At 46.5% G+C, this 144,179-nt stretch overlaps 1 protein-coding gene across 8 annotated transcripts; it reads right to left on the bottom strand.

Moving 5' to 3' along the window:
- Window positions 1-58,514: 58,514 nt before the first annotated feature.
- On the bottom strand, window positions 58,515-142,035 carry LOC116742650. 8 transcript variants are annotated; one of them, XM_032610442.1, is made up of 9 exons: window positions 141,808-142,035; window positions 100,635-100,891; window positions 97,633-97,800; window positions 96,365-96,687; window positions 66,256-66,507; window positions 65,957-66,042; window positions 63,119-63,195; window positions 60,900-60,944; window positions 58,515-60,671 (listed from the first exon to the last, which is right to left on the bottom strand). In XM_032610442.1, the coding sequence occupies exons 4-9, from the start codon at window positions 96,531-96,533 to the stop codon at window positions 60,365-60,367; spliced, it is 936 nt and encodes a 311-aa protein (XP_032466333.1). In that variant the 5' UTR covers window positions 96,534-96,687; window positions 97,633-97,800; window positions 100,635-100,891; window positions 141,808-142,035; the 3' UTR covers window positions 58,515-60,364. The 8 variants fall into 8 exon arrangements, 6 of the variants coding, with proteins under 6 accessions (XP_032466333.1, XP_032466329.1, XP_032466330.1 ...); XR_004346529.1 differs by lacking the exons at window positions 66,256-66,507; window positions 141,808-142,035 and having other exon boundaries at window positions 58,515-60,944; window positions 96,365-96,468; window positions 96,558-96,687; window positions 100,635-100,884; XR_004346528.1 differs by lacking the exons at window positions 66,256-66,507; window positions 141,808-142,035 and having other exon boundaries at window positions 58,515-60,944; window positions 100,635-100,884.
- Between the last annotated feature and the right edge of the window lie 2,144 nt (window positions 142,036-144,179).

The raw sequence follows: 144,179 nt of genomic DNA, 5'->3' as shown, positions 1-144,179 counted from the left end.
ACTAATAAGTGGCAAGGCTAGGATTTGAATCCGGTTCTGTCTCTATCCGGAATTCATGCACTAGCATTATGGTGTAGTAGTGATCCACACAGGTGTACTCAAACATACAGAAAGGTTCTGTATTAGTCAGGGTTCTCCAGAGAATAAAACTAATACATATGATTTATTATAAGGATTTGGCCCACACAATTATGGAGGCTGAGAAGTCCCACAATGCTGTCTGTAAACTGGAGACTCAGCAGAGCCAATGGTATAGTTCTCATCTAAACCTGAAGACCTGAGAACCAGGAGAGCTGATGATGTAAGTTCCAGTCCTAGTGCAATAAAAGACTGATGGGCTTCCCTGGTGGCGCCGTGGTTGGGAGTCCGCCTGCCGATGCAGGGGACACGGGTTCGTGCCCCGGTCCGGGAAGATCCCACATGCCGCGGAGAGGCGGGGCCCGTGAGCCATGGCCGCTGAGCCTGCGCGTCCGGAGCCTGTGCTCCACAGCGGGAGAAACCACAACAGTGAGTGGCCCGCATAGCGCAAAAAAAAAAAAAAAAAAAAAAAAGACTGATGTCCCAGCTGAAAAAACAGTCAGGCAGAGATAATTCTCCTTTATCCCACCTTTTGTTCTATTCAGGCCCACATTGGTTGGATGAGGTCCACCCACACTGAGGAGGGCAATCTGCTTTAATCAGTCTACCATTTCAAATATTAATCTCATCCAGAAACATCTTCACAGATACACCCAGAATAATGTTTAACTGAATGTCTGGGCATTCCATGGCCCAGTCAAGTTTACACATGAAATTTAGCATCCCAGTTTCTCAGTGGAAATCATTTGCTCTCTTGCTATGTTTGTTGATATGAACTTCTTTTATGCCAGCAAACAAAAACGTGTCAGTCATAGTATTGAGAATACATGAGAAAGAAAATTGGGTCATTTCCTTTTTGCTTTTGATTGGGAGGTGCTAAATAAACTGGGCAAGGATACCCATTTCATTCATTTTCTCACTCATTCACTTAACCAGTGTGTAAAATTAAAAATGGATGCTTGGCCTTCATGAGATGTGGGTTCCAATTCCAATTAAATCTTGGCTGTAAGAGTTCTTTATAAAATAAGAAATAGAATACAAGTGATAGTGATTGTCAATGGTACCAGTAGAAATAGAAATAATAGCAGTTTGATAAGGACAACCATTAAGAACAAGGTAGAGTTCCCAGCCCTTTCTTCTCCTCCTGAAACTAAAGAGAACTTTTATGTTGCCCATTTTTCCTTCCCCTCCCTCCCTGTTCTATCTTTGTCTGCCTGCTTCTGGGATTTTTTAAAATACAGAATAGGAAGGACAGGAAGAGAGGAGCCAAAGAAGCCAAAAGAAGAAGCAAGAGAAAAGAGGCCAAAGCCAACTGACCAGGTGGAGAGAAAGAAGGGTTGGAGGAAGAGGATGTTGTGGGCCACCTGTGAGGAACGAGAGGATGAGAGGCTTGGAAAGGGAAGGGGGATGCGGCTCTGGGTTTTGAGTTGGCCTCTCATTAATGTTCTTCAAGGGCTATTGGTAAAGTTTGTAAGTGCTTGGTAAATACTTTTCCGTGTTGAAGTGTGTCTCTTTGAATGTGACCATGTACCACAGAGGAATGTTAGAGAGCCCTGGGATTCAGGTAAGAGTAATAGGAGTAGTCAGAGGGGTAGTAGTAACGGTGGCCGCCATAGGTGCAGAGAAAGTAGAAGTATCAACAATTGGGCAACTCACTTTGACTCTTAGGACCTCAGGCTCCTCATTTGCAGAATGAGAGCATTAGAAGTCACTTCTCTAATGACTAATATTTTGTGGTTTTATTCATGTCTACTAAGTGCCCAGTCCTGCGTTAAGTGCTATAAAGAGGAACACAGGACTTACAACACATGATTCTAGCCCTCCAGGATCTGACAGGGAGGATGGGCTTTCTTGCTGATCCTTCACATTCATGACTGAGCCCTGCCTCAGGGCCTTTGCACTTACACTTTCTTCTGCTTGTAATGCTCTTGCCCCCGGTAGTCACATGAGTCCTGCCCTCATTTCCTTCAGGTTTTTGCTCTAACGTCACCTTCTCAGTGAGTTCTTCCTTGACCACCTTACTTAAAATTGCAACTCCTTATGAATCCGACAGGAATACAAACATTCAGCCCATAGCAGTATTTAAGGTCTTAAAAAGGAAGAGGAAGAGAAAAGGATGCCTATCTCCTACTGTGTGATGTGAGAATCTCAGGTAATATGGGGGTGATTAGTTTCAAGTCATAAGGCTGGTTTGTGAGGCTTTTTTGGTGAAACATCTTTATGGCTTATAATTAAGAGTTAATAAAATTAACAACACCTGTCCCCCAAAATGTGCAATCCTCTTCTATCTATCTGCTTTTCTTGCTTGATTTTCTGCTACATTTGTCACCACTTAGCATTTTATAGAACATATGTATTTGTTTAACATGTTATTTCACATAAGAATTTATGTCTCGTTAAGACATGATTTTTTTCTATTTTATTCATTGCTGTATCCCCAGGAACTAGAACTGTGCCTGGCATGTGGTCGGGCTTAATAAATATGTGTTGAGTGAGTGAATAGGAGACATGACATGACTTGGTGAGGCAACAGAAGGAAGAAAGTCATGTGAGCTAGAGCTCTCAGGAGAAAGCTCAAAGGGATGGGGCAGCAGGCTGGTTGTGGAGAAGTGATGAGGCATTAGGTAGATTGGGGAGGCCTTTCTCTGACAGAGAAGGCAGGGAAGAAGGAACATGGAAAGAGGACAGAAAAGGCCTATGGGCACCCACATGTTATGTTCTGGGCTAACCCAGGATGAGGGTCTACCTAGAGTGGAGGCGAGGACCACATTAGGAAATGGAGGGAGGTCAGGACAGGAAAGCAGCCGAAAGGCCCAAGACCCCCAGACACACCATGTGCTACACCAGAATTTCCACGTATTCTAGAGGCTGAGCTGGTAGATGGCTCAGCATGCATGTATGGAACAGCATTGAAGCTGACACTAGGAAAAGAGAAAGGGATGAAACCAAAGCACTTAGGATTGTAGGTGGCCTAGTAGAACTATTCATTAAATAAGTTTAGGTTAGATTGGATCTGATTTGTCATAAGAATCTAGAGCAAAGATGACCTTTCTCTCAGACCTCCCTCAATGTTGAGTCATTTGCATGGACATGAAGTGGTTTTGTCTCAGAAACCCTCTTCCTCCACCACCCACCTCATGCAAATATCTCTTGCAAATCGTTGTCAAACAGACCTAGGTTGGAGCTCCACTTCAAACCCTTACTAACTGAATAACCTTGAGCTAGTTAATATCTCTAATCCTCTATTTCCTCTTGGGTAAAATAAGGATAATAATAATATATTTATCTCATAGAGTGGCTCTATAGATTAAATGAGATAAATGTATATAAAGCCCTTAGCACAGTTCCTGGCACAAATCAAATACTCAGTATCATTTTTATTGTCTGTGGACCACTGTCTGCCCCTCAGCCTACCTTACATCTCTGAATCCCAGCAGTGGGCACAAATTACACTCTAAGTGGGTCCTTCACAAATAAATATAAATAATAAAATAAAATTTCTCCAAAATATAAGTAATAAAATAAACAAAATATAAGTAATAAAATAAATTTTCTCCAACTTTGAATGATGCCAAAGGGACTGTAACTAGGAGAGAAAAGACGAATCTGTTTCTCCTCCTCAGTAATAATCATAGCATTCCTTGCATCAGGACACTTTCAGAAAGTCAAAGAGGAAAATCCTGTGATTTCTTCTGAGCTCAGGGTGTGAGGATTCATCTGGTGTGGAAACGCCCGGTAAGGAAACCAGTCCCAGATGGTGCGCAGGCTGGTACATCTCTCTGGGTAACACACATCTGCTCTTTCATTTTCTGGCTTTACCACTTAAGTGTTCTGACCAACACAAAAGATGGTTCTGCAAGATACAAAGGAGAACGAGTTGGAGTCCAGATTGTTCCTGGGCCAGAGTAAAAGCACTGCAGAGGAGCTAACACAACACCTGTCAGCGAGAAGTTAGGCTGGTCATTGTGATGCAAGTCCAGTTCTCTCTCTCCTGGTCTGGAGAGTTCATTACAACCTGTGAGCACGCCCTTCTGTCCCGAAGACTGATCAGGACTTCCCCAGGGACTCAGTTCTGTGAAACCTGGAAAAGCTCCTACCCTAGGCAACTCATCCAAATGAAAACCCCCAGTGGTGGAATTCTCCAATTTAAGAGGCCTACTTTGTGCCCAGGAAAGTAAATGAGGAATATATATAAGCGAATACGATTGCATTCCTTTGAGAACTGTGAAATGAGGAAGAAAATTCTAAGCGCTTTTATTTGGAAACTGGAGTCCCGTTCTGCAATGTATTTACTATCTATGGCTTAAAATGAACCTGAGAATCTGTTGAGGAAGACTACTGGACGCAAAGTTTATGCTGTAAATTCAGAGGCATACCACACACACACACACACTTACACACACACTCACACACACACTCACACACACATACACACACACTCACACACACTCACTAGCCACCAATTAAAACCTTTTGCTTTTTTCCCCCAGATATGACATCTATTTAGAGCCCTGTTAATTCTATACTCTTCCTGGTTTCACACAATCTCTAAGATTTGCAAAAGGCTATGCTATGAATGAAACAAACAAAATAATTCCCAATATTTGGGCACCAAAGTATTTTCATATACATGATGAGTGGTGTCATATAAACATTACAGCTTAAATAGCAAACCACCCCCGTTCCGGTACTCCTACACCTCTTCCTTGGTATATTTTCCAGATAGTACTTACCACCCTCTGACATACCATATTCTCTTTATATATGTGTTTAGGGTTTTTTCTGTTTTATCTGAACAGAATGTAAGCTCCATGAGAGAGTCGGGTGGAGTATTTTCCGTATTTTGTTTACTGCTCTCTCCATAGAGCCCAGAATAGTGCCTGATCCTTGCTTGGCACCTGTATAAATCAGGGTCTGATCAGGAGACAGAAACCACAACAGCTACTGAAACAGAGAGAATAAAAATTAAACATTGTTAACCAGCCAAAAAGTTATTAACTTGGTAACTGAAAGAATAAAAAGAAAATTCTAAAGTAATCACTTAGGGCTGAGTTAACCAAGGGGAGAGGTTGAAATGATTATTAAAACTTGGAAACTTGGAGAAGGGGCCCCACGGAGGTGAAACTCTGAGAAGGGGACACTGCTGGGCTGAGGCTGGTATCTCTGAGCTCAGAGGAAGACCCCGTGGGCCTGGGACTCAGATCAGAGGAGAGGCACTGCCTGTCTTCGAGACGGCACATGGTGAGGCTGAATCCAAGGGCACACGGAATTAAGCTGTTGCCACCTGAAGGCGCTGTCATCTCCAGGAGATGCTCACAGAACCAGAAGCCCTAGGAAGCCCCAGGGACCTCACAGCAAGAAACAACTCCCCTCTGCCCCATCCAGCCTTGCAGAGTTGTAGCCCCAGAATCTCAAGGCTAAGTGTAGAAGGGAGGTGTTTCTGCTTAGAGTAATAACTTAATACCATTATCCGTAAGGTTTCATTTCTAGAAGGAAGAAATGAAAGGAAAGAAAAGAAGAAGGAAGGAAGGACAGACAGACTGCTGGACATCGCTGATGAGAAGTAATCTCGTGGTATTTAAAGTCAGAGTAACCACAATACCTGCCAGTTATTTTTCTCTTACACTGTGCTCAGCTCTTTACACCTTTACTCTCTTGTCCCCTGACAAGTCTATGATACAGGACATTATTCTCATTTTACAGATGAGAAAGCTGAAAGCCAGAGAGGTTTAAGTACCTGCTCAATATCACTGAGCTAATAGATCCTGAAGTGGGGATTTGAACCTATGGGTAATTAGTATTAACCCCATCCTCCCCCTGCTCCTTCCTCATGCACATTGGCTAATGTGCGTTTGGAAAGTTGCCATTTCAAAAACTCAGGGATACCTAGAGAAAGGTGTGTGTGTGTGTGTGTGTGTGTGTAAATTCCAGGTTCAACTGTTAATGTGACCCTATTTGTATTCATGAGCCTGTCATCAAAGACTTGATGGAAAGAAAGAAATGAAGAAAGAAAGAAAGAAAAGAAGAGGCAAGGCTAAGAAAGAAAGGGAGGAGAGAGGGTAGAGGAGAGGAGAGAGGGGGTGAAGAGAAGGAGGGAAGGAGAACTGGAGGGGAGGGGAGAAAGGCCCCCCTGCTGGTTACACGTAGTCATGGGCACCAGCCCCTCCCCACACATAACGGCCTGAGAGAGTCAACTTTCTTCCCGTCTCTCAACCAGAGCAAAAGACACTGTAATGAGGTTATTTATTCCCCCCAAGAAGCTCCGAGGTAATAAGTCCCTTAGCTGACGGTTTTTAGGCTGAGCTTCCCTACAAATACATGAAATGCCCAAACCCAGCAATCAGCACAACTAATTGAAATGCCAACTTGAAGTCCACTAGATGAGTGCCGCAGGGGTCGCAGTCATTAGCAGCTATTAAATGTTATGCGAAAAGACCCACGAAGAGACACAGGTTTAGCAACAGACTTTAACCCTACACACACCGTGGGGAAAGCAAGGGAAGGACAACGCTGGATGGGAAACCTGGAGTGGAATCAGAGCAGAGATTGGCCTGGGGGGTTAGCAGAACACAGGCAGACCGCAGCAGGAAGGATTTGGGCTAGCTGTCAGGAAGCTGACGGTAAAAGCTTGGAGGGATCCACCTTTCTTTCCTAAAGTGTCTCTTCATCAGGGTAGTAGGGTAGACCCAGGAATCAGACCTAGGTGCCAATCAGAGCTTCACCTCTCTTTTGTAACCTGTAAAGCAAAGATAATACTATCTATATCAAGGAATTGCCATGGGGATTAAATTAATAGTTTAAACGTTGAGATGAATGCCTGGCACACAGCTGTTACTCCATAAACAGATATGTCTACGATCAGTCAACTAACAACCAATCAACAAATGTTTATTGCAAATGTATTCTTTCCAGAAACTCTTTTTTTTCCCGTTTCTTTTCCAGCTCTTTTCTTTTTTTTAATTTTTATTGAAATGTAGTTGATTTACAAAGTTGCGTTAACTTTGGGTGTACAGCAAAGTGATTCTGTTATATATATTTTTTATATATATATAATATATATATATATATTCTTTTTTAGATCCTTTTCCCTTATAGGTTATTATAAGATATTGAGCATAGCTCCCTGTGCTATACAATAGGCCCTTGTTGGTTATCTATTTTATATATAGTAGTGTGTATATTTTAATCCCAAACTCCTAATTTATCCCTGCCCCCCTCCAGGAACTCTTAAAGGAATGCAAAGACGAATCCAACCCAATTTCTAACCTTTAGACTCACTTGTAAAGGTGGAGCACATACCAGATCCCAAAGCCTGTGTTCGGTATTCTACATAAATTAAAACTTCAAGAAACCTGAAATCAACTGAGACTCAGCAATCACACAGCAAGGGAACGAAGAAGCCGTGTTTCAAAGCTTGTCTGCCTCCCAAGACCATGTCTGCCTCCCAAGACCATGGCATTTCTCTATACCGCTTGGCTTCCTATGATGGAAGCATAGAAAGTTCAAAAACAATGGGAGAGGGAACAGAGCCCATAACAAACCAGCATTATTGTACAACAGATTTCTAGAACTTTTTCACATTGTGTAACAAACTCCATAATCATGGAACCTCAACTCCCCATTTTCTCCTCCCTCCAGCCCCTGGCAACCACCATCAGGTATTCCAAGGCAGTGCATGTTCCCCCGACAGGTGAGAGTCCAGGCTTTTAGGAGGAAGAGATGACATTGATCGTGCCTGTATTAGTTTCCTAGCGCTACCATAACAAATTCCCACAAACTCAGGGCACTAAATGAGCAGAAATTTATTCTGTTACAGTTTCCCTCTGGGGCCTCTGGAATATATATATATATATATATATATATATATATATATATATTCCTTTTCAGATTCTTTTCAATTATAGGTTATTACAAGATATTGAATATAGTTCCTTATGCTACACAGTAGGTCCTTGTTGTTTATCTGTTTTATACATAGTAGCGTATATCTGTTAATCCCAAACTCCTAATTTATCTCCCCCCTCCTCCACTAACCCCTTTGGTAACCATAAGTTTGTTTTCTGTGTCTGTGAGTCTATTTCTGTTTTGTAAATAAGTTCATTTGTATTTTTTTTAGATTCTACATATATGTGATATCATATGATATTTGTCTTTCTCTGTCTGACTTACTTCACTTACTATGATAATCTCTAGGTCCATCCATATTGCTGCAAATGGCATTATTTCGTTATTTTTACGGCTGAATAATATTCCATCATGTATATATACCACATCTTCTTCATCCATTCTTCTATAGATGGTCAAAGCCCACCAATTTAAATGTTAATCTCATCTAAAAACAACCTTACAGAAACATCCAGAATTTTGACCGGACATCTGGACACTGTGGCCCAGCCAAGCTGACAGATGCAATCACCCCTCACACACCCAGACTCCATCACTTGCATAGCTGACTCCTCAACGTTCTGGCCTCACCATTTCAAAGGCCATCCCTCATCCTGCAGTCTAAAGCAGTCTCCCATTTTGTTTTCTTCGTAGCAGGTTTCACTGTCTAAAATGAGCGTATTCATTTCTTTGCTTGCCTATTTATCCTCTTGTCTCCACCACCCCTGCCACCAGCAACACGACATTAATGACTTTTGTCTTGGTCACCCTGACACCCCCGGCGCATAAAGCAGTGCATGACACCTATTAGGTGCTACCTTAGTGTGTTAGCTTGGATCCTCCAGGAAGCCAAAGCAATGAAGCAGCTAGAAATGCAAGAGATGTGCTGGGGATACCACCTTTGAAGGCTTGGCTTAAGGGGACTGGGGAGCAAGGAGAAGCTTAGGTCTGTAATTCAGGCCTGACATCTATGAAAGGAGAGCAGGGAGGAAGAAGGGCTGGGTAAAAAAAGTCTTAGACTGCAGTGAATCTCCAAGACTGTTTTTGCCAGACCAATGGGGAGCCCAGCAGAGGAGTCCCACATCCCAAAGGGATAGCCCGCCATCTGCAATCATTGGCTGGTAACAGCCCAGGAGAGACAAACCCTCAGCACCTGTGTATGGGTGATCCAGGGGGACAGAGGCCGGGTGGTCACTCACGTTCCCCTAAGGAGGAGATCTGAGTGGAGCATTTTCATGGCCACCCCAGGCACTCAGTAGCCACTGGGTGATTGAATGGATGAATGTCCTCAGTCTATATCCTGCTCCATCTCTCCTCTGCCACTGGCTGGCTGTCACCTTCCGCCCTCACCATTCTCGGCACTCTCCCTCGGCCCCTACCTGTTTGTATCCCCCCTGGTGTCCCTGCTACCCCGCCAGCCCTTCAATTTCCCTCTCTGCTCCCTCTCCCTCATCTCGCCGCTGAAATAAAGGCACCCCCAAAGCTTCTACCCTCTGCCAGGTCTCCTTCCTCTGCCACACTGGCCTGTAGGCCTGTGCCAGGCTTGGGATGAGAGATGTGCATGCAGGCATTGGTCTGAGTGATATCAGGAAACACTGTGGTTTCTGGAGCACTCACTGAGCGCCAGGCCTTTCCCTGCACCTTTTGCGGGCATCTTGCTTATCCTCAGTTTGCCCGTAAGGAAGTGACAGCATCCCATTTTATGGTTAAGGAAACTTGTTCAGAGGGGCTCCTTAGCCCAAGGCCTTATAAATTGCCAGGATTCAGACTCAGGTCTACATGACTCCAGAGCCTGTGCTCTCACTAGACTGCAGGTCCTTGAGGTCAGAAATCGTGTTTTACAACTTCTTATATCCCCATGGCACCCAGTGTAGCTAGATGAGCACACAGTAAGTGCTTGGCAACCACCAAGTGCCTGATGGATTCCGACCCTGGTACACACCTGCCTGCAGAGAAGAAGGGAGGGGGTTAATAGCTCTGGCAGAGGGAGCCTGGCTCTGGGCAACCTATTCTAAATAATGAGCCTCTGGTATGCTTGCTAATGACATTCTCCTCTCACTGCTTCAGGTTTTACTCACAGGAGTAATGAATTAATGAGTGAATGTGGGTGAGAAGCTCTTTGAAGCTGTAGAAAGCCCCGAGTACAAATGCTAAGAAAAGGGACCCAGTAGACTAAATCAGATACCCTGTGAGGGCTGAAGAGCTCGTGGTGGCTGGGCCACCTGCCCTCTGAGGACACTGCAGCCAGAACAAAGGAAAGGACGAAGGGGCAACCGCTGGCATCGTGAACACAGCCAAACACCCAGGGCAGCCTTCAGAGGCTCTGTCGCCTCCTGGGAGTCTGACAAACAATTCATCTGCTCTCCCCATGGATTAACAGTGGAAGAATCTGAGGCCACCTAGAGGCTCAGCAGGCAACAGTGCCCTGTTATCAGTGTCATGCGTATTGCATTGGTTTAACTACTGCTGCAAAATCGCTGGATAACCACCCACCCCACAGCATTTATTTTCATAATCTGCAGGTCAGTGAAGGGTCAGCCGATGGAGGGTGGGTTTGGCTGGTGTGGTCCAGCTCTGTTCCACCTTCTCTCGCTCCCCTTCCGGGATGGGCAGCCAGCTCAGATGCGGTCTCCTCATGGTGATGGCACAGATGCAAAAGGACAAGTCTACTCTCTCAAGCCTCCATGTGTGTCTCAGCTGCTAATACACCATTGGGCCCAAACAAGTCATAGCAACGAGGTGATCGCAGTGATGAGAAAGCATTCCCAGCCACAATGAGATGACACTGTAAAATTGTATGAAGCGGGGCTGGATACGTAGAGGGGTAATGAAATAGGGCCATTAGCACAGTGTACCATGGGGACAGAGGGTGGCATGGTGGTGGCAATCAATCTAAGTGCCTGACATGCCCATTGATCTAAACTCCCTACTCTGCTGTTTCTGCAAGACAACAGGCTAGAGCTTGAAGCAGGGCACCAGCTCTCTGGTTCATCAGTCCCAGCCAGGCCTGCTTCCCTCACTTCTGCTCCCTGTCTGGCTCCTGAAGGCGTCGGAGGTTGGAGCCACCATCATAAAATGTACTTTATCCTTAATATTATATGTAGGATACATAACAGTACCTGAACTGAGGAATCTGCTGCTGAGAAAAGAAGTGTTGCTGATCCAGTTGTCCTATGCGATAAACAGCTAAATGAGAATTGTGGCCAGTGTGTGAACAGGCTAAACCTGGTGACGTCTAATCAGGAAATCTTTTTCCCTCTAAGCCCTACCTTCTATGCCACCGTGTCCTCTCTCCTGTTCCATCCCTCAGTGACCGCCCGAAGCTTTTCAGTCTCTTCTAGCTGTTAAAAAATGCAGCTCAGTGCAGCTGAACACATGGCATCATGTCTAACTTGGCAGTCACCTCCCCGCCCACGTCAGTGCTCAATGTATTGGTCTGAAGGACTTGGCAGGGGAGGGGAGGTAGTATGCTCAATCCTATCTTCCCCCACCTCTTCTGTCTGCACTCCCAGCTCCTTCAGAGAAAAAGAGGAGTTTAGAGGGCAGAGGCGGACAGTCTTTTTAACTAGACAAGTGTTCTTTAGGTCACCTATGAGCTCTGAGTGACTGGTATCCAAATACTGCCTGTGTCATGGAGCACACATGGGAGAACCTACAGGGTCGCTCCACTGCACCATTTCCTTAACATGGGAGATGTGCTTTGGATAATCTCTTCCAGTCCCTCCATACCCACACTCAGATCTCACCCTGCAACCCACTCCACGGCCCTCTTGGGCTGGGTACCAGGCAAGGCAGTTGTGTCAGACATGTTTGATGCCCCATTTCTCGTCCTCTTGGCCACCATTTATCCCTGGCTCTTGTTGCAGCTACAGGATAGAGCATCTCTCTTCTGCTGCCTTGGGCATCTTTTACTTTCTGCCTGGGGCCTGTCACCTAATGAATTGCATGCTGGAGTCTGCTCAGCCACTCTGGTGTATGTGCAAACTGCAAATGCAAGGGAGTTAACACCCCCAGGATGCTTCATGACCACTGGAAGACCAACATCGTTTTCCATGTCTCCAGAGAACAGTCCAAGTCAAGATCCCAGTAGGATCAAGTCCCAGTTGACCACAGCAGTGACTCAGTTGTCCACGACAGTAACCATGCCAAGAATTCACCCATAGGATTGGCTTTCCCTCCTTCCCCAACGCTCTTCCCAGCCCCTCCACTCCTGACCTCTGGGATTACTTCCCAAAATAAATGACCCAAATATGAGCCCTTGTTGCAGTCTCTGCTTTGGGGGAACCCAAGATTGCACAGCTGTTCATGTTCAGCTAACTTCTGCAGCAGTCACTCGGTTTATGTGACGCTCCTATATCCTCGCCATCCCAAAGGGACAAGGCAGGCTGCCCACTGCTGTTCCTCTCCAGCACTCTTCTCTACAGAGTCAATAACTGTGCCTACAACAGTAGATTCTTCTTTGAGGAAAACTGTCATTTAGACATGAAAGACATGGATAAGAGCTATAGACTGAGCACCAATGCCCCACTACAATTATCCCCAGTTCTGTAAAATTGTATGAAGAGGGGCTGGATACGTAGAGGGGTACCTAGGGAGTAGATTCAGATATGTCATAGACTCCTAGAGCTGGAAGTTGCCTCATTTCTACACTCCATGCTTTACACAAGGAAGCTGAAAGGAAGAGATGGGAAGGGACTTACCCAACATGACTCCATAGGTTAGAGACAGACTCAGCAGGACCAGAGCCTTCCTGACTCCCAGGCCAGCTTCTGCCCGCCCCTCCCCCCCACCCCACCCCGCCAACACCACCCTCCCTCTGGGGAAGAGGGTCAGGCTACAGTGAAAGAAGCAGAGACTGGGAGGTTTTATATACAAATGTTTGAATCCTGGTTCTTCTCACTAGTGGTGTGACCTCGAACAAGTTAGGTCACCTCTCTTGAGCTCAGCTGCATCATCTGAAAAGTGGTGATGATAATGCCCTCCTCATAAGGCTGCTGTGCTAAACAAGTATGTGAGGGGTACGTGGCCTTGCAAAGAACAAGCTTAATAAGTAGAGGCTTTTACAATTATTACCTCACGTCTCAAGGCTCTGGATTTCTTATCTAAGAAATAGTGATAAATAACATTCAACAGGCATACTCCTGGACTTTGGCGATGTCACAGTAAGTAATACATAGGAAGTTGCTCTGAAAAAACAAAAATATTATACATATAAAAGGCATTGTTATTATTATTACTTCAAACCCAGAATAATTCTATCTGCCATCATTCAAATTATCACCCTGTGATTTCTGAGTAAGATCATTGCTGCTTAGGCTTTCCATAGAGTAGGTACAGTAGGTACCCATTTCCATGACGTTTCCACAGAGTAAAAAAAAGGAGAAAGAATTGCGGAATTACCTGACACCCTAAGACCTGAGACTATTCCCTTGTTATTGCTTCACCACGGCTAGAAGGTTGGCACCCAAACATGCTCTTAAGTGGTTGACGTAGGATTCCAGAATGAAAGGGGAATTACTACCAAGAATTGGGGAAGTGTCAGGTGTCTTTTAAAGAGATTTACCAAACCAAGGCAATCGAAACTAAACCCAAGGAAAATGTCACCAGAATCCAGTAAATCACTGACCACACAAGAGTCCTTTCAAGAGGGATATTAATTATCCTATATTGCCTAAAGTGCAATAAATATACCAATGTCAGGACATGAAATGATATACATACCACAAAACATCATGACCTAAAGCCAAAAGCCAAACAAACATCCAAACATTTGTATATACATAAATAAGTAAATGAAAATAAGTGAACATATATAATATTATATATTAAATAACATATTCATTGTATATAATATATAACAACTACATTACCATATAATATATTTTATATATTATATAATAATGTTATTTAATATATAAATTTACATATAATTAATATACGAAATATATCATATTTTTATTCACTTATTAGAGAAATTAAATAACTTGTAGGTACTACAGCACAGGGCAGTGGTCACAGAGTGGGAGCCTCATCCAGTCCCTGCATTTCCAGAACTTATACCCTTTCTTCTCTGCTGTGTTTACTGTTTTGAAGACATCAGCTGTCCAGTTCTACTTAGTGACCCACAGCAAAACCCTGAAACCCCAAAGCCCTGCAATTTGTCCTAGCAGGGAGCAAGTTAAGTGCAGGTTGGTGTGACCATACAGATTCCCCAGCTCAGCTTGAGACGAGACAGTGCCCACAGGGTCCAGGGTCTGGTGGGCAGGGGCAGCTCCTAAAGGAGTAGGAGGCTGATGGGTCCCAGGACCTGAGCCGAGAAAGACAAACTCACCTGGGAGCCGGTCCCTGCGTGAGGACACTCCTGATTTCATCACGGTCGTTCACAAGCCTTGGCCTCTGCAGGACAGCTCCAGCTCTATCCTTATCGACAGGATGTGACACTGGTCATTATTGATGGGTGACAGCTGGCCTACTCCATCTAGGCTCACTCCTCAAGTTGTTAGGACAGGACACAAAGACTGCCTCCTGGGCCTTGCTTCTGGGTAGACACAGTTGAGAGAGGTCAATGGTGTCCTCAGTGACACCCAAACCATCCACCCCACCAAAATCCAGGTGATCTGAGGACTCTTGGCCACAGCCTGAAGCTGAAGCTTCCAGTTGGACCTGGAGAGCCAGACCTGCGGGTTCCAATAATGAGGGACCAGCAGGCAGCAGGGGGAAGGGATTTGGGGACATGAGTCTGAGACGAGGGGTAAGGAATGGTCCAGTGAGTCCTGCTCAAACCAAACACTCTTTCTGCCAAGGCCCTCAGCCAGTCTGATCTCAGGTGTAACCTGCACCAGCCACTGCCTTGGGGGCCAACCCTCAGATCTCTGTCATCCCCATGCCCTGGAACAGTCCAGAGGCCCCCAGCCTCTTTTCTGTGGCCCTGAACTGAGGCCAGTGGTCTTGAGACAGTACAGCCAAGTGCTCTGAGACTTGAAAAGAGCTGACCCAGATGGCAGCCTGGGTCGGCAGGGCTGGGAAGGGGGCAAAGTGTAGCAAGAACCTAAAAGAGACCCCCTGCAACAAAACGTTTACATTCAAAGCATCTAAGGGAGGCTAACTTGGGTCTCCCAGAACTTGAAGCAAATAGAGCTCTTTATAATATTGGAGAACTCAATACCACCACCTTCTGGCAGAAAGAAGAACTATAAGCAGCGGAATTCGAAACCAACGTCAATGGCAGCCACCAAGCAGTTTAAATCAGGACCTTCCGAAGCCATATTCTAGGTTAAGTTCAATTTTACAAGGGGGGAAACTGAGGCCCTGAGAAACAAGGAGACTCACACAAGATCAGACTGCTGGTTGGCAGGGCTGAAGTTTGATCTTGAGGGTCCAAGCTTGTCACTGAAGAAGTTCCGTATAAAGGCCGTAGAAAGCAAACTTGTTTCTTCAGTTACAGAGAAAGAGGAGATGGGGCTTAATGCCCTCACGACTGCTGTGCCGAGTAGCATCTGTCCCGACTTTACAAGAGAGGCCCCGTCACTGGGCTTGTTCGGGTGTGTTGTCCCCTCGGCTGTGTTCTCTGACTGTGACATTGCGCTGCCTCCTGGTGGACTCAAAACTGAATCCTGTGTCATTTGCAGAAACGTGGATGGACCTAGAGACTGTCATACAGAGTGAAGTAAGTCAGAAAGAGAAAAACAAATACTGTATATTAACGCATACATGTGGAATCTGAAAAAATTGGTATAGACAATCTTATTTACAGAGCAGAAATAGAGACACAGACGTAGAGAACAAACGTGTGGACACCAAGGGGGAAAGGGGGAGGGCAGGATGAATTGGGAGATTGGGATTGACATATATACACTATTGATACTATGTATAAAATAGGTAACTAACGAGAACCCTACTGTATAGCACAGGGAACTCTACATATGGCTGATTCACTTTGCTGTACAGCAGAAACTAACACAACATTGTAAAACAACTATACTCCAATAAAAAATTTTTTTAAATAAATAAAATCTACTACTACTTAAAGAAAAAACCCTGACCCCTGGAAGATTCCTACTGCAGCCACCTCCCCTCCAGTCAGGTCATCAAACTCCTGTTCCACACCAAGAAGTGAAAGAGGCGAGGGTGCTCCATAAAGAAGGAACATCTGGCACTACCTGAAGCTGCTCTCACCTAGCAGTGACAGAGAAAACTCTGACATTTGCAAAGGCAAGTATAGAACACATTATGTTTCGTGGTTTTTCCAAGACTCCTAGAGATGCCACGGTTGAACTTTTGGATTGTTGAAGGTCACACAGTATCTTATTTTTCCCACAATATACCCAGTTCAGGATTCCACAAGGACCCTCCTTGTAGAGCCCTGCCCAGGGGTTCATCTAGAAATGAGATAGGTCCTCTCTCTTACACGTGGAAATGTTAGGTGGGGATCCCCAGAAATCAGAGAACCCAATTTGCAGGAGGACTGATTCCTAAATGGCCACTAGCCCGTGGCCTTAAACAAGGTCTGTGTCTAGCAATGAGCTGCCCCTCAGTAAACAAGCACTGAATGAATGAGTGGTTTAAATGCCCAGAGGGTGGGCACCATGGCATCTGTCAGGTTACCTGAGAGACACTGCACACTTGGCCTCCTCAGCTGCTTTGTCCCAGTCTTCTGACCCTTGAAAGGCCAGTCATTCCTGGGTTCTCCTCACTGGTCACTTCACACTTATCCCCACCCATGACTTTCACTTCCATCTAAACACTGATGATTCCGTGGCCGCAATTTTTGGCCCTGTCCTCTCTGGGGGTCCCGATTTAATGGTGTCAAGACCTTCTTGTATCGGTTAGGAAGGCATTCACTCAATTTATCAGAAAGCCTGATGTGAGCCCCTCAATTAAACAAACAAGGCTTCATTGCTCACATAGCAAGTAATCTGGAGGGAAGTGCTTGCTGGCGTTCATTCAACAGCTCGATAATATCAAGGCCAGCATCAAAGCTGTTCTCTTGACTCTCTGAGGCGGTCCAGTAATAAAACTCTCTTCCCTGCTCAGGTCTGAATTAACTGAGAAATAAGACAGAAGAGTCAACTTATAGAGAAGAAACACATCATCTTTTTCCTGATAACTGACACTGGAGATTGTGTATTACAAACCTGAGCAAACAGGATCCCTCTTCCTGAAGCCCAGAATTGGACAGAAATCCATTCAGCCTCACGGGACTGAGGCAGGTCCCAGGGGCAGAGCTGGGCTCATGCCTGGGGGCTTTCTACAAGGCAGCCTCCTCCGTGTAGAAGGGAATACCAGGCGTGGAAAGAAGCATTCCCCTCCACACCCCACACGTAACTTTTCCTGCCCACACCATCCTCAAGCTGTGCGTCCCCATCACAACGCACATTGCATGCATCTTGCTCCACAGTGTTTCCAGAGGGACCACCCTGACTTAACCCTGTCCTCCAACTCATCCTCTGCACTGCAGTCAGAGTGGTCTTCCTAAAAACCACGTCTAACCATGTCACTCCCCTGCTCCTAGCCACCTAGAGAAAAAAGTGCCTTTCAGCTTAGCAACCTTCCCTGGACATGCACCCCTTTTCTTACCTCTTCCTCTTTGCACTTGCTGCCCCCTCAACCTGAACTAAGTGTCCCCATTTCTCTGCCTTCCACATACAATCCTGTCCATCCTTTAAACTAAGCAAAGTTTCTCTCCTCCTGAAGCCTTTTCCTAACGCCTTCCCCAGGGCAGGGAGTACATGTTTGGATCTCCATTCATTACCTGGAATACAAGAGTTGCTCAGTAACAACTTGCAGAATGGAGGCATTATTGAATGAATATGTAACTGGATGCGTGAATAAACTGTTCTACCCAGCTAGATTGTAAATGTCTTTTGGGGGTGGGGGAGGTATGGTTGTTTTCCAATGTTGTGTTAGTTTATACTATACAGCGAAATGGAGTTCCCTGTGTTATACAGCAGGTTCTCACTAGTTATCTATTTTATACATATTAGTGTATATATGTCAATCCCAATCTCCCAATTCATCCCACCCCCCTCCCCGCTTTCCTCCCTTGGTGTCCATACATTTGTTCTCTTAGCTTGTAAATGTCTTACAGACAGGAGCCATGACTTATGCTTATCCATACCTTGCCACAAACAAAAATGATGGTGGTGGTGGTGGTGGTGGTGGTGGTGGTGGGACAATGAGAATGACCACCGCTAAATCAGCAGCCTTCCTGGCCCTCATCGTTCTCCCAGACGTACAGTACATTTGAGAAAGCTCTCCAATCTCACTGATCTGTTGAGAGAAATAAATGATAACATGTCAGAGCAACATTTCACAAGTATAAAATGCTCTCCAAACGGTATCACCCCTGGGAGTAGTCCCTGGCTTTGAAGCGAAGTGGCTGTCTAACCACTCTAGCAACGACTTGTGCTCTGGAATACACCTAGGGCAATACCTTGTCGTCTGCTAAAAGTTTTCAGAGCAAGAAAACATCCCAGCTGAAAGAAATGTGGGTAACTTCAAAATTGCTGATGGGGGTTAAGCTCTGGCAGACACTGTCTCCCTGGACACAGTGTCTGGCTGAATCTTATTCTCCCTTTTGTTCAGATCAGGATATAAGGACATGGTTTGTAAGACACTGAGGTCTTTTGTCTCTGTGACAGAGTGCTGGGCTCTCTGGGGCCCTGCGTACACCAGGAGGGCTGTGTACAGTGTCCTCTGTGGCAGAGATTGGGGTCTGGCCCCAGGGACACCAATCTGACACTGACCAGCTCTACTGCATGATCCTGCAAAAATCACTCACCTCTCTGAGCCTCAGTTTCCCTTTTTGTCTTCAAGTCTACAGAAGGCAACTAGTTCCCTTCGTCTTTCATATCAGTGCAGTGAAACTCACTTCTCTCCCTTGTTCGCTCAGCTCTGGTCACACTGGCCTTTGCGCCATTTCCAGGCCATTCCAGACACACACGCACCTCAAGACTTTTACACTTGCTTTCCTTCTCCCAGAAAATGCTTCTCCTGGATAGCAACGTGGCTCGCTCCTCACCGCCTCTCAGTCTTTGCTGATCATCTATTTATAATGACAACTCCACCACCACCCCTGGCACTCCCTGCCCCCTTTTGCCTGCTTTACTTTTCTTCATAGTACTTACCACCTTCTAGCATACTATATGCTCACTTAATGAGCTCACCTGTCTTCCACCTCCTACCCCATGACAAGAGAAACTCTAGGGGGCAGGGATTTTCGTCTGTTTTCTCTCACTGTTCAGAGCAGTGCCTGGCACATAGTAGGGGCCCCAAAATATCTGTCACCTGAGTAAATGACTTCAACACGTGTTTGCTGAGTACCCACTATGTATCAGATTCTGGGATGTAGAAAAGAATATGACAGCTTCTCAAGATGCTAAGTGTCTAGAAGGGTAGAAAAATAAGGGTGAAAAATAACTTTATTAATCAGTAAAACAGAGGCAGAAATGAAAAGATGATGGATTCAGGGGCAACTCCGAGGAAGAACTAGCTCATTCTCTTAGGAGGAGGGAAGTCAGAGGTTTCCTGAGGTACTGACACCTGCTCTGAGCCTAAAAGCATTTCCGAGGGTTGGAGAAGCTGAGAAGGCTGGTCCAAGGTCCAAGGTGCAAGATTTGTTTCAGGAAACACCAAAGGCAAGAATGTCATTTGCTAAAAATTTTCTATTATGAGCAGGAATGTAGATCTCCAAATTGCTTAATAGATGTTGAATGGATGAATAAATCAATGATTCAACAAAATGAGATCATCTAAGGCATCTTCTGGCTCTAATATTCTGTGTCCCTCGCTCTATGGTACGTTACTAAACCATCTTCCAGAGAAAAAAATTTCAAAATAAAAAGAATTTCCCAACACCCCAAAAGGAAATTTTACTGTTATAACCTTCTTTGAAGAAAGAATTCTTCCCAGAAGCTGCAATTAAAACGCACATTCTCAGAAGAAGCTGATGTCTTGAGCTGCCAGAACAGGTTGTTTTATTAAATACCTTAATTGACATCCAGATATAAGTAGGATGTGAGAATGAGAGACAGTACAGGTGAATTTTCATGGAGACAGCTATGGTATACAACAAAGTTGTCAAACTACCATTTCCCACCCCCTGTTTTGTATGGCCCGAGAGCTACAAATCCTTTTCTTGTTTTTAGATGGTTGAGAGAGGAATCAAAAGAATACTACTTCATGACACACGAAAATTACATAAAATTCGAATTTCCATTTCCACCAGTAGGGCTTTATTGGAACGGAGCAGGCTAATTTGTTTACGTGCAACCTACAGCTACTTTCATATACCATGGTGGAGTTGAGTAGTTGCATCAGGGATAGTATAACTACAAGGCCTGACACATTTATAATCTGACAACTTGGAAATGCATGACTGTTAGGTTCTTTGGGGGAAATCATAGTAGCTCAGAAAGTACTATAGGTTAAATTTCAGGGTGGATTAAATTACTCCCCTACAGGCTCACTACCAGGTCATATGAAAACAGGACTCAGACCAGACAGTGCTTACGATGGTTAATTTTATGTGCTGACTTGGCTAGGCCATGGTACTTAGGTGTTTGGTCAAATACCAGTCTAAATGTTGCTATGAAGGTATTTTTTAGATTAGATTAACGTTTAAATCAGTAGACTCTGAGAAAAGCACATTACTCTCCATAATGTAGGTGGGCCTCATCTAATCAGTTGAAGGTCTTAAGAGAAAACAGACTGGAGTGCCCCAAGGAAGAGGGAATTCTGCCTGTAGATGGCCTCCAGACTTGAACTACAACATCACATCTTCCTTGCGTATCCGGTCTGCCAGTATATATCTTCCTTACTAGATTCTTAGACGGTGCAAATGTTGGGATTTTCTCTAAAATAATTAAAGCAATCAACACATCGTCAGTAGCACTAATTTTGCCAGTAAAAGCCCCTTTCTAACATTCATCACATTCATTAAGCTAATTAATATCCCACATATGTCACCAGTGAAACCCATTTCTAAACTTATTGAGATAATTAGCAAAGCCACTGGTATTGATCAAAGGGAAAAGGTAACAAAAGAGATTGTCATGGCCAATCCTGGACTGTGAGCTTTCTGGTTAGATTTCATGCTGCCCACTCCTCGAAGGTGAACTTCTGATTTATGAAACTGACTGCACCCAAGGTGTGGTTTAAACTATTGTAATTGGCACATATACGAAAACACACTGAGATACTGAAGTATTTAAAAGTAAATTACAGACATTCTAATGATGGGGTATAAGAAATGTCACATTTCTAAATCAAATTTTAATCTGCTTTAAGCCACCATCCTACCAAGATGGCAGGAAATTCAATTCCAGTGGGATCCTCCACCTGTACCCCTCCTCTTAGGTCCCATGAGGGTCCCAGAAATTTTATGCAGTGTCTATCGTCCCAGGAGAACCCTCTCTTTTCTCCTCCATGTGGCTCTTCTGATGTGTTCCCCATCCAAGGAGCCACCTCAAGCCTGACCTCAGGGATTTTTGCCAAGGCTGGAAGCCCAGAGCCTCTGTCCGGTCTCTAGAGGCCCCACACAGCCTCCCACGCCCTGCAGGACTGTGACACAGGGCCCACCTGTGAAGTCTCCAAGCTACTTCCAGGCCCTTTCCTCTTTCCATTTGCAGGGAAACTCCCTATACTTTGAGCCTCCCTCCCTCTTTAGGATGAGAAGACCCCCAAAGAACTACTAGAGTGTGGCAGATATGGAGCAAGAGGAAAACAGGATGAATCCTTGAGTCTTGGAGCAGGAAAGAGAGAAGGGAAAAGAGAGAAGGTCTGCCTCTAAGCAAAGGGCCACGTGTGATTTCCCAGAAAGTGTGAATCATGGAAGGTTTCTCAGCAGAGGCAAGTCTGGAGGAGGCATGTGCAAAGATCTGGGAGGGGTGTGGTAATTCCAGGTTGATGAGTGGTGGGGGTGAGTGAAAGTGTCCAGGTCTTCACCAGCCACTTGGCCTTTGACATCACCTCCCTCCTCCCACTTATGCCCCACTGCATACCAAGTCTGGGTGGGATGGTCTCAAGCCTCATCATAAAAGTTTCTCTAATTAATGGTGAAAAGCCTACTGGCATCTGGAGCTCCAGGTTGGCCTCGTCCCTGCCCATCCATAATGTTATGACACTGCTCTCACAAAGAGAGGCAATGCTGGCCCGACAGTGAGTCAAACCAAGGGAAAGAGAAGTCAAAATCAGAGACCAGAGGACATGCAGCAGAAGCAAGAAGAACTACACTTCTGCAGCCTGTGGAAGGAAAACCACATTCAGGGAAAGATAAACAAAATGAAAAGGCAGAGGACTATGTACCAGATGAAGGAACAAGATAAAACCCCAGAAAAACAACTAAATAAAGTGGAGATAGGCAACCTTCCAGAAAAAGAATTCAGAATAATGATAGTGAAGATGATCCAGGACCTCGGAAAAAGAATGGAGGCAAAGATCGAGAAGATGCAAGAAATGTTTAACAAAGACCTAGAAGAATTAAAGAACAAACAAACAGAGATGAACAATACAATAACTAGAATGAAAAATACACTGGAAGGAATCAATAGCAGAATAACTGAGGCAGAAGAACGAATAAGTGACCTGGAAGACAGAATGGTGGAATTCACTGCCATGGAACAGAATAAAGAAAAAAGAATGAAAAGAAATGAAGACAGACTAAGAGACCTCTGGGACAACATTAAACCTAACAACATTCACATTATAGGGGTGTCAGAAGGAGAAGATAGAAAGTGCCCAAGAAAATATTTGAAGAGATTATAGTCGAAAACTTCCCTAACATGGGAAAGGAAAGAGCCACCCAAGTCCAGGGAGCACAGAGAGTCTGAGGCAGGATAAACCCAAGGAGAAACATGCCAAGACACATAGTAATCAAATTGACAAAAATTAAACACAAAGAAAAATTATTGAAAGCCTCAAGGGAAAAATGACAAATAACATAAAAGGGAACTCCCATAAGCTTAACAGCTGATTTCTCAGCAGGAAATCTACAAGACAGAAGGGAGTGGCATGATATACTTAAAGTGATGAAAGGGAAGAAACTACAACAAAAATTACTCCACCCGGCAAGGATCTCATTCAGATTCGAAGGAGAAATCAAAAGCTTTACAGACAGCAAAGGCTAAGGGAATTCAGCACCACCAAATCAGCTCTACAACAAATGTTAAGGAACTTCTCTAAGTGTGAAACACAAGAAAAGAGAAGGACCTACAAAAACAAACCCATAACAATTAAGAAAATGGTAATAGGAACATACATATTGATAATTACCTTAAATGTGAATGGATTAAATGCTCCATCCAAAAGACACAGGGTTGCTGAATGGATACAAAGACAAGACCCATATATACACTGTCTACAAGAGAACCACTTCAGACCTAGGGACACATACAGACTGAAAGTGAGGGGATAGAAAAAGATTCCATGCAAATGGAAATCAAAAGAAAGCTGGAGTAGCAATACTCATATCAGATAAAACAGACTTTAAATAAAGAATGTTACAAGAGACAAGGAAGGACACTACATAATGACCAAGGGATCAATCCAAGAAGAAGATATAACAATTATAAATATATATGCACCCAACTTAGGAGCACCTCGATAGATAAGGCAACTGCTAACATCTATAAAAGAGGAAATTGACAGTAACACAATAATAGTGGGGAACTTTAACAGCCCATTTACACCAATGGACAGATCATCCAGACAGAAAATTAATAAGGAAACACAAGCTTTAAATGACACAATAGACCAGAGAGATTAAATTGATATTTATAGGACATTCCATCCAAAAACAGCAGATTACACTTTCGTCTCAAGTGCACACAGAACATTGTTCAGGATAGATCACATCTTGGGTTACAAGTCAAGCCTCGGTAAATTTAAGAAAATTGAAATTATATCAAGCATCTTTTCCGACCACAATGCTATGAGATTAGAAACCAATTACAGGGGAAAAAACATTAAAAACACAAACACATGGAGGCTGAACGATACGTTACTAAATAACCAAGAGATCACTGAAGAAATCAAAGAGGAAATCAAAAAATACCTAGAGACAAATTACAACAAAGCCATGATGATCTAAAACCTATGGGATGCAGCAAAAGAAGTTCTAAGCGGGAAGTTTATAGCAATACAAGACTACCTCAAGAAACAAGAAAAATCTCAAATAAACCATCTAACCTAACACCTAAAGGAACTAGAGAAAGAAGAGCAAACAAAACCCAAAGTTAGTAGAAGGAAAGAAATCATAAAGATCAGAGCAGAAATAAATGAATTAGAAACAAAGAAGACAGTAGCAAAGATCAATAAAACTAAAAGCTGGTTATTTGAGAAGATAAACAAAATTGATAAACCTTTAACCAGACTCATCAAGAAAAAGAGGGACAGGACTCAATAAAATTAGAAATGAAAAAGAAGTTCCAACAGACACGGCAGAAATACAAAGCATCCTAAGAGACTACTACAAGCAACTCTATGCCAATAAAATGGACAACCTGGAAGAAATGGACAAATTCTTAGAAAGGTATAACCTTCCAAGACTGAACAAGGAAGAAATAGAAAATATGAACAGACCAATCACAAATAATGAAATAGAAACTGTGATCAAAAATCTTCCAACAAACAAAAGTCCAGGACCGGATGGCTTCACAGGTGAATTCTATCAAACATTTAGAGAAGAGCTAACACCCATCCTTTTCAAACTCTTCGAAGAAATTGCAGAGGAAGGAACACTCCCAAATTCATTCTATGAGGTCACCATCACCCTGATACCAAAACCAGACAAAGATACTACAAAAAAAGAAAATTACAGACCAATATCACTGATGAATATAGATGCAAAAATCCTCAACAAAATACTAGCAAACAGAATCCAACAACACATTAGAAGGATCATACACCATGATCAAGTGGGATTTATCCCAGGGATGCAAAGATTCTTCAATATACGCAAATCAATTAATGTGGTACACCAATTAACAAACTGAAGAACAAAAACCATATGATCATCTCAATAGCTGCAGAAAAAGCTTTCGACAAAATTCAACACCCTTTTATGATAAAAACTCTCCAGAGAGTGGGCATAGAGAAAACCTTCCTCAACATGATAAGGGCCATATACGACAAACCCACAGAGAACATCATTCTCAATGGTGAAAAACTGAAAGCATTTCCTCTAAGATCACGAACAAGACAAGGATGTCCACTCTCACCACTATTATTCAACATAGTTTTGGAAGTCCTAGCCACGTCAATCAGAGAAGAAAAAGAAATAAAAGGAATCCAAATTGGAAAAGAAGAAGTAAAACTGTCACTGTTTGCAGATGACATGATACTATACATAGAGAATCCTAAAGATGCTACCAGAAAACTACTAGCTCTAATCAATGAATTTGGTAAACTTGCAGGATACAAAATTAATGCACAGAAGTCTCTTGCATTCCTATACACTAACAATGAAAGGTCGGAAAGAGAAATTAAGGAAACAATCCCATTCACCATTGCAACAAAAAGAATAAAATACCTAGGAATAAACCTACCTAAGGAGGTAAAAGACCTGTACTCAGAAAACTATAAGAAACTGATGAAAGAAATCAAAGATCAAAGAAGAAATCAAGACGGAAATTAGAAAATATTTTGCAACTAAATGATAATAAAAACACTATCCATCAAACTTGCGGAATTTACCTAACATGGCACTTAAAGGAACACTGTAGCCTTAAATGTTATATTAGAAAAGAAGAAAGATGGGAAATTAAGGAGCTAAGCTTGCAAACATTTAGGCGAAAGACAACAGGATAAATCTGAAGAAAAGAGAAGAAAATGCATAATAAAGACAAGAGGAAAAGTTAATAAACTGGAAACAAAAACACACAGCAAAAGAAAAGCCAAAAGCTGATTATTAGAAAAGAACAATAAAACAGACACAGCGGGAAAACTAGTTAACACCCACACTTCAAACAGGCTGGATAGAAAGGAATCAAGAAGTTTCACATTAAAAATACTACAAGTGACAGATTAGAAAGACTATAAAGGGAGTTAGTGTTTTGTTAACTCATGACTGCAAACAATCAGGATTTTTTCTAGAAGTTCTCAATACTCTACCTAAGGATTTATAATTCTTTCTTGGGTTCAGAGTCCATTAGTTTCTACCTGATTCTCTCCCTTCAGTTCTCCTACTCTGCGGAGCCTGCCCCTCACTCTCAGCAGAGAGATACCTCACCTCCAAGGTCACTGAGGAAACAGAAACCATTAGGTGCAGCCGCCTTGCCCGCTTCCCTGGATTCACTAACCCACCTGGCCTGTACCCGTTGTGTTACAAGCGCAAACCCTTGCAACCATGTTTAAATATGCCTTTCTCAGGTGTCCTGCTTGGTAACTAGTATTTTAAGTTAATTCTTCTCGATGTTTCTCCCAGCAGGTCTTTTCTACTCCACAACAACTTCATTAACACACAGCTCAGTGGGTGCAGCGACCTCTCACCCTGGCTCCCTGATTCCTGTCGTTTTTCCCCAACTCACCATGGCAACCATGGACGATGTAATTTCCCTTTAAAAAAAGAAAAAAAAAAAAAACCTGACAGTGCTGTCAAGCTACAAAGCCATCCAGGACTCCCTCCTGCCCGTAAGATGCAGACCAAACATTGGTATTGGCCATTCAAGCCTTCAGCCTCCCACCCACTTTCTGCCCCTGTACTCCTCCCTTCGAGATCTTTCTATGGACTCACTCATGGCAGAGACCCCTCCTTTGTTCCTTAAGAACTTCCCTCCCAGGGATCCTCTTACACATCCAACTTCACCCCCAAACTCCTATGCACTTCCCTCTATATAATGGATTTAGGGGCTTCACTTATAAAATACTTTGTGTGATTTCTCATGCAGCAAGTAATTCTTGTTTCACCAAATATTTACTGAGCATTTTCACCTAGAGACCTATATCGGAATATTTATACCAGCCCTATTCATAATTACCAAAGACTAGAAACAACCTAACGTCTTTCTACAGTAGAATGGACAAGTAAATTGTGCTATATTTGTAGACTGGAAGACTATACAGCAGTGAGAATGGATGAACCTTCATAATATAGGACGTATATATGATTTTATCCACATCAAGTACAGAAAAAGGCAAAACTGAGTGACAGTGTTAGAATCAGGATCGTGGTGACCATTGACAGGGACGAGTGGAGGGGTTGGTGACCGGAACAGAGCACCGTGGAGGCTTCTGGGGTAATAGTAGTTCTGTTTCTTGATCCTGGTCACAGGGTGTGTTCCCTGTGTGACGATTCATCAAGCTATGTAGTGATGATTTGTGCACTTTTTGTCTATATGTTAAACTTCAACAAAAAGTCAATTGAAGAAAAGCAGTGAGCACCTACTATGTGCCAGGCACAGCGTTAGCGGCACTAAAGACACAGTCCCTCCCTCAAGGATTGGAAGCTGAGCGCAGAGGCAGGTGAAGAAGCACGGCAGGCATTATGACAGAGTGAGGGTGTGATGATGGAGGTAAACACAGGATGTAGTCCATTCGATTCTGTGAGCCTCAGTCTCCTCATCTGTAAAATGGGGAACATATTTCCTACTTCACTGAGTTACATAAGGACCCAAAAGTTAATAAAAATGGGTGTGCCCCACAGAGTATCTGGGGCATGGTAGGTGCCCGACAAATGGTTCTTGACTCTGAATCTGATTCTCACACAAATATTCCAAGAAAGCCCCACAGATAGCATCTTCTCCCTCTCTGCCTCCACGCCCCCTTCACACCCTTGCACACACACTCAGACACACATAACACCACATGCACACAGGCCACCAGTCACGGATTCTTGGATTAAGACAGCAGTGGAAAATATACCTTAAACTTCAAAGGTGTTCGTGGTCACGTTCTCTCATTTCTAAAAATGTCTGGCTTCCCATACACGCCCCTCTGCCAAGCCCTGAGCTGCCCCCACTCAGGTTTCCTCTGCTGCCCAGCGCCTGGCAGCAACCCAAAAGGCCACCAAAAAGTCCTGTTAGAGGTATATGCCCCGTGCCCTGGGGAACCTGGATAAGAAGCGAGTGGTGTCATCTCCAGGCTCTTTCTTTCTCTCACCAGGATTCAGGAACTTTCCGACCTGAATGAAAACAGCTCTTTGAAGTGTGCTCATGTTTAGAAATGAATGGGGAACGTGGATGGCCTCTGTCGGGTTTGAAGGCTGTGGCTCTGCTTGAGAGCAGTCTCATGAGGTCTGACAGATGAAACAGACAGTGACCTCAGTCAACAGATTGCAGAATTGCTGCGTAAGCCTGAACAGGTCCCCACAGAGGTGAGCTCAGGGCACTCACTCTTTCTTGACGCCACCTGCCATGACTCACCCAGAGGTACAAATGTGGGCAAGTAAGCCATCGACGGGAAGGAGATTCACTACAGCAGGTTAGAGCCCACAGATCTGTGCAGAGCCAAGAGGCACCTTCACCTCTTCGGTTCCCCTTGAAAACCTCTCTCAAACCCCACCCCTGCTTCCCATCTCCCTTGCCAAAGCATCAGGCCCCATCAGCTCTCAGCCATACTTCTAAAATCCCCTCCTCACACCCATCTCTCTGATTCCCTTCTTGCCCTGCCGGCTACACCGCTTCCCCTCACCCCTTCAAGTCCACGGAGCTCCCTCCGAATTTGGCAGGTTGCCCTGCCTGGAACATTCTACACCTCCTCTTCAGCGGGCTAAGTCAGATCTCTGTTCCCAAGTCACCTTCCACAACTTCTCACTGACCCCCATGCCAGTCTAAAGTAGATCCCTACCCCGTCATCTTCTCCCGTAATAACCATCACAATGTGTAAGAATCTATCCATCTGTGTATTTGTTTGCATATCTGTCTCACCTGCTGCTAGATTATAGACTTTCATTCATCACTCTGTCTTCAGGGGCTAGCACGCCGCTTCAGAGTAGGTGCTCAATATTATGGGATTGATTGGATTATTGATTGATTGATGACTCTCTGGAAAGGGAACATTGCCAAACAACTTTAAGCTGAATAAAAGTTTTTAAAAAAGCCCTTTTCCTTCATTAGTGAAAGAGGTTTGGGGAAGCAATGGAAGAGTCATGCTGCTTTTTATAGTGAAAAGTTATGGGCAGTCATATGGAATGAGCACAGAACCAGACAACATGTTCCTGCCACACAACAGCTGTGGGATTTCAGAAAGTCACTTAGCCTCTCTGAGCCTTAGTTTCTTTCTGACAATGGGAAAAAATAATACATTTTGGGGTTATTGATAGGATCAGATGAAATGAGGAATGTGAAAGTATTTTATAGAATCTTAAAGCACTGGAGAATTCATGGGGTCTGAGTTAAGCAGAAACGGGAGGCAGAACGTAATGGAAGTGTGCAAAACCTGTTTGAGATGCAGTTCACACACATACACATACATGGGCCCTGTGCTGTGTTGAAGAGGGTTCCTCAAAATTTCACGACCACCTGGAACCTGTGTATGTGACCTTATTCAGAAATAGAGTCTTTGCACACCATTGTAAAGCAATTATACCCCAATAAAGATGTTAAAAATAAAAAGAACACTTTGAACAAAATTAAAAGATAAAAAAAAAAGAAAAGAAATAGAGTCTTTGCCTATGTAATCAGGTTAAGATGAGGTCATCCTGGATTAGGGTGGGCCTAATCCAGTGACTGGTGCATTTATAAAAGGAGAAATTTGAACACAGAGACACAGAGGAGAACGTGTGAAGCCCGAGGCAGAGAGTGGAATGGTGCCTCTATGAACCAAGGAATGCCAAGGATTGCCGAATACCCGACAGAGCTTGGAAGAGGCAAGGAAGGCTCCTCCCCTAGAGCCTTCAGAGGGAGCGTGGCCCTGCCCATACCTTGATTTTGAACTGCCAGCCTCCAGAACTGTGCAGGAATGGATTTCTGCTGTTTTTAACCGCCTGGCTTGTGGTGCTTTGTTACAACAGCCCTAAGATACTAATACACAGGCAACCAGCAATTGGCCATTTTGAATACCTACAGGTGGCCCACGTGCCCCACCTTTGCCCTAGTGAGCGAGCCTTTGTAACCAAGGAAACAGCCCTCATGCTTAGCCTAAAAATGCTTTCAGGAAGATTTCACTTCAAAAGATAAGGCACAGAGATCAATTATTCCTCTTGAGCTGCCTGCTCTTGGATGACACTTGTCGCTCTTAATGCCCCGGTTCCCTGCCTGCATTTAATGCCTACCAAGACTGCATCAGTGGCCAACCCAGCTTCCTCTGTTGCCCGAGGTCCAGCCAACATCTGGTTTCCCCTCCTCCTTACAGCAAACCACTGGGGGAACGATTCCATCACAGGCTCAAAATGATCGAGGAATAAGTGGCCAGGAAGGATTTTTACTTGCAGCCCTAGGCAAGCAGACTCTATACAAATGACCCAAAAGGAGAAACTGGCCAGGATCAGGGTGTCCACATGTCATCTTCCCAGGAGGACACCAGACTGTGATTTCCCTTTCTCGATTGCATGTTAAAGATCAGAGCCTAGAACCGCAGTCAGCACATAGCAGTGACAGAAGGGAAGCCCCAGCTCACCCACTACGCCCATGTGCCGGGTCTGTATCTTCCTCTGAGGTGTTAGATGGGAATGCCCTTCCCCACACTTGCTGGCCGTGAGCAGCAAGTCTTCCCCAAACGCTTCTAGCCCTTTGCTCCTTACATCTCCCCACAGAGGTGGCATGTTTCCTGGTTTGTGAACAACAGCCGTTGGTCCGTATTTCTCAAGAGGGCGGAGTTAATCCATCAACGGTGTGGAGTGAGGCTCCTTCCCTCTCCACCCACACCTCTGGGTTTCAGGGACCTGAGAAAGTGTATCTGCTCTGCAGATACAAAATTTGCCTTGGGGAGACTAGGCTGTGGATAGAGAAGCCCACTTTGGCTCTCATTATAGCCTCTACTAATCTTCATCAATAATAAAGGTGGCTTTTTAGTTTCCACATCTTAGACATTTTATGATTTATCAATTGGTTCAGCACATGGGTGGTGAAGAGAGGGGCTGTTTGGCAGGGACTCCCAATGACCCTGAGGTACTACTGATTCTTATTTTTAGTGATAGTTATGTTCTGCAAATACTGAATTAGCAAATACTGAACCATTGCTCCTCGGGGAAGTACACACACACACACACACACACACACATCTCACATAGATTATAACCTTAAATCTTAACAACAGCCCATCCTGGTAGATTTAATTTGACTTTTTTATTTTATAAGAGTGAAAGGAAGCTTCAGAAGTGTTAAGTGCCTTGCCTGAGGACACCCCACTAATAGGGGCCAGAGCTGGGATTCGCACCCAGTCCAACTGGCCAGTGTCAGAGCCTCTTGCACTGCCCTGTCCCATCCTGTCTCCTCCCTCTGCTCCTCTCTGCACAAAAGCTGAAACATGGAAGCAGAGTGTTGCCTCGTTCCACCTCAGCTAGGAAGGTATGCATCGAGCAACTCAATTTTTTTTGCTGCTCTGCACATGTCTACAAATAACTTCTAAAGTGCCCAGAATACTGACTTGGGGGTTACAAATAAATATTAGCTAGTAGGTGAATTTGCAATTATGGAATCTGTGAATAATGAGGATGAACTGGATATTGTCTCATTGCTTCTAATTATTCACTGTCCCCATGGTAAAGGGTTTATAATCTTTGCCCCTCTCATGTGACTTGCAGTGCCTCCCTGGGCTGGGGGAGGAGGGGGGGTGAGTATATGCACCTGTCCATTGCCATCATGCCTGGCCATGTGACTTGCAGTGATTATATGCCAACCCCGGGAGAACCTCTAAGAGCTACCTCATGGTTTTACCCACTTTCTCGCAATTTTTCCTCTTCCAGGAGAACATTATGTCCCAAAAGAGGCTGCTCCTTCCACCCGGATCCTGGAATGAAGACACATGAATCACAGCCAACATGTGATGTAAGTGTTTGGGCTTGTAACCCATTGAGACTTTGAGGTTTGAAATTGCAGCTTAACCAAGCAAAAGCTGACTAATATAGACCCCTGACGTGATGAGTAGACAGCCATGCTGTTACCTTATCCTGTTGATTAAAGGCAATAATCCCCTTCTGTTTAGATAGTGGTTGGTTGGAACTTTACTTTTTTGATTTCTGCAAACCTATAAAGAGGAAAAGTCAACCCCATGGTCTGGAGGACAAGAGAATGGGTAAAAACAGAGACCAGGACTTAATCCCACAGTAGGCAAGCATGCCAGCTCAGGTCCGGCAGGAAGCACTTGCATGATGGGATCAGATGTACAAGAGATTCATACCAGTGAAGGATAGAGGGGGAAGGAATGGAGAAGACCCGGAGGATCCTTCAGACGGCGATGAAGGTCTGACACCTGGGAAGGGAGAGAGCGAAGGAAGGACTGGGGAAGAAGAGCCTCAGACTGTAGCTCAGTTCTGGAAATGTGTCGACCAGGATGATGGGGAGCCCCAAAGCCAGAGCTGTTCACTAGGGGAGCCCCACAGTAAGCAGATCCCCCAGCCAGGCTCAGTTACCGTCTGGGAGCAGCCTGGAGGCAGCAGGGCTTCAGTGTTTGTGGGATGACAGCTATGTTCCCCGAGGCAGATTCTCTTGAAAGAGGTCCGAGTGGTGGGTCTCCAGGGCTACCACACCTGTTTAGAGAAGGCCTGCGCTCTGTGGAGCCCACATACTGATGGTCTCTGACTTAAGATGGTTTGACTTAGGATTTTTCAACTTTACGATGGTGTGAAAGTATTGAGTAGAAACCGTACTTCGAATTTTGTATTTTGACCTTTTCCCAGGCTAGAGGTAGGCAGTATGATGCTTTCTTGTGATGCTGAGCCGCCACTCCCAGTCGGCCCGGGGATCAGAATGGTAATCAACCGATACACTTACAACCATCCCGTACCCGTCAGACAAACGTTCCATTTTTAACTTTCAGTACAGCTTCAATAAATTATATGAGATAGTGAACACTTTATTGTAAAACAGGCTTTGTATTAGATGATTTTGCCCTACCATAGGCTAATTGTTCTGAGCATGTTTAAGGTAGGCTGGGCTAAGCTATGATGTTAAGTATTAAATGCATTTTCAACTTAGAATATTTTCAAACTACGATGGTTTTATCTGGACGTAACCCCATCGTAAGTTGACGAAGACCTGTAGATATGGAAAACAGGCCAGATGAGGGATATAGTAGAGATAAAATCCAAATGGCATGTCCCCCCATAGCTCTCTACTGGCCACCCTAACACGTGTCATAGACTCAGCACCTAGAATATATGTCTATTTCTACAAAGCCTTTGAGGACTGTCATTCCATTACCCTTACAAGCAAATATTCAGAGGCTCCTGACACTCCGTCAAAGAGGAGGAGCCATAAGGCAAGCCACTCACTCGCAGTTATGCAACAAGTCCAGGCAGAACCAGAATTCAGACAACGCTCATGTAATCCCTGCCCTGAGCTACCTCCTTCCCAGGAGACATTTGCAGATTTTCTCCAACCGAATGAGCACAAACTTGACTGCTGCTGCCAATGCTTACCCATTTCCTCCTGACATGGAAGATGTACCTCCTCATTTCACACAGAAGGCAGATGACACCCAGGCAAGGGGGTGGGGCGGTCAGCCACACGTTGGTCTTATCCGATGGAGACAAGACCCCAGAATTTCCAAGCCTATCCAGGATTACCGTGAGGAAACAGAGGCCTGGATTTCGAGACTCTGCTTGTGCTGTGGCGCTCTTTTATTGAGCATCTACTATATGCTGATCCTTGCCGCAGGCCGTGGGAATATGGATGAGAACGGGGGCTGGAGACCCTCCCTCGTGGAACTTACCGCTTCAAAGCCTTCCCAGGTGTGGCTCAGAAGCGCAGCTGCAGGGTTCCCTGGTTTGGTTCTAAATCCACAGAAGTAAGAGCTTAGCCTTTCCCTGCTGTGTGTGAGCTCATGATTTTTTTTTTTTCATATGTCGGTGAGGTCAATTTCTCTCCTGCAGTTCTGCAGTAAAGCTTTCCAAGACTCTCAAGTCACTGCTCTTATTAATTACTGGATCAGCTGTTTTACATTCCCTAATTATCTCCCTATGGCACAGACAATGGCCTTTTTAATTTCTTTTTTCTTACTCTTTCTGGTAAAAATAGAAAATATGAATATGTATGTATTTTAAGCTTTTACGGAATTTAAACACAACGCGAGCGCCGTCTGCTGGTTACATTGAGAAACAGCTGCCTTGATTCCTACAGTTTCAGCTTTGAAAATCCTACTAATAAAACTAATGGTAATAAATATAAAGTAATGATATATTTCAAAATAATAGATTAAAATACCATTTAGACACCTAATGCATTCCTTTGCTAAGTGACCTAATCCTCATGGCATAATTAATTATTCTAAAATATTTGTCACGTGTATCATAGCTAACCCTTGGTAAGAACTTGTTATGTACATGATCTCAAAAACCTTCTCAACGACTGTATTTGTTGGGTTCCGTTACTATTCGAATTTGAAAAATTAGGAAATGACAGTACAGAGATGGAAAGTGACTTGCCAAGGAAGTAGATGACACCGCCAAGATTTGAACTCCCATGGACCTGTCTTCTCCTCTGCACCAGCGTTCTATAATAAGCTCGGCAAAGGAGACAGAGACGACGTATTTAAAGACAAAGAATGAGTCACAGTTTGCAAAGCACGTGCAGGGGCATCACCTTGGTCAGTCCCCTCAACCAGCTCATCAGAGAAGCTGTGTCATCATCCCCGTGATACACATGAGGAAGAAGAGAGAGGTTAATAGTCCCGCCCAGATGTCACACTCGGAGGGGAAATGGGACCTGAACCTGGGTCTGCTGACTCTGGATTCCAGGTTGCACCCACCACATGGTACGGCTGTCCAATCCTCAAAAGTGATAGAGAAGGACAGCATCTTAATCAGATTTCATCTTCCCCGGGGTCCAGCAAGAGCAGGCACCATCTCAGAGAACAAATAGGAAAATGCTTCGATTTCTGAAGGTTCCCCGTGGCAGAAGATGCATCAACAGGGCCTGACCTCCTCCAGAAATAGGCCCCCCTCCCCCAGCCTCCCCACATCCCCTTCTGTGCCTTCCACACCCATGCCTGCTGGAGTAGGAACTGCTCAGACCCTCCACCTACAGGCAGGCCACCCTCTTCACACACACACACACACACACACACACACACACACACACACACATACACACTCCCTAACGCTGGCTGGTTCAGCAGTTAGCTTTTCCTGAGTCTCTAAGAACAGCAGGTATCACATTGCTAATCCTTGGTGTCTCCCAAACAGCACTTTACACACATTGTTGGTGATTCATTGATCTCTAAGGAGTGATTAAGATGGAGAAATCCCAATAACTTTATGTGGTGACAGATGGTGACCAGACCGACAGATCTTTTGTAATGTATAGAAATAGCACATCACTGTGTCGTGCACCCAGAACTAACATAGTGTTGTAGGTCAGTTATATTTCGATTTTTAAAAGGTCTTCAACAGTAAACCTATGAATAGGTATAAAAAAAAAAAGGAGGACTCCCAAGACCACAGCCATGTGGAGTCAAGCAGTTAGGGTCAGGGTACAGCTTGCCCTTTACAGAAAGTTTTAAGCCACTCCGGATGCGCAGGCTCAGCGGCCGTAGCTCACAGGTCCAGCCGCTCCGTGGCATGTGGGATCTTCCCGGAGCGGGGCACGAACCCGCGTCCCCTGCATCGGCAGGCGGACTCTCAACCACTGCGCCACCAGGGAAGCCCTAAGCCTCTTTAAACTTCAGTTTCCTCATCTCTAAAATCAGGATAACAAGCTCTGGAAAATTCAGTGAGGGTTAAAGGGATATCACACTTGAAGGTGCTTCATCAAGTATTAAACCCTTTGTATATGCCAAAGAAAGCCCTTCCTGAGCTTTGTGAACTGTAGATTCCTCCAAAAACTATGAAGCTAGTTGGAAACCACAGAGATGTAAAGACAAAAACTGTAATGTGCTGTAAGAATATAGGTCGTTAATCGTTATTAGACCGGAAGGGTTGAGGCTCCACAACGAGTCATCAATTCCACAACTTACTGAGTGCTTCTGAGTTCCAGGCACCGTCCTGAGGGAGGGGAGGGTATTCAAAATGCCCCTTGGCGCTGGACTTAAGGCACTCACTACCCCACAGGAAGACTGTTCTCCTTCCTCTTCTCCCAAGCTGACGCAAGGAGGACCAGTGGGTATTTGCAAAGACACCAGCGCCAGCCCAGCCCAGCAAGTGTGCAGCATCTAAACACCTCTCAGCTCCTCTGACTCTGCCACTTACCTGCTGTCTATCCTTGAACCAGCTATTTATCCTACCATATGCGTACCAGCCCAGATAATGGATTTTAAAATGATATCTAAACAGTAAAGTGCTGGGCCAAAATTTGGCAAAAACCACACATATTCCTCAATATCGTTTTCCCCTTCTTCCCTAGCTGGAAACATGACTGTTCAGCATAAAATCACATCTCCCAGATGTCCTTGCAGTTAAGTGTGGTCATGTGACTAACTTCTTGCCAATGGGATGTCAACAAAATGTCATGCGGTAGCTTCTGGCAGATTCTGGGACTTTTTTATAGGTAGTTGGTCCACCCCCTCTGCCTCTTCTTCCCACCTTCCTCCATGCTGTGTTTGGAATGTGGGTGTGACAACTGAAACTCTAAATTGGGCCATGAGGACAGTGGTTAAACCCTAGGGAGAGTGGATGGAAGGTAAGAATAGCTGTGTTCCCAAGGACTTTGTGGAGACAGCCGTCATGGCTGTCCTGGACTGGATCACCTACTGATGTTCACATGAGAGAGAAATCAATACCTATTCAAGCCACTCTCATTTTGAGTTTTCTATAATTTTCAGCTGAACCTCATTCTAACTGATATAGTTTGCTATCGTGACTTGACATGCCACATTGACCTTTCTAACAAGGGCTTTGTACAATAGAATGGGATGCACAAATGAGAAAGTCAACTCCCACCACAAACAATACTGAAGGAAATACTGTACAAACTTTTGATAAGGTTATTAGAGAACAGAATCTTCCATCAGCTGGATTCCAAGAACCAGCAACCCAGGGGGTATGAGACCCATGTGCGTAGTAGGAGTCATGACAGAAACCAACCATATTGTGAAAAAATTCATGTAAAATATATTCCCAGAACACCTACCATGCCAGGCCAGATGCTCGGGCTACAAGGGAGCTAAGATATGGTCCCTGCCCACAGGTGGCTCACAGTCTGGTGGGAGACAAACGATGGCCACACCTTGGGGTCTGTACTATAACAGAGTGGTTTGAGATGCCACAGGAACTTGCGAGGGCAGAGACATGGGCATCCTCGTGAGAAAGCAGAGGGACAACTAGGAAGAGTTTCTTTTTTTCTTTTTTTTTAAATTGTTATTTATTTATTTTATTTATGGAAGAATTGTTGATTTTAAATATTGTGTTAATTTCAAGGGTACAATAATGGGCTTCAGTTATATATATTCTTTTTCAGATCCTTTTCCATTATAGATTACAAGATATTCAATACAGAACCCTTTGCTATACAGTAGGACTTTGTTGTTTACTTTCTACATAGTAGTTTGTATCTACTAATCCCAAACTGCTAACTTATCACTCCCCTCCCCTTTTCCCCTTTGGTAACCAGAAGTTCGTGTTCTTTGTCTGTGAGTCTCAGCCATAAAAAAGAAGGAAATAATGCCATTTTCGGCAACATGGATGGACCTAGAGATTCTCATACTAGGTGAAGTCATTCAGAGAAAGGCAAATATCATATGATGTCACTTATGTGTGGAATCGTTAAAAGTGATACAAATGAACTTAGTTACGAAACAGAAACAGACTCCCAGACATGGGGGAGTTTTCTTAAAGGAGATATTGGAGCTCAGTCTTAATGGATAAATGGAAGTCACCCAGAAAGAGAAGAGCAAAAGCAAGAAGGTGTTGGTGGAAACCCAGAGCAGCATCGAGCGGGGACCACCTGCCACAGGCCGCAGAGAGACACCAGGAAAGAGCAGCTGCTACCCCAGGTGAACCCAGCCAGCCCTTGGAACACAGCTGCACCCCCAGGTTTCACTTTCCAGGGTGACTCAGAGGATGACGCGCAGCGGCTGTGGGCTCCCTGGTGGTTTTTCGCAGGGACAGCTTCTGCTTGTGGGGTCATCACTGGCGAGTAAAGAGACAGACAGGCTTTATAGATGCAAAGTGAGAAAATATCAAAGTGCTCAAAGCAGGAAGCGAGAGGAGCACGTAGAGCAAAAGAGAAGCGAGCGTTATTGATTCCCTTTTTGGAGCCGGTCCGGCTGCCTTCTTGCCTGCCCCCCCTCAACGAAAGGAGAATCTCAATCCCACAGCTACATTCACCACGGAGGTCAAGTGGAATGTTCTTACAGGCTCCCCAGATCTTCTTGTCCTTTCTTCTACGCCAGAGCTGAAGCATCGCCTTCCACAGGGTATTGGGACACAGCTTTGCAGTCTCTGAGAGCCCTGCCCTGCCCTGTCCTGCTGCCCCAAGATCTGCCTTCCAGATATCCAGGACACAGCTCACATCTTCTCAAACCTGCTCACACACTCAGCCCCTGGCCTGGTTGCAACTCCACTGAGCCCCCAGGTAAAAATGGTCTAGGTAAAAAGAAGGATAATGCTTGGAAGATGAAAACATCCCTGCCTCACGTACACTCTTATGTGAGGATTCTCCCAGCAACCCTTGTGGAAGGCGTGTTGATCCACCCTGCTCAGACAAGAAGCTGAGGTTTGAACTCATGCCAGGCACTGTACCACCGCAGCTCTGAGGAGGAGATGTCAGTGTCTGACCCAGAAAGTCCCGTTTTAGCATGGCATGTATGGCTAGCGGACACCCCCCTGTGCTAGGGACCATGGGAGACCCAAAGAAAGAGGAGGCATTGCCCTTACCCTCGGTGGCGAGGACATCTAAAGGCATGCCCACTGTGTGCCAGGCACTGCGCCAGTCACCTAACATGAACCATCTTAAACAGATGATCCCTTCCAGCAGCTAGTTTGAGGTCGGGATTATCACACCTATTCTACAGACAAGGAAACAGAGACTCAGGGAAGCTGAAGGTGATTCATCGAAGATCCAGGAACAGAAGATGATTCATCGAAGATCCAGGAACAAGTAACAAGAAGATTCGGTCCCCAAAGCTATGCTCTTTTGGCTCCAGGAGAGTCCACCACCGTGAACGATGCAAACTCCGGGGCCCCACCCCAGCTTGGCTGAATCAGAATCTCTGAGGGTGGGACCCCAGTGATGTGCTTTTAAAACCATTTCTCTTCGTGATTTTCTGATTGGCAAAGTGTGAGAACACTGTCCTCTATCAGGGGCCCTGAGTTGGGGACTCAAGGCCTTTATGTCTCAAAGGTCCAGTAATATGAGACAATGAGCCAGGATTTGTCACCAGGAGGCTGTGACATGGAAGGCTGATGGCACAGCTGTTAGAGCGTAGTCTCTGGAGCCAGGTCTCTTGAGTTCGAATCCTGGCTCTGCTGAATCCTAGCTGTGTCACCTTGGGCAAGCCACATTCTTCCTTGTGCCTCAGTTTCCTCACCTGAAAAATTGTAGTCAAGGTAGGACACATCTAGAAGGTTGTTTGGGGGACTGAATGAGTTAAATGTGTAGAAAGTTTAAAACAGTGCCTGCCACAGAGTAGCCAACCAAAATGCTGTTGTCATCGTTCCATCACCAATTGCCCCAAGTGACACAAGAAAGAAGAGGGTGTTTGACACTGTGGTTCTTGAAAGAGCAAGTCAAAGGGCGGAGTTCCAAAGGATCTGGACGGATAGCGAGAGAAGCGATGAAATAGCAGCTCTTTCTTTAGTTCCTGGTCTGGTCTCATGTCACTGTTTGTTATTCCTCGGGAAATGTCACCAAGAGTAAGTCACTGCAGTGGAGACAGGTGCAGGGCTGAATCACAGCCAAAGCACAACTTCTCCAGAGTCTTCAGGCAAAGGAGACGACGGTTAGTTCTCTTTTAAGCTGTGGAAGACTTTCCCCAAGAAGTGAGCTGTGTATGCTCTTGATGGCCACCGGGGGGAGACAAAGAGGACTTAATCGACTACAAAATGTGAAAGGTATCCTTAAACTCCCTGAAGGTTTGGGCTATTTCCCACTGGTTTGTTTTCACTCGTGCTATTTCCCCTACTTAGAATGCGTCCCTCTTTAGCCCTTCAACCTGTTGTCAACCTCCCAGCCAACTTCTTCATATGCAACCTTGGCACTGTGCTAGGGGCCAAGGGAGGTACAAAAAGACATAAGGCATTATCCTCACCCTTGAGGGTAAGGGCATTTAAGGAATGTTTGCTGTGTACAAGGCACTCAGCTGGAATCCCTACAACTACAATGAGGCAGGTTTTATATATTCATTTTCAAGACTCAGTTCAACAGGGATAAGATTCAGGGCACTAAGGGCTAAGCACTTTCTGTGAATCAGCTGATTTAACTCCCAGAACTACCCAAGAAGTAAGAACTACCGTTATACCCATTTTGTAGCAGAAAAGACTGAAGCTTGAAGAAATTAAACAACATCCTTGACCAGGGACACAGAGCTAACAAGGGGGATGGAATTCAGATATGAGCCCATGGAGTCTGATTATAGAACCAAAGCCGCATCCTGGCCACCTCTCTGGTCCTTCCACAAACCCTTGACTCAGGCCTGTACTGTGCTCTCTCTTCTCTGAATTCTGATCTTATTTACCAGCAATCCAAAAAAGGGATTTGCACTTATTTCTTCTCACACACACACAGGTAAATTCCACTCTCCTATCCCCACCCCACCCCTGCCAGGTAAAAAGTAAGTTTTTTGATGCCAATGACCCTAACTCAACCTTCTTTCTATGAAGCTGCCAACGTTTGAGCACCTCTGTGTCTGGCTTTATCAAGGCCACATTATTCTTTAGATTTGTTGATTACTAGTCTTCAGGGTAACCCTGGGAGGCCAGTAGCATTATCCACATTTTATAGATGGAAGATTAAGTCTCAGAAATTACGTGACCCTAGACCACTGTCACCTAGATAACAAGCAGAATATGCAGGACCCCGAAGCCTGTGATCTCACCATGACCCTAAGCTACTGTCTCCCCCTCTGCCTTGCAAAGAGTAGCACCCAGGGTGAAGGAAAGCCTCAGAACATGAACTTGAAGGCTTCAGTGAAAGTCCCTGGTCAATGATTGACTAATTGTACAGGTCACTTCACCTCCCTGGGATGCAAGTCAAAAGCATCATCTGTTAATTCCTATCCTGGTACAGTTCCCAGACACAGGCGCCCTCCTGTCCTCAGTGTTGCTCCTTCTTTGGGGGTATTCCATGTTTGGGTCCCAAACATTAGTCTAAGAACCATGTCATATGCACCATCAGGTCCCTGGAGCCCAGCCCAGAGCCTCACACACAGAGTGAACTCAGTATATACTCAGTGAATAAACGGACAAATAAACAAAACCACAAATTAATACATCTGGTCCCTTGGGCACTCTGTACCCAGATCCTCTCTGTGAACTGGCTTGACTACGTCCTGCCAATCTCCTGCCCTCAGTTCCATCATGCAATTTGGACAACAAAAAAGCACTTTGTGAACTTTAGCAGGCTATGGAATACAGTAGATCCCTCTCTCTCACTCTCTTACTCTCTTTATTTCCCCAAAATCCATCCTGTCTTTTGAAGAGAATTCCGCAGTCTTAGGTCATCCCACAGTCACTCCCACTTTGGAAGCCTAGAGAGAGCGAGATAATACCTGATCTATCCCTTGAATCTAGGATGCTGGTAAGGACCTAAGAAAGAGTCTGTCTGTCTGAAACTCTGATATTAGATCAAAGATGCTGGAAGGGTGTAGACATTTTCAAAGTAGTGGTCATGCCAAGAATCCAGCCATAGCGTGGAGTTCAGAGGGCCTGTCACTGTGCTGGTGGCAGTGTTATAGCCACAGTGCCCAGGACTGACCTTGGCTACGGTTGCAACAGCCCAGCCTCCCTGGGTTCCCAGCCTGGTTCTCCAGCCCTCTCCCATCCATTCTGTGAACTACTCAGTGTACTCCAGTGAATTCTAAACTGAGGCAGAGTCCACTTCTGTCGCTTGAAAACCATGGCAGAAGCTGGCCAGATGATCACCAATGCCATTTCCTCTTTTCCTGAGCACACAAGACCACTTCTCTCAGCCTCCCTTGCAGTTACGTTAGTGGGGTTCTGGCCAAGGGAGCGGTCATCGAACCCTTTGAGCTATCACCATATTCTCTCTTTCCCTTCTGCGGGGACTTCAGAAGCTACGTGGCTAAGAAGAGAGCATCACAGGATGGGAGGAGCTATGTCCCCAAATCATTGTGTGGAGAAGAGACACCCCAGACAGCATCAAACCATGAAATAAATCTTTCGCTGTTCCACCACCAAAGCCCGAGGGTGGTTTAGGACGGGACATAGAGTTTATCACTCTAACTAATACCATCAATAACCCAGACTAGTTCAATCCATATTATCATTAAGGTTGCAAATATTAACATGGCTCTTCTTAATACCGTGTATATTCGATAGGTACTTTATTGCTAGGAAATTGTGCCATTTTTAGGCACAATTTTAGGCAACCAATAACTTGTTCTTGGTTTTCAATGATGTGCCTCAACTTATACTAGGTGTGGGGATGCTCGGTGACTAAGATGTGACAACTCAAAAGGGAATATGGGTGCTATTTGTCTAATACCCAGCACATAGTACGTGCTAAATAAAGAGTAATATTCTCTGGAGGCAGGAGAATGTCGTGGTGAAGAGGATGATCCCTAAAGTGAGACACACCTGGATTCAAATCCCGGCTCCTCTACCCAACTGTGGGAACCAAGACAAGCCACTCTGCTTCCCTGAGCTGCCCTTTCCTCCTCTGTTAAGTGGAGAAATTCATTATTTCTTCACTAAATACTACACATTTTACTAAAACCTATTATTTTGGGGGATTAAGAGAGACAAAATATGTACATCCTAGATACAGCTCCCAGCACAGAGTAATTATTAGAAAATAAAATATTCACTATTATAAGGTATCCTAATACTGAAATGTTACTCAGAAGCAAAAGTCTAAAGGAGATTTACTTCTCCGGACATTTTTATTTCTTACACAGATACCACAGCTGCTTAAGTGCTAGTGAAGTGTTAACAGTGTAGAATTTCTGGCTTGTTTACTTGCTTCACCGAGGTTTGCTATCTTTATTAGGTGCTGCATGCGTCAGTGTGGGTGTGGGCAAGCCCAGCAGGTGCCCCTGTGTTTTCTCTTTAACGCCCACAACCAGCAGTTGGGAGGGCAATTTTACCTCCCAAAATAAGGAAAATATTAACAATCCCAGCAAGCAAACATTACTCTGAGAAAAAAACGTGTCTTCGCCAGGTGAAGACATTCTATCGATTTGTAGATTCTGGGGGTCTTCAGCCAGGTGACAAGTCTTTATGGAACCAGCAGCACATTTCACCTTTGTGAAACACCAGCAACTATTTATTGAGTATTGGGCACTCAACACGCACCATCCCATTTAATGCCAAAAATAACCATCAGAGATTGAATCCATTATGATCCCAGTTGGAATGAGGTTTAGAGATTTAAAGCAACTCGTTCAAAATCAACATCTAATGAGTGGCAGTGACTCCCCTCCATCCCGTATCATTAGCATCTCACCCAACACCGGGTACACTTAGAAGCAGACACATCTCTCTGACTTGAACGCTCCCTCTTTTTACCTTAAATTTTAACGTTAAGGGCTGTATACACCAGTCAGTGCAGTTATCCAAATTCAAGCTCATCTCCCTGACTTAAGCATCTTCCAGCTGGTCTGTGGGATGCACTGCCCCTACAGGTCTGGCCTTGATGGGCTGGTGCAGTGGACAGGGTACAGTTTAAAAACCTCACGTGCCCAGGTCTCACTCTTGACCCCACCACTTATTAAGTCACATCACCTCTGCAGCTTCAGTTTCCTCATCTATAAAATGGGTATATTCCTACCTCACAGTAAGCTCTGAGGATTAGGTGCAAACCCAGCACAGGCCTAATAAACATAACACGTGCTCCCTAAACAATGGCTCTGTGTCCCTTCATTTTTGCCTTTGCCAAACTTTAGGCCAAAAGATTCGCAGCCCAGGGGAGCTCCCAGCCAATCAACAATTGTTGTTGTTGTTTTCTATACCTGGGTAGGGATTGGGGTGTGGGCAAAAGGTGTGTTATGGCTTTAGGACACATGGAAACTCCCTGAGGAATCTGTTACAAATAAAGAATCTTGGACTCCACCCTAGAGATTCTGACTCAATAAACCTGGATTTTTCACCAGTTTGTAGGGCATGCTGACACAGGTAGTCACCAGACCACCCTCTGAGGAACTCTGCCCTTCAGTCATTCGGTTCCAGCATCACAGCACCCACCTTATCTTCACACCATCTCAGTATCTTTAACTTATTTTTTATTCATCATGTTTATTCCCATCAACATGCCTTTGTAACTTTCAATGAATCTATTGTTAAAGCATATTTTGTATCAGTTCCTGAAACACAAATATATTGCAAGGAAAGACAACAGGCTGTTAAGGGGCCCCAAAGCCAGAACTGCCTGACTGAAATCCCATCTCTGCCGCTCCCCGGCCACGTCAGCTCGGACAGGCTACCTAAGGTCTCTGTCTCAATAGGCCACGTGTCCAAGGGGTAATAAGAGCAGATACGTTGCAAGGCTGTAGTGATGATTAAATGTTTTACTATAAAGCACTGACAACCATGCCCAGCACATGGTAAGCACTCACAAAATGTAGTTATTCTTATGATAAGAAAAGAAATATCGCTTGCTACAAATAGAAAATAACCACCAAAACTATATGCATAACCGTGAAACGTCATTAAAAGCTCATCCATAAACCATCTAACGTCACTTGCGTATCGGCAGTGGTATACATTCCAGGTTTAGACAAGCGTTGCTCATCCATAAACCATCTAACGTCATTTGTGTATCAGCGGTGGTATACATTCCAGGTTTAGACAAGCGTTACTCCAGAAAGTGTCAGATAGCATGTCAGGGAGGCCATCACGGCACAGACCGACTTGGGGGTTATTTTGGTTCTGTTTCAGACCTAATTTTGCATTTCCAGTTTACCTGAGAGCTGCATATGTCTACTAAAAATTTCCCTTGGCCTCCACTGTTTTGGTTCATCTGGAAGCACCTGGAAGACACTGTCTCCCAGGGATTAGGAGCTGATGTCTGTTCAGTGGGAAACAAAGCCGCCTCTCAGAGCAGGTTGCTCCATACCAGGATCGTGAGGACGCTGTGCTTCATGAGGCTCGTTTATCTACAGATCTCGACGCACCTCAAAACACTCAGCGCTCACACCATGACCCTTTTGGCCCAGAAGCGTGGTCCCCATTCTGCAGGTGGGAAAATGGATAGAAAGGGCTATTAAGTGACAACACTCGTAAGTAACTGAGAGATTAGGTGGCTATTTAGCAAACATGGAGATGTGACAAGAGGGCAAGTGGTGACTCTTAAAGGTCCAGGCCTGCTGGGCCTTCCCACACATCTGGGACAGAAACACACGCTCAGCAGAAAGCTACACGGTTCCTTCTGTGGTTGCCATAACAGGGCGGGGCGAGTGGTTGCCGGGGAGACGGGACAGGGTCTCTGGAGAGCGTTGCAAGAGTCGGCCATGCAGTGGGCATTTCATAAGGTTTTATTGGATTAAAGGGTAGAGGGGATGCTCTAAAAGGAGCCCAATGTCTCCGTCTCATCCAATTCCCCATCAGAGGAGTGATGATAAACACAGCAGGGCGCAGAGGGTAGGGCGGATTGGGCTGAGAGATTTATGACCCAGAATGATGAAGAGGTGTGGAGACAGTAACCGGAAAGGCGGCCAAGGGCATGGCCGGCATCAGATCCAGGGAGAATGATGAAGGCTGGGATACAGGAGCTACAGATGAGGTTCAAACTTTACGCTGGGAAGTTGTATATATGAAGAATCATCAAGGACTTCCCTGGTGATGCAGTGGTTAAGGATCCGCCTGCCAACCCAGGGGACACAGGTTCGAGCCCTGGTCCGGGAAGATCCCACATGCCGTGGAGCAACTAAGCCCGTGCACCGCAACTACTGAGCCTGTGCTCTAGAGCCCATGAGCCACAACTACTGAAGCCTGTGCGCCTAGAGCCCAAGCTCCACAACAAGAGAAGCCACCGCGATGAGAAGCCCGTGCACCGCAACAAAGAGTTGCCCCCACTCGCCGCAACTAGAGAAACCCCGTGCACAGCAAAGAAGACCCAACGCAGCCAAAAATAAAATAAACTTTTTTAAATGGTTTTTTTTTTAAAAAAAAAAAAGAATCTTCAGAATGCTCATTTCGGGAATTTGTCCAAAGCAAGTAATAGGACAATTATTTAAAGATTTCTAGGGGACTTCCCTGGTGGTCCAGTGGTTAAAATTCCACATTTCAATGCAGGGGACGCGGGTTTGAGCCCTGGTCGGGGAACTAAGATCCCACATGCTGCGGAGCAACTAAGCCCGCGCGCTCTAGGGCCCACACGCCACAGATAGAGAGAAGACCATGTGCTGCAATGAAGAGCTGACACACCACAGTGAAAGATCCCGCATGCCACAACTAAAGACCCCATGCAGCCAAATAAATAAAATATTTTTTTAAAAAAAGATTTCTATAAAATTATATAAAGATATCTCTAAGGGACATTGTTTGCAACAGTGTCATTTATATTAACAAAAATTTTAACTAATCTAAATATTCAAAATTGGGAATCGCCTTAAAGAGGTTCTGGTACACCCACCCTATGCAACCATTAAAAAATATATTTAAGGATGTTTAATTATATAAAGAAAAGATTGTAAACAAGTGAAATGTCAGGAAACAAAATAATAAACTATTCATAAAGATGTCAAAGGAAACAGAATTCTATGCTTCAGAAAAATTTAGAAGGAAATACTGCAAAAGTATGTGAATAATCTGGGCGGTGGAATTAAATGTGATTTGAATTTTGTACATGCACTTTCGTATTTACTGAAATTTCAGCAATAAGTATGTGTCACTGTTATTTTTAAGATGCTAATTTTTTTTAGACTTTTACTGTGAATGTTACTGGGGCTTTAGTCTGGGACTTGCTCCCCTGGGAGATAGCTATGTGGTTCTAAAACAGATCCACAGACTTTAAAAACTCTCCATCTGTTGGCTGGATACTTCAAGGGATCCAAGTGGCCAAGGTGCTCCCAGACCTCTGCATTTATGAAAGGCATCACAGGGCATGAGAATAAGCCCTGCATTAGGAGTCAAGAAACCCTTAACCCACTCCATGATCTTGGGCAAAGCACTTCCCCTCCGATTCCTCATCTAAAGTGGGAATACCAGTGTGTACGCTGACGACCTCAGAGTGCCATAATTAAAAGGCATGCTCACCTGGGTGTTGTCATCCAATGAAGATAATTAGCATCCTAGACCTTGACCCAAAGAATGACCTCAGGGCCCACCCTTGGTAAGGTTTGCCCATCTATGTTCACCCTCTCCATCAGCCACCTACTGAGAGCTAGTGTTCACAGTTGTGACCCTGGAGTCACATTCAGCTCCCGGAGGACCTTCTGAATCATCCCAGAATGACTAAATCAGGAGTGGAATCCTCGGAAATTTATAAAGCACCCATGTTCACCATGGTGACTCTCAGTGAGTCAGGATGTCTTAATTTAGCTGAAACATCCCACCCCAGATCCAAGTAGATTAATATGAGAGAGCCATTGCTAGCAGGTAGTGGAGTCTACTGGTTGCTTTGAAGAAGAGTACCCACATTCAACTGTTGACACACATTCGTGCGGATCCGGGAGCTTTATCTCTCTGTGGAGCCCTTCCTCTGAGGACTTCCTCCTGCTTTAGTCTTTCATACAGCATGGCTTCCTCTCATAAAGTGGCCAGTGCATTTCTAACTTCATAGAATACTCACTCATGTATCAGCGTTGCCTGATAGCCTACACATCTCAATGTCTCCAGGCTAACAGTTTCTAAAAAATAACAGTGGAACACTAGTTACAAGGAATGATAATTACAAAAAGATTGTCCTCAAGTCACTTTGGGAAGTATACTTTAACAGCAATGTACAATTATAGAGGTCACTGTGATGACCATGGATCATTTTTCCATGGCCAGTCATGTGGGACTATTGGTCCAGGGCACGCTTTTTGGTCAACACTGCTTTGAATCCCTGGGATGTCTAACGGTACCCAAGCTGGGTTTGTCTTTGGAAAGCTCCTGTGTGACTCTTACTGCTTGCTAAATATTCTTCAAGGAGATGTCTTTACAATTACTCTGCACTCAGACCTGGAGAATACCCAAGAGGTTCCCTGTCCGCCTTTGTCCCCAGGGAGCCATGCTTCTGAAGCATCTTCAGTAATTAATTCACAGATGAGCCACCATTACTGCCCCACCACACATGTACACTGCTGTTCTTGTTCATGGACTAGTGCTTTTGTTTTTTTTCAGCCATGCCCTATGGCTTGTGAGACCTTAGCTCCCAGACCAGGGATGGAACCCATGCCCCTTGGAACCCAGTAGAAGTGCAGAGTCCTAACCACTGGACCACCAGGGAATTCCCTGGGCTAGTGCTTTTGATTGGTCTTTTCTACTTTGTACAATTGTCTTGCCCGCAAATGCCTATGCATAAGTGACTTGTATAACCTCAATCGAAGCATCAAACCTTGAAACAATCGCTGGATAAAACTCAAGGCCTCAGTGCCATGACACTGGGAAACGGCTTACCTTCTCTGGCCCCATTTTCCTCATTTATAAAAGAAGAAGGTTGAACTTCTTTACTTTCCTTAACTCTCTTCAAACTTAAACTCTATTCATTTTCACTTAGCAGGATTAAGCAAATCCTCAGAGCTGGGAGGAAAGGAAAGGGGGTGTCTGCCAATACCTAATACTACAGTATACAGAAGAGAGGGCCTGAGTGTCTTTGGACAAGTTTGATAACTTCTCTGGGTCCCCATTTATTAATCTGTAAAATGGGTATAGTTATACCTACCTCACATAATTGTTGTAAGGGCTCATTGAGTCAACGCATGTATTAATGCCTGAAATTTAACAATTGACCAAGCCCCTCACAAATAGACCGGACATTGGCAATGGAAAGAAGAGTAAAACATCACTGGATCAAATCACATCACTCCCTATCTCAAATATTGGCCTTGGCTTCCCATTGCCTGAAATTCACACTCTCAGGCATGGCATTCAGAGCTCTTCACCCTTTAATCGCAAACCACCTTCCAGACTTATTTTCCACAACAGTATATTTTTCCTTTACTCTATTTAGGTTAATGTAGAATTCAATTTCTAGCTGTTCTTACAACGAGCACCTCTGTCTTCGTGAAGATTTTCCTTTCATTGCCAACTTTGAAGGATCTGGGTTCAACTTTATTAAAGGAACTGGAAACTCTTCAGCTGAATCCCAGACCACCTATACTTTCCCTTTTCTCTCCCCATCCCATCTCCTCCCAGCCTCCTAAATAGGTCTTTAGGTACAGGGATTATTGAGGAATGAGATTGTTAGAGCTCTAGAGGACACTTGGTCTCTGGCTCTGGGTACTGGCCCACTTCCAGTTATTTTAAATCATCATCGTCATCATCATCCTCTACTTACAGCTATTTCCAAATTGCTCTTGAAACTCATTTCTCCTCTCCCATGATTCTGGAGTACAAATCTGCATGTCACACATTCACATGTGTTGCTCTTCTCCTATATTGTCATAGTGAGCCCATTGTTCTGAGCTGCCAGAGTTGTGTTCTGATTCTCTCCATCAAGACGCTCTCTGTGTCTCCCTTCTCTATGGCAAACACACAAATTAAAAAAGCAGAGGGTCTCTGTCTTCACCCAGGCCATCGATTAAACTCCTGAAGGATGCATAGCAGGGAGTATGGTCTTAATATCCTCTCCTAAGGCTCATGTTGATTCGCTAGTGAGTACATTTAGTGCAAATGGTTATTCAAGTAACTTAGAGTCCATGCAACTGTTTTAACATTCACCACTCATGACCCCAACTTGTCTAAAAAAGACCCCAACTTACCCCTAAAAGACCCCACTGAAGGCCATGCTGAAATCCAGACACTGCTCATGAAGATATCATGAGACAGCTAGTCTAACCACCATATTCCAAGAAAGGCCTTTGGCCTTAAGTGGTTGGCATATTGGTTGGCATATTGGGCAGGATGGAGCAGACTCTTCTGCAATAACAGACAAGTTAGGAAATCTCCGTGGATTATCATAACACTTTATTTTCCAGGCGTAAGAATTCGAGGATGGGTCAAACAGTTCTCCGTCTTGTTATGCTGCATCTGGAGCAGTGGCCTCTAAGGCGGCCACGGCAGAAAAAGGCGCCATGCCAGCTCTTTCCCTTGCTCTCCATCCACGAGCAGGAAATAGCCATGTGGCTCCAACCCAAGTCGAGGGGACCTGTGAAATGTCGGGGAGAAAATGACTCGTGGCACAAACCAGCTCTGCCACAGCTGGGTATGTTTCTATGTGTGATCCCATGATCCTGTTTTCCCTCTTCTGTGCCGGGAAAACTTGATCATCCACTTTAGCCTATGTAACAGTTCTAGAATCCTCCACACTGAAGTCTTTGGACAGATTCCATTAGCACCAACCGCAAGAGTCATAAATGCCAGCACGATAACCTGGATGTTCCAAAATATTGCTTAAGAAGTCCCTTTCATGTCACTGAAACACACACACACACACACACACACGCGCGCGCACATGCAACCATCTAATCATCTGGCCCCTGGAGGATAAGAAGTCTCAGTTCCCAAACAGCAAGCTTGACCAAGTCTGATTAATGGATTTCTGAAGTTATTTTTGTTTTTCCACCTACCCTTGATGCTATGATTTGCCTGTGGCAACATGCGTGTAGATTAATGAGGCTTTCAGCAGCTAGTGAAAAAACGTTCATTAGCTTAATTATCCACACCTTCAGAGGGAGGGCAACTGGGGACTGTCAGGACACAGCAGAGCGTCTGTGCCAGAGAAGAACACCCGCTCCATGCTGCTCAACGAGAACGGTCTTCCCTGGAGAGCAAGGTGAGGAATGGGGGAAACGAGTACGCAGAGGCACAGAAGACAAAAATGACAGGATTTCGTGTGATTTCCCAATTGCATGCTGAATGTGCCTTAAGCACCTAGCAGGGGTGATCCTTTGTAAGCAAGCACCTCCTATGCTTCTAACCTGCTTTATCCGCGTGCATCAGACAGATGCATGAAACCAACCTCTCCTAAAAGTCCATAGCAATGGAATGTATGGATTCTTGCCAAGATCAAATGATAAAACCCCAAGTCCTCCTACTTGTGGACTGATCTGACTTTATGTCTCAGTTGTGGTCAGCTCCCACCTTGGACCTAGGACTTAATGACTCAGAGCTGGCCCAGTGCGCCTGTGTGTCATGCTTTGCCTCCAAAGTCTCCCACTCTGCCCCCCAAGGACCTAGTCCTACTTCTAAGCCCCACGCCAAGGGGGAAGTTTCTCCCATTTCTTCATGCTGCCCCTCTCCTGCTGAGATCTCGGCCTATTCCCTCTCCCAGTCTCCCCGTTGCTATGCTCTGCCAGCTAGGACCCATCTTTTTCTTATCATCCCAGACATGGAGCTTTCACCTTGGCCTTCACACACAGTGGCTTACAGCACTCCCTGCTAGACCCTGTGCAGGACAGAGATGGTCCCGTGGGGTTCATGGGGCTTAGGAGATAAGACTCAGACATGGAGAATGATGACTAAAGGAAAGAGAGCTTCAGCACCTTGTAAATCAGTCTTCCTCAAACTTGCTTAAGCATAAGAACCATCTTCTAAAGGTATAACTTCCAAGGCCCCACCCATGAAGGCTCTAATTCAGAACACCTGAGGCTTAGACATCTTGTTCAAATGTCTTAACAACTTAAAAAATTGTTAAAACATCTTTAACGAGCACCCAGGAGACCTTTATTATGAGGAAAGTTTGGAAAACACTACTAAGCAACTATATGACAGTAGTAGTGACTATTGATTAAAACCTCCATCAGCCAGCCAAGGTGCTAAGAAACGTACATATATTGACTCATTTTAATGATCTCAACAAACTTTTCCATATAGGTGTTAGATTCCCATTCTGCTAGTGAGAAAACCCAGCTCCAGATACATGGACTAATTGCTCAAAATCATACATTTAGCAAGTGGCAGAGCTAGGATTCAAAACTTCATCTCCCTGACTCCTGACCCACGTCAACGAAAATAGCTTATTTCTAAGACTAAATGCTGGTGTAGGCGAGTGGTGTCTGAGCATTTTTGATCTAGCACCATATTGATAACAAAATTCTGAGCATGCACCTCCAATGTATGTGTATGTATTTTTAACTTATATACACATACTATTATTCTAATATACTATTGATATTATAAAATATATACGGCAATTCAAGAGAATTAAGCAATTTTAGGAATTTTTATTTTATTTAGCAATACCTAAGAACTTTTTTTGCTTTCCTGAAAAATCACTGATAATAATAAAAAAATTTTTAGTGAGATCAACGTGATTTTGCTTTCCTAGTTTTTTTCAGTCTTGGTTGAATCTTTATGACATAGTGATTAATAGTTTGGTCTTAAATTCAGTTTGGTCTGACACCTGCTTTTAGCTGCTGTCATTGTTGGAAAAGAAACCTCACAAAAATATGTAGATTCAAATGAAATAAATGCAACATGATAGACTTATTCCGTCATAATACTTATTTCTCAATTCCATCTACCAATTTATTGGATTTAGAAAAAAAAAAAAAACTAGTTCAAGGGAATTCCCTGGTGGACCAGTGGTTAGGACCCCGCACTATCACTGCCAAGGGCCCAGATTCAATGCCTGGTAGGAGAACTAAGATCCCACAAGCCACTCAGTGCGGCAAAAAAAAAAAAGCCAACCTAGTTTAATATCCAATAACAATTCATTTAGAAGCTTAAAACAGGCTAGAATATTCTGTTTCAATCTTTTCAAGAGTAGAGGTGTAGGTTATATACGTCATTTTTAACAATGTTAACACTGGAAATGATTCAAATCTTCAGGGCTCAAACACTGTCTTCACCTAAAAAGTATCTTTTTCTTCTTTTCAATCAAGAATAATATGCATACAGGAAAGCGTATGTAACATAACTGTCCAGATCGATGTAGCTTTACAACGTGAGCACACCCGGTTAAGGACACACACCAGGAAGCATTACCTGCAGCCCCGTCATCAAAAGCCCCTTTGTGCCTTTTCCAGTTATTTCGCCCCACCCCCAAGGGCAACCACTCCACTCTCCTAACTTTCAGATTAGTTCTGTGTGTGTTTTATTTAACGTCATATAAGTGGAATCCCATAGGAGGCACCCATTTTTGTGTCTGGCTTCTTTTGCTCAAAATCTCATTTGTGGGATTCATCCATACGACTGAGGTTGTCTTGGTTATTCATTCTCATCGTATGTAGTACTGTCTTGTGTGAATACACAACAATGAGTTTATCCATTTCGCTTTTGGTGGGTGTTTGGGTAAATTCCAGTGTTCGAGTATTAGGAAAACTGCTGCTATGTGCACTCAGAACCATCTTTTGGTAAACACATGTTTGCATTTCTGTTGGGTATATCCCTAGAGTGGAATTGCTGGGTCACTGTGTTTGCTTTTGTTCTACTTTTGTAGATACTGCCAAACAGTTGCCGGAACAGGTTCCATGAATTTACGTTCCCTGCATTCTAGGTGTCCCACATTCTTGCCCACTCTTGGTATTGTCTGTCTTTTTCATTTTAGCCATTTTGATGCATGTATGATGGTATCTCATTGTGGTTTATAAGGTTTTTTTGAAAGGCAGTTACTGTCTCATTCATTATTAAATCATGACACTTAACCTGCAGGGACAACTTATATGCGTGCTTCTGTTTTTTCAAATGTATCTATTATAGCTCACTCCCAACAGTCCCGTGTCAGCCTTGAAAAGGTCAAATAATTTGAAACCCCTGATTTTATGTTCATTCACTGTTTCAAATACTTTGCCAAAAGAGAATAAGAGAATCTCTGCTTGAGCAAAATATTTTCAGGTGCACTCCCTATCTAATTACACAGTATTGTAAAGATCCTGCTACACTTTAAACTTCGTGCCTCTGTACAGTGATTCACATCAGTGAAATCCTATTTTGCTCTGTGCTTTTGTGACTTTAACCTCCTGGCTTCAATAGCTTGCTATGGAAAAATGCAGCAATAAATTTCACATATAGTACTAGCTGGTGAAATTTACCTTTTTTTTTTTTTCTTTTCATTCCAGTCAACATAAATACCAAAAACATTGCTTAAGAAATGTTTGAAATTTGTTAAGAAATTCATTTACTATTGAAAATGTATTTTTTCTGGTATCTCTTTCCTTTAAGAGCTGACAAGAAAGGGGGTTCTAATGTATTTCATTACTGAAATGAAGAATCTAGAAATAACGTAAGCTAAAATATGTTGGAGACATTTGTACTTTCCAAATTGTAATTTGGAAAGTAATTGTATTGCAAACCTCTCACACTGAATTACTTAAGTTTTCTTCAACTCTTCAGCAAAAGTTCTATGCATCTGCCAACAATATTTAATGACCAAGGAGTCCATTGTAATATATCACTATGTACTTTTTAGATATTTCTTCAGCCATCTCACCATAGCAAGAGTAGCAAGGGTTTGACCGATGGATTATGACATTAAGTAATAAGTTTAAAATGATCACATTTAATTCAATTTTATAAAGGGCTGGGTTGAGTATATTATGGCTTTAACCAGTTGAAAATTTTTCTAAATGTCTTGGCGATTGCAATGGCTTCGCCCATTCACTAGCTATGTCAACACACAATATTCACTCAAGGACGCAGTCATCGTTAATGATAGTGGACCACAGACCCTATTTCAAATATCAGTCTTAATAATTTTTTTAAGTCTTTTGACCAACTTTGTGATTGATATACTTAGACGGCCATTATTTTTCTCTTGTAATTAGCTGAAAAGCCACAAACGCTAGGGGTTGCAGATGGATAGAGTCAGCCATGCTCCTACTGTTCCCTGGGTTGGCATCATTAACGTGGTCCTCAGCTTGCAGTTTCTTCACAGGAATCATTTCAATCGCTTGTCCATTTTGTGAGGATTAGTTAAATTGAAATGAGATCTCCGAAGCTGTAAATCCACTTAACAGGACACAAGACAAAAACAGGCAAGGTTTATAGGAGGCGTACAAATTTCCATTTCAGGAAGTCTCCTCTGAATAAGGAGTGTTCCCCTGCACTTCACCATGGGAGTTTCCAAGGTCAGAGCTCTCAGGGTTTCTAGAAAGCATCTTGTCAGCCTCCTCAGGCGATAAATGAGGAGTTGGAGGCATCCAGAGGAAGAGCACAGACCATGGAGACTGAGGCGGGCTCTGGTGGTAGACAACAGAGGTTCAAGCCCCAGTCTCTGCCACCTCCTCTCTGTGTATGCTGGAAGAAATTATGCTGCCTCTCCAAGCCTGTTTCCCCACACAGGGCAAACGCTACCATTTGTAAATTATATCTCCATAAACCCATCTTTAAAGGGAAGGAAGGGAGGGGGGAGGGAGAAAAGAAAACATCAATGCTAAAGTCTGAAATTCAGTAGAGATTGTCAAAGGAGCCTAGAGGCTTCCAGTGAGTAGCATTTCTGTCTTGATTACCTCTGTATCCCTGGCATGCTTAGCACACAGTAGATGCTTAAAAGTTATTACTGATTGTAGTGGGTTGAATGGTGGCCCCAAAAAGATACGTCCATGTCCAAATCCCTGGAATCTCTGAATATGACCTTATTTGGTTAAAGGGTCTTTGCAGATGTAACTTAAGGATCTTTATTTATTTATTTTTGGCTGCGTTGGGTCTTTGTTGCTGCACGTGGGCTTTCCCTAGTTGCAGTGAGCGGGCTTCTCATTGTGGTGGCTTCTCTTGTAGCAGAGCACGGGCTCTAGGCACGCGGGCTTCAGTAGTTGTGGCACATGGGCTCAGTAGTTGTGGCTGGTGGGCTGTAGAGAGCAGGCTCGGCAGTTGTGGCACACGGGCTTAGTTGCTCCACAACATGTGACATCTTCCTGGGCAAGGGCACAAACCTGCGTCTCCTGCATTGGCAGGCGGATTCTTAACCACTGCGCCACCAAGGAAGTCCCAACTTAAGGATCTTGAGTTGAAATTATCCTGGAATATATCCAGGTGAACTCTAATCCAATGACAAGTGTCCCTGTAAGAGAGAGAAGACACAGAACGCAGAGGAGGAGCTCATGTAAAGATGGGAACAGAGACTGGAGTTATGCAGCCACAGGCAAGGATGGTTAGAGCCACAGAAGTTAGGCAGAAGCAAACGGGGATTCTTCCCTAGAGCCTGTGGAGTGACTGCAACCCTGCCAGACACTTTGATTGTGAACTTCTGGTCCAGAACTGTAAGAGAACACATTTCTATTGTTTTAAGCCACCAAGCTTGTGGTAATTTGCTACCATAGGCCTAGGAAATGAATGCACCAACCCCATTGGCTTCATGTGACCGTGCAAATTTGGTATTACCTCATCCAGTGATTTCCAAACTTAAGTTCTGCAGAGCCCTCTGTGGCCCCCATGATGCAAATTTGTATTTAGAGGTACTTCTAAGATTCTTTGTAATTTAAATATTCTGCAGCTTAAAAAAAACTAAATTAGGGAATTCCCTGGCAGTCCAGTGTTTAGGACTCAGCATTTTTTACTGCATGGGCACGGGTTCAATCCCTAGTCAGGGAACTAAGACCCTGCAAGTCACGCAGCTTGGCAAAAAATTAAAAAATTAAAATAATCTAATCAACCAACCCCAAATCTTAGCCAACTCTAAATGTTAACACAGAAGATCAGAGAAGTTGCATAACATGTCCAAGTTCCCCTGCAAACAAGAGGCAGAGCTTCGGTCAGTACCACCGCCTTCTTCCTCCCTCTGCAAGGCTCTGCCTGTTCCCCGAGGAACCACCAGTACTCCAATGTCCTTGGAAAACAAAGAGGAAAATACCAGCTACACTCTCGTTATAGTGAACGACAAGGCAAAGATGCCCTTGATTATCAGCACCACCATCCAGCATTCAACTACAGGTTCCAAACCCTGTGAGAAGTGGGGATGAAGAAAGAAAATGCAAAAAGAGAAAGGAGAATTCAAGTAGTGGGAGCTGCTGACTGTCCACAGGAGATGTGAGGAAAGCGCCCATCGTATTGACACCTGTGAAGGTGGAATATTCTTCCACCATGGACTGAGCATTCAGCTCAAGCTGCTGTCACTTTGGAGTCAGACAGCAGTGAATTCCCACTGCGGCCCTGTCACTTAAGTCTGTGTAACCTTGAGCAAAGTTAACTTCTCAGAGCCTCAGTGCCCTCTGAGAAAATAGCTACCTTGCAGGATGGTTACAGAACGAAGGTTGCAAGAATTAAATGACATGACACAGCCTAGGGATCTGATCCAGATTCTGGAGCCAAGCTAGTAGACCCTTGCCTCTGTGATACTGGCTGTGAGTCTTGGACAATTAGCTCTCTGTGCCTTAGTTTTCTCATCTATAACAATGGGGTATGCTACCTGCCTCCAAGGGTCATTGTGAAGGTTAGAATAAGCTAATAGTTATAAAGTACTTAAACAGTGTCTGGAAGAATAGTGCTGTATGAGCGTTTGTAAAAACAACATGAAAATGTACCTATGGAAGGGGAAGGTTTTTCTCACCTCCTCACAAGAAGGGACTCCTAAGTGACTTAGAATTTGGTAAAAAGACAGAATTTCGATTGCATAAAATGCATCAATGTCAGTTTTAGCAAGAGAAACGTTTGCTTCTCTGACAGATGCTCCATTCTAAGAGTCTGAAAGCTCCCTCTCTGCCTGACTCAGTGTGGACAGAAAGAGACTTTGATAAAAGTCTGAGAGTTTGGTGATTGGCTGACAGTGAGAATGCTTTCTCTCCGGTGTTGAATTGTCACGTGCCAGTCTTTCCAACACCACGGGCGTAAGTGAGGGGCGTGCACATGCACAGCCCCTGGCACAGCACAGGTGGTGAGTAATTCTCTCCCACTGATGCGATTAGGGTTACTCCAGGCCTGGGACCAGGCATTCCTGGACTGTGGCCGCAGGTCTTGCTAATTTGAGCCTAATTCCTGTGACACTGGTTTGCAGGCATCTAGCTCATGTCAGCTGATCACTGAGCACTCTCACTTCTCCTGACAAAAATAATAATAGTAATAAACACCAAGTATGTATCCAACCCTCTGCTGCTAGGCTCTGGGAACACAAAGATGAGCTCATGGCAAAACAAGATTAACGAACAGAACATTGCAAATCCTGTTAGGTGGGATCACAAAAGAGACACTGCAGCTAACCAGGGAGTGAGTGTAGAACAGTTACGGAGCTCTTGCTACGTGCTAAACATGACTCAAAGCGTTTCCCTTTATTAACACATTCCACCCTTACAGTCATTCAGTGGGGTAGATGGTACGACCCTAATTTACAGTCAGGGAAAATGAAGAACAGAGAGGTTAAACCACTTGCCTAAAGTCACACAGCTAATAAGGGTAGAATCAATGTGCATCCAGATAGCGGGACTCCAGAACCTGTGCTCTCTGCCCCTCAGACTGGGCTGAGGTGGCTCTGGTTGGTGACGCATTGCATTTCACCTTTGTGTTCTCAATTCCCTTAGTATTAGAAAAGAGAGTGGGATCTGCCTAGAATGCCAACGCTGGACTCCTGTCCAGAGAGAGGAACTCATCTTCCCCTAGGGGCCCTGCTGCTCAAGGTTATTACTGTTGATGAAAAATGTCACCTGCCATGTAAGTAAACAAAAAATGTTGCAACCATCAAGCCAGCAGCCACTGTAGCTGCCCCCAGCTGTGCACCCTGAGGGGATTCGGGATACAGAAATGTAGGATACTGACCCTAGGTAGTGAAGGTGCACATCAAAGGAATGATTTCAATGACTCCAGACTCTTGCATCTTCCCAGACAGAGAAAATGCTAACTTCATTAACTTGAGAGGTCTGCTTTTCTTCAATTAACAGTCATTTTTTGATGTTCCGGCCACCTGGTTTTTGTTGCAAAACTCCTGTGTATCCTGGCTCCCCCTTACCTCTTAGGAGCAGTCCATCAGAGCCATCTGAGAGGCTGTCTTCCAGACTTCAGTCCTCAGAAAAATCCGCTGAATAAAACATAGTTCTCACACTTCAGGTTGTGCTTTTTTTTTTTTTTTTTTTTTGGTGACATTGGTATATGTAGGTATGTAGGGTGAAATTTCAAGGACGATGCTTTGATGGTGTACCCGTGACGCGCATTCTAACAAGATCAGACTGACTAAGGCCCAGTATGATCAGGCCTTGTACCTGACTTCACATCCTATTTTCAGCCCACAACTGGAGATGGGTGTTCATGTCCCCATTTCACAGATAAGGAACACAGAGGATTAGAGAGGCCTAGTGGCCTGTTTAAATCATACAACAAACAAGAGAACTCCAAAGCTCATGCCTTTTCCACTGTGCCACATAGGCCATGGAACCACTAGAGAAAAGCCTAGAGCCAGATAATTCAGAGCTTCTGTTGCTTAAAAGGCCAAAAATCTGAGGGTGAGGAAAAATAAATAACCATGATAATAGTGGCAGGTAACATTTACTAAGCTCTTCACATGCCATCCTAAGCACAGTATCTCATTTAATCTTCTTACCATCGCTGTGACATGAGTTCTTTTTTACACTTGTTTTACAAATAAGGAAAATAAAGCTCAGATGATAAATGATTTGCCCAGTTTGTATGTGGTGCAGCAGGAATCAGACCCAGAGAAGCCTGGATCCAGAGCCCTTACTCTCAGTTCCTCTTGCCTTTGCAGCCAGAGATGAATCCATCTAACAGTCTCAGCCTCTGCACGGCGGGGTGCCCTTGGATGCCATACCTCTCTGAGAGTTGGCTTCTTCGGTTGCAGGTGCAGGACCCATAAAACCTACCTTCCAGGTGGTAGTGAGGGGCCACTGAATCAGGATCCCTGGGGCCTTGGGGCTGGGCATGAGCACTGTGAAAACTCCCCAGGTGATTCTGAGAAGGACTCAAGGTTAGGCTCCATCCACTGGGCCCACGTGCGTTGTAGAGTGTCTCACACTTTAATGTGATACGGATGTGCCTTCTGGCTCAGCAAGTCTGGGGTGGGACATGAGGTTCTGCATTTCTAACCAGGCCTCCTCCCCCACCCCGAGGCTGGTGGACCACACTTTGGATACCAAGACTGTAGGTCCTGGTGATGATATGAATTTTATTTTACGTGCCAGGGAAGCCCCTGCAGACTTTTAAACAGGGGAGTGTTACCATCCATTCTACCACCTGCAAGGGTCACTTCAACTGCTGTGTAAAGAGCAAAGCCCTGGGTGATGGAGAGGTGGAAGGCTACCTAGAGGCAGGAGGCCCAATGTCTGCCGTGGTCCAGAGACGATGTAAAAGGACTCCTCTCCTCTCTTCCAAGGAGGAATGGATGGGGAACCAAGCACGGCGCCCATGCCCAGCCCAGGAGGCCAACACTGTGTAGGGATGGATGTCATCGAGCCCGGGAAGGGGCCAAGAGTGGGCACGCTCCACTGGCCTCCTCCTGCTTTCCACCTTGGCAGCCTCTAGAGAAGAATGCTTCTTTGGGCGCTGGGTAGACAGCTTTCTCTCCTCGGCTACTGAAGGGCCCAGTCCAAGAACAACACACCCTCTGGGAAGACCCAGCAGGCAGGTTGGAGCGTGGGATCGAGATTTTCCAGAATTCCACGAGTCTATCTAGACCTAGTCCAGAGCCTGTCACGCTGACCAGTGGCCCTTCCAAAAGGTCCAAAAGCCCCTCGGCCTTTCTCGCCCCTTCTTTTGGGTGCTCAGATGAGAGTTCAGAGGGAAAGGATTTTGCTTCCAAGGTGTGGCTGTGAGGGTTCCATAAAAGACTCACCTCTCCAGGCTCTGCATTTTCCTCTGGGCCGGGTGAGTCATGCTGCTGGAAAATGACAAACACGGGTAAATGAGATAATAGGAATGACACGGGTGACTCAGCTGACATCGACACCCATCTGGCAGGGCTCAGACGCCCCACAGAGGACAGGAGGTTCATTCGGGAAAAGAGGATGATTGCGCATGAGGGATCCACTCAGCACATTTTTTTTTCTTGTCCTGGTTACAGACAGCATTCACAAAGTGCTTCTTTCCACCAGGCGCTGCCTGAGTCTGACAGGCCCCGGCATTACTCGCAGGGGAGGGGGGTCACAGCCCGGAATCAAGGTCCAGGGATGGACAGATGTGCGCGAATCTTCCTTTGTTGCAGAAAACGGCAGCGCCCTTCCCCCAGAGGGCTGGTCTAGGCCTCATTTTCTCCCCCAAATCCTCCAACAGAATGAATTCGGACACTGGGCTGTTTATGTGTAAAATAAGAGGGTTCTGGGATTTATTTTAAAAATTCTATTCCCTACTCTAAAATCACTGGGAGGTGATAGATGAAATGAGACTGGCAAAATGTTGATAATTGTTCAACTGAGTGAAGGATGCATGGGTCCATGAAACCATTCTTTCTACTTTGGGATATGTTTTAAGTTTCCATAATAAAAAAATGTTTGTGGTTTTCATTTTAAAGAGATTTGGTTCAGTCACCCCTCATTAGCCTTTAAGCTTCTGGAGCACCAAGATCATGCTGGGAACGTTTGACCTCACTTCCCCTCATGGGCCTCAGTTTCCCCAGAAGCCTAGCCGTCTCCTGATAAAGGAGGAGGCATTGGTTTCTCTGAGCCCTTTTCCAGCTCTGCTTCCCTGTGAGCTGATCATCTCCGTGGATTCCAAATTCTCACCGCCCCCCGGGCACCTCAAGCTCGTGTTTTCATAGCAAGTTTGTGTGACCTGTGTAGTTTAGTGGTTAGAGAAGAGATTCTGGAACTCCAATGTCCAGATTAGAATCCTGGATCAACCACGTCCTAATTATGTGACCTCAGACAACTCACTGAATGTCGTGAGATGTCAATTTTCTGATCTGAGAAATGGAGATAATGATATACACCTCATGGGGTTATTATAAAGATCCAATGACCTTAAATTTGTAAAACATTTAAAACAAGTAATGTTCAATGAAGAAAAGGGAAAAGGCTTCCCTGGTGGCGCAGTGGTTGGCCGATGCAGGGGACACGGGTTCGTGCCCCGGTCCGGGAAGATCCCACATGCCGCAGAGTGGCTGGGCCCGTGAGCCATGGCCACTGGGCCTGCGCGTCCGGAGCCTGTGCTCCGCAACGGGAGGGGCTGCAGTGGTGAGAGGGCCACGTACGGAAAAAAAAAAAAAAAAAAAAAAGGGACAGGCTGGGAGATTAATATGTAGGCTGACTTTGGGGAATTTTAGGAATATTGGGTGGTCCTTTGGGTTAAGAGGAAAGGACCCTTGGCCACAAGGCTTCCCCAGGCAATCTGGAGGGTACGATTATAACAGATCCTGTCATCCAGAGGCCTTGGAGCAGGAGTGGGTCTAAACTGCCACCATAGGGTCTGTAAGATACTGAAGGGGCCACAGGGTGCAACCCACAGGTAGGGAGCAAGGGAACTGGGCTTTGGGGCCAAGCAGGCCTGCATTCAAATCCTAGTTCTACCCGACTGACCATGTAAGCCTCAGGCATGTCCCTAAATTTCTCTGAGCTACAGTCTCTTCACTTGAATTCCATTTGAATGGTGACACCTCCCTTAAGGTGGTGTGAGGATTAAAGGATGAAGGTCTATAGACTCCAGGCTCTTAGGAGGCGCTGGAGCTGAAAGTACCATTTCTCATCCCTTCTTCTCCCACCAGGTACTAGGGTGCTTCTCCCACTGGGTGCTTATTCCCACTAGATAATAGATAGAAGGAACTGTCTGTAGAAATGAAAAAAATTCACCTTATTTAATGTAAAGGTGTATTTCTCTCTTTAGAAATGGAGACTGCCTCGGAGCAGTGGTTCACATCGCATGTTAGAATATGGATATGCCATCTGGATCCATATTCTAGATAAGGGGAGTTTTTAAAAAAAAATCCCAATGCCTGGGCCCACCTCCAGGGAATTCTGTTTCAAGTGGTCAGGGTGACTATGATGTACAGCTGGGTTTGAGAACCAAGGCCCCAGGACCTCCTACCGCCCACCAAAAGGAGCCCACCCACATAGCACTCACGAGTCAAGGAAGGAACTCTCTCCAGCAGACAGCTGAGAAGGCAGTGCAGGTGACACATGATTATATCTCAATATTATCTTGAGTAGAAAATGGAAAAGGTCTTGTTGAAAAATCCGTTTGCTGATATGTGTCTCTTGGAATTCTAAACCTTGCACACCCTACCTGATTGAAGTAGACTTTTTTTTTTAATTAATTAAGAGGCTGGCAAAAAAAGAAAGGAATCATCTCTGTTCTTTAGCCAACACTTTTCCTAAAACAGCTGCAGGGAGAGGGAAGGTAGTTTAAAGTATGAAGAGCAAAAGTGCAAGGAACTATGTCAGAATCCAGCAGGTCGGGCTTCCCTGGTGGCGCAGTGGTTGAGAATCTGCCTGCCAATGCAGGGAACACGGGTTCGAGCCCTGGTCTGGGAAGATCCCACATGCTGCAGAGCGACTGGGCCCATGAGCCACAATTACTGAGCCTGCGCGTCTGGAGCCTGTGCTCCGCAACAAGAGAGACCGTGATAGTGAGAGGCCTGCGCACCGCGATGAAGAGTGGCCCCTGCTTGCCACAACTAGAGAAAGCCCTCGCACAGAAACGAAGACCCAACACAGCCATAAATAAATAAATAAAAAAAAAAAAAAAAAAAAAAAGAATCCAGCAGGTCCAGAAGGAGAAAGAGACGTGAAACCCTGCTCCACAGACAGATGTGACTCAGTGAACACCAGTCTTTCCCAGTATCCCCAATATGACAACACAGCTGTTCTTCCCATGAGGAAACATGAGTAAAGCAATAGAGAGAGGGAAGATCTGTCTCTAGTACTTCCAACGAGGATGAATATGTTGATGGGATTTCACACGTCTATGAGTCAAGGCAGGAAGGGTAAGAGCATCTGTGGAATATTCCAGAAATCACACCCGCCTCATAAACCCCAGGGCAAACTCTTATCTTCTTTCTATTCTTCATGTGCTCCTTCAATCTTTATTCATGCAGCCAATACTTCCATGTCCCAGGCACACAGTGGGAGTTCCAAGTACCAAAAGGAGGTAGAAAAAGGAATTGGCTTTCACTGGTGCTTTAAAAAAATTCCTCAGACACTATTATATCAGGAGGAACCAGGACTGGCTGCCCAGAAACAAGGCTGTCCTCACTTTCGAAAGACCCACTTCAGGCTCAAACCACCTGAGGCTCAGCCCCAGCCCTGCAGGCCCCCTCTCCTCTCCCGGCTCGTGCCATCACTTGGGCAAGTCACCTGACTCCTCTGCAACTGGATTCCTCACTGATTAAGATAATGGCAGTTGTTCAACCTGCCTCGCAGGGTTGCAGTGAGAATCAAGTTTGTACAAACGCAGGATTGGGACTTTCGAGACTATGTATGCAGATGAGGGCTCCAGAGAATGGCATAGGAGATGGGGCTCTGCCCTGCCTCCCGCCCCCCACCAAATGGCAGTGACGAAGGGAAGAAGCAGCCAGCTGCTGATGGTGCTGTCAAGGACGACCAGGGCCATGACAATGACCCTTGTCGTCTCAGAGTACAGATTCCTTACACAGGCTGAGCAGCGACCAGGTAGAAAAGGGGAAGACTCATAGGCAGACCGCTGTTTCTCCTCTCCCTGGGAGCCTACCTTGGTTTAGGGCATAATCCTAGACAAGGAAACGCACATGATTTAATTTGTTTTGCGATTCCTTTCCAGCATTTTCTTTTTGTTTACATTAAGGATGAGTGTTCCATGGAAGGTGTTAAAAAAAAAAATGATCAGATTAGAATTGGGTGGTGTCGCCCGCCACTGATAACCAAGGCTCCACCAATGGTGTTGATATCCTGCCTTTCTGCCCAGGTACTCAGCAAACCAGTGCAGATGGGATCTCACCTGGGCACCGGACACTTCCTCTGGACCCACAGGAAAAGTGAGGTACCCCTCCCTCAGGGATGCTTTCCCAAGATGTTGCAGCAATCTTTATGAGCTAGAGAACAGAGGAGAGAGGAGGGCAACTACTGCTTATTGAGTGCTAACCAGGTGATCCTCACAATTACCTTGTCCAATAGAAATCAAGATCCCCATTCTATAGATGAGACAACTCGAGGTCTCACAGATAAAGTAACTCGTCCAAGATCACGTTGCTAATAAGCAGAGGAACTGGAGCTTGAGGAAAGCCTGGCTCAAAGCATTGTATGCTAAGTGCTGTGGGAAATGCAGAAGTAAATATTCCAAGGTTAATATGCCCTTTAAGGAACTTTCAGTCCTGTGAGGGAGAAAAACAGGTGCAACTGACATAAAATATAAGGTGAAATACAATAAACAGTAACATACCAGCGATGGACTCGAAGTGTCCAGAGGAAGGAACAATGAATACTGATCCCAGATCCAGATGGCATTTGAAGGGACTCATGAAAGATGGGTAGAACCACAGCAGGAGGAGAACAGGGAGAGGTGGGGAAAGGAGGGAGGGGCCCTGAGGGAGAAACACCAGCCCTGGCGAAGGCCTGAGAGTCTGAGAGTACCTGCCAGGCTGCGCAGCAAGGAGGGCGGAGACCACACCCTGCTTCCGGTTCCTTTTCTTCCAGGAAAAGGTCCAGGCAAGGCTCACCAGGACCTTCAGAAACTGGGCTGCTTCCCAAGCCGTGAACTGCCATAGTTGTGTCAGTCTCCCCAACTTCCTGCGCCCTCTTTCACACCAGAGTCACTCTTGATGGGACACGCTTTCCACTCCCACCGTCCACATCTGACTCTGTCAGTCTGCATCCCAATCATCACCCTCACCCCAGGAAGATCAGGCTTCCCTCCAATGGGCTCCCTCCAGTTGACCCTCCATTTCCCATGTTATGGCACTTACCCAACTGCACGGCCGGCACTCACCAGTGTACGTGTCTGTATCTCCCAGGAGGCCGTGAGCCTCATGAGAACAGGGCTCTCACTTTGTTCCCCAGAGTGTAATGCAGCTCCTGGCACATAGGAGGTGATAAGGGAATAAAGTAGAATGGCAAACTTAATCAATGAACTGACCATAGAAAGAGAGGAGAAATGGGGAAAGAAAGGAAATGGGGGGGGCCAGCTTTCGAGTTAGAGCAGGGCTTTCAGTGCCAGGTGAATTTGCTCCATTTTTACCAAGTGGCCAATGGGGAAGGGTTGATGGGTTTTGAGGAGGGAAGCAATACCTCCTGTGCGTCGGGATGTAGTGTGGCAGACAGAGAGAAAGCGGGGCTGGAGGCAGGGAGAGTCTTTAGGAGGCTTTTGTGATGGTCCAGACAAGAAGTGAGGACGTGGACAGACTACTCTCTTGAAGAAGCCTTTTAAAAGCTGGAACCGGAGGGCACAGAGCACATCCAGGCTCTGGCTAAACTGGCCAAGAGTTGTCCTTGAGAGCTGGCAGGATTCCACGACACCAGAGATGACTGCTGTGGACAAGCCTGGGGAGGGGTGAGAAATCGCCATGTGTGCATCGGAGCTCTTAAGAAATATTACATGAATAAATGGAAGCCTTGGCAAGAGTTTCCCTGGGAAACCGCCTATTCCATGACTAAGGCTCTGAGAAATCTCTGCTCATGGCCTGGCAGAACCTTCGCCAGCCAAATCTCTCATTGAAAACCTCAGAGGGCTTCTGGGAGCATGTGGATAATGGGCTGTGGGAATCTCGGGTCATAAAACTTTCACCCGGGCTTCCGTGGTGGCGCAGTGGTTGGGAGTCCGCCTGCCGATGCAGGGGACGCGGGTTCGTGCCCCGGTCCGGGAGGATCACGCATCCCGCATGCTGCTGGGCCCGTGAGCCATGGCCGCTGGGCCTGCGCGTCCGGAGCCTGTGCTCCGCGGCGGGAGAGGCCGCAGCGGTGAGAGGCCCGCGTACCGCAAAAAAAAAAAAAAAAAAAAAAAAAACTTTCACCCAGCTGCTCGAGTGCCTGGCTGGGCAATTAAGCAGGGTGCCCTCAAGCAGATCAAAAGACTCTGGTGAGGCGATCTCCTGCCCTCCCGGTGAGGAAGGCAAGAGTCAGGTCTCATAATCTTCATTTTACAGATGAGAAAAGTAATTTCCCTGGTGACTAAGTCCCTTGGCTGAAGTCAAACAGCCAGCAAAGGGTGGAACCCCAAATAAGCATCACAGTCACCCAATTCCCAGGACATCATTACTCCAGAGCCTCCCACTCCATGAAGGCTGGACGCTCCTGGGAGATCTGGACCCACATTTGGGATGTTAGGGCAGGGAGTGGTCCACAGGGTCTATTCCAACCATTTAGCACCCACGGACACTTCCATGAATACAAGGCGACTTGGCATCTGCCCTTGGCAACATCAGGATGTCTTGATGGTCTTCTCACATTAGCAGTTTATGAAACCCAGGCCCCCAACCTAACAATAACAACCCAGTTACCCCTTGGCCCACCTATACGCAAACCGTTTTAGAGGGCATACTCAATCTTAGCGGTCATCTTACAGAACTTCTCAAGTTCATAAAGTCCCACCTGACTTCAGATCCCAGTTCTGCCCTTGCTATTCCCAGGACCTAGGCAAGGTACTTAACCCAAGTCCCACTTCCCGCATATATGAACTGGAGATATACAGAATACCTCTCTCATTGGGTTATTGTGAGGAGTCGGTGAGGTCAGGCACATAAAAAGCATAGCAGAAAGCCCAGCATGTGGTAACCATTCAATAAATGTTAGCAATTATTAATAGCATTGCTCACATGAGTGATCTGAGTTTGAAAAGTAATTCTTCATTCTCATAGTCTCGCTATTAAGTTCAAATCTTAGTGTTTGACCAATTCCTTCCCTTCCGGGACAAGGACGTTCATTTTTACTCTTAATAATCTCAGCTACTTGCCATGTTTTAAACAAGAGATGACTCATTACTCTTAATGCAAAGGATACCTGTTACAGCAAGAATGCTCTAAGAGTCACAGAGATGCGTCTGGCTTGTCATGGCCTCAAAATTCTTTCTGGGGTCCTGCCTTGTACTTCCCTCATCTTGTCATTGCCACCTGGTCATCCACAGGTCCAGGGTCCAACAAATTAAAGGCAGCTAACAAAGAGAGGCCAGAGGCTGGGCTTCTGAGACAAGGTGGCATGAGCAGCTGTGGTCCCTAACTGCAATAGCATCTTGGCTTGAGTCAGTTTTATAGTGTTTCCAGACCTGGAAGGCTGACTCTCCAAATGAGCCCGGTTACTCAATATGCTTGAAAAGGCATGTCCTATTGTAGGCTCCCATTCTTTTTGGATATTACTGTTGCACTTCATACACGCCAACGTCCTACCCTCATCCCATCAGCTCATCCCGCAGGTCACCTGCAGTTTGGTGACAGTTCCCATATACTCCTCTGCCTACTTACTCCAAACCCCTACATCTCTTGGTCTGAGCTCTTTCTCGGCCACAGGAGTGCACCCCCCTCTCTCAGGGCAGGCCAGGGAGATAATGCTTCCATGAGTGACCCTCAACTAATACAGGACAAGAATTAGTAAATAAATACCCCAGTTACCTCATCCCTCAGTGCAGCGATTTCGAGATCAGCCAATACTGCCTCTTAAAGAGTCCCTAGCACGACTGAATCCCAGGAGCCCACAGTGACAACTGACTCATTCATGCACCTTCACTGGCTTCCGCCTTTCCCTGGATGACTGCCTTACTCCCCTAAGGAAGCTTCCTCAGATCACCTCCGTATTGACTGCTGGCACCCAAATCTCTGCCTGGGGTCTGCTTTTGGGAGCACCCAAACTAAGACAGATTCTTCAATGAAAAATAGTTGTTATACTAAAAGTGCACAAATCATTTAACTCTTAATATTAAATTAGGCAGACACTGGCACTGAAATATGATATGGAGCCAGTCTAAAATGAATAAAAACCCTGGTTACAATGTCTCTGTCTCAACAGACTCCCCTAATGCCGACCACCAGTTAAATCAAGGCCAGGGCCTTGCCCACTAGTCATACCAGCCCCAGCCATGCATACGATGTGAGTCCTTCCAAAGCCTGTGACCAGCCAGTGCTGAGCTCTCAGAAATAAATTAATTAGACTCTCCAAGGCCAAGAGACAGTTGCTTTTTGGCCCACTCAGTGTCAACTTCCCGCCATTCTCTTTCATCCTTTTTTTTTCCAGATCACAGACTTAAAAGGAAAAAAATCAATGTAGCCTCTCATCTTTTTCCTCCACAATCTTCACTTAGCTGAGGAAAGGCATCTTCTCAATGACTTATTCAAAGAATGTCCTCCTCCTAGTTGCATTCCTCATCTGTATCAAATAAGTACCCTTTACTCAGCTCTGCAGATGTGGCTAAGTTGTCTCTTGACAGACTGATTTTCCACCAAGACTTGTTAAAATTGTATTTGAGGGTTTTGTCCTTCTGAAGATTTCAAAAATATTTGGAACCTAACGACAACTGTTAAACAAAATTAGATAGTCGAATTTGCTGTGCCCTGAAATGTTTTCTAGATTTTCACATGTGTCTTAGAGGAGGTGAATTAGATTTTTTCTATTGCTGTGCAACATGTTACCACAAACTTAGAGGCTAAAAACAGCACATATTTATTTCCTCACAGTCAGGAATTCAGGCATTGCTTAACTGGGTTCTCTGCTTAGGGTCCACCAGGCTACAATCCAGGTGTCCGCTGGAATGCGTTCTCATCTGGAGACTCCTCCACTGGGAAAGAACCGACTTCCAAGTTCATGTAGGCTGTTGGCAGATTTCCGGTGGCTGTTTCACTGAGGGTCCTGGCTGCATGCCGGCTGCCAGCTAGAGGCTCTCCTCAGATCCAAGAGGTACCCACAGCTCCTTGCCACGTGGGCTCATCTATCATGGTCGTTTACTTCTCATCTCCTGTTATTCAACCCTTGTATAATCCCCTCCTGATTGTGGGCTGAACCTAGTTACTTGTTTCTAATTAATAGGAAAAAAAGTGATGGGATGCCAATTCCAAGATGAGATTGCAAGAGACTGTGACTCCTGTCTCGTTTGCAGTCTCTCTTCCTCTCACTTGTTCATTTTGATGAAGCCAGTGCTGTGTTGTGTGATGCTCTGTGGAGGGATCCACATGGCAAGGAACCAAGGAGGGCCTCCAGCCAACAGCTCCTGAGGAACTGAGGTCCTCAGTGCAAGAAACTAAATCCTGCCAACAACCGTAGGAGCGAACTAGAAAGCAGAACCTTCCCAGTCAAGCCTTGAGAAGACTTCAGCCACATGAGAGTCCCAGAGCCAGAGGACCCAGTTAAGCCTCTCTTGGATTCCTGACCCAGATAAAGCTGTGAGATACTAAATGATGCTGTTTGAAGCCACTAAGTATTGGAATAATTTGTTACACAGCAATAGATAACTAACACACCCCTCACCAATGGTTTGTGCCCAATACCTTAGTAAACGTCATCCTAAAAGAAGAGCGTTGGGGCACTGTTCCAAGGGGATAAGTGGGGCAATGCAAAAAACAAAGGGACAGCTTGAGTGCAATGGCTCAGAAATTTCTCAGTAGCCTCTTTACATATTGGAGCTTGACCCAGAACCTGTGAGCAGAGAAGTTGAAACCGAAGCAAACAAAAATTAGAATTATTCCATTAAAATCTCCTTGTCTATTAAGAGGCAAGGTGGCCTTGTCTTGCAGACAAGATGCAAACAGAGATAGGCGTTCTCCTCGAGTCGTCAGGAACACAGTGAGATGCTAGATGGAGACAGTAGCCCCGATACAGATACCAGTCACACCAGCCTTGGCAAGAGCCACCAAAACTTGGCTGTAGACATCAGAGCAGAAAGCTGGAGATGACAAAGCGAAGAGTAAACACTACATGGGAGCCAGAAGGACGGAGTTCACATGTACACATGAGCCATCCCCTGGGACTTCCAGAAATAACTGAGGTGAGAGCCTTGGCAGGGAGGAAGAGAATAGCACAAGGTGAGCATGGGTAAATATAAATATTTATTGACGGTGACAAAGTGATGGATGTGATGGATATGGTGACCCTGAACCTTCCCCCAATCTTTGATCCCTGAGGGCTTAGGAATATAAAATCATTTTCTTCCTAATGGTTTTATAAGTCCCTACAGTACAGAGGTGACGAATATGGATAGAGAGAAAGACACAGTGGTCTTTCCTATTTAATGAGTTGAATAGAAATAAGTTTATGTTTCCTCCACTTGTCCCGTCCCTTGGTTACAGGCTGCTTTTTGGGCCGGGTCTGCCGAGGGCAGAAGCCTGTGTATTCGGGGCTGCATGTCAGCCAACTCATCAGCACACCACAGCCAGGCCCCATCTCAAACTGTTGGAAAGTACAATCTCAAAGCCTTCCCCTTCCTCAAAGCTCAACCCACTCTTGGTCCAGCTCCAAGAACAATCAACCCAGAAAATGTGGAATGGAGACAGCATCAATGCATGCATGGACCATTTCCAAAATAATAAATGATGCTGTTTTAAACCATGAAGTGTAGGGGTCATTTGTTACACAACAATAGATAATTAATACACCCTCAACTGATGGTTTGTGCCCCACGCTTTAGAAAACAACATCCTAAAAGACCAACACTAAGTCACCATTCCAGTGGGGTGAGTGGGATAATGATGAAAAAGAGAGGGACAGAAAGCTAGATGAGAAATCAAAAGCCTTGGGTTCTGGTTCCAGCTCTATCAAGACTCCCCAGCTGTCTGAGCTCTGTGAGATCATTTCCTCTTCTGTAAAGTAGAATTCATGATAAATGCCTTTCTTACATCACATTGTTACTGTGAGACTCAGATTACAGAACCCGAGTGAAAGCTTTGTAATATGTGAGGTTATATCCCAAGTAAGGGGTTATAATCATCCACATTATATCATCACTTTTATTGCTGGCTGTTACAAGGTAAAGCCAACAAAACTTTGAAAGGCTCAGTCAAAGTCCAACCAAGTGACTAGAAACCATTCTAAGTATTTGGAACCGGGAGAGATTAATATAGGAAGTGGGTTCCACAGGTGATGGAAGGGTTGGAAAGCCCACCAGAAAATAATGGGGGTGACCCAGAGATTAGTAATAGCAAGAAGGGCTTCCCGGGTGGCACAGTGGTTAAGAACCCACCTGCCAATGCAGGGGACACAGGTCAAGCCCTGGTCTGGGAAGATCCCACATGCTGTGGAGCAATTAAGCCTGTGTGCCACAACTACTGAGCCTGAGTTCTAGAGCCCACGAGCCACAACTACTGAGCCCATGAGCCACAATTACTGAAGCCCGCATGCCTAGAGCCTGTGCTCCACAACAAGAGAAGCCACCGCAATGAGAAGCCCGCGCACCGCAAGGACAAGTAGCCCCCGCTCGCAACTAGATAAAGCCCACGCACAGCAACAAAGACCCAGCATGGCCAAAAATAAACAAAATAAATTAAAAAAAAATAATAATAATAGCAGGAAATCCCTTTGCTGGAGGGATAGAGGAAGGAGGCAGGACCATAACAACCTAAGGCCTGTGGTCACCCTATAAGAAGCTGGAACCATAGTGGGAGCCAGAGGCAAGGAAGAAATGCAACCTCTGCCAGATCCTTCTGAAGGCAGCTGGGGTGGGGGGGGGGCAGTGAGAAATGCCCTGGTTTCTCCCTTCCCAATGCCCTTCAATAATTGTCCAGTGCCTCCCGTTGGCCGGACCCAGCTAGAAACCAGCTGACACAGGAATGACAAATGGAACTGAAGCCAACAAGCCCTGGACCAAAGAAGCAGTCTATTTAGCCAGAAATGCAATAATATGCTAGAAATGAAAGTAACATAACAAGGGGACTCAGAAGTCCCAAAGACTCAGACTCCAAAAGAGCATGGGAATTCATCTGGCCCAATCCCTCATTCCACAGGGGAGGCCTCAGAGAGGAAAATGACGTGACTTGCCCAGAATCAGCTGGCTAGGGGCAGCCGAAACCCAGGCATCTGAATTCCTAGTTCGTAGCTTTTTCCACAGCATTAACCTTACAATGATGACTAGCAGAGGTGCTTCAGCTTAAAGGGATGTATTGCAATAGCTGATTTCTAAGATGATTGTGGTCCCAGTCCGGATGTTTAGCCCACCACATGGGAAGAAAGGAACCTTTCTTCTCTGAATTAATGTGAAATCAGGAGGCTGGCGAGCGTCTTTCTCCCAGGGCAGAACAGAAGAGAGTCTCTCCCCCATCTCCTTGCTCTGCCATTAAAGGGGTCCTGGGGGCGGGAACCTCCTGCTTCATCACTCCTCCTTCATCACTGCCAGACTTTCCCACAGTGGTCATTCCTGTGGCTGCAGGGTCAGCCACAGAGTGAGAGCTCCCAGAGGGCTGGAAGCAGGTTCTTTTTTTTTTTTTTTTTTTAACACCTTTGCACCCTCGGCACCCTTCTAGTAACTGGCCCAACCAAATCCTGTGATTGTCACCATGCCCTCCCTAGTGGGGTCTGAATTAGCATCTTCAAAGTATAGTCATTGTTCTGCCAATGCAGGGGACACGGGTTCCAGCCCTGGTCCGGGAGAATCCCACCTGTCTCGGAGCAACTAAGCCTGCGAGCCACTACTGAAGCCCGCATGCCTAGAGCCCGTGCTCCGCAACAGGAGAAGCCACCGCAATGAGAAGCCCGTGCGCCACAACGAAGAGTAGCCCCCACTCACCGCAATTAGAGAAAGCCCACGTGCAGCAACGAAGACCCAACGCAGCCAAAAATTAATTAATTGATTGATTGATTATTTTAAAGTATAGTCATTATTATGAAATCATTTTATATTTGGAAAATGAAAAAAATTGCCTTTTGTTTTTCTACTCTAAGTGAAATAAAGTAAAATTTGCACACACACACAAAGTGCTCTTAGATAGTGAGGAGAATGAGGGGAGATGTGGAGAGACGGGGTGCTGTTATCTGTGAGATGAAGGCTCCCGTTCTCTGGGGCCACTGTGGGGTCACTGTCCTGTGGTTTGGTCAGAGAATTCCTTAAACAGCTACAAGGTTGCCCATACTTGATCTTCCTGTTTTAGACACACCCCCTGCAATCGGTGAGCTCCAATTTAAGCAACCAACCACCCAGAAAGAAACTACCCATCCACCCAAAAGTGAGAATGAAGGCAAATTTCCCAGGGACTTAAAACAAAATGCAACTCGGGAGCTAATGCAAAAATGGAAACTGAAATACACTTTCTGCTCTACAGGTCGAAACACAGAGACAAATTTCCTCAAAACTTAACCCTACTTCCCAGTTGAAGAGAACAGGAAATCCAAGTCTGTACAGCTTTGGCAGCGTTCACACTCCAGTGCCCTCTGCCATGAAGTTCCCCTACCCTGCAAAGGCGGAAGTGATTGGTCCCCATCCCTCTCCCCTGTGCCCCGTCCCTTGTTCCCATCCCACTGGGTCAGTGCCACCATATACAGTCACACAGGCAGCACACTGCCCAATTCAGGGGGTGCCATCCCATCAGCGACAGTATGAATGGCGCCCCCTGGAGTTGTGCCATGCTTCTATTAGAATATCTTGCCAATTGCTATGTCTTAAGACTGACATCTACAAGGCCACAAGGTTCTAGCTGAATTACGGTCACCTCTGTGTCCCTAGCACCTAGCACAGTGCCTGGTACAGAGTAGAACGTCAGTATAAACTCCTAGGGATTTCAGAAGCAACGAATTTGAGAAGAGAGTCAGCACCCCACTTAGACAGGAAATAAGTAATTATTTTAAATAGCAGTAGCATCCTAATTAGAGTATGGATTCTTCTTGAACTAACCTTGGATACTTTAAAGAGTAAATACAACAGAGTGATTAAGATCTCTGGCTCTGAGGTCAGAAGGATCTGGGTTTGAATCCCTGCTCCGCAACTACTGAACCATGCTGGGCACATTCGTAAACCTCTCTAAGCCTTAGTGTCCTCACCTGTGAGGACCCACTGAGATCATGCTTTAGCCTAGTGCCTGGTACACAGTAATGTAAGTCTTAGTTGTAATGATAAAGTACATTGTTAATGGCAATTAATCCATAATTAAACATTAATCCTAAAAGGCACATTTTAACTATCGATATTTATATCCCACCAGAATGAATATGCCCAAGACATATTGAGTGCTCAGTTACTGCTTACTGAATGAGAGAGAGAGAAAGAAAGAAAGAAAGAGGTGAAACACAGAGAATGAGAATGAAAGTGAGGGGGGCGGAGGAAGGTGGAGAGGAAGAAGGGAGGGTGGGAGGGAAGAGGGTACTGAACTGGGAGTCAGGAGAGATACAGCTTCAAATCTGACATCACTAACAGTGTGACTGAGTAAGTTCCTGTCTTTGTCTCAATCTGCTCCTTTTTAAGACCAAAGGTCGTTAGGTGACGTCTCAGGTCCCTTCTCCAGGATCCCCTCCCACCTCTCGCTCCTGATCTTTTTATTGCAGGGTTCACTCAGATCCTGCAGGTGGTGCTGCTGAGTTAAGGAGAAGACCTGTTTTTCTGCAGCCTGGTGCCCAGCTGCCAAGCCTCTGCTTAAAGGGCAGACTGGGAATGAGGGAAATCACTTACTTGTTGCTGAAAATGCCTGGGGCAGTAAACGAATCATTCCGTTTCCCTTCTTGCCTACTTGGCCTCTCCCGGTGCCATGAAAGCTCCGTGGATGCGGGGAGACAGCCGGCCCTGGATTCCAAATCCAGTTCCACCACTTCCTGGCCAGTGACCCTGGGCAAAGGCATTTGCCCTCTTGGAGTCTCTTTAGTAGTCTTCGAAATGAGGAAAATAATATGGACGCTCCTGGAGCATCGGGAAAATTAAATGTTGTTTGTCAGTTGAAGAGCCCAGTGCCTGGCACATAGTAGGTGTTCAAGAAATAACATTCCCTTTCCTTCCCTGCCTTTAATTCACTAAGGACTATGGCTAGTGCTTGAGAAGAAATGAACAAGGTGTAATGATAGAGTGATGAGGACGTGGGCTTTCCGAGGGGATCCCCTGAGGAGAGGACACGTCATCTGAGGCAGGCAGGATAAGGAGAGATGTCCCAGGCAAAAGGACCAGCACGTGCAAAGTCACAGCCCATCTCATCCAGCTCCCCAGCCCCCTTCCTTTACAAACTGATTCTCAATCCAGTGGTTCTGTCCCCTAAGCCCAGAGCCCACCTCGTTCATGCCTCTAGAACAGCAGTTACCTGCCTGTTTCGTAAGTTTTATGTACCCAGTCAGGTCTCCTCAAGGACCAGGAGTGCATTTTATTCATCTCTGTCTCCCCAGAGCCTGGCACAACAAATGCCTTAATGAATAGATGAGCTGATGAAAGTGCCACACTGGCATCACCCTATCTCTTATTGGCAGTCTCTGTACACAGGCATCCTGACCCTTAGCTCTTCCCCGCCCCCCACATATCTTGCATATCTAGCCCTTGGTACCTGGTAGGTCCTCGATACATGCTCACGTTGTTGAAATCCAGTTGCATTTTCCTTTATTGAGCACCTGCTGTGTGCCAAGCACTGGTGATAGTAAGCACTCAGTAGATGTTGGATATTATACATGTGCGCTACCATTGAAAATATACTCTTTATTGAACACCTACTAAGTGCCAGGCACTGGGCTAGAAGCAGAGCGTTTAGAGATATTAAAGAGAAAACCGCAGGCCCAAAACGGGGTTGCTTGTGCTAAATCTCATGATACCAAATCTGGATTTAAAACATGACTTCAGGCTTCCCTGGTGGCGCAGTGGTTAAGAATCCACCTGCCAATGCAGGGGACACAGGTTCGAGCCCTGGTCCAGGAAGATCCCACATGCTGCGGAGCAACTAAGCCCGTGCTCCACAACTACTAAGCCCATGTGCGACAACTACTGAGCCTGCGCTCTAGAGCTCGTGCTCCGCAACTAGAGAAGCCACCGCAATAAGAAGCCCGTGCACCACAGTGAAGACCCAATGCAGCCAAAAATAAATAAATTAAATAAATAAATAAAAATTTAAAAATAAATAAAACCTGACTTAATTGCAATTTTGACCTTCCCCCAAAATGTAATCTTAATCAGCCAGTCTGGAATTTTCTGGTCAGCACCAATGAGGTAATCTGTCACAGGGGCCTTCTCCATCCCTCCCCCAAAGGAAGAAGAGTCAGTCTGCATGACGCAGACCCCTGCTGGTCCCTGTTCCCAAAAGAAGACGTTCTGCCCTGAAATCATCTTTTCTTTTCCTTTGCAGATACCTTTTTGCCCCTCCTTCTGCCTATAAAAACCTTTCATTTGGTCCAACGCCTTGGAGTACCTGGATGGCATCCTGCCTGATTCATGAGTCTTTGAGTAAGGCCAATTAGATCTTCACATTTACTCAGTTGAATTTTGTTTTTTAACAGAGATGAATAAGACCATGGCCACTGCACTCCAGTAGGGCAGAGTCTAGTAAGAGTGAGGCTTATGACGAAAGTGATTACAACACAGGAAAACAGTCCTATATTAATAATAATAATAATAATGAGGAATTCTCATCCATGGTGTGATTCGTGGGTGCAAAGCACTGTGTAAAGCTGGCTGTATATTTGATCCTCCCCACAGAGCTTTACGCAGAGACCATCGTTGTCTCTAGTTCTGCTTGAGGAAACAAGATTTCTCAGCAAAGGATGCAGCTGGTGTCTCAATTCAGACCGGAGGCCACGCTGCTAAGGAGGATGCGCAGGGCTAGGGGGGCACGAGGAAGGAGCAAGTTCACCCTCCAGTGGATGAGAGGGGAGGCCACGCAGAGGCGGTGACGTCTGAGCTGTGCCTTTAAGGATGCTGATGCTGAGAAGCAGAAGGGACTGGGGGGCCGGGGGGGCTGGGGAGAGAGCACATGACACAGAGGTCTGGGGGTGAGAACAGCGTGCAGGGCAGTGAGACGCCGCCCTGCCTGAAGCGGGGGGCGGGCAGGTGTCAGAGCTGCGTCTTGAAAGAGGCCTTGAGTGCTGGGCTATGGAGTTCAGACTGTTCCTGCAGAAGATGGGGACTCACTGCAGGTTTCCAATCAGGGGGATGTCCTCTCCACTCGCCCCCCAGCCCCCAGGAATCCCGGCCAAGGCAGGATCCTCGGGCTTCTCATTAACGTGTCGGTCAAGGAGCCTCTCCGGCCTCCATATGGCGCGTAAATAATTTACAGTGACGGAGCGTGCTTGTGCGGGATACCAGCCAGCCGCCTCGCTCCTTCAGCCTCAGTGCTTCCTTTTGCTCCTGGCCGGCAAGGCCCCGCCCCCGCCCCACGGGGAGGAGTCAGAGGCCGGGGGGCACCTCCGGACTCCCTCCAGCGCCGCCCCTCCGGTGAGAGGCAGGGATTTTACGGTCCGGGAAGGCTGCGGAGCCCCTCAGTCCTGGTTCCCAGGGAAATCACATCCAATCCCAACCCCATGAAGGGGCCTTTCCTGTTCTCAGCGCATTTTCCAGAAATAAGTTAGAAAGGGTTGACGTGGCCTAGGGGACAGGGTGGAGAGCTGGGCCTGGAAGTGAGGGGCAGGGTGGGGGAAGCACGTGAGCGGGACTTCCTGCCTGAGCCTGCAGGAACTTGGGCTGTCCCTGCACAGCGGTTTCCCTGCCCCGGAGTCCAGGGTCCCCAACCAAGGAAAGCTCCTCAATCCCATGAACCAGCTCTCCCCGCATGGCAAAAATGTAATCAGTCTGTGTCATACAGAGTGAAGTCAGAAAGAGAAAAACATCTATAGTAGAATATCGCTTATATGTGGAATCTAGAAAAATGATACAGATGAACTTCTTTGCAAAGCAGAACTAGAGGCACAGACGTAGAGAACAGACGTATGGATACTGCTGCCAAAATCTTGGCTCTCTGTACACCGATGTGGAATAGATGCACGAAGACAGTTTGGATACAAAGGGGGGAAGGGGGAGTGGGATGAATTGGGAGAGTTGGATTGACATATATACACTAATATGTATAAAATAGATAACTAATGAGAACAGACTGTATAGCACAGGGAACTCTACCCAATACTCTGTGGTGACCTAAATGGGAAGGAAATCCAAAAAAGAGGGGATATAAGTATACATATAGCTGATTCACTTTGCTGTACAGCAGAAACTAACAAAACATTGTAAAGCAACTATACTCTAATAAAAATTAATTAAAAAAAAGAATGACATCAGAGGAATGTAAATTACTATTAAATCAGAAAAATTAAAATGAATGACACTAGTTTTTTTCAATAAAAAAATTTAATCGGTCTACCAAGTGCAGGAATTACGTAGCACAAATGTGACTGTGATTTCATCCTGGTTCCTCACATAACAGTCCTAAAACTCTTGGAATTTCCTAAGTGAAGAGAGTGATCAAGGTGTCTTTTGTTATTTAAGTGAGGTAACTTTTGGAAAGCCCCTACTTCACCTAAGGATGGGGGCTGGTTGCCAGGGAAACCAGCCAAGTGATTACGGGGTTGGAAATTTCAGCCCCACCCTCCAGCCTCGGGGGAGGGGAGAAGGGCTGGAGATTGAGTTCTGTGGCCGAAGGCCAATGATTTAATTAATTGTTCTGACATCCTGAAACCGCCATAAAAATCCAAAAGGATGGGCTTTTGGAGAGCTTCAGGGTTGATGAACCAGAACTCCTCCACGTGCCATAGTGGTGGCCCCCAAACTCCACAGAAGCTCCCACATTTGGGATTTCACCCTACCTGTCTCTTCATCTGGCTGTTGATTCATAGCCTTTAATATTCTTCGTAATAAACCTGTAATCTAGTGATTGAACTGATTTCTGGAGTTCTGTGAGCCGCTCTGGCAAATTAATCCCCCCAAGGACGGGGTCATGGGAACCTCCGATTTATTGCCAGTCTGTCAGGAGCACAGGTAACAACTTGGACTTGCAATAAACATCTGAAGTGGGGGCAGTCCTGTGGGACTGAGCCCTTAGCCTGTGAGATCTGATGCCACTTCAGATAGCAGTAGATAGTATCAGAATTTAGTTAAAATGCAGGACATCCAGATGGTGTCTCGGAGGATTACTTGGTGGTGTGGGAAAAAACACATGTCCGAACTGGTGTCAGAATCATAGGGGTAAAGCCAAAATGATATCCAATTTAATACGGTCCTATGATCTATATTGAAGTCGCATTCAGGTACACCGTGACACCAAGGTCTGTTACATGTAAATTTGTATCTGAACCAAGTTGGTGAGATGTTGTGAATTCAGCTGGGTGTTGAAGCTGAGGATAAGTTCAGGGTGAATAGAAAGAAGCCTTTTGCTCAAATCTAGGCAGAAGAGGAGATGGCTAAATTGGATAAGGATTGCTACCAGTTAGGATTAGTAAGAAAGCTTCCAAAGTTTACCTAGATGTTGGGATTTTATTAAATCCTTGCTGCAACTCTGAATTGTCTTGTTAAACATACTAACTTGTCATACTGAGCAAAAGAAATACTTGGCAGTGGCTTCACACACACACAAATTCTCATTATTCATGGAACTGTAGTGATGTTCTATAAAGTTGCCATGACCACTGAATTAGTTAATGCTGTACCACTGTTCCTAGGGGAAATAGGTTAGGTTCCTATGAGCCTCTGGTCACAACATTTTCATCAACCCATCAGTACCATAACCTTGCTTTATATATCAATACGTTTCTGTTTCAAGACACTTTATTTAGTATGTATTGTTGATTCATTAACACTGAGCTCATGGCTAACAACACTATAACCCATGCCTGAAAGAAGCTTAGCTAATACACCTATGTTCCCCATAAGGTACCTCACAGCCTCCTGTGCTTAGGACACTACACAGCACGAGGCGCTATGCTTGGGGGTGATGTTAAACAGCAAAATCACCCAAAAGACGTACAAAAGATGGCATTAAATAGACTACAAAAGAGACCCTTGGGGCTTCCCTGGTGGCGCAGTGGTTGAGAGTCTGCCTGCCAATGCAGGGGACACGGGTTCGAGCCCTGGTCTGGGGAGATCCCACATGCCGTGGAGCAACTGGGCCCGTGGGCCACAGCTACTGAGCCTGCGCGTCTGGAGCCTGTGCTCCGCAACGAGAGGCCACGATAGTGAGAGGCCCGCGCACCGCGATGAAGAGTGGCCCCGCTTGCGGCAACTAGAGAAAGCCCTCGCACAGAAACGAAGACCCAACACAGCCAAAAATAAATGGATGAATAAATAAATTTAAAAAAAAAAGAGACCCTTGTTTACAATACAAGAGCTGAAACAAGAAGGCAGCACACGGCTCAGGTGGGAACATGAGGGTTGGGTGAGTCAAATGTTTTCACTACTCTGCACATGACCACAAATGATTGTGAAAGAGCCATGAATATAGATTTGGGGGTTACAAGCAAGTATTAGCAAGTTGGCAAATTTACAAATACAGAATTCACAAATAATGAGGATCAACTGTGTGTGTGGCAGTGGGCGGGGGGCGGGGTGTATATGTTATACCTCACTGTGGTCCCCAGGGATGCTGGCCTAGCAGGAGCCCCCTCCCCTGGTTTCCCCGGGCCCTCCAGGCAGATGGGGAACAGCTGCCGCTGTGGTTGGTGGCTCCCAGAGGGCAGAGCTGGAAGACGGTTCTGAGCAGCATTCACATGCAAAGAGCACTTAGCCAGTGCTTTCTCTGTGGAGTATTTAAAACAGCCTGTACTGCTCTCTGCCCAGGGTCGTCCCCCTAACACATCCTCCCAGTTAGTGACAACTTAGGCCCAAAGGCTCACCCAGCACCCTCCTCCTTGAAGCCCTACCTGACTCCCACGGGCAGCTGACCATTCCCACCTCTGCATGTCCCGCATGTACCCTGTGTGATAATGGGATCCATTGTCCTGTCTGTATCCCCACCTAGAGTGCTAGACACAGAAGGCAGAAACCATGTCTAGTTCCTTTTTTTTTCTTTAATTCCCCACACCTGGCACAGTTCCCAAAGACCAGGAGTTGTTGAGTGTTTTGAATCACTGAACAGCAGAAACAACAGGGTCATTCAAGATCATCCAACCCCAGGAGACTCAAAGTTGGGACCATGACCAGTCAGCAGTCCCACTGGGGAGCTTGGAAGCAATGCAGATTCCCTGGCCCTTCCCCAGATCTTCGGAATCAGAATTTCTGGGGAGGGATCCAGCAATTGGTATAATAACAAGTGCTCCAGAATATTCTTATGCCTACTAGATTTTAGAAGCTCTGAGTTTGTTCGCCTCCCCTCCGCCCCCATGCCTCTACAGATAGGAAGTGGCGAATCGGTAAAGAGACAAGTTTCCCCAAAGACACGCATTTGGTTAAGGACAGGAGTGGAGCAAAAGCCCACTTGCTAACTCTTGATCCCGTGCTCTCCTGAGCATCCCACCGTGGGGAGGCCAACAGGTGCCCTCGCTGAAACCAGCCCTTCACAGTGTTTCTCCACGAGACAGGTTCTCATTTTCATTCTCATTCATGGGTTTCCTCCTCCTCTTCCTCTCTCACCTTCTCTCCCCACATCCCTCAACTTGCGGAAATAGCTCAAGCTCTCTGGGCACCGACTTCCTTTGCGTGTCAAACGGGAACAACCATCCCTCCCCTGGCCAGATCAGGTCAATCCAAAGAACACAAGTTACCTCCAAGGGGATGCTCTGGTGATGACTGAAATGATGCAATTTGGGGAAAAGGCCTTGGGAAATTAGAAGGGTCCACACAGAGGGCAGGAGTCACCTGTAAACGCTGCCTCCATCAAACGGTCCTCCTGATTCCCACCGCCAACCCTCACTGCTCCCACCATCCTCTCCCTCAGCTGTGACAACAGGATTTGTTTTTCTCTGCAGTGGGCTCTGGGTTATACATACAGGCAACTAGGTGAATGTTCTGTGAGGCCGTTAGGGTTTCTCAGAATGAGTCATTTTTTCAAAAATAACAAAATCTCTCGACATCACTTGATTTCAGCATTCTTGTAACCTCTTCAGGCTCTTGTAACCTCTTTTGCAATTGCATTCCAAGCACTCCTGACTTTTTTCTCAGGCCTGATGGCAAGTCCCCCCTCCCAGCAGAAGGACTGATAAACAAAGAAACCAAGCTCAGGATCTGCCCATCCTGGTCCAAATACGTTTAGGTTTCAGAGGCTGGGAAGGAAATGTCTGGAGGCTCTGGACGGCAGTGGGGGAGGGAGCACAAGATCAGAGAGGCTGCCGTGGCTTCCAGCCCGCAGTCACTCACTGGACTCTGACCAATCACCCTGCTACATCACCTTCTCTACCGCAGTTAGGACTGGCTAAGGATGCGAAGAGCAACAATTAACAATTGCTTAATGTGTCATGGTTTTACAAAGCACATTTCACTTCCATCACCGGCACAGATGAGAACATTCAAAGCTCCTGGAGAAGTGGAGAAGGTGGCTGTCTTGCCTGAGTGCTGACAGTCAATAGTGATGAGTGTCTCTGTGCACCGAGTGAGCCAGGCACCTTATCAGTGGTATCTCAATGTTATACTCTTCATCCACCAATGCCCACAGGTAGGTTGTTACTCTCCCCGTTTTCTAGATAGAGAAACTGAGGCTCAGAGAGGTTAAGTAACTTTCCCAATGTCTCACATCGAGTGGCAGACCTGGGATTGAAACCCAAGTGTGCCTGGTTTTAAAGCCTGTGTCTTTTCCAACCCTTCACAGGCAAATACTGCTCTCAAAGAACTTTGCACGTTATTCCACTGGCACTGATCGTGAATTTGAATTGACACTCTACATCTCTTTGTCCTATGAGCTCCTCAAGGCAAGGAGAGTACTTTATTCATCTCTGTACCCTCAGCACGCAGCTCACTTAATTGACATAGACGCGTGCACCCATTGTTGGATGAAATCCATGAAGGACTCAACCTCTGGCCCTCACAGGGCAGACCTGGGCGTGTCTCCTGTACTCACGGCCACTCCCATTCCAGAGCCCTCAGAGCCTGTGGTCTGAGGAAACCCCAGACCTAAACCTGCCCACTGTACTTCCTGACCTTGGTAAAGACATCTCACCTCCCCCAGGTCCATGTTTGCACTGGAGAAGCTTTCTCATCTGTGCAAACATGTTATTGGACACGAGGCACTCAGAGGGACCTCTAGGCTCTCACAGGGGATACTTCCGAAAGTGTGCTGAGTTTTCTCAAGAGGACAGGGCCTAGCACATTTGTTGCTTGAATAACACTTGTTTGCAAAAAGGGTGCGGCAAAACTCATTAACGGAATCCATAACATTGATCCAATAGTATGCTTTGCATTTACTTTTGTCTCTATAAGATCCTTGCACAAAAGGGGAAGTGGAACCTCAGAAATCTTAACTCTGTGTGACTAAAATCCCATGTGAATGAAATATATACACCCAGTATCACTATTGTGTTTGCATCTGCTTTAAGACTCAAGCTAGGTGTCACTTTCCTACAGTCCCCACCCCCTCCTGCCATCCCATCAGCAGGCAGGGTGGGATCACCCTCCACCATGCTTACGTCAGGGCACACATCACTTTTGCATTAAAACTTCCTGCTTATTTATCTCTCTTCCGGGAGGCTGTGTGCCTGTGTTTATCTATTTCCTACTACACTTTGTGCCCGATGGTTCTTTGCATCTTCAGCATTTAGCCAGAGTGCAGACCAGAGCCACGACCTAAATGTTCGATGATTGCACGACTTCCCCAATCCCATACTCCTGCAGAATCCTTTGCTCTTCTGAGAGCACATCCACATAATAACCCTGGGAACTAGGTAGTGGTTCTCTCCTTGTGCCCATTTTAAAGATAAAGGCACTAAGACTCAGAACGCTGAATGACTCATCCAACACTGTCCAGCCAGGAAGGGGTAGCAGCCACACTAGAATTACAGAACCACGGGCGATGAGATTTGGGGAAGCCTTGAAGGCCACGTAAAACAGAGCTCTTCCAACCTGGTTTTAGCAAAGGAATCTTTTTTTCTTCTTTCCCCAATGAAATCTTACTCGAAATCACAATATAAATTGTTCTCCAGGAGAACCTGCTCTTGATAAAGAAAAAATAGAAATATTGAACCCCCATCATTTCAGCCCCTCAACTGGCCCTCAGGAGGAGGGAGAGGGTTCACGAACACCCCTGGAAAGCCACTGATCCAAATAGACATTCTAGAACATCTACGTTTATGTTCTAATCTCGTGTTCCTTCAACTGTAGCACCCCACTTCCCCGAGGTTGCCCTCCTCATTCAAAAACTCCCTCTTGGCCACCATTGTGTCAAGCCCAGTGCTAAATGCTACCAAGGATGCCACTTATGTTGGACCTGGGGTCCAAGGATCCACTCTGATCCCCAGTCCTACCATTTCCTGGCCGGGAACCTTGGGAAAGTCACTTGATCTCTCCTTGAGCCTTGGCTGTTTCACCCGTCAAGTGGCCCCAAGGCTTGGATTGAATGAGTTTGTTGTCCCATGAGTGTAAACACACTGAGCATGGATCTTGACACCTGCAGGTGCTCCTGAAGCATTGACGGTGTCTGCGGATTCAGGGCTCTCCAAGGTGTGGAGCAGAACCCCCAGGAAGGACCTGAGATCCCTTTTGTTAGGATGTCCACACTCTTATTTTAATGATCACACCTCATCCTGCAAGTGAGTGGGGTTTAGGTTTACAGTAGCAATGTCTGTGCTAAAGACATGGATTTAAATGAAAGAAATGTGGGTGGATTTCATCTCAAATACCAAGTTATCAGCGTTACAGGTGAGAAACAGCAAGAACACCTGAACAACTGGCGCTCAGGAGCCTGAGAACCCACGAGGCCACAGGTAGAGCAGAGGGTGGGGCGGAGAGCCACCCTTCGTGTGCTGGGCTTCTGTTTCCCCAACCCCAGCCAGCTATCTCTCTGGAGGTGCTGACAGGTGCATTATTCCATCAGGTAGCGCTGTCTAAGTTGGAAGCCTCCCAGATCCCCTGCAGGCCTCAAAGGGAAAAAGGAGACGACGAGGTCTCAGGAAAGAAGCCTCCAGGAGCAGCTTTTCCTCTCTGCCTCTCCTAACTTCATCTCTACATGAAAGGCAGCAGCCGGCTGGCAGTGGCTGAATTCTGCAGGGGCCTCCAGGTTCCAACTTCAAAACCATTTGTTATTTTTAACAACAATAATAATAATCCTCTAACGTGTGCATTGTGGACCCAGTCCTTTCACTACATCACGTCACTGCCTTTGAAATCCTCGTGTCTTGGGGAAGAAGAAAGCTGGACAGGGGCCACTAGCCCTCCTTTGCAGATGAGGCAATCGAGTCTTACAGTGGCTGGAGGTCACGGAGTGCCCAGGTGGCAGCATGTGGACTGGATCCTGGGGTCTTCCCTCGAATTTCAGTCCTCTTTCTAAAACCTGTTCCTTCCAGAAACATCCAGTAACTTATAAGGTGGGTGGGAAGGAAAAGGACCGGTGCCCCTGGCCTCACAGCCTCCCCTCATCAGCCAAATGGCTCTGGCAGGTGTGTGGCCTCCCGGCATGATGACATTGCCCAGGGCATCAGAACAGCATGGTTGGCCAGCAGCATCCTTGTAAATTCCTGGCTCGGTGCTCTGAGCCCTCACCAGCACATCCGGGTCTCTTGTCTTCCTTCCGTGGTTGGGTCACAGGAGGTAGGGTCCCCTGGGACACCCACTGCCTTGCCCTTTCTCTCAGTCCTGGAGCCCATGGGCAGACTAGGTTCAGAGGTCTTGGGGCCAGAGCGGGAGGGTCCCCACAGAGGGGTTTCAGAGTGGTAGATGCTGCGGCTCAGCGTGACCTGAGAAGCTTGTTCAAAATGCATGTACCCACCATGCTTTTCTCTAGATGCGTCACAATTTCTGGGTGAGCTGGGCAGGTGTGTTTTCTACAAGTTCTCCAGCTAACTCCTACTTGCTTCACCGGCAAACTCAGAGCCAAAGAAGCTACTTCATCTTACAGAGAGGGAAACTGAGTCCCAGAGAGGAGAAGTTTCTAGAAGTATCAGAGGAAATTGGGGCTCCATGACTCTGGGGCCCAGAACCAGCGGTTCTCCTTTCTGAGCCTCAGTTTCCCCACCAGTGAAAGGCCACCTTTAAGCCCAGGGTCCTTCCTTAGCAGAACAAAGACCAAGCTCTCGCACTTGCACCCCAAAGCTCAACTTAAGATCCTTCATTATTAAAAGAGGCATAGAGCATAGAGGAGATAAAAAAAGATGACGAGGGAAGGCATAACATGGGCAGTTGTGGTGCCTCCCCAGGCCTCATTCCTGTTCTCTCTTCCCACTGGTTTCCATCGATGGCACTCTGGGAAAGCTGACGCTACCTCCCATCCCAGGAGTGGGACCTTGGCTTAAGCCAACCACTGAAGTCCACCTACCTGCAAACAGTGATTGGTCCAAGGGTAGGCATTGATCTAAACTGAACCAATGAGAGTGAATCGCAGGATGTGTGCTTAAAACAAAGGAGAAAAATCATTTTCCGTCTCTATCTGGATATGATACAAACAAAGTACATAACCAAGGAAGTGCTGGAAGCCATACTGCAAGAAGAAAGAGAGCCAGCATTAAAGGAAACTGATATCACAGTAGGCAGGTGAAGAAACAGAGAGAGGTCTTCAGAGGCATCTTTCACCTAACTGCTGGATCAAGCACTGCCTGAAGCACACACTCTAGAACTAACCCCCTAACCCCCAGTGTGATGGTACTTGGAGGTGAGGGCTTTGCTCTCTTGCTCTCTCTACTATTCAAGGACACAGCCAGAAAATGTCTCGGAATCAGACACCCCTTCACCAGACATCCAATCTGCTGGCACCTCCATCTTGGACTTCCAGCCTCCAGAACTGTGGGAAATAAAAGCTTACTGTTTAAGCCACCCAGTCTATGATATTTTGGTTATAGCAGCCCAAAGAGACTAAGACTCCCTGGCATGAGTGCCTTATTAGTAGAGATGAGGATGAGCAACCGAACCCATCCCAGCTTCACATCAAGAGAGTTCATGGTTGTCAAGGACTCTCTGCTCCCTGCCTTTCCCAGCATCTCTTGCAGTTAGATGGGGCCATGTAACTACTTCTGATCAACGTATTGTGAAGATAAGAAGCAAGGATGTTAAGAACTAGTGCCCCTCCTTTGTCACTCTCTTCTCCTCCATGAGAGACTTTGGTGACCATGTGTTCCAGGAGATGCTTGTATAATTGTATAAAGCCACAAGATTTCCAGGGTTTATCTGTTATCACAGCAGAGACCATCCCATCCTAACCGATATACACTCAAGAATTGAAAGAGAAGATACACACAGAGAATTGGACACAAAAAAGTTTCACCTTAATGTCAAAGCTCTAGGGTAGGAACCCAGTGAATTTTTGCTACTAAGTGGAAGATAACTCAGTTATAAGAGGTGGGTTCTGTCCTGAGCAATTTTATGGTATCCAACTACCTTCCATCCTCTGTGAGGCCCGGCTGTCCTGAGGATTGTGTTCATTCTGTGATGCTGGTTGTGGTGTATTCCTGATTCCCCAAGAAGTTTGGCCTGAATTCTGGAAGCTCCTTTATTCCTATATGTACCCTCACAATTACCCCGTTAGTTGAAGTTATTTGAATGCCTCTGCAACCCAAAGAGGCTGCCAACACAACAGATCTTTATCATCTAGCCCCTGCGGGCTTTTCCAAGCTTACCTCCTCTACATGCTTCTCAGGTTCCCCTGAGCACCAGCCATGTTTGCCAGACTCACCCAGGCCTCTCGTGCCTCTAAGCTTTATGGTTCTCACTTTAGCCAGGAATGCCCTTCCTACTGCTTCCTCCATTTATCAAAAGTCTGTTCATCCTTCAAACCCCAGCTCAAGGCCAGCCTCTTCCTGAGGCTGCCAGTTTCTCCAGCTAGAATTAATCACTTCCCTTTCTTCACTTCCATAGTACTCAAACTCCGAGATTTATAAGACGGGTATAAGAATAATTTGTACTTCACAGGGTGGCTGAGAAGGTCGAAGGAAACAATGTGTGGGAAAACGCTTAGAAAAACATCACAGACTATGTCAACATGAATTGGTATTGTGACAGCTCTTCCCTCCAGGAGAGCATACTGCATTCTCCCTGATGTTGTGGTTTGCTTTGTACTTTCCTCCCTTCCCTGTATCAATTAGGGTATTTTTGGTTGTGTCAAGAAATTCTGCCTACCTCAAGCACCCTCCCTATTAAAAAAATGCAGATTCCATATCAGTCAAGAGGTACATTTGGCTACAAGTAACAGAACCCCTAAACATAGTGGTTTAAAACAGGGAGGGGTTCTCAGCAAGAGATCCAAAGGGGAGGTGTTGCCTGATGTCACTAAGCAGGGCTGATGTCTCTCCACTTTTTCCTCATGCTCATAACTTATCTGCTACAGCTCCAACCACCATGTCTTTCCTAAAACCCAGTAGGAAGAAAAAGGGGAGAGACATCCCCAGCAGATGCATCTCATTGGCTAAGCCACGCAGCCATCCCAAACTGCGAGGGAGCCTGGGAAAGTGAGCTTTGAGATTTCCACCTTCCAGAATAGAGAAAGCATAGTTTGATTGGAGTTGGGATGTGTGCCGAGTGAACCAGCCTATATTATCTGGCACAAGGAAGCTCTCAGGAAAAGAGGGAAAAGCTGAATAGTCAGATGGTGGGAACTAATATGCAGGTATCTTCAGGGTGCTGCCAACCGGATCACTCAGCTCCAGCCATTTGTAGCTCTTGAGTCATAATTTGCTTTCCCATAGTCTGATTTTCCAGTTTGAGGCACCTACCCCTTGGCCAGAGGACCACAGGAACGCTGATGAGCAAGCCCCACAGTGTGGCATGCAATGAGGGAAAGGGAGATCCCAAAAGGAGAATGAGAGAGCTGGGCAGACGAGAAACAAGAAAAAGTCCTCACATAGCCCTTATTAGGATGTGAGCTCCCCAGAGACAGAACCCCTGACTTTCTCTTCTGCACGTCTGCGGTTCTACCCAGGAAAATTATGCACTCAACCAATCCATGATTTCATTCTTCAGCCAGGAGGCTGAGTTTGTGTTCTCCTCTTTGTTTTGATTTGTGTCACTGTCATTTGAATCCTCATGGAAAGCATGGGTCTTGAAGACAGACAGACCAGGGATGGAATTCCAGCTTCACTAACCCTCCTTCTGTGGCTTTGGTCAAGACAGTTAATTCTCTATGCCTCAGTTTTCCTATCTGCAAAATAGGGAGATTGAAACCAATCTCATGAGGTTGCTGTACGAATGAAACAATATAGTGCATGTAAAGCACTTAGCCAGTGCCTGACATACAGTAGTCACTCCAACACCAATGGTCTATTGTTATTTTTATGTGGGAATTTTAGGCAATAGGCGCACAATGAATAACTCCCTACATCCAATTTCCCAAGAATTCCTGTTTGGATTCCTACAGATTGCAGGTTTGATATTTGAGGAGAGAGCAAAGTTCTAATCTTTCTAGCTCATCCTAAAAATAGTCAGCTCTTCTGTGTACATTCTGTCAGCTCAGCAAAGCCCCATCTAGGGAACCGGGAGATTGTGTAAGGCAATCTTTCTAAACCGCGGTCAAATGTTCTTCTCTACCCGAGAGTAACTCACAGAAGATGCACATGAAGATAAAGGGCTGGCCCGGTAGTGTGTGTGGGAGGGTGAGGAAGTTGGGGGTGGGTCTTCCCACCCAGGCTGGGGTCTGGCGTCTGGAGCCTCAAGGATAAAAGGCACGTGCATCCTAGAGAGAAGGGATATTTTACTCATTCAACCATTCAAGTCATCTGAAAGACATTTACTGAAAACTACCAGCTCAGAAACTGGTAAATGCCCAAGATGCAGAAGTAATTAAGTATACCTAACCCTAGAGATCTCACGGTATGTTCAAGCTTATTTATTGAAATCTTTAAGCATTCAATAACAACAACAACAATAATAATTAATATTTATTGAGCATTTATTAGGTGCTCAATAAATAGTTCTAAAGCTTTACATGCATCATTCACTCTTAATCCTTATCTTAACCTCATGAGATAAGGACTTTATCCCCATCTGCTGATGAAAACATCGAGGTACCAAGAGGTTAAATAAGTTATCTGGGCTCTTTAGAAACTGTCTTACCTGGAAAGCTTTCAATTGTTGCCCCCAATGTGGGGGGCATCTAACATATGAGGCATCACTGGTTGTCATAGAAACAGCAAAGGAACGTAAACCTAGTGCACTTTGCTGCTGGCAAACTAATTAACACCCTCTGTGGACTTTCTTAAGTCCCTCTCCAGGCTCAGACTGTTCCCTCCCTGAGAAGGTCTTCCCCTCTACTCTACTCATCTTTCAAAGCTCAACTCCGTCGCCACCGCTACCAAGAAAATTTTCCAGAGTGCCCTTACCATACCACCTAGGTACAATCTCTCATACCTTGGTGTTTGTCCAACTCTGGTGGCGCTTACATTCTGCCAAAATGTATGATCTGCTGTGTATCTGCCTTATTTGCCTACTAAATGAGTTTTCCTCCAAAGCAGAGACCTTGTTTAGTCAACTCTCTTATCTCCAGGGCCTGGAATTCACGCGTGGATTAATGGGCACTAAACCCATATGCCTGGCTCATAGCAAGCCCACGTAGGTGCTTGACAACCGTTTACAGAATGGAATTGGAAATTGACAAAATGAGACAACACGAGGAGAAAATCTCGCATCCCAGAGTTGAAGCGTGAGGAGGAGAGTCAGCAGATGCTATGAGCAAGAAAGGCCAACAGGTTAGACAACCGAGACTTCCTAAGATTTAACAATTAGACTGCCCTCCAACTTAATCCACTCTGTCCTCTCAAGCAAGCTGCTGGATTCCCCAATCACCACCCAGAGTAGATGAAAAGCAGAAGTCATATTATTATTTTGTGCAACTTTGGGGGAAAACCACAGTTTCTACTCCTTTGGCTTCCACGCCCTGTGCTGCCCATCCAACTGTTTCCTCCCATCCACACAAGAAAATCCAAAATGCCTCTCTTTAAAAAGCATATGCCATGAAAATCCCGATTTACCAAGACTGTAAATCACTTAGGAGTAATGATCTGCTCTGCCAGAAATGATTTACTTTTATTTTTATTTTTTAAAGGTTTTTTTTTTTAATTGGGGTATAGTTGTTTTACAATGTTGTGTTAGTTTCTACTGTACAGCGAAGTGGAGTCCCCTGTGCTGTAGAGCAGGTTCTTATTAGTTATCTATTTTATACATATTAGTGTATATATGTCAATCCCAATCTCCCCATTCATCCCACCCCCCCACCCCCCATTTCTCCCCCTTGGTGTCCATACATTTGTTCTCTACTTCTGTGTCTCTATTTCTGCCTTGCAAACTGATTCATCTGTACCATTTTTCTAGATTCCACATACATGCGTTAACACATGCACCCCAATGTTCTTTGCAGTGCTATTTACAATAACCAGGTCATGGAAGCAACCTAAATGTCCATCAACAGACAAATGGATAAAGAAGATGTGCTACATATATACAATGGAAGATTACTCAGCCATAGAAAGGAATAAAATTGGGTCATTTGTAGAGACGTGGATGGACCTAGAGACTCATACAGAGTGAAGTAAGTCAGAAATTATTTACTTTTAAAAAAGGATTCTGTAACTGGCAAATTGCCAGTGTGGTGCACTGAAAGTGAACTTGAATTTTCAGAGATTCAATACATAAGTTTGTTTTTTCCTGGCCACATGCTAGGTGCACTGCAGGGTCAGTGGAGTCGGTGGTGAAGTGATGGTGGGATATTTGAGGGAGAACTAGAATGGGGGAGGGCTAGTGAGAACCTGGAACTTGACTCCTCCCCCAAAACCTTCCCACCTGAAATCCCTTTAGAACTGATTTTCACAGAATATGTCTTGAGCTGATCCACCAGAAGTAAAGAGTCCCCATGATCAAATGAGTTTAACCAGTGCACCTGCTCTGTCCTGCTTTTAAAAAGCCTGATCATCATTTGGTTATGCAAGACTCTGAAGAATCCGAAGGTAAAGCAAGTCATTTCATTTTATTTAACCCTAACTTTTAGAAACTTATTTGGTCATGGGACCTTTTTATGATAGAATTTCTAAAAACATTCCATAGAATTCCTTTCCAGAGGAGGCTATCTTGAGAAAGACAGTAAAGTGAAGTGTGTGAGAGACTGGTGTCTGCAGCCAGACAGCCTGAGTTTATGCCTCGCACTCTCTGTGTGATGGAAGCACAGTACTCTACCCATGCTCTGTGCTTCCATTTCCTCATCTGCAAAATGTAGATGATAAGAGGACCACCTCATCAGACAGGGGGGATGTGAGAATTGAAAGCATTAACATAGGTACAGTTCTTGGAATGGATCCCATATTCAGTAAGCGCTCAATAAATACCATCTATAATTGCAATTATTTAGAATGTAGGACGCACGTGTCATCTAACAAGATGAAGACCCAGGTACTAAACATCTCAGGATATTCTTCCAGCCCAGCCCCAACTTTCTGGGAAATGGTAAAGTGTAACTAATGTGACAATATTAGGTAAATAGAGTTACAGGCTAGATGGGGTGTAAGAAAGATACAACCAGCTCTTGGTGGTGTTTCATGTTGACTCCGAAACAATGGAGGAGAGAATGGAAATGGTCCAAGGCTCTGGGTTACTAGCGTGACCTGTGGAGGACAATGGCTGAGGATAAAGCTCAGTCACACCACGTGCATGCTGTGTGATCTGAGGCAAGAAACCTAACCTCTCTGTGCCTGGGAAGTAGAACAACACAGACCTTTTAGAATTCCTGTGAGGATTAAATGAGCAATGAAATGAACAGTGTCTGGCTTCTAGCAAGTAAAGGTAGTCTTGATTATTCTCGTCTTAAAGTGGTAATGTCAATTTTTTGCTTAGTTTTGTTTCTTTTTTTTTTTCTTGGAAATACATAGACTCACAGACTCAGAGCTAAGGGGTACCTGAGAGGTCATCCAGAGAAATATCTTTATTTTGCGGACAAGGAAACGGGGCCCAGAAAGAGAAAGTCGTTTCCCCCAGGTCACATGGCAAGGGAGAGGTAAGGGGAAGAAGCAACCTCCCTTCAGTGACACAGAAAAAAATGGGTACACTTTCCCTGACTGCGCAGGCTCCTGGGGAGGAAGTGAGTCTTTAGAGAGACGTGAGGATAGTAGGAATGGGCATGTGTTCGAGGAGAGCAGAGGACAGCTGCTCGGGAGAACGATCCAAACTCAAACGGTGTTCTATTGGGCCATTTCATCACAGCAGTGCAAGTGTGCTTGGCCATGGATAATGGAAAGAATAACTGTGATTCACTTTTGTCCACTGCCATGCAGCCTTTGAAGAATGTTTGCCATCAACATCTCACTTATTTTATCTTCCTATCAAGCTCATGTGCTAGGTGTCGTTATCCTTGTTTTTAAAAATATTCAGAGAGGTTAATGACAAGCTGGTAATCAGCACAGAGAGGCTCCAGAGGCAGCGCTTCCTGACTCCAAGCCCCTGCTGTGGGGAGCCGCGCCTGACCTGGAGCCAGCCGCCCCATAGGCGTGGGATGGTAACTCTTAATACGTGGATTTAACAGACTTTAATTTCTTAGAGCCACAAAATATTGGGGTTGGCCAAAAAGTTCGTTCGGGGTTTTCCATAACATCTTACAGAAAAACCTGAACGATCTTTTTGGCCAACCCAATAATTCCCCCGTGATGTCCCTCCAATTCATGTCTCCAGTCCCACATTCTCTGAGGAAGCTTCTCTGACCAGCCCAATCCACCAGCCCTCCTGGCTGCTCTGAACAACTCCAGGGTCTGCCATCTACACCTTGATGGACACCTGTCAATCACAGCCTGGTTTCAGAGGAGAAAGGCTCGACATCTTATCATTCCAATGATAACAGTCCCTATACACCCACCAGGAACCAGGCTCCAAGTCAGATGACCTCCACACCCGTAGAGGATGAAGGGGGTAGGAGACAAGTTACTGCCTCAGTTATAGGTTATGGGAAGAACAGTTATCACATCACTTTCTATGAGGATACGGTTTGCGAGTGATATAAATCCTCACAGCAACCCTGAAAGGTAGATATTATTATCTGTATTTTAGGGATGGGGAAACTGAATGTCAGATAGAAAAAATAATTTCCATAAGCTCACACAGCAGGTGGGGTGATAACGATGTTGATTGTGAGAACAATAGGACCTTGGGCAGATTGCCTAAACTGGACTGGGTTCCAGTGGATACAGTGGTGGTGGCGGTAGGGGTGGGTTTTATTGTCACTGTGATGGTCCCTTTCTGGTCCCCTGCTTCCACTCTGCCTCCTGTGTTCTCCACTCAACAGCCGGAGGCATCCTTCGATCTCCATCCCTTCCCTGTTCCTCCCCAGACTTCCCATTTCACTCAGTGCAAAACCCACAGGGCACCCCTGCGGCCTTTGAGACCTTACAGGATCTGTTCCCACGCCTCTCTGACCTCACCTGCCCCCCTCCCCTCCTCATTCACTGCACTCGCCTCCAGCCCTCTTCCTGGAATACACCGGGCAGCACGTTCCCTCCTCCAGGCATTCACCCCTCCTGTCCCCTCTGCCTGGTGCACTCTCCCCAGTACATCTGCAGGGACCCCTCCCTTCCTTCTCAGTGACCCCTTCCATGAGCACCTTTATAAAATAGCTCCCATACCCCATCCCATAATTTTTCTAACCTCCTCATCCCACTTTACTTTTTTTTTTTCTGCAGTACGTGGGCCTCTCACTGCTGTGGCCTCTCCCGCTGCGGAGCACAGGCTCCGGACGCGCAGGCCCAGCGGCCACGGCTCACAGGCCCAGCCGCTCCGCGGCATGTGGGACCCTCCCGGACCAGGGCACGAACCCGCGTCCCCTGCATCGGCAGGCGGACTCTCCACCACTGCACCACCAGGGAAGCCCCCACTTTACTTTTTATCTAAATATCACCTGACAAATTAGGATCGTACATCTCTGTTTGTTATCTATCTCTTCCCACTAGAATATAAGCTCCATGAGGGCAGGGGCATTGCTTGTCTTATTGGTGATGTACCTTCATTGCTTAGACCAGGACCAGGCATACAGTAGGTGTTCTATGCAGATCTACTGCATAAGAGAATGAACTATTAGGCTCCTTTGGGCATCGTGGGCAGAGGGAGAGAGAAGGCAGAAAGCAGGGGCTGAGTAATGTGGGGAGGGGAGGGAGGGGCGCAGAAGAAGGAACTGGGAGCTGCTGCCAGATGCCAGCGGGTGCCCCTGGCAGGCACAGCTGGGTGCAGTGGCTGATCTTCCCCCTTCTCCTCCTCAGAGTGGAGAGCACCCCGAAACCACCCAGAGCTGACCGCCACCCCAGAGCAGGCAAGAAAACTGAAAGCCAAACCGAGAATCTCCCAAGGTGAGGCCAACCTCAACGAGTCTCTAGCCTGCTGATTTGCTACTTCGCTTATGCCCAAGAGATGAAATCAAGGTAGGGGGGGCTGGGAGTTCATCCTAAGAAAAGGAAACTTCAGCCTAAAAAAGCGTCCATAATAACGTTAGGTGTACCCATAAGAGTGCCAGCAGAAAACAGAACTTACCCCAGATGGTGCAGATGGAGAGCATTCGACGGAGGGACCATTTACAGATGTGGGCTGGAGCTGAGGCCCCCGGGGCCAGCAGCAGTGTGAAGCCACGATGCCCCCTGAAGGAACAGAGGGAGGCAATCGTGGTACTGGAGGCTTCGGAGAGAGTGATGGGAACCACCATGGAACCACCATGAAAGATGCTAACCTCTCTCTCTTTCTGCCCTCTGGTCTCCTGCCAGGGCCCTCCAGAAGACAGGTGGCTAGGGAGCTGGGGGCTGCAGTTGGCAGGGTCGGCCTCCAGGGCACAGAGCACGGCAGGGAGTGGATCTGGTGAACTGCGGAGAAGAACCGGCAGAGGTGACTGTTTAATAACCGTTCAGAGTTTTCCTGCTGCTTGGTGCAGAGCCCGGCACAGACTAGAACTGAATAAATGCTTACCAGGCATCCTGCAGCCCCAGCTCCCAGGGTCCACAAGCTGCTCTGTCCTCAATACTCAGCACAAGCACCAACTGAATGCGCTTAGATCACACACATACACACATACACACTCCGACTGAGTTCTTACTATATGCCAAGCGTGTCAAGCCCTTTGCATTCATGGTATCATTTACTCCCTATGGGGTAAGTTTGCCCATCCCTATTTTTTCAGATATGGAAACTGAGGCTAAAACATGTTCATAGCTTTCCCAAGGTGACTCAACTAGTGAGGGGCAGAGCCAGGGATCCAGCCCAAATGAGCCTAACTCAGCGGGCCATGCCTTCAACAACCAAGTTCTCCATCCCTGAGCCTAGCACAGGGCCTGCCCGGTGATGGGAGGTTAAGGAATAGTGACCTATAGTGGGATAGTGGAGGGGTAGTGGAACTCTTCCTACAGTTCCCACGTGAGTGGGAGATTATGAGTTCTGCACATCGGTGGTCTCCAACCCAAGGTTACTAGGTACAAAGTGGAATTGCTCTTCGCTGATCTGAGATGGTCCCCACAAGTCAGGGTGAGGGCAGAGGAATGGAGCTCAGGTCTTCCAATGCCCTGGGTCACTCTGACTCTAAAATAATCAGGGAAGCGCTTGCCTCCCTCCTCACTGCCTACTGACGGATCATCAATTACCCCATCAATGCCAGCCCAAGCTGATCACCTGGAAGTTCCAGCTCTGTGGCTAGAGTTTGGGGGAGTTGGTGATGGGGAAACAAAATGCTGGATTTGTAGAAACCAACCTACTCAAAACTCAGAAAATGACCCCAGAAGGACACTGCATGGATGGTGCAACTCTAGTTTGCCTACCATTTGACTTCTAGCAGGAAGTATTTTTAAAGGGTGTTTTTCTGCCTTGCTGGCCAGTTCCTCATTGAGAAATTCTTTGTGACACTTGGACATCTCAGCTCCCAAAGTGATGACGGGACTTTTTTTTTTAATTGCCACTTCCAGGTTTGGATTCACTTCTTCATTCATCTGGAAGAACAGAAAGGATTTCCAAAAGCTTACCAAACGTCTCCTCTGAGCTCTGAAGACTGGCCTTGTCCCTAGACCCTGACTGTCACCACTTGGAACCACACGGCACAAGACGGGGTGTCTCCACCTCCTCTTTGTTTCCCCCATCGTCAACTCACACACTCAACACAGTTTATCAGCGCCTTCCATGTCCCTCCTACGTTATGAAGCAACATGATACAATCTCCTCTTAGGTTTAGTAAGAAATAGAATGTAACCCGATGGTGAAACCACAGTGGGCTTCAGAGCTGAATGGGCCCCAGATGATGCTGGAAACTTCCTTACTCCCTGCCCTTCCTGGGGACCAAGCAAATGGAAACCATCACCCATTATGGTGGCCCATGGACAGGGTCCCTGCCATCCCTTACACTGCCTACTTACCCTGTCACCCTCCTGCCAGGTCCCTCTGTGCCTCAGTCTTCTCGGTGACTATGAGATGTTAAGTCCTGCTTACTCTGCTGGCCTCCCTCACCTTATCTTTCTTTACTCAGACTCCGTGCCAGGCAACGCCAGGTCCCTGTCATGTCTTGCACAGGCTGTGCTGTTCCATCGCTCTACCTTTGCTCATGCTGTTTCCTCTGCCTGGGACACCACTCTCCCTCAGTCTCACTCCAGCAAACTTCTACTTTTGCTGGAAGACTCAGCTCAGGCTGACCCTGAATGTCATTTCCTGAGCCCCAAGCTGAGCTGTGCCCCCACTGGGAGCCCCAGGTTCCCCTCTGCCTCGACATTTAGTACCTTGTGTTAGAGACATCTGCTTTCTGGTCCACCTCCCACAGTGGACTCTGAGTTCTGGGAAGACCCTCTCTGACCTCTCCTGATCCCCAGAGCCCAGCACAGGGCCTGGCACGCGGTGGATGCTCGAAGGACCTCTGTCTGGCATTTGGCTCGACACCCTTTGTTTGCCCTCATCCTCTAAACAGGCATGTGAATGGGCTCAGTCCCTGCCCAGAGAAACAGGAACTTAGAAATAAGTACAAAGCGACTGAACCTCGTGAGCCCACAGGCTCTTCCACCATTTGTAGCGGGCTGTGAAACAGAGAGTGGACAGCCCAGAACGGGGGCCCCAAGAAGCTGTTGGTGGTGGGCGTCCCCAGGTAGACCCAAGTGGTATAGGTTTCATGGGTTTCAAACCATCCATCCCACCAGAAATTCCAGCACTAGAGCAACTTACCTTTAGCTGAAATCTCTCTCCCTGGTTAAAAGGGAAAGTCTCATGACAAGGACTTCTAAGCTGTCTTTATCCCTGCAGCTTTCTTTATAATCATAAAGTGATACACCTATGCCCATCAACTCATTTAATTTCACAACAACTCTATGAGATTAGTATTATTTTCCCTATTTTATGGATAAGGAAACTAAGTTATTGAGAAATTACGGTGCCCAAGATCACACGTCTCAGAAATTGAAGAGCTAGACCAGCTCTGTCTGGCCCCATGGAGCTTCCTCTTACCCAAAATGTTAAACTGCCTACTTGAACAAGGGAAAAGTCCCTGAACAGGAACCAGGAGACCTGCCACGTGACTGGCCTGGTCACAATCATTCTGACCCTTGATTTCCTCATCATTTCCCTCTAGGTCCAAGGTTACACTAAACTCAGGACACATGTATCATCACTTCCTCTACAGAGCCTCTCCCAACCACTCCAACTCATGGTCAAAGGACAACTAATAATTCTTCCTTTGTGTTCCCACCAGTCCCTTTGTCACAGCACTTATGTATCAGTTGTTATCGCTGTGTAACAAAGCGCTCCCAAACTCAATAGCTTCAAACCAGCGGTCAGAAACCATTTTCTTAAAGTGACACATAGCAAATATTTTAGGCTTTATAGATCACACAGTCTCTGTTGCAATTATTCACTCTGCCTTTGTAGCTCAAAAGAAACTAGACAATAAATAAATGGGCACGACCGTATTCCAATAAAGTTTTATTTACAAAAACAGAGAGCTGGCTGGCTCACAGGCCATAGTTTGCCAATCCCTGCTTTGAGCAGTAAGCATCTGTCATGGTTCACGAGTCTATGAGTTGGCTCAAACAATCTGCTCATCTGGGTTGGGCTCCACTGATCTTGGCTGAACTCACTCATGCATCTGTGGTCAGCTGGCCAGATGCCTGAAGGTTAGCTGGTCTAAGATGCTTATTTGCATACTTGGTAATTGACTTTCTATAAGTGAAGGTGGCAGAGATAACAGGGCTGTGTGTCTTTTATCATCAGGGAGGTTAACCTGGGTTTATTCTTCTAGAAGCTCAGCAAGTTTCCTAGAGACGGTGGAAGCACTCAAGGACAATTGAGACCTAGGCTCAAGACTGGTACAGCATCACTTCCATCACATTTTATTGACAAAGCACCTCACAAGACCAGTCCAGATCCAAGGGGTAGGAAAATAACCTCAGTCTCTTGATAGGAGGAGCTAGGAAGTAACATCTCAAAGAGTGTGGATAGAGCACAAGCCAAAGAATTGTGGCCATGTCCACAGTCATGCCATCAGAGCCAGTGGCACATGTATGTTACATGTACAGCTCCCTCTTTTTAGACTGTAAGACCTTTAAAGATGGGTTTAATCTTTGTATCTCCAGTGCCTATCGCAGTGCCTAGAGTAGTCTATTTTCACCTCCTAAATCAAACCTATCCATCTCCATCACCACCACCTCCACCCCGGTCCAAGGTATTGTCAGCACTCGCCTGGTCCACTGCCATAGCCTCCTGACTGCTGAGGGGGCGGTTAATATTCACTTGAATTGGGAACCAGTTCACATCCATGGGTGCAGAGCAGCCTAGTGTGGAAGAACAGTACCTGGGAGGGGAGGTTGGAGGCTTCCAATAACTAGGAATTGGGCAGAAAGTCCACGGATGCTGATTCCCTGGCCATGATTCTGCTCAGTGTTGGTCCTGGTGCAGCTCCTAACAAGACACCTGGGATGGAAGTCTCAAGAACTTTGGTGCAGGGGACTAATAAAACAAGCCAGGAGCAATGCGGGTTTAGCATCAAAATCAACCCACAGCTCTGCTTCTTTACAAACATCTTAACTTCTCTGTGCCTCATTTCATCATCTGTAAAATAGAAATAAAAATAGAGAACTCCCTTTCATCATAAAACCCAAAACAAAAGAGCTTCTGTTACAGGATGTTGTAATAAAGCTAACACTCATGGTGTGCCCAGAGTGGCTCTAAACCTTTTACCTGCTTTGCTCATTCAATCCCCTCCACAGCCTGATAAAGCAGGTCCTACTATCATCCCCATTTTACAGATGAGGAAGCAGAGGCTCAGAAATGTTTAGTAACTTGTCCAAGTTCACACCGCTAGAAGGACATAGATCTGGGATTTGAGTTCTTGTTCTTTTGTTCCAGAGCCTGTGCGTGATATCACAGACACATTGAACAAACTCCAGGTGACGTTATTATTAAGGCTCCCAGCCCTCCCTAAAGTCAGGCATGCCTTCCTCTTTCCTTCCCATCTGCACTTTCGAGGCCAAATGGCAAAACAGAGGTCCATGTTCTGAGCTTGCCTCTGCCAGTTCCTTACCCCCTGACCTTGAGCAAGCCAGGTCACCTTTCTGAAACTCAGTGTTACCGTGTCCATAAAATGGGTCTAATAATTCATGCCACCCTGGTAGCAATCATGAGGATTAACTGAGACCCTTGTGGCAGCACAAAGTAAGTTACCCAGCAAGGCCCCACATGAAGGGGCTACAGGACGGGGCACTTCCAGGCTCGAAGAATGGGGACACTGAAAGGCCCAAATCTTGGTCAGCGGGTTGGCTCTTACAGAGAAGGCCACCCCCGCCTGGAAGTCACCTTGTTTCTGCAAAGATCAACAGAAGCTGAAATCCAAGAGGCTGCCATCTTCCCTCAGAGCAGACCTGGCCGCCACTTTCCTTTTTATCTTCATCGGCTTCAGGTGGTTTGTTTCTTTACAAAAAAGTTTGGCAAGAGATGTTGTCCCAAAAATTTTAAGTGGTTTCGTTTTCTTTTTCTTTCTTTCTTTTCTTGTTTTTTTTTTTTTTTCCTTTGATTGCATGTAACTTCAAACTATGGTGTCATTTACGGACTCCAGGTGGCCTCCTGCTGTGGGTCCCACACGGAGCTCTGCTTTCTAAATCTTTGGCTCCTGCCACGCTGACCCTGAAACCACAGCTCTCCTTTGAGGTCGGGTCACATGGCATCTGAGGGCTCCATAACCTTCAAGGGGCGGTCTGGGCTAGCCCGGATTCTGATTTTTTATTTTAAGCTCATCCCTGTTATTAAACAGTGGTGCGTTTAGGCTTTGTAGATCGCACAGTCTCTGGGGCAATTATTCACTCCGGAAGAGCTAGACCAGCTCGGTCTGGCCCTGTGGCACTTGGCTCTCTCCTCCCAATGCGTCTCCCAGATTTTCAGTGTTAAGTTCCGTGGGTCTAACCCTCCCACTCTTGACTCCTTATTCTGGGAGACGTGACAAATAAGGCTGACCAAGATCTGCTGCACTTGGACGTGTAGAACATGTATAACATATGCTTCCCGCTCTCCTGGATTCCTGAAATCAGGACACTTCATGTTAAGACAGTAATTTTGGAGAGGAGGCACATTAAACCCCAGACGTCATTTACACTAGAGTATGATTGGCCTGTTAGCAGATCTGAAAGCAGTTGTCAGGTGGAGAAGGTGGAGAAGATGAAACTTCTGGGAGTTACAAGCAGGACGAGATACCACAGCGGGTACAAAAGGAGTAGGAACAGGATTGTCACGTGCTGACAATGAACTTGACTTCTGTCATGACTTTGCCTTGTGCTGGGACCATGCCAAAGCTTCACTCTGAAAGGAGGTCACCGTCTAATAGACCTCCATATTGTTTATGAAATTTATTCTTTATTTACTTTATTTAATAAATTTCATAGAGTACATCTATCAACTCTGTGTTAGGGGTTGTTTTAAGCTCTCTACAAATATAATCGAATTTAATCTTCACAACAACCTCACTAGATAAGTAACATTAGCATTCCCATCTTACAGATGAGGAAAGTGGGGTCCAGACGAATTAAACGATTTGCCAGACGTCACGCAGCTTCTAAATGGCAGAGCAGAAGTTCAAATCCAGGCAAGTCTTGCTCTAAAGTCCACGCTATTAACTTTTATGGTGTAAAAGCGAAAGGATACAAAGCCATGAGTATAATTTTATCTTTTATGGGCAAATAAATGAATAAACTCTTGTGATGAGTAAGTCATTTCAACATTCAACTTTAAAAGCATTTTCAAGATTCTCAGAACCCGTAATCAGAGACTGGCTTACGAACTTGATGATGACATTCATTAATGCACCTTTTTGACGCATTCAACAAGTATTAACAAAGCACCCTCTGTGCCTTAGTCTAGACACTGAGTAGACAATCATTAATGAGACAGTCGCAGCCCTGCCTGCCTGGAGCTTACAGTCTGGCCAGCAGTCAGGGCCTCAGCTGGGAGTTGTAATATAGGTGGCAGGTATGGACCAGCTCACCGTGGGAGTCCCGGGGTGGGGGGATGGGGCAGGTGTAGAGAAGTGACGTCTAAGCCGAGGCCTCACAAAGAAGTAGGAGCCTGCCAGATGAGAAGGCAGAGGCACAATGAACCAAGAAGCAGAAAGCGCAAGTGCAAAGTCCCAGGGGTGATTGAGAGCTGGATGGCTAGGAAAACAGAAAGTTGAGCGAGGCTGTTGGCAGGAGGGAGGTCAGCTGTGGAAGCTGACGGCAGACAGACACCACAGGGTCATGTGGACCCTGACGTGAAGTTAGGGTTTACCCTGAGGTCAAAGGGGAGTGAACCGGGGAAGGCACTGAAGCCAGGGTGGGCCAGGTAGAGTTCTGAGGTGGAACGGACTGGAAGCAGGGGTGACTTCCAATAACCACAGAGAGCAAAAGCCACATCTCTCCCCCTATACGGGCCTCTAGATCTGTGGGTTGATTAAAGGGGACTGAACCTGATTACCTCAAGTTAAATACAACAGTTTACCTTTCAAAAAGTGTCTGGACCCACTTCTCCTTGAAACAATACAGACTTGGCAAAAAACACATGCCTGTAAAAGAAATAATCCCCAGTGATGAGAGAAACCAAACTGAAGAGTCTTCAGGGTTATGGACTAAAAGATATTTGATTCTATTTAACTTTCATTTCCCCAGACTCCATCAGTACAGGTCAAAAATGAAGACAAAGGGGGACAGACAAATGGGGACACTGTGACAGAAACAAAGTGGTGCTAGTGGCTTGTCCCACCCCAACCAGGGGTGTGTTGAAGCCTGTCCATCCACCTTCCCTTTGCCTCTCGCCTGGGTTTTCGGTCATTTCCATTGTGGCCACCATCATTCACGAAAGCTGAGCTCATGCCTCCTGGCCGCCCACCTGGCCTGCTTCGGAGCTGCTTTCTCTTCCACACTGTAAGTCACGTGATGTGAAACCCTCTGATGCAGCCACAAGGCTGAGCAAATGCGCTGCCTTGGAAACCTTTCGGCACAGCTTCTTCATTCCCCAACAGTGTCATTTTGAGTGTTTGCCGGATGCCAGGCACTGGGGACAGAGGGGTGAATAAAACCCAGTCCCGACCCTTGAAGAGAGTCTAGCCTCATGGAGGAGGGGAGGGCGCTTACATCGGGTTCTCCCATTTGGAGGCATCTCAAAGCCTGATGCCCGGGTATCGGCACAAGTGGAATGTCACCAGGTGAAGGGCAGGGGGAAGGCATTCCAGGGAGAGGGTACAAGCAAGGTATGGCCTCAGCCTGGCCTGTCAGAAGGGCAGATCTCCCCCTTTAGTGCTGGAGAGAGCCCTGGTAATTTGCTCCAACTTGAGCTGAGAGAGAGAAGCAATAACAATAAGAATGGTAGTAGCTTACTATATTCTAGAACTTTCTGTGATGATGGAAATGTTCTGTATCTGTGATGTCCAATAGGGTAGCCACTAGCCACATGTGGTTATTGTGCCCTTGAAAGGTGGCCAGTGCCATAGATGAACTGCATTTTTAACTTTACTTTATTTAAATAGCCACATGTGACTAGTGGTTCTAGATTACACAACACAGTACAAGTTATTGTAGTCACTGAGTGCTTTATGGGTAATATATCAATTCTAAATCAAAGATGAGATAAGCGTGATTAATTATCACCTCCACTTTACAGATGTAGAAACTGAGGGCCAGAGAGGATAATTTGTCCAACTCGCTCAGTTAGAAGTGTCAAGCCAAGATTCAAATCCCAGCAGACTAAACCCAGAGAGAAGAAATGGTTCCCTCATCATTCATTCATTCATTCATCCCAGAGACGCATAGTCATTGTGTGTCTGACGTAAATCAAGCACCGAACCACGTGATGGGGATACAGACATAAAAGGGGTGTGGGCCCTGGCCAAGGGGAGCCAAAAATCTATAGAAGGAGACAGACAAACGAAAGGAAGCCTCACAGCCAAGTCACAACTGCCACGTTCAAGTTCAGTTCACAATGCCGAGGAGCCCTCAGCCAGGGCCATTAACCCAGCACAGAGATGTTAGGGTATCTGGACAAAGAGAAAGCCTTCTCTACAAGCAAATACTTTCTGCTTCCTGAGCCCTGGCTGGGTCCTCCAACTCTCCTTGCTAGGTGCCTTCCTCCCTGTGATGGGGAACACATGAGAGGGAAGGGAAGGGCAGTCCCAGGGAGGGGGTCAATCCCCCCTCTCCCACTGAAGCCCACAGGACATGCAACAACTCAAAACCTCCCCTGACGTGCCCTCAACTGTCCAAATTGGTCACTGGTAACCCACTCACACTGTGATCTCCAACACTTTCCAAGTTTTGCATCTTCCAGAGCCTAACCTGGCACTCAATTCATAACAGACCTGCACCAAGGCTGTGGAGCTTTAGGATCAGTTAGACCACAAGTTCAAGGTCCAGCTCTACCACACAGTGCCCCAGTGACCTTAGGCAAGCTTGTTTTAAACTTTCTGAGTGGCAGTGTCCTCATCTGAAAAATTGGAATAATAATATTTACTTTCCAGGGTTTTTATGAGGATTAAATGTGTGCAAAGCCCCTAATACTTTGTAGACTTTTAATAGATGGTGACTATTGTCATTAAAATTGTTATCGATTAGAGCTAAGAGCAGACCATGTCCCCTTGCTCCTCTGTCCTTCCCATCAGGGCACTGAGGCAAAGGAAGGAAACCAGAGGCACAGAATGTGTGGCTGAGTGTTAGGAGGCCTGGGGTCTCATCCAAGCTTGGTCATTCTCATAAAATTCATGTCATGTCCCCGCTCTGCATCTCAGGCTTCCCAGCTGTAAAATGAGACTATTGGCCTTAAACTTGGTAATCTGACATACAAGTGCCTACTGGGACAGTGCAGGGAAAGAAAATGGGCCAAGGAAACCTAATATGGGGGCATCTACCATTCAACTCCCACTGACACTTGTCGCATGGGAATTCCGGCCTACTGTTCCCAGATATTCTGATTTTCACCAAAGCTGGACATGCCATTTACGACCACCTGGATGGTCCTGGAGGGCATTAGGCTGAGTGAAATAATTCAGACACAGAAAGACATATACCGTATGATCTCATTTATATGCAGAATCTGAAACAAAACAAAACAGAAAAGCAAGCTCCTACATATAGAGAACAGATCAAGGGTTGCCAGACGCTGGGAGTAAGGTGGGAGAAACGGGTGAAAGGAGTCAAAATGGATTTTTGTAAAAAAAAAAAAGAAAAGTCGGGCTTCCCTGGTGGCGCAGTGGTTGAGAGTCAGCCTGCCGATGCAGGAGACATGGGTTCGTGCCCCGGTCCGGGAAGATCCCACATGCCGCGGAGCGGCTGGGCCCGTGAGCCATGGCCGCTGAGTCTGCGCGTCCGGAGCCTGTGCTCTGCAGTGGGAGAGGCCACAACAGTGAGAGGCCGGCGTAACGTAAAAAAACAAAACTAAAACTAAAACAAAAACAAAAGGTCTTGCATTAAAAGGAGATGGTAACTCTTTGCATCGTTAAATCTTATCAAACACTGTAAAGTGAAACTAAGCAAGTCTTCATGTCAAGGCTGGTCCAGTGGCTGCCACCATGGCCTCTACAGGCCAGGTAACCTCTCAGGACCTCTCAGCCCTGATGGGCAGCAAATCTGCTCCTTGGGGCCTCCGAGACGCTGCCCCTCCACCCCTGCTGCTCCCTTTGCCTGTTTCTGAGAAAACACATCTTTCAGGTCCCCTTTTCGGTTCCTTCCCCCACACACGTCACAGACCTGTGAGGCCACAGAGGGTGTCCCTCTGAGGGCTAGGCCTCCTGGAATCTCACACTGATGCATCCTGGCAAGTTCTCCTTGCATTTCCAGGAGGCTCCGAACCTCTCAATTCCCAGTTCCCGTTTGTGATGATTGATTTCTTACACTGACCTCACTCCCCGCTGCGCCGAGCAGAAAAGGTTGATGAAATCATCTTGTCAGCCACCACGTAGGAGAGCAGGTGTGAAATCCGAGGCTGAGCTGACAAGCCAGAGGGTGTTAAGAGCCATCCCCCTGTCAGGCACTGTTCAAAGGATGTTGTAGGTGTTTAATCAACCTCAGCTTCGTAGCACCTCCGCAAGGTAGGTACCATTATCAACATCTTTTTGCAGAGGAGAACACTGAGGTCACTGAGGTTCAGTAACCTGCCTGGGGTCACCCAACTAGCGCTGCTGAGACCCAGGTGGTCTGGCTCCAGAGCTCCAAGCTTATAAGTCATATTCTCTCTGATGTTGAAATACAGCGTCAACCCCTCCAGGATGGGGTTGAAGGATGAAGCCCAGCCTCCATGGGTGGGCTGTCTGATTCAGCCAGTCTTGCCCTCCAGTATCATATCTAACTCCCTTTGTGAAATCACGTGTGCCTCTGTGCCTTTGCACATGCTGATCCCTCTGCCTGAAACGTTCTTCCCTCCATTCTCTGATTGGTGGGCACCATGGCTGACCCTTCGAAGCATGTCTTCTGTGAAGTCATCCCGGACTGTGGATTATTCCCTTCCCAGGCCTGCATCTGCATGGTGTGTATTTTCATCACTGAAGGACTCCCACTGGACAAGCTATATGTTATCTCCTTGTAGGATTAGGAGGTCCTTGAGGGCAGGGCTAGCCTTCATCATCCAGCCCTGACAACACAGCAGGTTCAACACATGGTGTCCAAGGTGACCTACACTGAACCCCTCCCTTTGTCTTGCCTGAACTCCTTTCATGTTTGGTTTAGCCGCACCCCACGAGGACCCAGATATCATGGTTGGGGGACAGTGTTGTGGAATCAGCCAGTGGTGTCACCCTGTATCAGTTTGCTAGGATTGTCACAACAAAGGCCTACAGACTGGGTGGCTTAAGCAACAGAAATTTTTATTTTCTCACGATCCTGGAAGATGGAAGTCCAAGATCAAAGTATTGTCGGCAGGCGGATTCTTCTGTGGTCTCTCTTCTTGGCTTGTAGATGGATGTCTTCTTCTAGTGTCTTCACATGGTCATCCCTCTGTGTGTGCGTGTCTGTGTCCCAGTCTCCTCTTCTCTTTTTTTTTAAAATTTTTTTAAAATTAATTTATTTATGTATTTATTTTTGGCTGCATTGAATCTTTGTTGCTGTGTGCGGGCTTTCTCTAGTTGCGGCAAGCGGGGCCACTCTTCATTGCGGTGCACGGGCTTCTCCTTGCTGTGGCCTCTCTTGTTGCAGAGCACGGGCTCTAGGTGCGCGGGCTTCAGCAGTTGTGGCTCACGGGCCCAGTTGCTCTGTGGCATGTGGGATCTTCCCAGACTGGGGCTTGAACCCTGGTCCCCTGCCTTGGCAGGTGGATTCTCAACCACTGCGCCACCAGGGAAGCCCCCAGTCTCGTCTTCTTATAAGGACACTAGTCAGGTTGGGTCAGAGCCCAACCCAATGACCTTAATCACTTTTTTTTTTCTTGGCCATGCTGCACAGCTTGCTTAATCACCTCTTTAAGACCCTATCTCCAGGGACTTCCCTGGTGGTCCAGTGGTTAAGAATCCGCCTTCCAATGCAGGGGACGTGGGTTTAATCCCTGGTTGGGGAACTAAGGTCCCACATGCCAAGGAGCCCCCGCACCACAGCTAGAGAGAAGCCTGTGCGCCACAAAGATGCAATGAAAGAGCCCACGAGCTGCAACCAAGACCCGATGTGGCCAAAAATAAATTTAAAAAAATAAAAATAAATAAAAAAGACTCTATCTCCAAATACAGTCACATTCTGAGGTCCTGGGGGTTTAAGACTTCAACATAGGGATTTGGGGGAGATACAATTCAGCCCATAACATACCCCAGTTCGCCTCTTTCCTCCTGCCCCCCGCTAGGTGACCCGTATGCAGCTTGAATCACTACAGATCAGGCTGGGAAAGACTTTCATGAGTATTCAGCTCAACACTGGCATTTCACAGATGGGGAGACTTGAGGCCCACAGAGGGGAATTGGCTTACTACCCAAATCACCCCACAAATCCAGTCAAAGCTCCCGACTGCTGGTCCAGGGGTCTTTCTGTGACCGCACATCCATTTGCAAATACCATCTTTGCTACTTTGAGCTCCCATCCAGCTGCCAAGGCAGAACAGAGGGGAGGCTGGTGGGAGCCAGAAGCAGATTCCCTGCCAGGAACTCTCCTACCTTACCTGAAGCCCAGGCCTCTGGAGCAGTCCCCAGCTACCTGTGGGATTTCTGCAAGCTGCCCCTGGTCACCCAGGCTCAACCTGAGAGCTCCCAGAAGGGGAATTCGATCAAAATACCAAGCATTTGACCTTCTTTTCCAATCCAGAATGTCAGTAAAACAAGAGCCCCTCGCCACACGACGTGCTCTGCTTCAGTTGGTCAAAGGCTTCCCAGAGGCTGCAAGTCACCCCCGCTGTCCTGGGAGCCTGGGGGGCAGCCCCACAGCCCCTGTTTCATAGCCTCTTCAAGCCTGCACAGCCCAAGGCAGGGCAGCTCACGTCTGCATAATACAAGACTCTCTGGGACTTCCCTGGTGGCGCAGTGCTTAAGAATCCGCCTGCTAATGCAGGGGACACGGGTTCGAGCCCTGGTCCGGGAAGATCCCACATGCCACGGAGCAACTAAGCCTGTGCGCCACAACTACTGAGCCTGCGCTCTAGAGCCCGTGTGCCACAACTACTGAAGCCCGCACACCCTAGAGCCCATGCTCCGCAACAAGAGAAGCCACCGCAGTGAGAAACCCACACACTGCAATGAAGAGTAGCCCCCGCTCGCCTCAACTACGGAAAGCCCACGTGCAGCAATAAGGACCCAACGCAGCCAAAAATAAATAAATTAATTAATTAAAAAAAAGAATCTCCAGGGCCCCCCTCAGTCTGTCCACACTGTGCGAACTCAAAGCCCTCCCACGGCTCTCCATGCCTCCCAAGAAAGTCCATCCTCCTCCGTGTGACCATCAAAGCCTTTTGCCTTGGCCCCCAGTTAGGAGCATAGACCTTGGGGCCAAATTGCTCCTGTCCAAATCCTTTCTATCTGTGCAACCTTAGAAAACTGACTTAGTCTCTCTGTGCCTCAGTTTTATCATCTATAAAATGGGGAGCATAGCAAAGCCTTCTTTATAAAATTGTTCTGTATATTAAATTAGTTGATCTGCGTACAGCACGTGGGTAGTGCCTAGAATATACTAAGCCCTGTGTAAATATTGGTTACATACATACATTCCCTTCACCCCACCCAACACAACAAGCTTTCCTAAGAACCCACATTGTACAAGGCACAGGAAAGGGCTTATGGATGCAGGCATACTTGATATGGCCTTGAAGGGCAGGGAAATACTCCTGGGTGGGTGGGGCCGGGGGGTGGAGTAATTCAGGTAAAGGAAAGCACCTGAGCAGAGTCAGTCTGGCTTAAGAGCAAGTGGGTGTCGGCCAAACAATAGACCCTAGGTGTTGAGGAGGAAAAGACAGGAGCTCAAATCTTGAAGAAAAGGGATGCTACAGTGAGGGGCCTCGGGGTGTGGACCCCTTATCAGTCTAGGGATGGGCCACACACGTGTCCTCTCTGCGCCTTGCTCACCCTCGTCCTGTCTCTGCTCACGCTGCCAGTCAGCAAACACTGAGTTGCAACTCTGTCCCGACTCAGCATTCAGCCCAGGATATAAAACCGCATGGGGTATGTAATGTCTCTGCTCTAGCAAGAAGACAAGTCGAAGAAGCTAATTAGCCAGTTTGAGTGTGATGTCAGCGAAGAGTAAGACCCTGGACGTAGGGCAGCGCTAGCTGAACCTGGGGGGTCAGGGAGGGCTTTCTGGAAGATGAGACATGTGAGCAGAATGGTGAAGGGTATGTGAGCCTTTGCAGTGGGGGAAGGTAAGGAATGTTCCAGTCTGTGAGAAGGCACAAGAGCATGGAGTTGCTTATGGCTTGACACAGCAGGAGCAAAGGGCACACAGGCCAAGAGGCAAGGGACGGGGCTTCTGGGGAGGAAGTGACCAGAGCTGAAGGGGCCGCATGGAACAGGCGGAGGAGCTGTACCATCTCTAGGAGTCTGTGGGCTCAGGGATGGAGCTGGAAACGGGAGAGGCACGAACAGAGCTGCATTTTAGAGGGAACCCTGTCGGTTCCCCCAGCACCAGAGCCTGAGACAAGAATATGAGTGGAGGTGGTTTATTTGCAAGGTGACCCCAGGAAGCAGTGACAAGAGAAGGAGAGTGAGCTAGGGATTTGGGGAAAATACAGTGAAGGATGCGTCATTGTGCAGGTTATCCCTGTGGGAAGCTAGAACCGGTCCTGCTGGGCACACTCGGAGACACCGTTAATGAACTTCATATTGTCGCCAACTTTGAGTCCCCACTGTTTGAGGGCAGCCTCCAAGACGCATGAACTGCCTCCCCTCCCATAACATTCTTCCAGGTTGTTCCTTGGCCGGGGTTGATGGGCCTTCTCTGGTTTTGAACAAGCCCTGAAAGTTTGAAATAGGACACTCATGTATGCGTGTAGCTGTCCTCATAGCTGTGCTGAAATCAGGTGGCTCAAGGGAGGTGTGGGGCAGGGGACCACAGAAGCATCTGCAACAATGTCCCAGGTACAAGGTGCATGGTAAGAATTGTGTTTTGTTGCAAATAACAGAAAAACAAAAAATAATAGTGGCTTAATCAGGTGAGATATTGCTTTCACCCTTGCACTGAAGAAGTCCAGAAATAGTGATTTAGGGCTGATGTACATGTGAAGGGCCTTCCTCTAGCTATGGAAGGCCATACTCTAAACGGCCTGAGGTAGCTATTAGAGCTTCAGCCATCAGATCCGTATTCCAAGCAGCAGCAAAGAGCCAAGAGAAAGAATGCTCCCTCTCCACCTTAAGGAAACTTCCCAGCCCTTCCACTTGACACTTCTGCTTCTATCTTCTTGGCCAGAACTTCGGTTCCTGGTCATTCCTAGCTGCAAGAGAGGCTGGCTGATGTTGTCTTTTAAATTTATTTATTTATTTATTTTATTTATTTTGGCCACACCGCAGCCCACAGGATCCCAGCTCCCCAGCCAGGGACTGAACCCGTGCCCTCTGCTGTGAAAGCGCAGAGTCCCAGCCACTGGACTGCCAGGGAACCCCCAGATCTTGTCTTTTAGATCACTGGCTATGTAGCTAACTAAAAATTGGGGTTCTTTAACTAAGAAGGGAGAGTTAATAGACCTTAAGAGGTGACTAGTAGCACCTGCCACAAGGATGTGAGATATAAGTTGGAAGTTAATTAAGAAATAATTGTCATAATCCAGGGAGAGATGGAGAGGGCCTAAGCAAGGGAGAGGGTGGGGAGGGGATGGAGAGGGGGCTGCACATGTCAAATGTCTGGGTGTGAATTTGGCAGGACTCAGTGAGGGACGTGGACAGGAAAGGAGGGCCAGGAGTCAGGCAGACCATTCACGCAGGCAGGGAATATATAAGACAAACAGTTTAAGGGAAGACCATGAGTTCCACTGAGGACATGCTGAGTTTGAGACGCTTCAAGGACAGCCAGAGATGTCCAGTAAGCAGATAGTTGCGTGTTCAGGAGGTCAGGAGAGAAATCTCTGCCCGAGAAAGCAACTTGGGGGCATCAGCCATTGGGCAGTGGAGGGTCCTCAGGTTGAGAATGTAGAGGAAGGGAGTGGGGGGTCAGACAGAGCAACAGGCCAACATCAGCACGTAAGGGGCACGGGAGGCTGACCTTTGTGAAGTCACCCAAGGGTGGGAGAAGAGCCGGGGGTATTTACACCCTTGGGTGGCTGTGTCTCTCTGTCGAAGCAGCTAACAGGAAGTCCCCTCTCATAGCTATACTCACTTGGCCTTCAAGTCTAGGGCTAACAATGGCTCTTTGAGATTATTCATCCTAGCATGCTGTACTATTTCCTGTTGGATTCCCTTAATCCTCCCTTACTTTTGTAAACAATGCCTTCATTAAACTCTCCTTAATTACAGAGATGATAGAGGTAGATAAATAGATGATAGACAGATAGATAGATACATAGATAGATATAGGAAAGAGAATAAATAAATGGATGGGAGGATGGATGGATGGATGGATGGATAGTAGATAGATGGTAACAGGGAAATTTAGAAGGAACAGTGCGAGAGGCAGGGGAGAAGCAGCCGTCAAGGGGGAAGTGAAAGGTGACCCCACGTTAGTTAAGAGGAGGCTGTGATGCATCCATTGGATTTGCCACAGAAGGTCGGTGATGACCTGGCAGAAGCCAGACTGCAGTGGGTGGAGAGGAGAAATGAGTGGAAGATGAGGAAGCGGGGACAACTGCTTTCTCCATCACCTCCACCTAAAAGGCCTGCCTCAAATGTCACCTCCTCCACAAACCTCCTCTGAACCTTCCTCCTTCCCCTGTGTGCCCTGAGCATCCAGTCAGCCACCGGCCACAGACCAGTGGCTGAGCTCCCAGGGTAGGGGTCCTCTGGGACCCTGCCACATGCCCAGTGCCCCACACCATGGAAGGTGCCTCCCAGCCTCTCAGCATCCACTAAAGGACCGCAGCCTGCCCGCCACTGCCCTCACCTGATTCCTTGGCCATGAAAAAATGTAGGAGCATCCAATGGTCATGGACATCTCTCTTTTGTACAATCTCCAGGACAGGTCCAGGAGGTGGCCTCTGTTACAAGACAATGCCCACACTGTTCCTGGAGGCTCAGTAAGGAGCCCAGCTACTACTGCCCAATCACCCTGGACTGTCACTGCCTAGATCTGTCACTCAGGGTCAACTCTGACCCCTTGGACCAAGGCTCCATCACCAGCAAAAAGAACTATACATAGCCAGCCACAAAGCTGACCTTTACAGGGCACTTCCCATGTGTTGGGCATGGCCTAGCGTGGTGCTTGTATCATGTCAGTTAACCTCATAACAACTCTATGAGACACATTCTATTCTTATCCCATTTTATGGGACTCAGAAAAGACCAGTCCCTGGAGTGATTTGACATTTTCAGATCCAAATCTCTCTTCTTGGCAAAATCATGAGGAAATAAGGATGCAAAGAGAAGGCAATTGGCACTCTTGCTGGGCACCTTACCTTATAACAGCTCCGCGAGGGGGAGCAATTCATAGATAATCAGACTGAGGCTTAGAGAGGGTAAGTGTGGCCAAGTGGGTTAGTGACGAAGCCCAGAGCTATGATTTAAACCCAGGCCACCCACCTCTTTTGTTTGATCTGCTTGATCATTCTCAACTCGGAGAGGCAGGTAATGTTATCCCCACAGCACGGATGAGCAAACGAAGGCTCAGGCAGGTTGGAATGACTTGGTCAATGTTGCTGTGAGATAGGAGGGCTGGGGGGTGGGTAGCAGAGGAGGAACGCAAGGGGGAGAGCTGGTACTTGAACCCAGACCTCGGACTTTGAAGCCTGCTGACACCAGGTGGGGAAGATGGAATTGAGAGATGGAAGTCTCTTCCAAAAGCCGTGGTCTCTGTGGCTTTTATACCCCTCACTTCCGCGCCTTAGGCAGAGTAATCCTCCCCATGCCAGCCTCCGTACTCAGTCCTGCTCGTGTGGAATAACCTGTGGAAATGGCAGGCCTGGGAAGGGTTGGCATGTGTGATGGAGCCATTCCCAGGCTAATCCTCTGAGCTCCTTGCCCCCCATCCAGGAAGGGAGGAAGACGGGGCATAACCCTACTGTCATCGCCTCATCTTCCCTGCTCCACTCTTCCCTGGCAAGGCCATCCCTCTGAGCCTGTGGGATGTGTGGGAGAACAGAGAATGGCTTGGGTTCTTGGAAAGCTGATTCACTCATCTTTCACAGAAAAGAAGACTGTCTTGTTTTCTGGACCCAAGTGGCGCTCGCCCTTGCGCAATCCTGCCCTTTGAATCTCCTGGGTGATACCCAGGCTGGAAATCTGTGCCTTTTGAGACTTCAGACCTGTCCACCCTCCCTGATTAGTAGCAAAAACAATCACCGACTCAGGGCCATCACCCCAGGTCCTGCCTGCTGAGAGATGCTTCCAGCTTCCGATCAGGAGCCTGAGAACAAGCTCCATCGCCCACTGTGATGAGAGGAAGCCACGCCCTGACGGCTTCCAGCTTCTGAAACACTGAGAGTGGCCCGTTTCTGGGAAAGGGGAGGTGTCTGCCTCCCCTGGGGGAAGATTCGGGAGACCTCTCCACAGGTAATCTAAATAAACCCGAATGCTCTGGGACAGTCGTCTTCTTTGCTTTCCTCCAGTCGTAAACATAGTGGAGGAAGGCAAAGAAGCAGATATCAGAGTCAGACAGACCTGGATGCGGATCCTGCCACCACCAAACTGCTCTCTTCCTTTGGGAACACTCACTTCTCTGAGTCCCTCAGTTTTCTCACCTGTAAAATGGAGCTGGTTATCACAACTGTTGAAAATGACACCTGGGACTTCCCTGGTGGCGCAGTGGTTAAGAATATGCCTGCCAATGCAGGGAACACGGGTTCGAGCCCTGGTCCGGGAAGATCCCACATGCCGCGGAGTGGCTGGGCCCGTGAGCCACAACTACTGAGCCTGCGCTCTAGAGCCCATGCCCCGCAAAAAGAGAAGCCACCGCAATGAGAAGCCCGCGCACCGCAACAAAGAGTAGCCCCTGCTGGCCACAACTAGAGAAAGCCCGTGCACAGCAAAGAAGACCCAACGCAGCCAAAAATAAATAAAATAAATTAATTCGTTAAAAAGTAAAACAAACTAAAAACACGGAGAATGCTCGCTGAAGAAATCAGCACGTAGGACTCCGTGTCCCCCAAAGGCAGCAAGATGAGGTTCAGAGAAGGCAGAGAGCTCACTGGGGCGCAGAGCCAGTAGGAGGCAGAGTCGGGGTGAGCTTCCTCTCACCAGTTAATCAACTACCTCTATGGGTCAGCCACCTTGGTTCCATTTCACCCAGGAGTTCCTCCTGTCCCTTCACTGGCCTCTAGAAACCAGAACGTCAGTGCAGTGACCTCTGAACCACTTTATATTCAATCGCATGTCCCATTTGATGAACATTCAGACCCTTGACATCAGAAGAACCAGAGGAACTATTTTCAAACGCAGATGCCTCGGCCCCATGCCCCGGCTCGGGATTTCTCAGGGAGGTTCCAAGCGTGCCTATTCCTGAGAAGGGCAGGTCTGATGTAGAACCAGGGCCGAGAACCACCAAACCTAAAATTAATCATAGGAAATAAACACTGAGCACCTGCTAGGTGACGAGCAGTGTCACCGTGGTTAACCTTGCCGCCATCGGCAAAGTGGGCTTCTCTCAGCTTCACATTGTCATGAGGTGGAGGATGAGCCTAGAGGTCAAGGGGCTTCCCGAGCCACAGCTGGCGAGAGGCAGAGGCAAGCTTTGACTCTGGGTCTTTCTGATTTCACTGCCCAGGATCACCGGGATCCCTTTATGTGTAGGCCTACTGTGTGAAAGCCTTAGGGTTATGGGATGAGTCAGACTCACGCCTGGTCTGGGAGCTGACACCTGAATGGGGGTGGCTGACACATCAACAGTTATCTCTAACACAAAGCTGCTGAGAAGAAGGGTAAGCAGAGGCTCCAAGGGCCGTGAGAGTCTAGTGCTGACACTGTGGAGGAACCAAGGAAAACTGCCTGGAAGAGGTGGCGTTTCAGCTGGGTCTTGGCTGATCTCTTGGTTATTTCCATGTGTCACGCAACATGCCTAGCACTATGCTTGGTCCAGGAGATAGAAAGAGAAACAGGACACGGTTCCCGCTCTCATGTCGCTTGCGAGTCTACTGTCCAGCCTTCTCAGCACCTCCCATTTTCTCTGCAAGCCCTCCCTCCCCCACTCCCTCTGCTTTCTCTGGTGCCTCAACTCTCCCTCGCCCTGCCCTGCCCTGCGGTCCAGAGGGTCCTTCGCAGTGAGCCAGGCCTTCTTGGTCTTCCAGGAAATGGGGTGCTCCAGGCCCAGAGCCAGGGAGGGAGAGGCCCGAGGGCCCCGCCAAGGCCGGGGGAGTAGGAGGTGAGCTCCAGAGCCAAAGGGTGAGTCACTGCACCCAGACACCCAAGAAAGGGGGTAATAAGAACCACTTCCCTGGGAAGTTGGGAAGAGAGATGAGATAGGAAGGGAAAGTGCTTTGAGCTCCTCGGGAGAAAGAAACCATAAACAGAGCCAGAGTATTATTACCACAGTCATTACCTGCCTCCATTAAAGGGGCACCCATCTACCTACATGAAGAATCATTAACCTGTCCTGCAACCCACACATGATTGGAATTTTAATATAATTTCATTTTTATTATTAACAGATAAGCCGATGAAATATTCCAAGAGTCATTTTGGCATGTTCATACTCCCCTCCGGGCTGGCTAGGGTCTCCTCCCCCTACGTAGCTAGGAAGGAGAGGCTGAGCCTCCGGGGACCCCTCAGCTCCCCGGCCCCCAGGGCCTCCCCACAGAGGTTTGGAATCATCCCTTGGCCCCCAACTCCATTGTCCAAGCTACCTTTCCCCTCGGTGCCTCATACCTTTTCTGCTTCAAGCGTCTGCCCACAGCTGCCTTATCTATCCTTCAACTAAGGACCAGGAGAATTTAGTCAAGTCCTACTGGGTGCCAGGCACTGGGAAAACAAAGATTAGTTAGACACAGTCCTTGCCTTCAAGCAGATGCGTGCACCAGGGCATTTCATTCATCCGCCCAGCCAGCTCTACTCATCGTACCATGCACCGGGCTCTGTGCGGAGTCCTCTGAGCGCCAAGGTGGATACGCACATCCCCGCCCCCAGGAAACACACCTACAAGGGGAGACTGCCCCCGAAACAACCAAAGAAATATGTCCCAATGCGTACTGTAATAAGGCAATGCCCCCAAGTGATGGGGAGACAAGGCGGAAGGAAGAATTATATCTACCTTCAAGCCGGGCTGGCAGGGGCTTGCTGTCCATGCCTGAGGATGGTTGCCCAGAGGAAACAAACGTAGGCCGGGCCTCAGGCTGTTTGGGGAAGCAAGGGCACTGCAGGCAGAGGGAACAGTGGCAGAATGTGTGGGGAAGGAAGAAATCGGTGTGCTTGGGGCTGGGGAGGTGGGGGAGTTGGGAGGAGGGACAGAAAGGAGGCTGAATGCAGAGGAAGGGGCAGGTTGGGAAGGGCCTCTTAGGCCAGGACTCTAATAACAGCAGAGGTTATGGCCCAGGTGAGGTGTTTTCTTAGCAGTCACTTAGGAAACCCTCCCAACAGCCCTCGGAGGTGCTACTGCCATTTCTCTTTTTCTCCTGAAGACACTGAGACCTGGAGCACTCAGGCTGCCCAGTTAGTAAGAGGAGAAGCAGGTTCAGAGGGACCCTGGCTCTTACTGGAAAACTCGGGGGTCTGACTGAGGACAGCAGTGAGGGGGCTTAGGCAGAGGGAAGGGGAGCTGCAGGCTCCTTGGGGTAGAGCGATGGGGCGTCTGGTGCAGAGCAGGACGAGGGCAGGGGTCGCCATGGGAGAAAGCAGGAGCAGGTGGGGGGTGGGGGGCTGCATGGAGGAGGGGGGCTCCTGGCAGAGCCTGGGCCTCCTCCGCAAGAACCAGGGCCAGCACAGACTGAGATCATAAAAGGGCAGAGCTGGAAGCAACCCTGCGGAGAACCTTCTGGGGAGTAGGACCTTCCTAAATCATTCACCACGCTGCCCCATCTCCCCTCTAAGCCATCCGCACTCTAGTTCAAGTCAATAGCATCTCTTGCTTAGATGCTTTCTATGAAGCCCATATCCTCATCGTGGCCCAGAAGGTTCTGTGTGGCCTCTTTCTGGCCCTACCCACCCCCTACTCCTACCTTCCCACCCCAGTCTCGTTCCCACCCGACCCTGGACCCCCTTCACTCTGGCCACACAAGACTTCAAGTGTCTTGCAAGAGCTAACCTCTTTCTGTCCCTGGAGCTTCATGCTTGGAACACTGCTTGCCACTCCTCCCATTTCCAGGCTGAGCCCTCATCCTTCAGGGTTCCGCCCTTGCCTACCCGCTTCTTGCCTCTGCCTCCTGTCCCCTGTCCATCCCCTGTCCGGCTGTTCAGCACTGCCCTGACCCTGCGTCCTTTTCCAGCTCATGCTTTCCTCACTTGTCATATTTCTTCACTATCCAGCTCCCGCACAACTCTGTGGACTGGACTTGTTCCCTGCTCTGCTCCCCAAGGCTGCAGCAGTACCTGGCACAGAGTAGGGCTCCGTGAAGTATTTTGGGATGAATGAATGAGCCCCACGCGCTGCTCTTTGGCCTGTGCCCCAGCCCCTTGCCTGTCCCAGCCTCCTGTCTTCTGACCGGAAGCCCCCCTTAGTCCCATGTGCTCCGAGAAGGCCTCCCTGGGCATCTGTAACACGAGGAGACGCTCCTCTTCACGGCGCCGTAGGACGCGTCGTCTGAACGCGGCGAGGCTTCGGTAAGTCCACTGCAGCCCGTGGGCTTCCCTCTGCTCTGAGCGCGTCACCCTCACCTCCCCTGCTAAGAAGACAGCTCACCAAGGCCTGACACTGGGCTACACAACAACGCCAGGTGAGGGAGGTGAGGGGCCCTCATGCCTGAAGGCGAGCTCAACCACCAGACGGGTTGACTCACTGTAAAGGGTGGTGAACATGACACAGCATCATACAAGTGCAGCCCAGCCTCCTTTCCTTCCCTGTACTGACTGAACACTCTCTCCCCACAAGGGTCTGAGTTAGGTGGTACAGGAGAGGGAAACTGTGCTTCAGCCCTGATCCCTGTGCGCTAAGGGTTTATGGTCTGGTTACAACATAAGACCTAATCATAAGTCATCACCATATAAGACTATCAGCTCAAGGGCAAGAGAACCCCACCTCCAGAATTCCATGTCTTTATCACTGAACAATCCCAAAGTCTGGCCCCATGCCCATGAGGCATCTGGGTACTCGGTTCCCTTTCTCACTGGGCGGTGTTCTCTCGCACAGCACCATCACCCCTGGATCTCCTGTTTCCATCATTCTATGTTATCTTCTCCAGTAGGGGTGTGTGTGTATGTGTGTTCCAGTGAACTTGTCCCCGATGAAGTGCACGTGGCTAAAACCATTCCATTCCCGGTTGTCTACAGAATATGCCTTGGAATTGTTTTTTATGAGTGTTTGAACTCAACAGCCTGGCTCTAGCAAACCCATCCAATTGGGAGACATGGCCACATGGCCAGGGAGAGGGTAAATGCTAGACCCTGGGTCCAAAGGCTTCCATGATTACTTGGAGTCCTTAAGCACATTTTCAAGATCCTTTGATGAGAGAGGCAAAGGTGCTTTGGATACATAGAGACCCCTGATACCACAGGAAAACAGATGAGTCGTATAAGGTGACTCTCTTGGCACTCTTCAGGGCCTGAGGCATGGAAATTGCCAAAATTTCTCAAATTCTACCAGCCCCACCTGGAGTTGCCTGGATGATGAAATATTCTGAAGAGTTTGAGTTACCTCCTCTGATGAGCTGAGCTAAAGCCAGCAGCCCAGCCTGCCTCCCGGGGGATCACTAAGGACTACAGATCAGACTTGCTGTGGTCCCACCAACACTCTACACACCACAGCACGTCTTCCCCCCTTCACTGCCGCCAGCATCACAGTGAGTTACTTCACCGCTTCACTGGCCAAGAAAATGCCAGGTGGAAGCAAAATGTTGAAACAAAAATGGATGCATCCCCGCCCCGAGGCATGATGAAATACTTGCAAGAGGCCTTCGCAGGTGCTTGGCACATGTGTGAGGGAGCACGGGAGGTGGGTGCTGGGGCTGCAGACACCCACCTGCAAGGTGTCAACTTGAACCTGAGTGTGCAGTGGTGGCAGAGAAGCTGAGGCTGGGATGAGAAGGAATCTTCGGGGATTGGGGCAGCTGCAACATTACCAACCTGAAATAGTCACAGATTCCAGCAGTTTAAAAAGGAAATCCTTCTCAACAAACGCAATGGTGTGTGTGACTATATGTGCGAGTATGTACGCATCTGTGTTTGTGTGCTAGAATGGTGTGTGTGTGTGTGTGTGTGTGTGTGTGTACCTGTGGGTATATTTGTCTGCATGTGTGTATATATGTTTGTATGTGAGCACGAGTGCAGTGTGAGTACTTGTACATTGAATGGTGTGTGAGTGTGTTTGTGTGTGCAGGTGTGTGTATGTGAGTGCAGATATGTTTGTGTGTGTATGTGAATGTGTGTGCATATCTGTGCATCTGTGTCTGTACAGAATCCCGGAATGAAAACAACCGTGGAATAAGTCTCAAAAAAGATGGGATCTTATCCTGATCGGCCACATACAAGCTGTGCGACTTTGAGCAAATCATGTCACCACTCTGAGCCTCAGTTTTCTCATATGTTCTAGTTCCTAGAGCAATGCCTAGAACCTGATAACCACTCAGTAAATATTTATTAAATGAGTGATTGTTATTTGGGGACAATGCTGCCTCCTTCTTAGGGTTGACAAAGGTTCTTAGATGACAAAATGAGAAAATATATGCAAAACTACTCTCCGACTCCCTTGGTGCTTGGCACATAATAGAAGCCCAGTAATTCTTAGCCCTTCCCCTCCCCAACTTCAGTTTTTTCCCCTCCTTTGTAGAAGGAGGTTGAAGGATGAAATGATGCATTAGGTCACATGCCTCTTACAGCCCCCTTTCTTGGGCCAAGTGCCACTGATCATATTCTTGAGCCATTTCCAGGGACTTCTGAGTTCCCATTAAGTTAGATATTAGCCAGGCCTCTTCTGCCTGCTCTCCAAGATCGACAGTAATTCATTTGCAAGAATTAAATGCAAGATTGAATTTTAACGACTTAGAAATTTGAGGTCAACTTTGCTTGCAATGACCTGTAGGGAAGGGAAGCCTGGCGAGTGAACTGGTATCCTGACCTTTCATCTGGTGGTATGCTTTATGGGTTACAATCCTGCGAGATAGGAATTATTATCCTCTTCATGCAGTTGAAGGGACAAAAGCTCAGAGAGGTCAAGTGACTGGCCCAAGGTCACACGACTCACTCCAGGGCACCAGCACTGCCTCCAAGCCCAACCAGTGATATTCAGAAGCTTCAGAAAGGTAAAAATCTCCTCACTCAGGCAGACAGAAATGAGGTCTCAAGTTCTGAACCCACAAACATCTCAAAATCTCTGACCAGTCAGCCCCGGTTGAGTATTGGCAGATAGAGCCAGAGCCGTGTAGCAATCAGAAAACTAGTCAGGTGGGACTGGAACGGTGCCTCTGAGGTATTTCACAAACATGGGGAACAAACACATTTGGTGTCGCAATCCTGGCCACCCGGAGCTGCCGCGTTGGCTGTTTTTTGAGAACGGTTGGTGGATAAGGAGTTTGAGGGCTGACAGGCCGGAAGGCCCAGGTGGGCGGCCCTCTTGGAGACGCACCAGCCCTCAGGACACACGGCTCCTTCAGCCTCCAAGCCCCGCACAGTCACAGCCAGGTAGCTGAGCTACTCTAGACCCCTTAGCAAGGTACCAAGGCTTTCCACGGCCCAGAAGTAACCTGGACTTCAACTTCTCCCCCTGTTGCCTCTGACAGACTTTGTGATCTGGACTAACCAGTCTTCTGACTGGATCCCAAACATACATTTTCCTTTACTGCCTCCATTCCCAGGAAACAGACTATCCCCTGCCCTCAAAGAACTATTCATCCCATAATCCTAAAAACAAAAGTTAATTAAGACCAAATCTCTCTAGCTAGTGGGAAGCAGCCGCGTCGCACGAGGAGATCAGCTCGGTGCTCTGTGACCACCTAGAGGGGTGGGATAGGGAGGGTGGGAGGGAGGGAGATGCAAGAGGGAGGAGATATGGGGATGTATGTATATGCATAGCTGATTCACATCGTTACCCAGCAGAAACTAATACACCTTTGTAAAGCAATTATACTCCAATAAAGATGTTAAAAAAAAAAAAAAGAACATTACATGTGTTTTCTGCCCTTAGGGAATAAATCTCCACAATGTAACTGTGGTCTTTGAAATGTATTCATTTCTGTCAAAATTTTTAAAATTATATATATATATATATATATGTTATGTGTAAAGTGTGTGCCACAAACACACTGTTTAATAAAAGCAGCAATATCAAATATATTCAAAGCAAGAATTGTGTCTGCTTCTTTGACATAAATCACAGCAAGATCTTTTCTGATCCACCTCCTAGAGTAATGGAAATAAAAACAAAAATAAACAAATGGGACCTAATGAAACTTTAAAGCTTTTGCACAGCAAAGGAAACCATAAGCAAGACGAAAAGACAACCCTCAGAATGGGAGAAAATATTTGCAAATGAGTCAACGGACAAAGGATTAATCTCCAAAATATATAAACAGCTCATGAAGCTCAATATTAAAGAAACAAACAACCCAATCCAAAAATGGGCAGAAGACCTAACTAGACATTTCTCCAAAGAAGACATACAGATGGCCAAGAAGCTCATGAAAAGCTGCTCAACATCACTAATTATTAGAGAAATGCAAATCAAAACTACAAGGAGGTATCACCTCACACCAGTCAGAATGGGCATCATCAGAAAATCTACAAACAACAAATGCTGGAGAGGGTGTGGAGAAAAGGGAACCCTCTTGCACTGTTGGTGGGAATGTAAATTGATACAGCCACTATGGAGAACAGTATGGAGGTTCCTTAAAAAACTAAAAATAGAATTACCATATGACCCAGCAATCCCACCACTGGACATATACCCAGAGAAAACCATAATTCAAAAAGACCCATGCACCCCAATATTCATTGCAGCACTATTTACAGTAGCCAGGTCATGGAAGCAACCTGAATGTCCATCAACAGAGGAATGGATAAAGAAGATGTGGTACATATATACAATGGAATATTACTCAGCCATAAAAAGGAACGAAATTGGGTCATTTGTAGAGACGTGGATGGATCTAGAGACTGTCATACAGAGTGAAGTGAGTCAGAAAGAGAAAAACAAATATCGTATATTGACGCATATATGTAGAACCTAGAAAAATGGTACAGATGAACCAGTTTGCAGGGCAGAAATTGAGACACAGATGTAGAGAACAAACATATGGACACAGTGCAGGGAAAGTGGTGGTAGGATGGTGCTGTGATGAATTGGGAGATTGGGATTGACATATACACTAATATGTATAAAATGGGTAACTAATGAGAACCTGCATAAAAAAATAAATTAAATAAAATTCAAAAAAAGAAAAAAGAATTGTGTTTGAGCTATCAAAAGTACTCCTGTTTAGCCTAATATTGTTGCTTTTGAGTCTGAAAATTTTCTTAATATGTCATGTTGGTAACAGGCATTTTGCAGTATTCAGGCCAACAGTATTCTGTTAGCTGGTGTGTAATATATGTCAGTTATAGAACTGAGCGAGTTAAATAAATACTCAAATATTAAGAAAAAAAAATGAAGACCAAATCTCTCTTAGCATTTCACAATGCCCTCTGGGATAATTAATGTAACTGATATGAATCGCTCCATAAACTCAGAGCATAAATACGGTCACATTCCACTGACTTTTCTAATTAATCTCTTAAGCACACATCTATATTAAAAGCAGAAAGTCCAGCATCTCCCTCTGGAGGTTTCCTCCCTTCCCAACAAAATTGTCCCAAAGCCCTGGGGAAAAACAAAACTGAGTCCTTGCCTTCACCAGTCACAAAGGAACTGGAGTCTGTTCAGTTTACAAACTGCCCCGATTCTTGGCCACGAATGCCTACCACCACACAGGGTCACTGTTGAAACTCATGCCTCCGTAATTTCGTGGATACACACAAATGTCAAAACCAAGTCCCCAACCCACAGACAGGACCCCATGAGAGCTCTTAAAGTATGATTCTCCTAATTTATTTTCTCATACTCAGCTATTTCCCAGGGTATAAGAAGACAACAGGAACACTAAGTCAGGACTGATACTACTTTCCACCCCTCACAAACCCCTTTCTCCAGGCCCCACGAGCACTGCAGGGAACACCTTCCATCTTTTAAATTTCCAGATAGGGAAACATCTTTTTATCCTTCTCTCAAGAGCATGAGGGCTACTTGTGATGTCCCTCCCCTGCTCAGGGAAGCTGGCCTTGGTTTTCTGCCTGTTCTCTGATATACCTGGCAACTTCCTCACTAAAGAAGAGAATGAAATTTTGCCCAAGTTAAATTTCCATCGGGGCCCCTCCTTTTAGGACACCTGCAACACCTGCAGCGAATTTCAGGGCCACAAAACTGCTCCCAGCCATAGCTAGAGGATAGTCATTATATCCAGGAAGGGTCAAGACGCCGGGAGTGAAGCGTCCTGAACTACATTTTCCGGGGTAGGAAGAGGAGGCTCAGAGCTACTCGGCTGTAAGACGCTTGAGCTCTCCCTCCCGCCCTGGAGAAGGCACAGGGTGTTCCCCCACCCCCAATAGTTTACTGCAAGTGAGGTCAAACTAAAGGAACCAGCCTGAGCAGCTTGAAAGAGATAAAGCGATCACAAAAGGGCAGCCGAAAGGGCGTGTGAGGCCGAAGAGGGAAGATGGGGAAGGAATGGGTTCATTTTAACCCCTAGAACTCAGCCTAGCACATAGTAGGTACTCTATTAATATACACACATATTAATACGTACACACATAGAGTTGTAAATGATATCATGGATACTTGTCCTGGATATGGCTTAAGCACCTGCTCTGTGCCCAGACCTGAGGTGGACCAGTAAAGCACAAGGGCTGATTCCAGCATAAAACCTCATCTCTGAGCTTACCATTATGGAGAAGACTCACTTCTTGATTATCCTAATTTAACGTTGAAAGGGAAACATGATTTCCAAAAACTAGAGAAATGATGAAAAGAAAGCCCAGGAGAAGAAAATGCTAATTTCCACTTGGAGAAGCTCAGGAAGGCTTCCTGGAAGAGGGAGCATTTTAGCTGGGCCTTGGAATACACATAACAGTAACAGCAACCATAATCCACTAACTACTGTTGACCACTTGCTCTATGCCAGGCACGAGATAAGCCCTTCTTATGTACATCATCTCATTTAATTCTTCCAATACCACCTCCTTAATTCTACAAGGTTAGGGCTGTTGTTATTCCCATTATACAGGTGAGGACACTGAGTTACAGTCATAATGACAAACCAGTAATGGTCAAAGCAGATATTGAATCCCAGGTGTCTCTGGAACTTATCTGCCCAGGCAGAGGTGAGGCCAGGACAGAGAGAGAGAAAGAAGTATGGCTCCTCCAATGGGAGGACTCCTCTGGAGTGGACTCCCTACGGGGAAGCAGGAAGTGGGAACGTGCAGGAAGGGGAGAAGGTAAAGCCTATTTCTGTTTGAAAGGCACAGTCTCCCTGCCTACCAGTAAACAGCAGCACAATGAATAGCAAAGCTTGTCACTTGCAGAACAATTAAAGAGAGAGATTGGGACTGTTTGCTCCAAAGTTTCCTGAATGCAAGAATGGTTAGAGGGGAATTGGACAAAGGAGCTCATTTTCCCACCATTAATAGCTACACTTACTATGCGCTAGGCATACACTAGGCTTTTGCAAGCATTATTTCATTTTAATTTTCCTAGAAACACTCTGATAATTATAGATAGTATCCATTGATTGTGAAGCATGTGCCGGCCATTGTTCTAGATGCTTCTATCTGTATTTTTACACTCATCGGATCCTCACAACTCTACACAACAAGTATTATTATTATCCCCACTTTACAGAAGAGAAAACTGAGGCATAGAGCAAGTAATTGTTTATCCCAAGGTAACACAGGGGGTAAAGAGAAGAATCAGGCTTTTGAACTCAGCAGTCTGGCTTCAGAACTCATGCTATTCACCATTATCCATTCAGCCCTATAAAGAAGGCATTATTACCCACGTCAAATAAATAAGGAGGTAGAGGTCCAACAATATTATATGACCTGTCCAGTAATTTTGGTGGCAAAACCATCAGAACCCAAGAGCCACACTATCAACCACTTGGCAAGAGTAGCCCTCTGACTTCTGGTGTGCCGTGCACACGTCACTTCTCTCCCTGCCTCCGTTTCACCACCTGGAAAAGAAGAAGAAAAACTTTGATGTTTTTTAAGAGCCTGGTCAGCTCAGACCTCCCGGAACAGGATGGGAAGTTTGAATATCCCAGAGCATCACCTGAGTGTGAAACCAGTTGTTTTCTGGCAGGCAAACCGCAGCTTAACCCTGAGCAGCTGCTCATTTGCATGAGGATAATAAAGGGCTCCTGTCACCACTCCTCGTTCACCCCTGTGGCAGAGTCTCCAGTATGGCCGCCAAGAGTTTCTCCCTTGTCAGTACATACATTCTGCTCCCACAGCAAGAGGTGGAGTCTGTTTTCCTTCCCCTTGACTCTGGTCTGGCCTTGTGATTTGCTTTGCTCAACCGAACGTGGTAGAGAGGACATCCTGGGACTTCTGAGCCTGGTCTTAAGAGTTTGGAGAGCTCAGCCTCCTGCTTCTTAGAAGGCCGCTGCTAGGCTGTAGAGAAACCAAGCTGGATGATGAATGATGAGAAACCACATGGAGGAGAGAGGGCCTGAGGATGAGAGGTCACCTTGGACGTTCCTGCCCCCGGCAAGAGCCAGCTGACTATAGTTACTTGACTAACCTCGGTTACACCACGTAGAGCAAAAAATTGCCCAACTAGGGGGAGAAATAATAAATCTTTCTTGTTTTAAGCCACTACACTTGGGAGTGATTTATTGCATAGTAATTGAAAGAACCCCATTTCTTCCACCTTATCTTTTTTCACCACAGAAGATAACTCCATAGCTCACAGGTGTCAATGTCCACTGGCTTATGGCATTTCAGTGTTCTCATGCCTTCATGACTAATGGACAGGTTCCTACCTAAGGCAAAGAGCAGTGATGTGGCTTCATTCATTCAGTGTGAGCATCTGCCTGTGCCAGGAATAGGTTGGGGTCCAGAGACCCAGAGATAAATGAGACACAGTCCATCCTTCAAAAAGCCAAGTTTGGGGAACAGCCGAGTCCCTCTCATCACAACCCGGAGTGATGGGGTCAATTCGTTCATTCATTCAGCATCTTATGAGCGCCGACTACGCGTCAGGGACTCCTACTCATTTGTACCAGTGATCAATGAACAAAGTGCAGAGCCAAGCCCTCCTCCACCTTATATTTTAATGGGATTTCATTCCAATAATCACAGTGGTACAAGTGAAGCTCTGTGGGAGCACAAAGGAACTAAATGCTGAGATGGGAAGGGTAACAAGTTTTATCCCTGTTTTACAAATGAGGATTCTGAGATCCAGGAGAGCTCAGACTTACTCCACTGCTTATTAGCTGTGTGACCTTGGGCAAGTTACTGAACATTTCTGTCCTTCACTTGCCTCATCTATAAAATGAATTTAATAATTATATGTATGCCATGGATTATTATAAAGATTAAATGAGTTAATATTTATAAAGCACAAAAAATAGTTCATGACACATTTAAATACTATATTAATTTTATTCAATGAATCTTAGAAACAAAACAAAAGAAAATGACATGATTAGCCCAAGTTCACAAAGTTGCAATTGACCCCTGATCCAGTGCTCTTGCTACGCACCTCTATTCTGCTGCTCAACTAAATTTGTGCCTCCATTTTCAGTGAGAGATTTAAATCATCTGTGTACTCCCCTCTGGACATATATATATATCACAGGGAGACCCTTTGTGCATCCCCAAGTCAAAGAATTCAGCAGAAAGGACTTCCGAGGTTCAAATCTCAGGCTCCCCACAGATCATGTGCAGGGTAGAGATTGTTGAGATGACTCAGGTGATGTTAATTTACAAACTCATGTGTCAGAAATCATGTTCACGCCCCAGGTGTTTTGAGAAGGACTTGAAGGGTTAAAAGGCACCATCGTGCAGATGGGGACTGCCAAGGACTGTGAATTCTCCCCAGACGTTCCCACCTTCTATTGTCTGGCCATCCTAGGGTATACCTCCATGACCCTCATCTGGTGAAACTCGGTCCAGCCAAGGCATATAATGCCCAGGCTCTCTGAAGCTGACACTGTCCTTCCATCAGGGTGGCAAGCAAGGCCCCTGGGAAGACTGTAGTCTCACCTGCAGCCTGGCTTCCATCCACTTACCAACAATGACACAACTCCCTCTTCTGACAAGCACTTCCCAGCCACCACTGAGATCTGCTGGATGAGGAACCAATTTCCATCACAGCCGTGCACAGGCACTGTGGGCGGGGCTGTGGATGGAGCTGTCTTCCACACCCAGATCTGGGAAGATGGAGATCATCTCTTCACCTGGCAGAAGCCCAGAAGCCCAGCCAAGCATCATCGGCCTGCTGTGAGGGGCCACGCGGAAACAAGCGGGAAACGACCCAACAATCAGGACTGTGAAAGCTACGGTTGTCAAAGAAGCATGCTCAACTGCCCTGATGATGGAATTGTCCCAAAAGGAAAGATTTAACTTGTTTTAGAAACTAGTCAGAGCATGGCTTGGGCACGCTGCCTGTGTATTATGAGAACAATCTCTGGGAAATGTGGAACAGAGTTACTGTCAAGGAGATCGTAGCCCTGGAGCCTGATATTCAGTGGTCCCTGGTATTCAGCTAGCCCCTAATTCCTCAAGACCCCCTGACCACTACCAGTGCCAGACAGGCTGACCCGTGGTTCTCAGTTACTCCACAAGTATCAGGATCTGGGTGGGGCAAGAGGTGTAAGGACATAGCCTCTGCCCTCGAGAACTTCTTTGTCTGGAGCCCATGGATAATTACAATCCAATATGATGGATGCCGCAGTGTGTACGGATCCTGGGAGCCCAGAGAGAGGAGTGACTTGTCCTGTCTGGGCAATCCCAGGAGGATTCAGAAGAAGTGAATGGTGAACCAGGCCTCAGAGGATGACTTCAAGTAGTTTGTGAAGTGTTGCCGGGGTACCAGGCGAAACACCAGCACCGGCCAGGGAGAGTGAGCCAGATGTAGGGGATTCCAGCAGGGTACTGTTCCCACCCTCCCCGCTGACCCCAGTCTACCTTCCTTTCAAACACCAGCTCAAGAGTATCTCCCTTCCAGGAATAATTTTCTGGTTTCAGCCAACCCCTAACTCAACATCTCTTCTCAAGCCATGAACTTAGGGGCAACCTCTTCATAACCAAGCAAAAGACATTTACTGAGGCCCAAAGAGTCGCTTAGAGTAGCTAAGAACCCGAAAAGACTCCTCAGCTTATGCTCCAAGAACCAATAGTCTTGTCCTCAATTGGGTGCTGAACTGAATGGTCATATTTAGAAGTCCATACAGTATGAGGGACAAAAATTAGGGATGAGGAGAGCATTTATCCTCCTCGGGAACTCCAGCTGAAAATGTTTTTGGACAGTTTCGAGCGTGAACTGATGTTTGGACCTAGGGAAGCTTCAAGCCCCTTGAGAATAGAAGTTTGTGTTTTCTGCAACTTCTGCATCTTCATACTTAACTTCTTAGCAGGGACGCCTACAGTTTTAGTACAGAATGTACTTGCTACGGTCTGAATGTTTGTGTCTCCTCCCCAAATTCATACGTTGAGATTCTAAATTCCAAACATGATAGTATTAGGAGGTGGGCTATTAGGAGGTGCTTAGGGCCTGAGGGTGGAGCCCTCATGAATGGGATTAGTCCTTTCATAAAACAGGCTCCAGGGAGATCCCTTGCCCCTTCCACCATTGAGGACACAGAGAGAAAGCACCGTCCCTTCTTGAACCAGGAACTGAACCCTCAGCGGCCATCTCACTGAATATGCCAGCATCATGACCTTGGACTTCCCAGCCTCCAGACTGTGAGAAATAACTTGCTATGGTTTATTAGTACCCAATCTGTGGTATTTTGTTATAGCACCCCAAATGGACCAAGATATTACTCAAACAAGACTTTCTTAACAGGAAAGGTAGACACTTTGACATAGCTGAATCTCTCCTTGCCAATCTGGAAGGTTCCCCCAGCTGGGCCTAGGGAGGTACCTAAGCGATTGGGATCCAGAGGCTAGATATTCCATCCATCTGCAGAAGGCAGAAAGGCAGGACAGCAGGGAAAAGGAAGGAGGGAAGGAAGGAAGGAAGAGAGGAGGGTGGGAGGGAGGGAGGGAGGAAGGACTGCAAGGTGGTTATTTTCTGAGTACCTACCGTGCGCCTGGCACCAAGTGAAGTACTTTGCACTTACTATTAAACACTGTTATATTTGATTTCTGCTTCCAAACAATCTGTGAGAAAGGTTTCATTGACTCTACTTGACAGCTAAGAAACTTGGGCTCAGAGAATTTAAGTAACACACCTAAGGTCAAAGCCCTAATATACAAGGATTCCATCCAAAATCTGAAGACTCGGAAGACAGTGCTTTTTCTAGATGGCCTGGATAAAAATAACGGCCATTTATCCAGAACACTCTGCTTGTCAAGTCCTAGGAAGGCCCTTTACAGACAGTGTCACATAGACTCACTGAAAAGATTCTCCCGACAGAGCAGCCCGTGCCCAGGTGCTCCTCCGGCACAGGGGCCAACAGCCAAGGTGAGCACATCACATAGCATCCAAACCAGAGCAGTTCTGAGCAGCAAGTACAAGGGCACTGTCTCATGTGTTTGTCCTAGTTGTAGCCCCTCTTCCAACCATCCATCCAACCCCTTGAGCAAGTACGCCTGAAGGGGCTTAAACCCAACTCTCCTGTGTGATCCTTGAGTCCTCTTCATCCTCTCCCAACAAGGGGCCATCAGTCTTTCCAGGGCTTCAGGGACACTGGCCACACACTAAGGAATGTAAAAGAAGTAAGAGCAATGGATTTTATTATGTAGCTTTTTTATAAAACACTGCCCTGTTCAAAGCATTGTCATACACCTTAAGAACACATCTTTCTTGCTCTCTTAAGGTTTAAAAATACCCTTTCTTTGGCTTCCCTGGTGGCACAGTGGTTGAGAGTCCGCCTGCCGATGCAGGGGACACGGGTCCGTGCCCCGGTCCGGGAAGATCCCACATGCCGCGGAGCAGCTAGGCCCGTGAGCCGTGGCCGCTGAGCCTGCGCGTCCGGAGCCTGTGCTCCGCCACGGGAGAGGCTGCAACAGTAAGAGGCCCGCGCACCGCAAAAAAAAAAAAAAAAATGGCCACAGATACTGTTCCAAGGAGCATAAACTCACAATCAAGAATCGAAAACACACTAATAAACAAAACTTCGTAAGTGAGAAGCAGCAGATCAACAAACGATGGTTCTGCAGATGCTGGAATTAATAGATACAACATATTAACAGATACAACATATAAAGCAATCATGCAGATAATGAAATAAAAGAGAGATTTGAACGAGTGATAAAGGAGTAAGAAACCAGCCAAGCATGTTTGGAAAAGAACCAGATAGAGCTTCTAGAAATGAGAAAGTATAATAATTAAAATTAGACATTTGAATTACAATAATTAAAACTAGAAACCCAATGGATTGCTGAAACAATGTTTTAGCAATTAGTGGGAAAGGGAAAATTAGTAAAAAAAAAAAAAAAAATTCTTAAGAAATTATCCACACTGCACTCTAGAGAGAAAAAGACAATATGGTGGCTAGAATGAGGGGGGCTAACGTATGTCTACTGGATGGTCAGAGGAAGGTATGAGAGAGGACAGGCAAGTTGAATAGGAGCATATCCAGCCCCAGCTCCGTGTCTCCTATCACTGCCCTCACTCTAAGGAGAAATGTCAAAGTCCCTATCAAGGCCTACACGGTCAGACACAGTCTGGTTCCTAACCACTTCGTGTTGGCGTCTGTTCTGCACCTTGCCAAGCGTACTCCCGCACCTCCAGGGTTTCTTTGGGGAGCATTCTTCCCCCAGAGCCCTGCCTGCCTTACTTGCTTCATTCAGATGAAAGGCCACCCTTGAGCACTCGAGCTAACATTGTCCCCCGTACCTCCACCTGGCCCTGCTTTATTTTGCTTCCTGTATAAGTACCTAATATTAGATTATACTTTTATTTGTTTATCTTGTATTGTTCTTTTCCTCAGTGTATAGATATATGCCTTGCCCTGAGTAGATTCAATGAATATTTTTGTTTTCTGTTTTTGTTTTTTTGGGTTTTTTTGCGGTACGCGGGCCTCTCACTGCTGTGGCCTCTCCCGTTGCGGAGCACAGGCTCCGGACGCGCAGGCTCAGTGGCCATGGCTCACGGGCCCAGTTGCTCTGAGGCATGTGGGATCTTCCCGGACCGGGGCACGAACCCGTGTCCCCTGCACCGGCAGGCGGACTCTCAACCACTGCGCCACCAGGGAAGCCCTCAGTGAATATTTTTTGGTAGAAATAATGGACGAGTGAAACATAGACATACCCACTGTGTGGTCAGTGCTGCAAGGGTACAGAAATGGGTGAGGTGGGTACACTGGGTTGCCTGCCTTTATCCCCCCTCTTCTTCTCCCTTAGTAACACAATCCTGATTTTGTTCAGGAAGCAATGGAATGAGCTGAAAAGCTCTATTTCCCAGGTACCCTTGTAGAGAGATATGACCATTTGGTTATATGCTGGCTGGTGTCACATAGGCTTTCTTTGTTGGGTGGTACTTCCAGGAAGACTCCTCAAAAGAATAAGTGGACTTGTCTAGGGGACCTTATGTATCTTTGTCCCTTCTCTTTCTTGCTACCTGGAATGTGGACATAAGGGCTGAGACTGCCATGACTATCTTACAACCATAAGTCAACCTTGAAGATGGGGAAATTCCCTGGCAGTCCGGGGGTTAGGACTCCATGCTTCCACGGCAGGGGACCCGGGTTCAATCCCTGGTCAGGTCGGGGAACTAATCCCGAAAGCCGCGAGGCTCGGTCAAAACAAACAAACAAACAAAACCTTGAGGTTGGGAGCCATGAGCTAAGGATGGTAAATGGTAAACCACACAGATAAAAGGAGCCTGGAACATCAATGATGTCACAGTTGTCATTCCAGGCCTGTCTTCTTAACCCAGACATATTTTAGCAGAGAGAAAAATAAGTCCCTATCTTTTTTCAAACACTACTTACTAAAGGTACTTGTCAATGATACCTTGAATAAGATTCAGTCCCTGACTTCAGGAACTAACAACCAATAATAAGATTCAGACATACCCACTGACTCCCAGGGCAATGGGCTGGCCAGGAGGAACTCAGCAGCGTCAAGTGCCTTGCCCAGCACGGGGCTTGGTGGGCAGAAGGAGAGTGCTGGTATCTCCCCAAGGAAAGATTGGGTCATCACCGTGGCCTTTCACACTCTCAAATTGTTGGGTTAGGCAAGGACTGGCAGTGTGAGGGGTCAAACCACAGCAATTTCTGCTCCTTCTGGAGTCACCCAGTGGGGAAAATGTCACATATGTTCATGAGGTGTCACCAGTCAATCAGAAGTCTTAGCTCAGCATCCTCTCTGTGCCTGGCATTGTGTTAGATGCCATGGGGGGAGGCACACGGAGGAGATGTGGCTCCTGACCCTAGGAGGCTTACACTTACAGATACTCATGAACTTATGTCTGGGAAGGACCTTGGTGGGAACCTCAGTTTCCTGGCCTCAAGGTTCCATGTGGAGGGATCTTATTTGGGGTAACGTTTCCTACCTCATTTCCGCACAAGGCTCACTCCTCATGAGAGATGGAGTGAGTCTGAGAGCAGAAACAGATAAGCCCTTCTGCGTTCTCTCTCTTTAAGATCCACCTTAGGGGCTTCCCTGGTGGTGCAGTGGTTGAGAGTCTGCCTGCTAGTGAGGGGGACGCGGGTTCGAGCCCTGGTCTGGGGGGATCCCACATGCTGCAGAGCGGCTGGGCCCGTGAGCCACAACTACTGAGCCTGCGCGTCTGGAGCCTGTGCTCCGCAACAGGAGAGGCCACAATAGTGAGAGGCCCGCGCACCGCGACGGAGAGTGGCTCCCGCTTGCCGCAACTGGAGAGAGCCCTCGCACAGAAACGAAGACCCAACACAGCCAAAATAAGTAAATAAATTAATAAACTCCTACCCCCAACATCAAAAACAGAAGTAAGATCCACCTTAGGATGTGCCTGTAGGATGTTCAGTTCCCACTGAAGGGGTGGCCAAGTCTGTCTGACTCCAGGGAACCCAATCACATACTTGCACCACATCCTTCAACCCAACTTTTATCAGTTAAAAAGTTGATATTTTTATCTCCATCTCCTTTTTGGTTCTGAATTCAAGAAGAGAAGGAATGAATTATTTTTGGTCTGTCAGTATAATTAACGTTGACAGCTGTTATGAATAACCTCCAAATCTCAGTGTCCTAACATCATAAAAGTTTTAGTTCTCATCTCACAAAGTCCAATGATGACGTTTCTGGTCAAGAGGCTGTGCTGTAAAAGGATGACTCAGGGACCTAGTTTGCTTTCATATTGTGTCTCCACCATTATGTGGCTTCCAAGCCAACCTGGAATCATCCAGGCATGGGAGATGGTGAAAGCCTGGAAGATCACGCTGTGGGATATTTTATAGTGTGAACAGCCAAGCCTGGAAATGTCAGAGATGACTTCCACCTACACTCCGTTGGGCAAAGTAAGTTACATGACATCTCCTAGATGCAAAGGGGGCTGGAAAATGTGTCTTATTCACGTGCCCAGGGAGAACTAGACGTTGGTGGACTTCAGCAGTCTCTGCCATGCCCAACATGGTCTAATCCCGTCATCATGAACATGACAATTTCGAGAATCGAAGCCTGTAACAAAGCTGCCCAAAGGACACAGCCATTAATAACAGAGCTGGGAAGAAAACCGGGCATCGCCGAAACTAGATAGCATGTGTGGAGTGGGGAGGGGTAAAACCAAGGGCCTTGAACCTAGGTGAGGCATCTGCCCGGCCTGGCCTCAGGGAGTAGTGAGTTGCCTGTCACTGCAAGAAGGCAAACAGAGGCTGACCATTGGTGGAGTTATTAAGAATCAAGTTTTCCATCAGACAACTGGATTACATCAGTGATTCCCACACTTTTCATTCTCAAGGGCCCCTTTCATAAGTTTTCCCTTTGGACTTCATGTTTTGAAAGATTTTGTCAAACAAACAAACTGCACTTATTGAGTAATAACAAATATATTTCCCCACTTCTTCTTAATCAAGGGTGTGTGTGTGTGTGTGTGTGTGGTGTGTGTGCGTGATCTACAACTGGACACGCTCACATTGGCACCATGGTTTTGATCTGCTCATCGTGTTCCAGAAATGCCCAAGATGTCATCAACAGCCAATCTAAGCATTTGACACCCTGCATGGATGATTTAATTCCAGCCAAAGCAAAGAAACTAAGAGTTTAGTTACCCCTATCATGGAGTAAAGTAACAATTTTTTAAAAGATTATTAAAAAGCTCTTCCAGACCTATAGCACTATTTAGGACTCTAGACATCTCACTCCCTTCTTCAACCCCTTCATTCCCCCCAACAGACAGTGTTGGGGTACATTTTTTTGCCCCACTGAGTAGGAATCTTCTCAAGGACATGGACCCTGTCTCTGTATCCCTGGTGCCCAGGCTGGTGCCAGGTAGTCACTCAATAATTAGCCATGAAAAAAAAAATCTATGAATGAATATGAGGAACTCCATTTCTAGCGTGAAGGTAAGGCTGGCAGATCAGAAGAAAGCAGACCCCTCTGAACTTGGCAGTTACCCTGATCAGAGAGACAAAGTCAAAAGTCAACAGCTGGGGGCTTCCCTGGTGGCGCAGTGGTTGAGACTCTGCCTGCCGATGCAGGGGACACAGGTTTGTGCCCCGGTCCGGGAAGATCCCACATGCCGCGGAGCGGCTGGGCCCGTGAGCCATGGCCGCTGAGCCTGCACGTCCGGAGCCTGTGCTCCGCAACGGGAGAGGCCACAACAGTGAGAGGCCCACGCAAAAAAAAGAAGAAGAATGGGTAGGCGCTCCCCTGGATGGGAAGGTGAGCCCACCATTCCAGGCAGAGGCCAAAGCAAAGGCAGGACCCTGGGCGGTTTGGGGTCCTGATGGGCGTCCCATCTCCCTGAGAGTAACCTCCAAACTTCCCTGTGTCTTTATCCCACACCCTGTAGACCCTAAACTTCAGAGTCCAGCAGCAGCATTGCCAAGAGGCAGGGAGGGAGCCTCAGCCCCATTATCTTTTGTTGCAGGGCCTTGATCCCACCAAGTACCCATAACTCTCAAAATTTGGAAGGGGTTCAAACACAGGCAGATGAAAGGCTACATATTCTCTGCAAAGGTGAACTTCAGGCATGGAGTTCAGTACTGGCCCTCAGTGCAATTTCTTTTCTATAGCCCTTTTCTCTATTACATTTGTATTGGAGTTAGTTTTTTTTTTCTTAATTCCATTTCTTTTTCTATTTGGACCACACAGTAAATTCAAATATGAAAGCAAAATAGAGCATACGAGAATGTTCACGGTAGCAAATGTTGTAATAGTAAAACTCAGCAGGCAAAAAGCTAGAAACAAATGAAAAGCCCATTTGTAAGGATCAGCTGAACTAAATATGGCACAATTTCTATAACTGACTATTATGTGGTTACCTTTAAAAAGTAGACCAGTTCTGTTGATATGGAAGGACATCCACAATAAATTGAGAAAGTCCAGATGCAAAATGTCACAGTAGGCTACCGTTTGTGATATTTTTAAGAGGCTATTTAGACAGGTGTGGATTATATACATGGAAAATTGGAATAGTAATACATAAAAACTGTTGAAGGTGATTACCTCTGGGAAGTAGAATTGAAGATCTAAAGTGGAAGAATTATTTTTTCATTGGTACATCCTTTGCTTTTGAATTTTTACCATGTACATATGTTATTTCCATAATGAAAATTAATTTACTGGTTTATCCACCTGTAATTTATCTGTTAATTAATTTTAATAGAATATTAAAATTTGTGCCCTGGATACAAAGTCCAGTTATGAATTTATTTAATTAATATTGATAAGGGTTTATTATACCCCTAGCAAGCGCTAGGTGCTGGGATTACATAGATCCACAAAGGAAAGTAACGTAGAGACCTTGCCTTCTAGTGGCTCATTGTCAAGTGAGGGAGCTAGCCAAATAAATGTTGGCAACGGGGGAAAAAATCAGTGTCACGATTGAGAAAAGTCCTGAAAATTATGGGACCATAGAGGATGGCACCTAGAAAGAAGACTTTCTGAAGGAGGTGCTATCCGCAAAGGGTTTTGAGGATGAATAGAAGTTAATTACAAGGAAGAAGGAAGGGGAAGAGCTTTCCAGGTGTAAAGAGCAAAACACATCCAGCTCACGGGACAATAAGGATGGATGGGTAGTTTTAACCACAGCAAATACACACTTGGAATACTTATGATTTTAAAATGCTCTCATAATGAAATAGTATGCAACCCCTACAAGGAAGAGGTAGCTCTACTGGAAGCAACTAACAGTTGGGTAAAGTGGTTAGGAGTTTGGGCTTTGGAACCAGATGTTAGATCTGGTTCAGATTCTGGCTCCACCACCTACTGGCTGGCTGTGCTGTGTTCCCTAACATCTCTCTGCTAAATTTCCTCCGCATAAAATGAAAATAATGATAGTACGTTCTTCATTGGGTTCTAATGAGTATTAGAATGAAATAATGTATACAAAGTCCTTATCCCAGTGCCTGCCACAAAATAAGCATTGCATTAAATACGTGATAGTTACCCTCTCATGGACTGATATTTAGACATGTTAAGTATGAGGGAAAGAGACAAATTGCTTTTTATCTTTATGATATTATCTTATTTCAGCAGGGACTTTGCTGTTTTGTTCACCAATATGTATCCATCAATACATAGGTGCATTCCAATAAATCACTGTTGAATGAATTAATTCCCGTAAAAGAAAATATATGTTGCATTTGCTACTACATACACAGGAAAAGAAACTGAAAAAGTATATACCAAACTGTTAATAGATGTTGTCTCTGGAATGACAGGATTATGAAGGATTTATCCTTTTTAAATCATACTTTTCTCTAACAAATGTTTTGCAAGGAGCCTGATACCTGGAAAAAGCAGAAAACAGCAAAAACATTCAAATGTAAAACAAGAGGAAAAGTAAACATTTTAATTGTTTACTGGCACCATCATAGTCAATTCAAAGCTTTTTTCATTTTTTCTGGAATTTGTCTCCAGTCTTCTGAAAGAGAAAATATAGTCTTGGAAATATACAAGACTGTATATATACTGTATAACTGTATAACTTGTATATACAAGTTGATCTTCTCTTAACTTAAAATTATAAGATAGGCTGAACTTCAGTCATTGCTCCAGTTCTTGGATCTCTGCTCTTTGTTAGTGCTCTCCCAACACTGTCTCTGGACTCAGCCCTGTGGCTTGGTTTTGACCAATGGAAAAGTAGCAAGCATGACAAAATTATGGCTTGAAAAGCACTTGCACACTGCGGGTCTTGGAGCCCTAACAACATATGAAGAAGCCCAGGCTCGCCAGCTGAATGATGAGAGACAAGCAATCCACTCCTGCCATCTGAGACCAGACCGACCACAGACACGTGAGACGGTGCAGCCAAGATCATCCAAGCCCGACCTCGACCAGTGAACCACCTGACAGGATCATGAGCTAAACAGACAGCTGTTATTGCAGGCCACTAAATTTTAGGGTGGTTCATGGTTTGTCATGCAACAACGGATAACCAATACAAGTTACTTTAGTCACATGGCTTCTAAACAAAGTGCTCAACTGTATGTGATTTTTCAAATGAAAAAAAAAGTCAAGAACCTGCAGCAAAATCACCACAAACTATTCACAAAGAGTCTCTTTTAAAAATAAAAGTATATCAAATTGAGGGCTGCCTTTTGTGGAGGACAACAGACACAAGAATATTATATTTTATATATTATATTCTTGTGTATAATATTTTATATATTATACAATATTATATTATAATAAGGGCTCTAGTTTCCTGACCACAAACACAGTTGAAGTTTACCCTGATATAATATATATTTGACTTCCTTTTGAGATGATACAACCAGTAGTATTAAGTGATTCATTAAATTTCTTGAAACATTTACATACCTTTACAATGAATTCATTTCTTAAAAATCACCCTGAACCTTTTCTTTTGGACATTTCTGAAGCATGAAGCAGCAGCATCAACCCCTCTAACAAGAACACACCTCTGCCAGGTGGGTCTCACATTCACACACATCACCTCATTTGTTCCTCACAGCATTCCTGAACATAGGTGTGATTATTCTAACTTAACCGAGGCAATGAGGCCCAGAGAAGTCAAGCGACTTGCCCAAGGTCACACAGCTCATAGGGGCAGACCTGAGCCCTGTCAAGACCAGGTCTTCTGCATCCAGATCTCTCATTTTTATCACATCACAGCACATGCTCTGGGATACTTTTTTGTTTCGGTTTGGTTTGGTTGGGGTTTTTTTGCGGTACATGGGCCTCTCACTGCTGGGGCCTCTCCCGCCATGGAGCACAGGCTCCGGACGCGCAGGCCCAGCGGCCACAGCCCATGGGCCCAGCTGCTCCGCGGCACATGGGGTCCTCCCGGGCCGGGGCATGAACCCGCGTCCCCTGCATTGGCAGGCAGACCCCCAACCACCAGGGACGCCCTCTGGGATACTTTTAAACCTGGTGGAGTTAGACGGTTTACACTGAGCATCCAATCATCAAATAATAATAGCTAACCTTCACATAGCATTTGCTGAATGCCAGGTACTGTTCTGAGCACTTTGTGTATATGAATTCGTTTCATTCTCACAACCAGCCTATGAGGTAGGCTATCTTATTATCCGCATTTCACTAATGAAGGGATTAGGGCATATAGAGATTAAGTGATGTGACCAAGATCACACAACAAGTGAGCGACAGAGCCAGGATTCACACTGGGGAAAATAGCTCCAAAATCGACACTCCTAAACCAATAAGCTGCACTGCACCAAGACCTAGCATCCTGGTTGGCCTGGGACTGAGAGGCTTTCAAAGATGCTGAACTTTCAGCGCTAAAGCCAGGAGAGTCCCAGACAAACCAGGGCAGTGGACAGAGGTTACAAACCAGCAGCCCTCAGGCCACATCCAGCCCATTCTGTTTGAACCATACAGTATTCTGAAATAATATTGAGGCAACATTTAAAAATTAGATGACATATCTTAATAAGAGCTATACTTTGGGGAGATCAGGGTATGCATTCAGGCCTAGTGACAAGAGCTGCTGGGCCCTGTCCCCCTGGCAACAGCCCACCACATACACCAGGTGTCACGTGCCCTCACCCCAGCCTGCTGGGCTCATTTCTGTGGCTGACCAGATGCTGTGTGCAGTTACTGGAGTGTGGGACCCAGCTTCACCGTCCTGAGGCACTAGAGCAGGGCCCCTGCACCTGTGAATCATCTGGGGCGTTTTGAAGGTGCCCAGGACACACCTCTGCCCAGTAGACTCGAACTTCACTGTGCACGTGAACCATCAGGAGATGAGGCAGGTTCTGACTCAGTGGGTCCGGGTGGGGCCCGGGATTCTGCATTTCTGACAAGCTCCAAGGCGACGTTGATGCTGCGTTTCCAGGGACCACACATTGAGAGGCATGAGGCCAGAAGACAGCGGCTCATTAGCATGTGAGCATACTAAGCTGTCTCTTCTGGACAGCTCCTGTCTCCTTGGAGACTCATTAGCAGAGAGGCCTAGAGAGGCGCAGTGAGCAGCCCCAGGTCACACAGAGCACCCAGATCTCTGCTGTTTCCCACCCTTTCCCACCTGTCTCCCCCGACAGGTGACTTCACCCACCCATCCAAACCACAGCACCTCCTAGCTCACTGTGCGAGGTGAGGCTGGGGTGAAATTCACCACGGAGAAGTCAGCTCCTGTAGAATCTGTTTCTGGATGGGGGTGGGTGGCAGTCCTCAGTGGAAAGGGGCTCCAGGGCAGGTGAAGCATCCCACATGCATGCAACAGAGAGAACAGAGGCTGACGAAGGGAGGAGGGGCCGACTGAGGGATGGAAGCTCGGGACACAGGACAGTCTCCTTCCCTGCCCCCTGTCAGACAGGACACCCCATAGTGCCTGAGTCAGAGGGCCTGTGGACTCAGCCCCCCCGCTGCTGGGTGGGAGGGTGAGTCAGAGGGCGTGTAGTGAAGTGCACTTCTCCCTGGCCAAATATGGGGCTGCGCTCTGCTCTGTCTTGCCATTCACGCTGCCAGAGGCCTAAGGCTGCGTCTGTTCCACATGACAGCAGAGTCCCTGATGAAGAAGGGACACTAGTCCACACCCGCTGACCCCTCTCTTGCTCCCTCACCAGTGGGTGGTACTTTGCTTTGCACTCTCCAAGCACCCTGTCAACCCCCCACTGCACACCATTATATGAAGCATGAAATAGAGAAGTAATAATAACGCATTTTGAAACAGTGTTTTTGTCATAACGGGGTGCTGGTCTGCTGTCATACACCCACAGGACTGTAGGCTCGGGGTGAGGGTTAGGAAAGAGACCACATCTTGCTTTTCCTTATACCCCTCCTCCCCCACCAGTGCCACACACAAAGCCCGGAACAGGGCAGATGTGATTAGCTATTTGTTAAATTAATCACTGTGTGTATTGTGTGTGTGTGATTCTCTGCCACTAGACTTTTAATATCTTGAGTAAATAACTTCCATAGCATGCCCTGTGTGCTGGGCGCTGTTCTGAAAATCTTCTCATGTTAGGTCATTTAGCATGAGGATTAAGGATTAACTCATTTAATCCTCACAACAATTAGACAAGGAAACTACTGTGATTATCCTCATGTTACAGATGAGGAGCCTAAGGACCAGAGAGGTTCGGTAACTCGCCCAAGGTCGTACAGCCAGAAAGTTCTAGAATCACGATTCTAACCTCAACAGCATGGCCTCAAATTCTATACTCTTAACGGTATTGGATTCATTTCTGTATCTCTGAAGCCTGGCACGTGATCTGTAGTAATAACTGTGTGTTGACTAGATGAATAATTAATTGGTTAATTACTGTGTTTGTGTATGTGCATTTATGTCTCCCACTAGACATCGAATTTCTCGAAGAAAATATTCATCTTGCCGATGCCTCCCTGTGCATTTAATAAATGATTAAAGAGAGAATATATTAAGGAATGGGCGTTCCCCAATGCCCACTTATCTGATGTGTGGTCCAGGGTGCCTGACAGGCACCCTGAGGTTTTCAGAGTTTATTCAGGTGTCCAGGAGGAGACAGGTAGGGCCAAGAGTCAGGGCCGGCTTCATGGCCCTGTGTGGTCTGTACAGCTGCACAGGGTCCTGTGCTCAGAAATGTCCCCCCACTTGGTTCAATGTCCTACTGTCGCCATCTTGAAATTCTTAATAATTTTGAACAAGGGGCCTCCTGCTTCTGTTTTACACTGGGCTACACAAATGATGCCGTCCATCCTGCCAGGAATGAATAAAGGCCATGAAGATGCCTGCAGGAGAGGAGAGGGAAGGAAAGGGACTCCAGGAGCTCTGTGTCCACAGCCTCCTGGAGAGAAGCCTGAGTTGTGGTGACCATCCTGATGGTGGGTCGCAGACTTAGTGATTCCAGCCCAGGTGTGTCTTCTGAAGGGGCATTTGCATCTCATCGCCCCTCCCCAAGAGCTGTCCCTGAGACACCCTTGGGCCTCAGGCACCAACAGCTTCAAACTGTCACCCAGGCCAGCTTCTACAGCTCTCCCCCATTTCAGCCACTACGGTAACAATGCCCGCGTGTCATGGAGCTCACACTCAGGCTGGGCACTGGGCTAAGCTCTTTTCTTTCATTTGATGCTCACCACCAACACCCCAAGAGACGGGTTTAAGTGACCCCACTTCAGTCATCTGAGGTTCCAAGTTAATAAGAGGCAACATCAAGTGCCAATAAATGGCTCCAAGACGCTTCTTAACCAATGGCCCCCACTGCTTTTAGACAGGCCCCCTTTCTCCCTGCCTGGAAAACCCTCTCCCCTTTTCCCGAATCCTGTCTTCTCCTCTTACCTCTCCTCCAGCCATACAGCTGGGAAGTGGGAGGACCGGGGCTCCAACCCAAGCAGTCGGCCTCAGATTACTGCTCTTAACAATACTTGATAGATTTGCCCTCTTTGGGCCTGGCTCGGATATCTCAACTCACAGGAACGTGAACCTGGAAGGAACTCCAGCTTCAGCTTCTTCATCTGTAATAAACA

The sequence above is a fragment of the Phocoena sinus genome, chromosome 17 (genome assembly GCF_008692025.1).
Source record: "Phocoena sinus isolate mPhoSin1 chromosome 17, mPhoSin1.pri, whole genome shotgun sequence".
Classification (NCBI taxonomy): Eukaryota; Metazoa; Chordata; class Mammalia; order Artiodactyla; family Phocoenidae; genus Phocoena; species Phocoena sinus.
The sequence above is the reverse complement of the archived record's forward strand: the minus strand, read 5'-3'. Positions and strand labels throughout refer to the sequence as shown.

What these genes read in the sequence shown, in the direction of transcription:
- LOC116742650 (XM_032610438.1), bottom strand. Translation starts at nt 96,533, where the DNA reads ATGGTGGTTCCCATCACTCTCTCCGAAGCCTCCAGTACCACGATTGCC. An exon ending in CTCCATCTGCACCATCTGGG is followed by an intron (nt 66,508 to 96,364) that starts GTAAGTTCTGTT and finishes ACCCCTCCCCAG; the next exon opens with GCTTGTCCACAGCAGTCATC. An exon ending in TACATCCCGACGCACAGGAG is followed by an intron (nt 66,043 to 66,255) that starts GTATTGCTTCCC and finishes CCTATGTGCCAG; the next exon opens with GAGCTGCATTACACTCTGGG.